Source organism: Ptychodera flava, chromosome 6, assembly GCF_041260155.1.
Source record: "Ptychodera flava strain L36383 chromosome 6, AS_Pfla_20210202, whole genome shotgun sequence".
Classification (NCBI taxonomy): Eukaryota; Metazoa; Hemichordata; class Enteropneusta; family Ptychoderidae; genus Ptychodera; species Ptychodera flava.
This window is the reverse complement of record NC_091933.1, coordinates 46,012,435-46,152,792: the sequence shown is the minus strand read 5'-3', so window position 1 is coordinate 46,152,792 and position 140,358 is coordinate 46,012,435. Positions and strand designations below refer to the sequence as shown.

The window sequence follows — 140,358 nt, the reverse complement described above, 5'->3', positions numbered from 1 at the left end:
ACCCTGTAGAATAATTTAATGACTGGTTTCCAACTTGTAAGAATTTCCGCCGACAAATAGATAAGGCGTAATCGTACTTAGTGGTAAAATGCAAACACATACTGTGCGATTGGCACGACTGCTGTATCTTACTGAGACTTTACAAATGCAAATTATTATTCACAGGGATACGAATTCCGTCCGCTAATCTCACTGTACCTAACGATAATACGATACCGTACATGCTCAGTATCATTTACACACGAAAGTCAACAGAAAATGTACTTTGCAAATTCCGCATTCTCGGACAGGAAAAGATTATGCAGCTAAGATTGAGCGCAAAATAAAATCACAGGAGAACCTCAAATTGAACAATTATCGTACATGTACCTCGACTTCCATGGACTGTCACGCCAGATCGGGTGATGATCTCGCGTCATGACGTCACGGTGTGCTAAGCTCGCGGGAATCATTTGTCCCAATTACAAAACTGAAAGGGTGAATCCCACTTTCAAGCAATTACGGTGTTTTGCTAACGCATATTTGTCTTCAAGGATTGCCAATTAGAGCGTCTTCTCTCGGCCATCTAAAATAACAAAACAAAGTCGCTACTTATTCGCCTAATTGGCTTGCTTCTCAGCTCAGAAAGCTAATTCCCGCTGACTTCAGTATACAGTCTCGGGTACAGTTATTCGGACTCTCAAACCTATACAATATCATTTTGACTTGCCACTAGTGGGGGCTCATTTTTAAGCTTATGTAGTAAATAACTTTTTCACCAGCATAGGTTTGTGAAAATCGGTAATTGTATTTTTCCCCATAGAGATAACACAGGGATGGCAGCCATTTTGAATTTCAAATATCGGTAAATATTGGCTAATGTTTTCTCTAGTACCAAAATTCGGACTTTGACGCCTAATTTTCAGTCCTGATTTTGAAAGAGAATGGTTAAACATTTGAGTGAGGAAAAATTAATCAGACCTTTAAACCTTCCATTTTCGAGGCGCGAACAACCTTAAACTTTCGAGAATACAGCGACACGTCTATAGAAAGTGGATACTAGCAGAGACACTACCAGTAATATCCCGGGGCATTTTCCTGTTCTGAATGTTAAGCCACGATGTTTACACATTGGTGATATCTAAAACAGTGTTCAACACCTCGTGATTCAGTTTCCAAGGCAGATAGAACGATTCTTAGATTTTATTCACATTAAATGGAAATATAGAGTGTCATCGCACACGAGACGGAGAGAAAGACGGAGACAAGCAGAGACAAGCTTGATTGCTCGAAGGTCGATGTGCAGTCGGAGCCATGGGATGGCTGCCTGTTAAGCAATGAGTAATTCACATTCAAAATGCATCCTGTCAGTTCCAGTTAATGAAAAAGTCCAGGCAGTGTGACTCGAGCAAATGAAATATTCAGCGAAAGACGCTCAGATACTGTACTCAGTATCTTTGATACGAAACAAAGCACTGACTACGCCTGGCTAAGTAATTACACCATCCAGCTTGAGGCGACTGTATGTAAAATACATGAAAATGAAAAGTATTAAAATTTCATTTAAATTTAATCCATGTTTCTCCATTGGATTTTGAATCAGTTGTAGCGTAAAGTGTGCTCTATCACTCGATGAATCTTTCGAACCCTCAGTTAGTGATTTTCACTCGAAATTTCAACATGCATCGACTAAGCTTAACCGGCACAAGACTGTCTAGCATATTTAACAGTTGCTGCAGAAAAGCGTTGGGCAAGTATCGTCATTCATATCGTTTGTTGTTTCCTCTAGTTTACTTCGTCTCTGTGCGAAAAAACTATCCCTGGTCAGTAAGTGATGTGATTGTAATTTTGCATTTCATTGTCTTTCAGATCCCTACAATGGGTACGGTGATTTTATGATCATTGGAGCCATCTCGGCCACCATCCTCGTCCTTGTCATAGTTGTCTTCTTTCTCTGTGTGGCCTGGGGTTCAAATAAGACTAGAACGCGACAGCGACTGCGCACAATCAGTAGAGGGATTCGTCTTGGTAAGCTGATTGACTTTGATCGAAGGAATGTCTTGGAAAGACGAAAAAAAGAGAAAAAGCGGGGCCTCTAAGTTGCCTTAGAAACGAAACCGCTAGATGGCACTTCAATACAACAAATTTAATATGACAATGGCCATGAAGGTTCGCAAAATGTGACTCGAGTAAATAATGCATACATACAAACTTCTCGGGGATTTGTTGAGAAACTATTACAAAGACTTATCATGGTCTAGTTGAACCATCTCTTTAAACTGATCAATTCACTTGCTTTTTTTCATATGTCGCCTGATATTACTAATGTGTGAATTTACTGGATCAGAACGGAATTCAAACACTGTTGCGATTCCAGAAAGCGTCATGTTTTGGCTATTTCGCCTTTATTCTTCCATAATTGCTTTTGTTAAAACCTGTCGCAGATGCATGCTTCTTTTCTCAAGAGTCGTGCCTTGTAACTGTTCAATAATCGTCCATACTTCCCTGTAAATATTCAAGTCTTCCGGACTGTCGTCTGCCACTGCCTCTTGTCTTTCATATACCCGTAGTTGTTCTTGTTCTTTATAAATAAATATCCTTCATAAATAAATATAAATATATTTATGTTCTCAGGTCGGGAAAGAAACAACAGCTCGTCGAGTCAACAACCTGGCCTCGATCTTGACCTGGCAGACTTAGAGCCTCAGAGGGTCCTACAACCCCCTCCATATTCTGTGCAACCGCCCACATACAACATTGCGTTTGACAACTCTGAATCGAATGTAATTGTGGATGAAAGCGAAACACAAACATCAAGGGCGAGTCAAATAGTAACAAACCTACCGAGCGAGATCTCGTTGACACATGTAGCCTTTGAACCGCGAAGAACTCCGACCGTCCTCGACCCGGGGACACTAATCTTTCAAGAGAGACCATTACGTAGGGTGCGAGTCCATCCTGATGACGTCATCGTTAGGAGAAACACAAGCTTTGATTCTGGACGTGAAGTCGTCATCCTTAGCAGTAGCGAAGAACCTGGATTATGCGTTCTTGCCAGAGTGACAGACGAGAACTTGGACATGGACGAGGCAGATTTGTCTCGCGAGAGCGCGTTGTCATCTCAGGAGACCGTGACACCACCTCCAGCGACCCTGAGCAGGTCGCACTGCCTTAACAGGGATGGTGATCCAGCAGTTTCAAACGTACAAAACTTTTACCAATGTGAAATAGTTTGCAACATAACGGCAGGGCAGGGGGAGGTAAACAACAATACCAGTGATGTACTGGATCGCACACTCACCTCGACATTGAGTGAACGAGACTCGGTGAACAGTGATGGAGTCAGCGGTCTCGGTACAGCTGGTTGCATCAGTAGAAACGACAGAAGCGAGCTCCCCACCGCAATTGATACATCTGGTTGCCGTGGAGACGCTGAAGGCGACGAAATCACGATTCATATATAATAACGGAGTTCAGCCACATTGCTGCGCCATTTTGAAAGATGTAACGTCTTAACTGACTAGACGGCGGATAATACTCTATGACATTGAACACTACGCGCAGGTTAAAATACCGGCGTCCGTTTGCCGCTGTCAATACAAAAAAGACTTCCGAAAGTCCTCATCGGATCTGTAATTGCATTTTAGATGACTGTTAAGGAACAATGCAACACGAGAAGTTATTTTACATATATGAGAAGTTGATAAAAATGATTATTTGACTTCGGAAAGTGAGAAAACCGGTCAAATTTACAATTTACAGTGCTCTGAATTTACACATTCCAGGGGCGCACGTGCTTATCAATGCAAGCGATGTTAATATGGAAATGACTGTTTTTTAAGTCTATGCAATAGAATAAGATGGACGAACTAAATAGTACAAAAAACTGTAATAATTACGCATGAGAAACGTATTTCATGTGAAGACGATTTATCCTCGTGAGTCAATTTGCCGATTTTATCTTTCTTTTTGTAAGTTATATCACACGTGCGTCTAACAATTCTGGGCACTTGACGATTTGATGTACAGTTTTCAAGGAGACGCATTGACACAAGGGTGGGTCAATTGTACCGTTTCGTATCGAAATGGACACTAGAAGACATTCACTGATATCTGACAAACTTCAAGAATCAACGACATGTCACGTCTGAGAAGTCTTCGAGAAGTTTTGTTAACATATATATTACTAATAATGTGTTCTCTTCATTCAATATTTGTTATAGATAAGTTAACTTTGTGCAACGAGTTTGCGCAGTTTAAAAGTAAGCATTATAAAAATAATTTTTCTTGTGCAAGTCGAGGTTTGCCCTATTTTCTGGTTAGGAAGAAATCTGTAAATCTGCCTTGAATGTCGCTTGGCTTGCCTCATTGGTTCAGTTTTCTGCACATGCAGGGACCGTGAGTGGAAACTGTGAACTGAACATGGTGTTTATCCAAGAGCACATTCTTGTATCAGTCACGTGTCTAACACAACAAACAACAGGAAAATTGTTGTGTAAGTTTGACAAATCTTACAGCATTTGATTTGTCAATTACTAGATGAAATATGCAATCATTTACAGTCGAATGTCGGAGAAACGGAGCCTAACTGACAACTTAAACATCACATCTATTGCTTTTTCCGTTTCGAGAATGCCAATATCAAAATCAGTGACAAATGGCAGTTAAATTGCTGTTCTATATGATAAAAGTACTAGGAGAGCATATCTAGTTGCGGCAGAATGAGCTCGGTTTGTCAATAAAAGGTTAGTCTGGGGGTTTTCAAGTAAATGTTCGTGTGATGTTAATCTTTGAGAGAAAGAAAGCCACGTCCATCTTCTCGGTAAAATCTCTAGTGACACCAATGGGTTAAAACATTTGCCTGCTCTCTTAATATTCAACGATTCAGCGAATTAGGTCGGTTTCAGGCTTAGACGAGTCAGTCGGTAAACAGAGTCTATGCCTCGCGATCACCGGAGACAGCATGCCTTAAGGCAGCGGCTCATCAAGGGCCCATCGTAGGAAGTAACAAAGCGCTGCTCGCCATGAAAAGAAGGGGGCTTTCCTGTGATAATGCTTCATCTTTCTTCATTGAAGTCTCTTGGCAGCAAAAAGCGATAGAGTAGCTCATAAAGAAACCGTCATTTTTTTAAAGTTGGTAACATCATTCATTCTTGTGAGATATGACAATGCCTGCCTTCACGAAAACGACCTTGTGTACGGGGGGCTGCGGGATATGTGAGTATATTCGCGGACAAGTCAAGCCCTTATCACTCTCTTAACGAGATTATGTTGTGAAACGATACGGCGGGTCAAAAAATTGTTGACCTTGCAAGCTTTGGTACATTGCTGAGGCCAACCAACAAAAAATAAAAGTTTCAGATTATGTTGACGAAAGGATCTTTAGGGGAATTTTCTTCTATTTAGAAATTTTTCACGTTTCGCTTCACTAACAACCTGACGACTCAACGGCGCTGTTAAACAACGCATCAAGTCTCTTTCTCACTTGTGCATTTTGAACGATATCCGACGTTTTGGGAAAACATCGAACAACTTCTGATTCAAGCCATGCGTTAAGTTGCTGCATCCTTGGATTCAGGTAACGCCGAAAAATATTTAGAGAAGGAATCATCAAATTCTGAACTCGTAAATTGTCTTCACTCCGTAGCATCCGATGCAGTGCTACACCGCATGCTGTTCGACTGATTCTATATTCTTGACTTGTTTTCTGTAGTTGTCATTATTACTCAACTAGAGTAGGGCATCTCACCATGGTTTTCCGCAGATCAAATTTAGCAAACTTTGAAAGCTTTATGCTTTACTGTAACCGTACAGTTTGAAAACTTTACACGCGATAACACGTCTTGTGTGGTTGTTGTCGTCTTGGGAATCTTATCTTCGTAGGATGACTGTCGTGGACACTTGTAATACGTGACGTATAGCTAGAACATCTCTTTACGTATTACTCTGACCTTGACAGTGGAAGGTGACGTGGTAATGACGGCCGGCATTTTGCCGAAACGGAAGATTCTATGAATTCTTGGTGCGACGGGGTTTGAAAAATTTGCATGAAAATGCGAGAAAACAATATGAGCGAGGTAACGACATCATGGTCTGACCAACGTTCATCGTTTGCCACATTCATCTATAATGGATTGTACTTACTTTCAGATAATATCAAATAACTTTCAGTTCCGTGATGTTGTGTGTGCAAAATTCATGATATGGCTTGCATGAGATAACTTATGATTACTCTGAGTATTAAATAAAAGAGAAAAGTTCAATTTGTAAATATTCGAAATAAGTACCTGATAATTATTTTTATCTATATATAACTCAGTGTGTGGGCATTGGAAAGCTCTACGGTTGAACTGAGAGAATTTATCATATCAAAATGGAGTCATTGCGATCAGTAATGTGAATCCAATCAAGAAATGCTTCTTTGACTTAATAAATGCCATTCTCTAAAAGAGCATCAGGCTTATCTGACACGAAATCTTACACATATCCGCAACCATGCAGTCAAATTTTAAGCCCAAATTGACCCTGGTACATATATTCGGTTAAATCATTTTCGAGAAGTGAATTTACCGGAGGACATGAACACCTACAGTGAGATCTATGTTTGTGTGGTTTTTTTTAAAAAAAGGGCTTCAGAAAATGTCTGATGAGGGCGCTTTTTAAAAAAAATGAAAGCTTGCTATCGTGCCTCTGTTTTCAATTATTACGTGCGATGACAATGTTTACGGATCAACTGTTTCGTGGTCTTCTTTATCCAACTACTGAAAGCGGTAGTAAGGCTTTGCTACCTCTGTTTTCAATTAAACAACCATGAATAAAGTTCATAATGTGTAAAATACATTTAAAATGATCTTTGATGTCCAGTTTGTGTGAATGGGACATTTCAGTTAAACATTGAAGTCGGCGTTGTTGCATAGTTTCTGTCACGTGACCTATAACTCGCGCATAACTTTTGTAGTGGTCTGACATCGTTCTAAAGCATAAAAAAAGTTATTGTAGTAGCTACCTGCTCCTGTATCTAGAGACATGGTGATTTGATTCCAAATTCTTCCACCAAGCGCGACGGCTGTATACAAGCAGGACAATAAGAAATCGTAGTCCAAAAGGCACTATGTGTACCTGATATCGCGTGGCTAATTAATTTCTTTCCTTCTTTTGATAGCTTCATAACAGCCAATCAAAATCCAATTTGTGTGTACTCGTTGGAATAACTACTCGATCGAAATCGTTTCCGTCGGACACCAACGTCACACGACACGACGATGGCTCCTTCAGACATCGTGCACCAAATTACGTACATAGTAATTTCATGATTAGTAAAACAAGAAAACTGTGAACGTTAATGCCCTCAACATGACGTAAGAAACTGATTTCAACGAAAATAGGAGTTTGACAATATTTCCCACTACAAATATACAATGAACGATTAAGATAAAATTCAGTCGTCTGACAGATTCTGTGGACGACTGGTCAGTGATTCCATCTTTTGCACAACTACAACACTTTAGGTAACATTCACAAACGTTCGTTTACATGAATAATTGGTTGAGGGCGCTTTGCCCAAAAATTTGGAGACCGAAAATGTTTCTCAACATTTTATATATCCGGTAGTTGAAATACTTGGATTCCTTTTAAATTGTTATTAGAATGTCTTGTGTAAGTGTATGTAGTCAACGGTGACACGAGCAGCATCATCTATGACTCGAGGAAAACTGGTACCATAGTTTTGTGATGGTGGTAGATCTTGCGCTTTATGTCTGCCTGTCTGTCCGTCTGCCTGTCTGTCCGTCTCTCATAAAAGAATGGGTTTCATCACAGATGGGCTCAGTACCAGCGTCATTTCACATTCCTCCGATTTCTTTGCTTTTGTTATGGAACAACTTGAACTTTCTTTACTGAAAGTAGGTCAGACAGAGGGTAACGATAACGTTTCTCCAAGACTTCTCAAAATAGGTGCAGCTAGTATCGCTGATTCTGTTACCAATATTTTTAATATGTCAATTGCTAATGGTTCTTTTCCCAACTATTGTAAGTGCGCTAGAGTTGCTCCCATCCATAAAAATAGGCCAAAGAATATTATTTGCAGCTACAGGCATATTTCCATCCTGCCTGCTTTATCTAAGATACTTGAGAAACATGTGTACAATAGCCTTTACAATTACCTCCAGACAAACAACTTTATAGTTAGCTCTCAATCTGGTTTCACACAATTTCACTCATGTCATACTGCTCTTCTTAAGCTTACAGACCAACTTCTGAAATATATTGATGAAGGATCATAGAGCGGTTAATTATTTTTAGATCTTTGTAAAGCATTTGATCTTGTGAACCATGATCTTATTATAAAGCTTTCAACCTACAGTGTAAATGGCTCATCTTCGATCTCATGTCACAGGTCGTAGTCAGTTCGTAACTCGAAGGTCTTGCCAACTGTCTGTGGTGTTACTCGGGTTCCATTTTGGGACCGATTTTGTTTTTAATTTTTATCATTGACCTTCCCCTATGTCTTAAAGTTGGCAACGTAGACATGTTTGCTGATGATCAGACCTTCTGTGTTTCAGGCACCGATATTGAGGAAGTTGAAGTTAAAATCCGTGATGATATTTTACCTCTTTCTTCTTGGGTTTCAAAAATGCTATGTCTGTTAACACTTCTAAGACAAAGAATATGATTGTTGCGTCAAGTCCAAAAGTTAATCATCTTATTGATTTCAATATATTTCTTCTTGTTAGGATTCTCGCATCGATAGTCAATGCAAGAAACTGTCCATAAGAGTAGGTATTTTACGTAAGGTGCGTCCTTTAACACCTGTAAAAGTCTTTTTATTAGTGTACAATGCTATTTTTCTGTCTGTAATTGATTATTGCTGCATCGTATGGGGCAATACTACAAAGATGAATCTGCAAAGAATTTATAAACTTCAAAAAAGGGCCGGTAATGTCATACTTGGAGTTGATATCACAGTGTCAACGAAAACTCATTTTTCACGTCTTAAATGGCTACCGATTGACCTTTGTATTGAGCATTTTATGGCTGTACAAACTTTCAAAGCCCTTAATGGTCTAGCGCCTGGTTTTTCCGATATGTATCCGATATGAATGATTTGAATACTCGTGGTTCCAGTAACCGTAATTTATATGCTCCTTCATTCAAGACAAGTACTGGACAAAGGTTTTTTACTTATCCTGCAACTATCATTTGGAATGATATTCCTCTTTCTATTAGAAACATTCAGAGTTTGCCACAGTTAAAAGCTCAGTTATGTAATTGTCTTCACGACAAATATATGAATGAAGGATCTTCTCTGGATTAATTAGTTTTTCTATTGCCATATGCGTTATTCAAAATATGTTTCGGGATTGTATCAATGAGTACTCTCTGTTTTTCCAGTGACTATATTCATTATAGTTTGTTCTCTCTGTGTATAATGTCATGTGTGAGGGTTCTGACTACCCTCTAGAAATAAAGTATAATAGTAATAATAATAATAGTGTAATAATGATATCTCGTACTCTGTCCTCGTCTCCCTGTCTCTCCATATGCCTGTCTGTCTGTCTCTCCATATGCCTGTCTGTCTGTCTCTCCATATGCCTGTCTGTCTGTCTCTCCATATGCCTGTCTGTCTGTCTCTCCATATGCCTGTCTGTCTGTCTCTCCATATGCCTGTCTGTCTGTCTCTCCATATGCCTGTCTGTCTGTCTCTCCATATGCCTATATGTCTGTCTCTCCATATGCCTGTCTGTCTGTCTCTCCATATGCCTGTCTGTCTGTCTCTTCATATGCCCGTCTGTCTGTCTCTTTATAATACCTTTGTGTACAAACAGAAAATGTGAGATAAGGTAAAATCACATTGCAGTCTAGTGGCTTTTTGTCTCAATTCGTTTGGTTCTGATCGCGTACCGATTAAATCGAATGAGCATTTAACACAAAATGTGTGCTACCTTGCAACAAGCATGATACGATACGATATTGTAAGAGGTTGAAGCGTTGAAGTGTCACATATTTCAACTTAACGATGAAGTGTGTCGGAGTAGCGATATGTCGTCGACTTTCTCTCTCGTAAGCTTCTAAAGATATCAACTTTAAAATGTTCTGAGATACCTTAATCACTAGTCCTTGAGTAGTTCACACAAAAGATAAGAGCATTGTGCCATCTCTTCGTATGAAATTGAACAGTTTTTTAAAGTTATGCTAATTTATCTATGCGATATGAACATTTGTTGAATCAACAAATTGTCCATGGTATTTCTGTCGGTGCTTACTACACAAATGCGTCGTGTCTCTAGTTAACAACTCATGAGCTGAAAACTCGCGTTTGCTTTGATAGTTGATAAAAATGGTGTAACCGTCACATCGTCAAGTAGCCTACTGCACTTGATATCATGTTATACGAAATAGAGAAAAATTCGACAGCCATAGGTAGCGTATATCAAAAGCTGTTTGATTTCTTTAGCGTCACGTGATTATTCACCTTTTGGCCTAAATGACACCTGACGATGACCTAGTTTGTCCAGATGTATCCGCTGGATTGTAAATTTAGTCGGTCACTCGCCAGAGTGCTTATTGCCGGCACGGTCCCTGCAAGTTACCATGTCCACAACCGCTAAGAGTCAACCTAATCAGGCCATCGTCACGTGACAGCAACAGAGATATGACCTCGCTTTTTTCTCGTCACTGCTTTTAGTCGCCCGGAGAAACTATCGTCTATATTACTTCATAATGTCTGGCCTCACGTCATTTTCAAGCACGGTTGTTTAAAATACTATTGGTAATATTTTTTTGCAATTTTGTTTTCTTTTTTGTCATTGCTTAAAACCATTCACATCTATCTTTTATATTGGTCAGACACAGAGATTGGTATCCCTATTTTTCTTCGATTATAGCGAAACAACTCAGTTTTTATCCTTGTAATGATGTAAATGATGTCAATCCACAAAAGTCTACTTGAAAACGAATTTATATTCAAAGGAATCCTAAACGTGATCTGTTTTTCATTGAATGCTGTATCTGATCCTGTAAGGTTTATGGATGAAATAGCATTATATTGACCCTGAATCGATAGTCGTGAACTTGATAAAACTGCTGTGACATCATCTAACAGTGATAAGCATGGCGTTAAAGTTCTGAGTATATGGGCGTGTCTAGTATAAAACATCGATGTCACACACACGAAACAAGCATACACTTGTCAGTTGCATTGAGCGACTTTGGACATTACGTCATCGCTTGATCCTGACTGTACCAGACCTAACGTTTGTTTATCGCCCTCATACATCCGTCTTATCCCTTTCGTACAGGCATAATATACGCGCAGGATGTGATTTTAGGAAGAATGTGCTTCGGTTTCAATTCTTCGCAAACATTTTATAAAACTGTTTTTCCGTTTCTTGTGTGGACTCATTAACCCTGTTCAGATTGACGACTTTGCATCGGCCTAGGGCCGGACCTGGGCCGGGGCCGACGTAAAAAACCAATGTGGACACGCTGCGTCGGCCCTGGGCCGACACAGTTTGGTCCCGGTGAGAAGGGGGGGGGGGGGGGGTTCAGGGCCGATGCCGGGCCGACGCAAAATTTGGTCCGAGGCAAATCGCCTGTGTGGACACGTTGCGTCGGCCCTGGTCCCAGTTGACCAGGCCTGCGCCATGGATCGAAGTTGAACTAGTCACCCTATTCGCACAAAACAAACGACGTTTGAAACTAAAGTTTACACCTATCGAAAGTTTTCAATCCAGTCTTCACATTTTAATATCATCCCATGTACGCAGAACTTCCCACCAACCTTTGTTCCGCAAACGAGACCATGTCATTCGATTCCACAGTGCACGTAATAGACAAGAGTAGAGAGGCATGTCAAAAATGCCGCTCCACCTTGGTCTTATATATACCATATGCTCATCCAATAAGTAGTGAAGATATCTCCGATGATTAAAAGGGTGAGTGGTAGTCTACGGCGCGCCAAATGTTTCAAAAATATTTATCGATTCGGTGCAAAAATAAACTGTCTTTCTCGATTAAAATAAAAATTAGGTGTCATTACGGAAGGAAATAAGTAAGAAAAGTATTAATTAAAAACCAAAAGACAGAAATGTCATGTAATACTTCATTTTAACTTGAGAATATTCTTTAAAGCGTAATTAGGAAATAAACAATTTTCAACGATTTGAAAAAGTTATACATCCATACCTATCGACATACATACACGTATAATAGTTCGCGTAAAAGGTGCAATTAGTGCTGATTTTACAAAAAAAAGTATAAGATGTTTACAGTGGTACGTACACAAAAATCACAGGAAAATCACTAAAAAACCACTACTACCACTCGGAAAAAATATTACAAAAAATCAAAATGTGAACCACATACAGAAAATCATTATAAAAGAATCAGACAAAAAAAGCCATACATACATAAAATTATTTATGTACTTAAGAAAATTAAAAAGCAGTACGTCTCATAAAAAACATATTGTAGATAATCAAAAATATAATATGAACCACCAGCCGCTTTAACAGTAAAGAGAGAAAATCACAGAAAAAATTCGGCAGTGATGGCTAGACAAAAGTGGACATCATCTACTAAAAAAAAATAAATAAATAAAATAAAATAAAAATAAAAAAATAAAAAATGCCATGGACGCAGCCAATACAAAAAAACGCGTGGGCCTGCGGAAAGAAAAAACAAATGAGCACTCGCCACAGCAAAAAAGAAAAAAGAAAAAAAGAAAAAAAAAAAGAAAAGAAAAAAAAACGAGTTCTCGCCACACAAAAAAAAAACCCAAACGCGCGAAATTACAATTAATTTATTCAAAAAACTCATGGTTCACGTTTCCTTCGATCGATGAATCCCCAACAGCCGGGAATCCGATCACCACATACTCAAATGTTTGACGAAATATTAATTGAGCATTTCAGTGATAACTTTGACATCTTGAATCCTAGCTCTGTTTGGCTGGGCCCTGCAAGCAGAGCTACTTGAAACCGTACTTGATGAAGTGAAGTGCAATATCACCTAAAGAACGTCTAGGTTAACAGTGAATAGTTCCAAAGAGTCAAGTTAACTGAGCCAATTTGAGACAGTCCACAATTCAGATCACGAGCGAGACGTATGACCCATGTCCCTTCATAGCAACACTGCGAACATATGGATGCCATAGGTGCGGTACGGCAGGGGGCTCACATGGAAGCCTTGCACCGAGCCGCTCCGTTATATGATTTCTACAAGGTTACGTGTGGTCGATACATAGCGGCCGGCGGCCACCGCGTGGTATACAACGCGGCGGCCGCTATGTATCGAACCACATGTAACCGTGGATTTCTACAATGGAATGAATTCAAATACCATGGTAATAAACCACCTGGTTGCTTGATAATTACTCGTCTATCCTCAAAGATCACCCAAATCATTAAAAATGAATAGTTTTGAAGAAATCTGCCGCATGTTGAGAGAACGTCCATCGTTTTCCGTGTTCGACAAGACGAGCGAGGCAACTATAAACACGCACTATGATGCAACCGCGATCCCTCAGGACCGGCACAAGCCTAACGAGTATGGCGAGAGTGTCCGGCCTTCGCAACGCCAGACACTGTCATTATACTCGCAGGGCTAGACCGGCACATACACGACATGTAGATCCCCATTGCAGAAAGCTTTATTTCCACACAGTCCAATATATGGAGCTACGATATTTGTGCAGTAGCCTATACTGTAGCTCTGGGTGCCAGGGCGGTGAGTTACCGGCGTTATACGGTCTGGCCGTGTAACGCCGGTAACTCACAGCCCTGCCATCCAAAGCTAAATTAATCAGTATATAGAGAAATAGCGGCTGCTTGATCAGTGTTTGTCAAGTCGGGCGCGTTCGCGTTCTACATGTACTACTGAAAACATTGCCTCGAATCTAAACAGAGTGTTTTAGCCGGAGTATTTTTTCCTTTGCCACACTCCGTTTAGAGGCTAGACCCACGGTTACGTGTGGTTCGATACATAGCGGCCGCCGCGTGGTATGCAATTTTACTATGCATACCCACACGGTGGCCGCTATGTATCGAATCACACACGTAACCGTGGGCTAGCGGCTAGCCATCGTTTTGTTGGGGTAGGACCCCATGGTTTTGGCACAGACTATCTATGGTTTGGGAGAGGCGGCCCTACACTGTACAGCGAGGTGATCGCTGGTCGCAGGCGCGGCGTGTACTGTACTAGCGACGGGACCGCCGGCCGCTGGCTTACCACCTCCAGGGGGTACATTGAGGCACGCAATGAGCGAGGGGACCACTTGCAGCCGACGAACCACCACGAATGTTTTGTCCACTTGTAACTGTTTAATATAGAATGGGACGTATCGGTAACTTGGACGTCCATGAGATGATATTGAAGACGAGAAGCTGAGAGTTCTCGCTGAAATACCCAAAATATCTTGTCCAACATCCGAGTGTGATGATCCAAAACCCTCTGGCACTGAACTCTAACAATCAGATTGTGAATTATTTAATTTACATGTTGGGCTTTTTCTGCGGGATGTCCCACTCTGTTTTCTTTTCTCGAACGGGCCTCTTTTTTTTCTACAGTTTTTTTTTTTTTTTTTTTTTCCTTGGGTAACCTCGTTTTCGTTTTTTTTTTTTTTTTTTTTTTTTTTGTAACCTCGTTTTGGTTTCTTTTCAGCCTCAACGCCAGCGCGATCTCAGTCGACTTTTCAGTTGTGATTTTCTTTCTTTTTTTAGTCCGACCTGATGGTGGTTCGCTTTGGTTTTTTTGTAGCAGTGAAAGTACTATTTTTGGCTTTGTTTTTAAGCATTTCAATATTTTTTTTGTGTGTGCTTTATTTATTTATTTATTTTTTTGCTTTTTTCCCTTATAATCAGCATTCATTGCACCTTTATATCAAATACACGTGTATGTGCGTCAATAATTATGGGATTGTGGTATTTTCAAATTTTTGCAAACAGTTTATCTTCTCATTACGGTTTAAAGGGTATTTTACAATTAAGTATTGCATAACATTCTCCCCTTTTTTGCAATAATACTTGTCTCGTTTATTTTCTTCCGTAATTCCATCGAATTTTTATTTCAATCGAGAACGACGGTTGCACGTCATCTTTATCTGTACAGACACATTCAAATATTTAATGACACATATTTTCAAATGAATGTTATTTTTGCGAAAAAGTGCATTATTAAAATACAATGATATGGACGAAAGAAATTTTTTCTGTATTATTCACACATTTAATACTTTATTTAGAAAGAAAATTTGACAGTTTATTTTTACTCTATGACGATAAATATTTTTGAAACATTTGGCGCGCCGTAGGTAGTCATATTTGCCCTTCTTGTGCGTAAAAATGCAGGAAAATCATGAACAGTAGAAACAGCGTGCCATTATTCAAATGCGCCATTTTGAACTTTGACAGGTCAGAGGTCACAAAGGACAGTAAAGTTACGTCGGCCCTAATTCTGGTACCGGTAAGTGCGGACACGGACCAAATTTAATCCCAAAAGGACAATTATTTTGCGTCGGCCCAATTTTCAGTTGGGTTGCCAATGTTAACGAGATTATTATGAACCCTGTGGAGTGTTTGCTTTCATCGCCTTGTATCTGTGTAAATAGAAGATTTAATATTAACACGAATGGGACTAATTTGGGATAATTGGATATTCATATTTTTCACATTTCTCGAAATTGTTTGGTGCATTACAGCTGAATGTTGCAATATTCACAAAATACGGCCCTGTATGGACGAGGGCTCAGTGAGTGACGTATTGGACGAGCCGAAGGCGGAGTCCAATACGTCACTCACTGAGCCCGAGTCCATACAGGGCCGTATTTTGTGTATAACCCTATTATTATACACCTCCCTCCATTAATCGTCCGTATAAACTAATTTTATGGTAAATTTTGAGGGATGCGGCACCGCGATATGAGCAAAGGGTCCTCAGGCTCCGATGATGATGATGATGTTGTTGTTTTTATTATTGTTGTTGTTGTTGTTGATAGTATTTGCAGAAAAGAACAAAGTATGCGCTGCGAAATTCAATACAGCCTAACTATACATGTGCGTTGCAGCCTAACTAAACTATGCGTTGCAAATTCAATACAGCCTAACTATACATGTGCGTTGTTGCCTAACTATACATGTGCGTTGCAAATTCATACAGCCTAACATTACCCAAGGGTTGTCACTTCTGGTAACTTTAAACAGTTCCAGTTCACCATAGCAAGAGAACGTTCTTTCCAAAGACGTGAGAAACTTACGTTACTGCCGGGTTTTCACGCTGGGCCCATCCAGCTCTGCTATTGGTTCGATTTGAAATGCGCCCACGTGACTAGATCTTTCGCGCTGCCTTTTAAATCTGGAATCAAGAGACGACTAGATGCATTGAAAAACCTGCCGATTTGTCGACTTTTCATCGGCAAGAAGTAAAAATGTCTGAGTATGATTGAGAAGGACTAATGTGCTTTGACCCTACGTCGAATTTTACCGATTTCAATGCTTGCTAGGTGCATTTTTGGCGATTGAAAAAAAGTGTGTGGCAATGAAGTGACACCCCTTGGGTAATGTTAGGCTGTATTGAATTTGCAACGCACATGTATAGTTAGGCAACAACGCACATGTATAGTTAGGCTGTATTGAATTTGCAACGCACATGTATAGTTAGGCTGTATTGAATTTGCAACGCATAGTTTAGTTAGGCTGCAACGCACATGTATAGTTAGGCTGTATTGAATTTCGCAGCGCATACTTTGTTCTTTTCTGCAAATACTACCAACAACAACAACAACAACAATAATAAAAACAACAACATCATCATCATCGGAGCCTGAGGACCCTTTGATATGAGTGGAACGCGCGCGATTGTTGAAATAAAATTGCTACAAACCCTGAAAATTTGCGCGTCGCGCGTCTCCCGTATTCGAGACTCCGCGTACTATACAAAATACGGAAAGTTATTGGACGACGAAACTCCATAGGTTACAGACGCAGGTGTATAATAATACAAGTTACTCATAAAACAAGGGTATAACTTAAAGGGACATAAGCTGTAACTTGAAGTTTTTCAGTATTCTGCTTCTGTATATCAACTACCGTGTCTGACCCTAATCTGTTTGTCATGCTGAAATTTCGAGTATTGTTTTGTCAACACAGCTTGTATGTGTGTAGTGATCATTGTTTATTGTTTACAAATGAATTCAAGTCCGGACTTGAATACAATTTTCATCAATAACAATTAAGATTATACTCATATAGGTTGTGTTGGTATGCTAAATACTTGGCATTAAATTACAGTTTAGGGATGTGATGCAGAGAATGAAGGGAAACCACAAAACAAAAGTTCTGAAAAAATAGCTGAAAGATACAGCTTATGGAGCTTTAAAAGGAAAAGCAGATAAACTTACATTTGCAGTTGAAACCGACATTACTTCACCATTCAATCATCCCAAATTAGTTCCAATCGAGTACTTTCAAATATAGTTCACACATTGTTTAACGACCATTTTAAATTTCCAAGTACAGGTGAATTTTAGGTAACTTTCTCTGATCTGAACATTTGCACAGTGACTCATGATTTTACTCTTCGACTTGAATGAGAAAGACTTATTTTACATTTTTCCTTTAGCAAAGTAATATTATGAAAAAAGTTTTTAATACTTTCAATTTCAAGGCACGCACTAATACCTTATTTTTTCTTTATTCAGATAAAAGATAAGATGGTGTATTTACATTTTGTAAAATTCTATCAGGAGAAAAGTTGTTTGCTAACAGTGCCATGATGAAAATCAAACATTGATTGATGCAGACGTTTGTGTCTGAGACAGAATTGGATTGACCGGGCGACAACTCCTTGTGCTTATTTGCTGGTATCGTGGTAACCAGCTGTTGGATATTGTAAGCGAGTGTTTTAAGCGTTGGACTCTGGACCACGTTCGGTGGCGCCTTTACCAAGCGAGGTCAAAAAGTCAAAGCGACGCAAACAGGTGTCCATTGTCTGGACTAGAGCCGAAATATGAGAATTAAGGTACATCGTTATGCATGACCAGACACAAGACGAGTCATCTTTAAATCTAGATTGGTTAAAGAGAAAATTTAGGTGTGACTTGAGGCAATATGGACCTCTGTCGTGACAGATATTCTCGAATAATACGCAGACACAGAAAGCCAGACCTGGTTCGTTTTAAAATGAGATAAGATTTGCAGCTATCACTGTAAAGACCGGCCCGCTGAAAGTCACAGACAGTGTAATGGATCTTGGATTTGGGAAAAACGCAGAGAATGAAATAGGTGACTTGTAAGAGTCCACGCAGTGTCAATTTACGTAAGGTACAAAGGTCAAGTCATACGCACACAGCCAAATACAATCGCTCGGCCGGATCGATCGCGGATTTTGACATCTGGCTAACCCACACATGCAAATGTGATCCTATTTAGAGAGGTCGTCTGCTCAATGTCTTCACCTTTGACCCGATCATAAGCCGAAACCAACCATCCTGAATTGATTTTCATCAGATTTTCACTTTCGTTCTTTATATCATTATAATACTACCCTCAGTAAAAGTCAATTATCTTCCTAAAATCAGTAAATACTAACAGAAACCTATATCATGAGATATGTGATGCGTCCACACTATATTGCACTTTGAAAGATCAGGAATTTAAACGAGATGGTAGTTCATGTAGGTACATTACTGTTGTTCTATGAAATAAATTCATTTTCTCACTCTTCTTTCTCCCTTATGTTTATTGCAGTACTAACTCAATCAGCTTCAATGCATGATTGTGCACAACATGGGTAAGGTAATGTTGAGTAAACGTTTGATGTCTTGTCCAGACTAGAATTCAACTGTTATCAATGATAACAATTGACATTACACACTTGCTGACTGTATTCAAAAAGTTAAACAAAATGGATTACCCTTGATATTGAGAGTAAAACAAAAACTAATAACTTACACAAAATTAAAAGTATACAAAGCAAAAATACGAGAAACACAGACTAGCAGCTGTAAATGTGATAAAGCATTTTAAAATTGCAATTTATTGAATGTAACATCTTTGCGTTATGTCTGGTAGGAGTGAGGCAGAGAATTATGTGCCACTGGCAAATTGCATATATTCATACTACAATGTTTGAGCCTACCCCTGACACGTCGTTGAATCCAACTTAGCATATCCTCGTCACTTAACTTAACTTTTTATCGATTCATTTTTTTCGACAATGAAATTTTTCAGTTTAGTTCAGGGGTTGGATATCTTTACAATTATTGAATATTTCAAGTCCTATAAATCTGTTGTATGTAAATGGTTTTCGATGCGTCTCTTTCTGTCCTTACATCGTATTCTTAGGATGAAAAGTTTGGTTCCAGTATGGCATTCCACTCTTCCACTACGAAAAGTGTATTATAGAGCCAATATTGTATCTTGGCGATTTCTGTTACAGCTTTGCAGCATGACGTCTTGTTGACTTCGGCAAACGATTGTCCAACATCAGAGAGTATTCATCGTCGATACTGTTCAAATCGTGTATGCTTGTATCATGTCTCCTCTCACCTGACTAGCTTCAACAGTTATCATCTGTAACTGTAATATTCTCCTTGTAACATTTGCAGCCTTTGCACTACTGTATATCCGCCCTGGACTCTCTTCAAGTTGAAAGTTGAATCCTTTAATTGTCGACTTTAAGAGTTTCTAACCCGTCGGTTTTATTTTCTCCTGTCGTTGGCGTGATGTAGATCTCCATCCTCATCAGAATGAGAGGGATGACGTCATTGATTATTTCGCTTATTGGCGACACAAGGTCGCCTGTTGCAGCAGGCACTGCCGCCGGTCTTTCTAGCTTTCGAGGCTTCAACATTAAATCAGTGACTGAGAATAGAGTGACCACGACTATACATTTGGTGAAGTTGCTCATAGTATGCCACATGTTCTGTGAATGGGCAGCGCAAAGGTCCGAGAACTGTTATGACGAAGACCGTAGGTAAGGAAACTTCGATTATCCATTCCGTATGACGTCATTCGTTTGTCTGCTATCCATGGTAAACCAAACCAGATGATTCATGAGTTGTTTAAGGTTAATGGTATTATTTTAACAAGTACTTGTCGTTGCAAACATTCGAGGACTTTCCCAGAAGAACACCGATTGGAAGCAGCTAGTCCCTCAAAGTAAGTTATGAAAACATTCTATGAGATCAAGCCTCGCTTTGGCTTTCATCGATTTTCTAAAGGAGTCACAAATTTAACCCTCACCATATCAACAAGCCCGCCAAGAAAATGAAAAAAGTACTTTCAGGTTTAGCAAACACTTCCACATACTCCTTCAGTTTCATTGATTCCAGAGTCGATGAGTTCCAAATGACGTAACTTTTAAAAAAGCTCGGCTAATTGTCTCAAAACTGTTTCATATTAATAATCGAGTCACTACTTTTTATTGAGTTGAGCGCAAGCAACACCCGTGTGCCATGTCCATCCATCCATCCAGTCAATCAATGTAACAGTTTCAAATAAAGATTAAAGATTTTGATACATCCCTTGACTATGTCCCGATCAATGGCAGAAGGATTTTGAATTAACACGTGATTTCTTCGTACTGCACCACTCTCTGTGTTTAGATGCATATCTAAATCACGCGCTTTCTGGGTAATCAAAAGTTCACTGGAAATCGTCGAATATTTATTAGATTGAATTTCCTGTTATAGTGGTGTTCCTACAGTTACACATATAATCGTTCAATTGTATCAAGCTTATCACCAACATTTTCTAAGGTAAGTCAAATGTCATGAGTATTTTTCTTCCCAAAGGTGTACAGAAAATTCCCCCGATTGTTTTGGGGAAGATGACGTGATTTCCGGAGAAGGTTAATATTAACTGCTACCAGCAATCATAATATAATCTACGGGAGGCTTGGTGTGTTTTATATGATCCTTGAAGTAGGTGTTATTTAAAGGTTGTTTCCTTGATCGCGTTCAAAGACAGCACGCTTTGGGAGACACAAGTGAGTATGTGACATTTTCTTCAGTGAATAGCCAACAATGTCTGTTGTAGAACGTAAAGGCAGAGCAAACTTTGAAACCCTCTCTAACATGTCCGTCGCTCAACGGTAGCCCGATGTATGTCGATGACAAGGTTGAGGGCGGTATTAGCACAGTTTGTGCGTGGAGTAATTACGTGACATCTCATACTATGCAGACGGCGAATTATTGGTTTACAGCGTCGGCCCGGGCGTCGGCATTGTCATGGTATCGTGTCTTTGAGCTTCTCATCAGTTGTTACGCTTCTCCACAGTTCTGAGTGATAAAGTTCATTCATCAGGGAAATGATTGGTTTTTTCAGGAAATTTGGTTGTCGGAGGAATGTATTTGACTGTATGCGTCAGCGGTCAAAATAGGACCAACAGAAACTTGGTCAAATTCGACCATGATTGACCTCAATGATTAAACAAAACTTCGTTATTTGGGAAAAAATACGTAAACCTTTCCTATCTCATAGTGGACACTCGGTATAAACTCCTCAAGTATCTAATACATACTTCGGCGCCTTTGACAAAATTCTTAGTTGACCGTTGCCAGCGGGTGGATTTTCACAAATGTTTCGCAAATATTAAAAATCTGTCTTTGTCAAGAATAGCAATTTTTACCCAGGCCAAAAATACATAGGAAAATTAGTATTCCAAAAATTTTTATTATGTTTTATTTCTGAGTATTTGTTATACCTGGTGGCATGGTAGGTTTGAGGAAAATTCGAGGACGGCAAACAAAATATTTCGTCAAATGTGCCCACTAACATTGATGTTTACAGCTGAAGATGTGCAGCGATCAAGTCTCCGTTAGCTGTCTGAGGATGACGTAACTTAACATTAAACTCTATACGAATTTCAGTTTGCAAAATCCATCTTGCGTTAAACACTTATTTAATTTAACCAGTCTGCGTCAAACCAAACGAAGTGAGACAAAAAAGCCGCTAGACTGCAAGGTAATTTTCGTTAATCTCCACCCGTTATGTTTACATTTTCTGTTTGTATATGCTGATTATGAAAGATAGACACCCATTTTCCGGGAGTAAAGTCCAATGACCAGCACTTTTCGCGAACAACCCAGTACCTGCAAATCATTATTTCAGTGAATGATAACCCAGAACTGCGTCAGTACTTGTCCGGATACACATAAACAGAGGTAAAAGTTTCCTACTGAGATTTGATGCTTTCATTGCACGATATTTGAGATGTTTTTCAATGCCTATATACGTATAACTCTGACTGTAGGTTTCGTGATATTACACTCTGAGTTTTCTGTCAGTCTCTGTGAAACAGACTTACGCAACTCTTTTAAAAACCTAAAATAGCCTTTCGATCGATCAAATGTTTACATATAAAATCACCCGCATTTTACCCGTATTTTTATTCAATCCTGGCAAAATTCGTGAATGGATGCTACTTGTAGATGTATTCCAAACTAACTAGCCTTTCAACACGGCGTCTTAGCGATGGAACGTCTTCTAAATATCAGTATTTTGGTTAGGGGGTGGGACTCAAGAACAAAGATGGCCGCCATACATTTGGTATAAGTGACGGTACTCCATAGCGAGAAACAGTCAAGTCATTAATTCACGTTCATTCTTGCATACGGGTCTATAGATTACGACACTGCTAAGCGGAAAGTGGACGATAATTGTTATTTGATGTTACATCTCATTGCAAATGCTCACCAAATATTAATCGAAAAAGCTGAAAAGCATGATTTAAGGGGAGAACCATTTGATTTCTGGGGGGTATGGAGGATTTTGAGAAAAAAAAATTGTCACCAGGTGAGATAGAAGAAAAAAACTTGATCCTGTCATGGCTGTCATAACAGACAGAAGTGAAAAAAAATTGTCGCAATGCACCAGAAATTAGCAAAATTTGGAAACCTTATTCTCATGTGTTCTTTGCCGGCGCGCCGCCATAGGCGGCGCAAATGTTGTTACCACAAGCAATTCTTATGTTTTCCCCAGCACTTATGATATAAGCATGCACTACATAGGTCTACTTTACACCTCAGTACACTCAATGTTTTCCTTTTCTTTTCTGACCCAAGAAACCATATTTCAGGTTTTCTGTTGCAATATCTCAATGGCATAGGCACTATCTAAAGGGGACTATTTAACTTCTGCAAATTATGAAAATTTAAAACACAAGACAGGAGTCAATAAACTAGTGTTAAAACTAATAACCACAAAAACATGTTTTAATTTAACCTCAGTTCAATGACCATTTTGACAGTTAAACATACCATATTCAGGCTTTTCATTAGAAGCTGGGAGCTGGAGAAATGACACAAGAAGGTCACAGATTTTCCGTTCCTGTACATTCATTTGTCTTCAGTCTCTGGCAAACAGAACTGTTTTTCACAAATTGTATTGTCATTGTTTGGTTGTTGAATATTGTGACTCAAACACTGATCATGCAAAAAATGTAAAAACTTTCAGTGTTCAATGTCATTTTTAAACAGTTTTACCGAGTGCAAAATAAACTGAAACTCCTCTCAGATTGCACCATTAAACACATCAATTTCTAAAAATTTCCAATATGATATAGGATGATTTATGTCTGGGTATTCTAACAGTTTCACTCAGTAAAAAAATTAAAAAACACCTCTTAGATTGCACCAGACTGCACCATTTCACACATCAATATATCTTAAAAATTTCCATGCAATAGGGGAAAGCCCCTGTGGTACTTTCCCCTAAGTCTCTCGCGTATTCTCCCCCTGTACTTTCAAATTCTGCCCGGTCAGATATCCTAGTGAAAACCCTGTCATAATATCCATCCGAATTAAACAATATACTTTATGGTTAGATACTGCGTGAGCTTTTATATCTTTTATTTTATTGTGACTTTGAATTTCATTTTGATGTGTTCACCTTTTTTGAACCATCATGAGATAACTGATGATAGTCTAGCAGGGTACATCAGGATTTGAAAGGTCTTTACTGTGCTGTATTTTGTAAATTTTACAATTACATGTATTGGTATTGAACTTTTCTAAGTGGGGGGATCAGTCAAAATTTTAGAGTTAGATAGGGAGGTTACTCAAATTCACCATTGTTGGCGAGGGGGGGGGGGGGTCACTCGAAACTTCTGAGTTTCAGGCCGTAAATAATGACGACTCCCTTATATACAACGCATTAAAAAGTTGATGACCAATAAAAAAAAATTTGCACTCCTACTCCATTTGAAAAAAAAATGATGCAGGTCTGACAGTAGAAAAAAAAATTGCTGTCACTCTGACAGGAAAAAAATTTGCTCCCATACCCACTTCCTCCATACCCCCCTCCCCCGAAATCAAATGGTTCTCCCCTAAGTAGCCAGTTCAACACTTTCTTAAATTTCAACTTTGTTCCTCCTTAAACGTCTATGTAAGTTTAAATGGACATCTGATCAGGTCTGTAAAGCCACTGAAATTTGCTAACAATACATATAACCGTACCAAAATCACGTACCAGTTTCACTGTACACTGTATCACAATCAAGTACAAGTATGGTTCAGGCCTCTGCAAAATTATAAAAAACACGGTACTCTGCTATGGTTGTGTAGTTTTGATTTTTCTTCCGTTATTCTTCTATAACTTACAAGTTTTCTCCCCTTCCCCCAGCATTTCTTGGTGAACTTGACACAGTGAAACAGTCGCCATGCGTTGGTATATAGCTCTGTTACTGTTCACATCAACCATGTTGCTATGCAAAGGTAAGAATTTAACTTTTCTCCAATATTGAGACACCAATAACTACCCAATCAGCTGAATATTAGATAGTTCTCTGTTCCCAACAGATTCGCGGCAATGTGAACAGATAGTTCCGTGTCGCTATAACTGTTTATTGTTTCGCTGTAACTTTTTATTTTTATGACGGTCTGATATAGGATGATTTATGTCTGTGAGTTTATTCACTGTTCTTAGGGCAACAGGACTACCAGCCGGATGACAACCATCATCATGACGACGATCATGCTGGCCATGACGACGATCATGCTAACCATGATGACGATCATGCTAACCATGATGACGATCATGCTGGCCATGATGACGACCATGCTGGCCATGATGACGACCATGCTGGCCATGACGACGATCATGCTGGCCATGACGACGATCATGGTGGCCATGATGACGATCATGATCGCCATGACGACGACGGAGACCATCACGATCACGATCATGGAAGACGGGGATGTTCAAATGTTCATTTAAAGGGAAGCCAACACGTTGGTAAGATTGGGCACATCGTCTCGCCGAACTTTCCAAACAACTACCCTACGGAGAAGTTTGAGTGTAGCTACCACATTGAAAACGAGGCAGGGGGCCATGTCCGCTTGGTGTTCGATGATTTCATGTTGGCCCGATGGGACGTCATCAAGGTAAGTGTTGTTGCCATGGTAAAGACGGATTAAGATGAAGTTATAATACGCTGTTGGGTCATTTTCAAAAAATGTTTAATTGGTAAAACGTATCCAAAGAATTTATTGAGAATTAATTTCCAAGTCTGTGATGAATAACGATTTTCTACTTGTACCTCCAAAGTCTGTACAACAGACTACACACGTTGAACCATTTTACGATGCTTGGGATAACCGGAACCATAATTTTCATGTACATTCAATAATGTTCTTTTCGCAAAACGATTGTTTGTTTAACTCTCAAAATCATTTCTAAAAATAAATTATTGCGAGTATTCAACTCGTTAAAACAGACTGTGATTGAATGTAATGTTCAATGTTATATTGTCGACGACTGAACTCTAGTCCCTTTCGCGAGAAGTATATAAAGAAATAGTTTTCTACGGCAAAAAAAAAGGAAGTTGCCAAAATGTATGGATATTGTCCTTTTTTACGATGACAGAAGTATTATTTAAAGTTGCCCAGAAACATGCATTGCCATCTAGTCTGACTAAGCTAGTAGCGTAGAGTGGCAAAGTCTTATCTCGTTCTTTTTAGGCAATTTTGGACTTTGGTTCCAGATATCATTCCCACTCCCAGGCAGACAATATACAAAGAATAGTGAAATAACCTTTTGTATTCAAAACAGCTAATGAGTAGGACTGCTAGCTTCAGTCCGCAGCATGCGATATTGCATTGGACACATGTTGTGATCAATATGATTTAAGCGATACTTCGCTCTTTACGATTCTGCCTGATGTACAAACACAACAATACTACAGCGACATCCCGAATTTTATACATACGTCGTCGTTTTAATTCTCTCACACCGTATCCCACCATGATAGATATGGTATGGAAAGGAAAGATCTGATCGGGATAATCACAAAGAAACTTTTTACGGAAAGCGCCGTCCGTACCCGATTGTCTCGAAGGGACGCTCAATATGGATCGAATTCAACTCTGATCAGTGTCGCAGAACATCTACTGGATTCAAAGCGACGTATGAATTTGTCGACAGCGAGAAGTGGGAAGACAAACCGTTAGGTTAGTTGACTGTCGTCCCTAGCTGCGAAGTGATTGAACTCTTTCAATGAAATAAGAAACTGTATCTTCTCCCTGTAAACGCATCATAGACAATCAATGGCTGGAGCTCGAGGGTGATCATCCTGCGACAGTGTGCTATGTTCTATTGCTTTGTAATAGTACTGTGCTGTCCATCCTGTGTTTTGATGTGCTGCACTGTGTTGTCGACATGGCAAAGAATATTTAGAATGGTGAAGTTAACAGTTAATTAAGTAATTAATTAATTAGAATCGGAAATCCTTTGCAAGGTAAACAGAAGTGGCCTTTCAGTATGTGAATTCCTAGATAATTTCATTACATTGAATTTCAAGTTATGTATTACGGAATGGAAATGATCGGTACATGTTTTTCTAACAAGTGTGTTCACTGTGTAAAGGAACAAAAATAACACAATCACCGATTGAGAACTAGTGAAAATGCGAACAAATGAACAATGGGAGTAATTTGTAATCGATTTTGGAGCATTTCCGAAAATGTTCAAAGTATGGCCAAAGTGTGAGCGGCGAGATCCAGAGTAAATGTTCAGTAAATGGGAGAATGCATTATCCCATTAAGGGACATTCTGCCAAAATCAAGGTCAACGCTTGGTTTCTTGTGACACACGTGGAATGCCAACGTGACCGAATCAAATATTGAGGGGCTAAGTCTGGCAACTTGCGACTCAAAGTGCACAGAGAACTGATATTATAAATGACTCTATCTTTCTTATGTAATTAACTCTACCTTTTATCGGTATGTTCTTTGAAAGACACGTGACTGACATGTGTACTTTTTTCTTTTGACAGTTCGCCAATCCGTTCGTTCACACCCCTCCAGTAAGTTCTATGCAGTGAATCTCCTTCACTTCCCGAAACATGTGGATCATGTTTGGATTCTCAAGGGCTTCGAAAACCATAGAGTCTTGGTTGGCATACAACAAATGTTTATCCATGGTGAGTGTGTCACATTGTATTCCAACATTTTTAGCTCATATTTGGTTTTATATATAAATACCAAAATGAGGTTATATGATGAGTCTGAGTGGCGTCTGTATGTCTGTATATTTGTGGGTATGTATGTGCGGATGTATGTCCGTCACACACAAAGGCTCCCATACCGCCAAAGCTACCGTCTCAGTATTTGGTGTACAGGTAGATGTAGGGGTTGAGATGTGAATTTGTTCAAATACATTAGTGTCAAAAATGTGCAATTGAGGTAAGAAAAAGGGAAATACTGCAAGTGTGCAGGAGTGGTGGCAGTGAACTGAATCAGCCCACACATCTGAATAAGAGGATTTTGACCTTTAACCTATTTGTATGCAGGGTACCTATTATGTTTGGGAGTGGTAGCAGTAACTGAAACAGCTAATTGGTCATTTCCTGTCATTGTTTATGAACTGTGACATATTAACAGATCTGCTGAAATCATTGATGTCTATTTTTGTACATCCATGGTAGAAAGATTCTCTGCTATGCATGTTGCTAAAGTTGACCTTCAGTACCTAAAGTTTCAGACCTTATTTACTTTTGTCATTCTTAATTTTCTGGTTTAAATATTTCTTGTTGTTTTTCTGGTTGTACTGTGCAGAAATTGTCATAACATCAACGTATAATTTTCCTGCACTGAACAGATAGAAATAACACTTATTGTTGATCTTTGATATGTACCAATTCTGATCAAATTTGAGCGACATCGTATAATTGCGGTATTTTTTAGGAAACTGGTCCGAAAATTCTCGCACGCCGCAAATTCTGGAAGCCACGCACGCGAGTATCACAGATTCTTGGCCAATGATTTCATGATGCTTTTAAGACAAGATTTTTTTAATATTACAATAGAGGGAATAACAGCTGAACTGTTGCATACAAACATATGATTAGGAACGATAACGATCTTTGCTTTGCATAGGCTGAAGAAGTTGGTGGATACCCAGTGCTGTCTCTGTTATGTTTGTTCATGCTTTTCAAACCGCCTGAGTCATCCTACGTAAGCATCACATGATGCATGAACTTTATAACCCCCTCGATAGCACTGATTATTATATACCTACTGCCGTAACCTATTGGAGTTTGATGAACTTTATAACCACCTCGATAGCACTGATTATTGTGGATACATTCCATTAGTCACCGCAGATAACATATTTACCGTGGTCTCTTGAACATAAGTATCTATTTTGATTTCAAAGGTGTCAAAGGGATTATATATCGACTTCCTAAATTTACGGTCAGCTTTTCAAGCCATTTATTTCAGGATTTTTCTCATCACTGAGTAAAGCGACACCTTTTTCGCAAATCACGCGTTCTCAAACTGTTGTACACATCGTCGACTTGCTTTTTTGTCCAGGTAACACTGGAGACTGCCTCGAAATCAGAGATGGTCCGACGTCCGAGGGCGCCCTGCTTGCCAGTTGGGACTCAACAAGACAGCTTCCTGACGCTCGTCATTGTAGTTCTCGTTCAGATACAGTTTATGTGAGACTGCGCGGTGAGATGTATCACCATGACAAGCTGGTTGGTACATTTGTAGCGGCAACAGATTCAGGTGAATCACCATTCGATATCCATCTTTAAATGTTTTATTTTCCCTGATGAAGTAAAACGTTGTCTTTTATGGCCTAATGCGGCTTGGTTTTATCTTAAAATGTTTATAAAGTACGAAAGCTTGGAATTTTGTTCTCGATCGGACGGCCAAATCGTTCTACAAATAACCCAAGGCAAAACCACAAGCTAGTACTTGTTAAAACGCGAGAGCCAAAATGCTGTGTATGTGTCCGCCCCTCTCCTACAACCGCTAGTCTTATAGCAAATTCAATATATCGTTTTGTAGGGATTAATTAATTCATCCAGAGAGTGTACAATGATGACAAAATTTGCATATCTAACATTTTTGGCGCAGTTTATCGTTGAGACCGTTAGCCAGAAAGATTTGAAACTCGGTTAGTGGGTTTCTATGGATATGTCATTCAAATAAAATTAAAAGGGTGGCAATTTTTTTAACATGTACATTTTAAAGCCATTGCTTTCAACTTTTTGTCACGACATCATTTTCTCTGAAATCATTCCACCTATGCAGAAAAGGATATTCTGTTCACGGCATAGTGCGAGTGTCCAATGTCTGTGGACACGAAACTCAGTTGTATTTCTATGATCACGTCATAAGATTTCGTCGTTGAATAACCCACAGTAGGAATGTAAACGAAAATAAAGAAATAAAACGGTGTATAGATAACGTAACGGGTTCGATGTCCTACTATAGGTCAGAATCTATCCTTCCATTTCTTGATTTGGGGACCACAAACAAACAAACAAACAAACAAACAAACTGGCAAAACAAAACCAGGGGCTATGAACTTATACATTTCTTCTGTACACTAGTCAAAATGTCTAAATGAAGACTATTCAATTGTTAATTTCGATTTCTTGAAATACAGACAACGCAGGAAATTGTCCTGACGGCTATTTCCGCTGTAACCATGGCAACTGTATCGTCAGTAACGTGGTATGTGATGGATTCGATCACTGTGGAGATCGTTCAGATGAACATAATTGTCACATGACACCGACAATCTCTTACCCAGAGCCTCATCCAGGTATGCATCACGCCAAGAGCAATGCATTTGAAGAAAACGAGTTTGTTTCCCAAAGGAAGTTTTATACCGAAGTTGGGGATTTCTTAAGTCGTTTGTTCTGTCACGGTTAGAGTTACCGTGATTCTGTAATGTCAATACTTCTCTAGAAGATCTTGTTGTTGGTTGAGTGTAAACATCATTTTCAGACTGTTCAACTTTTAGGGACTTTGATTTGCATCATAATAGCTATCACGCTAACAAGAAATGACACAATTCAATGCGTGGTTACAATGGTTTACAAAAAGTTTTGAATATGGAATTGTGAATATTTTCCTGTCTGGCTGCATCAGACCAGTAGTGATGACGTAGTCTCAAAAAAGATTCATAAATTCGCCCAGAACAAATAATGAATTAAAAGATCCTGATGAAAGACGTTGTCATGAAATCTGAATGACACTCATCAATAAATAGCTCAATCAGTCATTAAAGTGATTTGTTTCACTGCAGGCGACCCATTTGACTGTACCAAATGCAAGAACGGCGCCACCTGCGTTCCAGAACTGCACATGTGCTCCTGTCCCATAGGGTACTATGGTTCATACTGTGAATACCCGGATGGTAAGTGAAAGCTATGATAAAGGACTGATTCCTCACTATAGCAGCTAGGGTTTCGTCCACTAGTGAAACAATTTGAACAATTTACAACAGAGATCATCACACTGATACAAATATAGATTACTGAACATGCAATCAGTCTGCGAGTCTGAGTTCCCCTGACAAAGCATATAACATCTACGCGAGGGTTTGTGTGCCAGTATGTACCCTTTTGCTTGTCACGGTGTCCCCTTTAGTTAGAAGGGATTAGGTTTAAACGCTTGACTACAGGACCCGCTGTGAACTCACAAAATATTACACCACGTGAACAGGAAGTTTTACAGGATGTATGTGAAATTAACAGAGACGTACATACCGTGAGTCCAGGTCTTTATTAGGTACAATCCCTATCGAGTTTCTCTGTCTTCCACAAACACAAATTTCAAAGTCTTCGGCCTATATTTAAGGTAGTATGTGCCTCGGAAGTGAAAGACTTAAACTTTTGCTCAAACTTTCCGCAAGAAAATTTCAACCACTCTCTTTCAAAATCAAGAATAAAAATCAGGGGTCACTTTGCAAATTTTGGACCATTGAAACAAACCGATATTTGATCAAATGGCCGTCATTCCAGTATGATTAACTCTGTAGGAATAATTTGAAGTTTCGATTTTCACAAAAATAAGACTGTGAGAAAAGCTTCAAAATGGGCAGGCGTAAGTGGTGTATCAGAAAAGTATGGTAAAAATTTCTGAGTCCGAATACTGTGCGCTAGGTTCATTCTAATGCATGCCTCCGATCTACAGAACGCCTCCGATGTGAAGATTGTCAGAACGGAGCAACGTGCACAGTATATGACAACGGCAATGTTGGGTGTGTCTGTCAACCAGGTTACTATGGAGATCATTGTGAACACTATGAAGGTAAGTTTTAGTGTCCGCCGACTCGGATGACCACACAGAATCTTAGGACTCCCCGTGCTAGCTGACAATTCTGCTCAACATTCCGCCTGACGATATTCTTAAAAAGTGTAAATATAAAGCCCTGAAAACAAAATATGATTTCGTTGAACAGAACTGAGGGACGCTGACAAACAAATGAATATCATTTAATCTGTTTATTTTTTTTGATGTATACAAACGATGTCGCGCCATCAAATGTACAAAGGATGACGTAGCAACAAAGTATCACAGCACATGAACATATAAGCCCAAATATTCAAATAATAGGTAGAATACATTAGTTTAACAAGATCTCTTTGCCCGATATTTTTGTCATCATTCCAGGAAGACACTGTGAGGGCTGTGAGAACGGCGGTACATGCACAGACCCCTACGATGGGGAATGCATCTGTCCTGAAGGTTACTACGGTCTTCGATGCGAATATGAGGAAGGTTAGTATTTTCCGATGGTTACATAGCATGCACATGTGAAAGTGAATATGGTAAAAGAAAAGACACGTACTTGTGATAAAATGCTTTACGAGAAACTTGGATTAAGGGAAACACTGTGATACGGTTAAGAGTTGAAACACTCAGCAGACAAAACCTAATACATTATTATCCATTTTATATTGAAAATATAGCAGCAATGCATAACAGAATTTAAAGATATCGAAATTTTATTGTTTTGCATTTCACCTCGCAAAAGACAAGGATTATTAAGTTTTTGCAAGAGACAATGAAAAGTCATAATTCTTCTCTGTACCTTCTTACGTTTAATCGTAATGTGCCTTGCTTGATAATTAAGTCACGCGACATAGTAAAGGCAATATCAAATTGAAAGATCCAATTTTCCAGCCGTTTCACGGGGAAGAGTTGCCCTGGGCGTTCCATCCCGACTTGATCTCGCAATTTATTTTGGCCAAGGTCATTACAAAAGTTTTAATTTTCTTTTGAAAGCAATAATTTGTCTTCATGCAGACACTGGGGAGACATTCTCAGTATCTTTGATCATCGGAGTTGTCGGCGTCAAGGTCTCAAGTGTCAGTTGAACGAAAGGCAAATCACATCTCAGCTAGAATGTTGCACATCTGCTATGATACTCTGTATCACTCTGCTGGCGCTACAGTGAATAATGATGCAAAATCTGTCATTTACTTTTATACGTATCATGAAATTTCTTGTAGAGCCTGATGATCGCCATTGTGGTGGTTGCCATAACAACGGCGAATGTAGAAAAGATGATGGTTACTGCGTGTGCCCATACCCATATTATGGACCTCATTGTGAATACTGTAAGTGATTGAAGTAACATCATTAAAGTGGCTATTCTTGGTGTGACTGAACGTAAACAAATTATTTCAACGTGTTCAAAATGTTTTTGAAGACAAAATCTTGTCAAATGTGAAATTAGTGTACACATTTAGAACATACATGACATGAAACACGCCCCTTATATTGAACTTTGACAAGCCATATTAACTTCATTCTCGCATTTCAAAACTAAACACCAGCTGAATTGAACAAAAAACGTTACAATAGGATTTAAAATGTTATATTGACTAACGTGCAGATAGCCTTCATTATTTTTGTCTGTATTTTTAGGTTTTGGGTAATCTATGCACAAATCAGGGATGCATTTCAGTCGATATTGTAACTGATAAGATATGAATCTATTTTATCATAATTAGCCGAGTATGAATGTGGAGGAGGTTGTCTCCATGGCGGCGACTGCGTGTATGGTGATTGCCAATGTCGCTATGGCTACTACGGAGAACGTTGCGAGTACATAGCGGGTACGTTTATTTTGTTTTTGTTTTTTATTGTCTTGGGTTTACATAATGCGAAATGAAATTGACATAATATTTCACTGGATCACAACCTGATTTTTCAACTTGTGTTCAGAGAAAATTAAAACTCTTCTGTCGTCAAAAATTAGACCCATATTTCATTTTCGGTGTTGTTTACATAATGGCAGTAGGCTAACGCATTTTGCAAGATCAGAAGTTCCTAGAATAAGTACATGCACCCAACGTTTTCTGAACGTAATGTCCAATCAACTACAGAAGATCTCTCAACTGATTAACCCTTGAGCACTGCAATTTTTCCTACCAAAATTATAGTGTGCAACATTTTACCAATTTTGTGAATTTTTCTGTAATTTTTAGCTCATATTTGGTTTTATATATAAATACCAAAAAGAGCTTATATTTTACATTTTGGACCAAATGGACATCACATGTTATTGGCTTCAGATTTTTATCAATATTTTAGCAAAATTAGAAAAAAATTGACCGGTGTGTATTTTGATATAGGCGACAAAATTGACTTTGGCGCTCAAAGGGTTAACATATTATCAAATAAGCTATACACTTTTCGTTGGAGCCACGACCGACGAAGACACTGTCTATCGTATTCAGGGCTAGAAAAGTCCTAATTTAAAATTAATGACAATGATTTCCAGATCCATTCAAACCAGCGCCATACAAGGAGGAACTCAATGGATGGGTTATAGCAATGATCATCTTCGGAAGTGTAATCGCCATACTCTTGGTTGTTGTCGTTTCATGTTGCATCTGCTCGCGCTGCAGCAAGACTGCGCCCTCACAGGCCAAGAAAGTCCAGCCCTACTCAGTCAGTGCTGAAGTCAGTAAGTATATATAACGATCTATGAAGTGTTCCCACCTCTACCCGTCTTTAAGGTCTCCCGTACTTGAAATATATATCTTTAGGCACTTAAAACAATATGTCTGATAATGAATGACAAGGGAGAAACGCAAAACTTACAATATGTGATCTTTTGTGAAGGCATTTCGCATCAATAAATCTACTCTCTGTCATTTAGTTACCAGTTAATAAAACTCAGTAGTTTTCTCCATACGTTCTCATTTTCCATCACGCATACAAGTACATTGGTAATGGTTCGACTGGTCAGTTCTGTGTTGAGTAAATCCTTTGTGAGACAAAAATGGTATTGTGATGCGAATAGCGAGTCCTGATGTTAAATGAAAAAAATGACAAAAAATGAAGTTGGAAACAAACACCGTGTTTGGAAAACACAGCCCTTTTCCTCTTTTAGTTCCGTGGTCGTTTTACTAAAATGTCTGGAAAGATATGGCTTTATCACAGTCTTGTTCTCTTGTGTTTTCATGTTACGTTTCAAATGAGCCTCTATCTATTACAGTAATTGTAATTATCCTTCGCAGAATATTCAGTATCTGCGCCACCTCCCAGCTACGACAATTGCCATGACAACCCAACCTACGTCACGGTCAATGACGGCGCTGACAATGTTAGCCTGCCTCCGGCTTATGATGAAGTCAATCGCTACAGTAACAACCCTTACCTAGCCGAAGGGACTGTAAAAGGAAATGAGACAGAACTGGAAGGCAATGGGAAGAAGGTCGTACAAGAAGATGCGACAAAGTCTAAGGCTTGATTGATTTAGCCATTCACGTGCCGTGTCTTCCAGATTATTCAAAACGGCACCGAATAATCCCAACATTGACAATATTGAATACGGAAAGAATGACAAATATTTGCCGGTACTTTTACAGATTATTGCAGGTACTTTTACAGATTATTGCAACATACATTAATTGTGAAGAAAATTGTCACCTTATCTTCAACACACAATCGTCGATTTGTTCATCTGGTCTTTTTTTTCCCTTTAAAGGATGGCAGAATTAATTAAGTATTTCCGATAAGATTTGCCATAGTCCTTTTGTGTTGGATGGCGGCTAACGTTCGTTGTGTTGATATTTCTCAAATTAAGCCATCCGTCATTAGTTTTCTGGAACTACAACATCATGAGGCCGATAAGGGCGGGAAGACGTATTGCACAAACAGTATCCCAATTCACTACAACTCGCTTCCCTTCATCTATTCTAAATAACAGGGTTGGCTTTTCTCACCTCTTGTTATTCGGAAATTATTTTCAGAAGCTGCGTAATTTTGAGCCCAATAACGGAACACATATAATCTGAGGCATTTGGTCGCTATAATGCCCTTCTTCCATACTCATATACGGGTTTTATCGATTCTGTGTGTTTGTATGTGCTCTCAGTATAATCTGAAATGAAATGTGATAATAAAATTACACTATGGGAAATAAAATAAAAAGCATCGCAGAGAATTGCGGTTCTCAGTCTTGGTTTTAGAATACGCCTTGTCGGGGACTGATATTCTGTTGTCGGGGACTGATATTCTGTTGTCGGGGACTGATATTCTGACTCAAAAACTTTTGAACCACGTTTTTTGTCTACCACTTGTGGCGGCTCATTTTGAAGCTCATGGAGGAGCGATTTACACAGGCTTATTTTTGTGGAAATTGACAACGTATATTTTTTCACCACAGAATTAACAAGAGGATAGCGGTAATTTTCTATTTCAAGAGCCTGTAGATATCGGGTAATCGGTTTGTCCGAGTACAAGGTTTTGTCCGGTGACCCCGATTTTCATACGGGAATGATTTCAAGTTTCCTTGCCATAAAGTTTCTCAATTGCAAGGCGCGTACTACCGTAAACTTATGCAGGACTTTTAAGGTAGAGTGCGCCACGAAATTGAGAAACTTAAACTTTTTCCCAAACTTTCCTCAATGAAACCAACCATTCTCTTATCAAACCAAGTAAAATCCAGATATACCTTGCCAAGAGAAACAAAATACCCAACATTTACCGGTATTTGAAAATTCAAAATGGCGTCTATCCATGTGTTAACTCAATTGGAATTGTTTTTTGTTGTTTTTTTAAAGACTTAATTATGACTACTTGCAAGAGCTTTAAATGAGCCTCCCCCCCCCCCCCCCCAGTGGTAATCACGTCTAGAAAATTATTGGAAAAATTTGAGAGTCCGAATATCTGTTCTGGACCATTTCTGACGATTCAGTTCATACTCATCATGGGAACACATTGCAAAGACGTTCATAAAATTGTCATCACAGGAAAGATTACCGTAATCCCCGTTTCAAAGATGTAGGAAATGTATAATGGGTAGTTTATCTTGAAAAATCCCGAGCTGCAGCTTCTAAATAGAATATGCTTTTTCTTGTGAACAACTTCCCGACAACTTTACAATCACATTCCGGTCATCACATGACGGTTGGCGACGTACATGTGCTGCCGCCAATTGACTTCAAATCAAAAGTAAAAGAGTATAGAAAAAATATCGATATCCAAGCAATGCAAAAAAGGAGTAATTTTGATAAGGTCATCTTAATGTATTTTATAAAAAATCCCAAGGCCACTCGGAACAGCGTATAGATTATGATCTCACTTGTTCGAATACTACATTCACACGGTAGGGTAAAAATGGGAACTCAGATCGTTATATACTGCTTCCGCCAAGCGAGTCCGCTTAGCTAAAGACGGTAAAATGACCATAATTCTTATTGCTAGTCTCTGTAAATTTTGCCGACTATTCGTTATTAGTTGTCAAATTTCTTGAGTTTGTCCGAAAACTCTTTCAGTGAATGACGTAAGTTTCAAGACACCTGAGTGCGAACGCAATATCGATATCGGGATAGCAAAATCAGTCACAGACAATCGAGGAAGAACAGAAAAGTCTATTAATCTGCGAATTAAATGAATCCTAAGTTACTATAACAGTGAAAAAAGGTATGTTGTGCCCTGGTTGGGAAAGAAAAGTTGATAAAGATTTCAAACAAACGTCAGATAATATTAGAGCAATTTAGTAAAAAACAAGCTCAGAAAAAAACGTATAGAGAAGAACGACATCACGGCGATCTTCAGACCTTTCATCATGTTTCAGTCTGAACGGTCAACATTTGATGCTAATCTATGGCAAGTGTCTCTTTTTGGACAACTCCGACAGAGATGAATGAATCGCAATTTAGTTTCATGATGCAGCTCATTGGCACCTGTATAATCGTCGCACGAACGTATCCAATGGCCGGCCACTGCATGGACCTTTGACCGTGCATCGCCAGCAAACAACGGTTTTGGACGTCACGGAGAGCAGTTTTTCGCACTCTGTGAGCGGTTGCGTGATTTGGGTAGGCATAGATCGGAATTGAGTTGATTTCGGCTGAAAGTAGCTAGAAAAGTTATTGTTTGTGCTCGGTCCAAAATTGGTCCGCATGTCGCCGGTTTTGTCCATGGCAATCAGCAGAGCTGTGGTGCACTGGTGGGAAGCCGTATAAAGCAAGGAATACACAACATCGTACGCAGGGCTAGGCTACAACATACTTCCAAAAGAGATCTATCGTAGACTGCAGGTCAACATACACACCACCCTAGGTCTACAGGTACACAGATCCACAAACAAACAGGGAGAGGCAATCTGCTTGAAACCATGAAGCAGTCTGTCTGTGTCTGAACTCATCTGAGAATCGTGTTCAGTAACCGTTGGTCAAGTATTTTGCTCAGTAGTAAGAATCGTTTATTCATTGTTGACATCGTAATCGATCCGATGTACACAACAAATGTTTGATCGTTTGCACCTTTGCGCGTTCCCTCGTGATGGCAGCTGTTTGAATGCTTTCATCTAAGCTTATTATTCGTTGGACTCTTCGAAAACAGCATCGAAGCAGTTTTGTCATCAAAAACCGACTTAGCCTAAAATGGGAAAAATGAATAAATTTTGCCAACAAGGTGATGCCACAAGTATTCAAAAAACGTAATATGTTGGAACAGTGCTTTAATTTACACCATGGTTTAATCCACATTTTCGGATTCGTTGACGCTGCTACCATGTACCACTCGAGTTGGATTGTGAATGCCGAAGATAGGGGTATAAACCTACGAGATCTAACGCATGTACTGTGGCACGGTCACTTTTTGTGAAGGGGCCGTGCACGTGACTGTGGAAAGCTATTATAATTCATGTAGGATACTTGTGGATACTTTTTAAATTCTTTAAACAACACATTACAAATTTATATGATTCATTGTAAAATTGGTAAATGTAAAAAGTGACCTTCTCCCAGGTTAAGTTACAAAATGTGTTCCTCGAGCTCCCTGGGGCCTAGGGGCAGGTTTGTAAAAAATGACCCTCCCCACCAATTCCCTCTGGCCTACCCTCTTATAATAACTCAAAGTTCCCTTATCACAGTCCCTCGCTCGGCATGGCCCTCACCTGCCCTGAATTTGAGCTCAACAATGAAGTATAAAGGCTTTAATAACATATACATCTACAAAAATTGGGAACAGAGATCGGTTCGTTCTGTTCAAACGGCGGTTCTCGGCTCCATCGTTCAATAAATTCAATTCAATCTCTATGGAACATAACACATAGCCTATCAGTACTAATAGACGATATGTTGCATCAAGATACATTTCAAATATGGAAGAAGAAAAAAACAATCACCTCTGCCAGGCTACACCACAATGTTTAAACACTTTTTAATACATGGAAAACCTAGACCCTGTTGCCCCCTCATACCAAAGCTTGATAACCTCACGGAGCTATCCCCTCAGCTACTTTTCAGATGATGCTTTATCATGGTTATTGATTAGCGTTTAAAACCTGCCGGTGAACTTCCCTATCGATCGATAAAACTGTTTAGTACAAGGTCTCTACTAATTAGCTGGCTAGCTGTTAGAAAACAAGAGAGATCGCTAGCCAGTTAGCACATTTTCTTCATCTGCACGTGAGATAAAACCTTCATTAAATTTTATACATTTAGGTCTAGGTCATCAGTATACGACGTTCTACACGGGGGAGCTGTGTACTACCTCAATGGCCCTAAACTTTGAAGTTCTGATATAATTTGTTCGTGGAACTCAGAATATCACTCAACATCTGAGAACCAACCCCCCTGTTTTGACAACATTACTTCTACGTAATAAAATGTTCGCGGGTTGCACTCTGTCGCCCCAGATTTTTCGGCCCGCCGTCCTTGAATACCAGATCGCAGAAGGAATGTTGATTCTCATTGTAGTCGAAAGAATAATTTTTTCCCCAACCAAAAAAGTAGGTATATCTGTGTATTTACGTATGCGTGATTATTTATATTAATCTACTTGATTATATTACAAACATAAAAACTATCTACTGTTGATTGACCAATCAGAGTGCTCAATTCAGGGTGTTTTATTTACTCATAAAGCCTTGGTCACCAAATTCCAGAAACGAATGACAGCGCCGTAGTAAAGTACTGTCCAATCAAAAGTGAACATGTCATATTCTGAAGACATCTGGTACGTTTTAATATTCAAATTTGGTAACACAGCGGAAACCAGCTGCAACACAAAATCTGCTGTGCCCTAGGGCATTTATATAATGTGCCCTAGCGCATTTATAGGATGTTCCATTACATTGGAAGGCTATTTCACAAATAAAAGTTTTAATTCATATCCTAAACATGTTACATTGACAAAGGGGACGGTTGACGTAAACACATTGAAAACGAAAATATATCAGTTAGGGGCGATAGTTTTTAAGTCGGATAAAACCCTCGTACTCGGGCTCTTCCGGTATATAAAGTCCAACCCTACGATAAAATGTCTCGGCCTGCGGCCTCGACATTTTATCGTTGGGTTGGACTTTATATACCAGAAGAGCCCTCGTACTCGGGCTTTATCCTATTACAAACATAAAGACCACAAAGAATCAATACAATGAATAGCCAAAAAAACCCGAAAAACCCAAAACCAGCAAAAACTTAAAAGTACATATTATACATGAATAGAAGACAAACTGGAAAGAATATTTGCTTGTTCATTGTTGTTGTTTGTTATTGATCTCTCAGTTGTAGGCACTTGTTTATGTACATTGCTATGGGAATGTATAGTTGTTTATCATGAATTCTAATCGACTGTTATGTGATAATGATTGGAATGTTGGGTGTACGGATTGAATAGTATTGTATAATAAATTTCGTTCTGATTTATAGTATTCACAATTAAATAAGAAATGATTGTATGAACATCCTTTGCAAATTTTTTCATTGATAGGGGTTTTATACTGTCTTCCGGTTTATATGTGGAGTTTATGGTTACTGAGCCTGAATTTTGTTATTGTTTCTCTAAGCTATGGTTTTTTTATTTCTATGGGATATTTTTCAAGTAATATATCTTTCTTGAATATTCTATATGTTCTTAGCTTATTGTCGTTTCCTTTTTTTATTTTTGGTGTCCCAAAATATATCTTCTTTCCATTACACAACTTGTTTTTGACAATTGATAATTTACTATCTGTGCAGATGTCCTGAGAATTTAATATTTGTGATTGTTCCATTTTAGTTAAAAGTTACTCAAGTTTGCTTTACCTGTTGCTTTTGTTATTTTTATTCACTATGACGGCTTCTTTTATGGATTTTGGCTATTTAACACTCTATTATAATATTTGATCAGTTGAGTTTGTACAAAATTTTCAATTGGGTATCTCCCTAGCTTACTGTATATTGCCATATTCGGGGTATGCCTTGGAATTTTCAAAATAAATACGCAAAAATAATGTGCACATCTTCTATAGAAAAATTGACAAGTATTTAATTTCATCCGCCCAGATATCACTACCATATGTAAGAATCGGTCTGATAAATTTGTCGAATAAACTAAGTCGTTGGGGAATGCTTAAGTTGATACCCAGGCCTATTTTACCCTTCAGGGCAAAGAGTGCTTTCATACCTTTTTTCTTAATATATTCATTTGGTGTCATCGTGATTGCGATTATTTCCCTAGATAATTAAATTGATTCATGGTTCAGGATACCACAGCATCTTCTTTGCTTGTGAAGCTTGTAATGCATAAAAAAAGTCATAAAAAAGTCACACTAATTCATATGAATTTATGGCTCAGACTACAAACTGCATTATATATCCATGCCCTGTCCGTTGCATTTTAATTGGTAGACCTGAACCATGTGACCGACCACAAATATGCAAAAATGGTTCGTTTATATGCCCGTGAATATGAATAATATCGTAAACATCGTAACTTTTCAGCTAAAACGTAAATTGTAATTTGTACAAAGATCATGATCAAACAAAATAAAATGGAACACTTGTGGGCCAAGTTTAGACACTTTTTTGAAAAAAATCTCCGGATTTGCAAAATTTTTACAGCGCGCACTACTCACTGACAAGTTCTGGGGCCCCGTTGTCGTTCGCGTGGGAATTTTTCGTAAATTTTGACGGTTTTGGGGGTTCGTTGATAATATAATGGAAATAACAGACTCCGCGCTGGCCATTAACGTTTATTTATGGGCTCAAGGAAAGCCAAAATTAACGGGCGAGGCTTAATTTTTGGCTTTCCTCTCGCTCTTGCCCATAAATAAACGTTAATGGTCAGCGTGTCGCCCGTTATTTAATAACAACCGCGCATGCAATAATATACACATATTGACTGGCCATGAGGGCAACAGCATACGTCTGTACCCCAAGGGACTGTGAGTCACCCCCAAAAACAGACTGTTTCCCGAGGCCGTAGGCCGAGGGAAACAGTCCCGAGGGGTTAAAGACGTATGCTGTCGCCCGCATGGCCAGTCAATATGTGTTTCATAATACACCTCATCCGTAGCCATGCATGAGAACGTACGTACTATACACAAAACTTGTCGCATGAGTGATGTAATATGTTGAAGTGGTTCGGCAAAAAAAGTTTTTCCCGACAGGGTCGCAATACTTCTGCAAAACGTTCAATGCACCATTGATTATCGTTTTCGTTCGTTTCGAGTCCTTGTTGGAAACCAGAACATTCAGTTCTTCTTCAGAAAGTAGGATAAACCGAGAAATTTCTCGACTATCGTTTCGCTCGGCCGCAGACAACATATTTGTTTACATTCCAGTTCGCGCATGCGCCAATGTTTTTTTGACGTCAGAACTGATCCCTGGCAGGCAACAGTTCCGACAAATGATGCCTGATGACGTCGTTTACGTGATCAGCACAAAAAGAACGCATTCCACGTGACTATCAATTGGCGAATTAGAACACAGACTGCGGATGAGGTGTGTTATAACAATATTTATTACACCTCACTCATTCAGCGTGCACTGCCATTGGTTAAACATGACTCACGTGACTTGTAAAAGAACGTGATGATGCCCTCTGCGAACGTGATGATGCCCTCTGCGAACTTGATGATGCCCTCTGCATTTGATATTACATGGATGACGTCATTTTACTTACTGCGCTTCCTTTCTGCGCTTCACAAATTGTCGTTCGCTTGTACGCAGTCGGCAACTATGGCTGCGAAACGTCATGCAGAGCTGTCACCGGCAAGGTTAGACGATATTTTGATGCAAGTAAACAGCAAACGAACGAAAATGGCAAAAAGGAATGCAATTTCTGTGTTCAGCGACTACGCAAGCAACAAATTTGGATACGCCACCGGGGAGATCGGCAAACTTTTTAGCGGCAACCCTAGACTCGGCACTGACAACATTTTACGCTGAGGTCCGGATAGCTGCAGTACAGTAGCTCGAGGTTTTGCCTGGGTATTTGGGTCGGACGGCAAAACCAGACCCAAATACCCAGGCAAAACCTCGAGCTACTGTACTGCAGCTAAGGTCCGGACTGAGAAAGGCGCACTGTACTCGAAGAAGTCTTTGTGTTTTTGTGTCTTTGCATGTTTGCTTGTTCGGTGTAATAAAAATAATAACACATGAGAGCTAGGGTAATATCACGTTTTTTTGCCTGCCCTCGGGCTGGTGGTCATGATCGAAATATTCAGTATTTCGATCATGACCACCACCCCTTGGGCAGGCAATAAATCGTGATATTGCCCTCGCTCTCATGTGTTATTATTTCAGAATGTCAGGCAGTCGTGCCCGATGTCGCGCGTTCACCTGACATACCGATCAGCGCTATTCTTGACCGCGGACATCCGGGAACTTGCGGATTTTTACGTCATTTTTGCGTCACACTTCCGTGAGAACAAATATTGAAGTGTGGATTTTTCAACATTTACTACAGCATTCAAATTTTCAACATTATGTCAATAATAAATACTAAGTTCTGTACTTTGTAACATAATTTCTGCATTGCTCACTGTCTTGTATAGTCAAATCCCATTTCACCTCACTCGCGTGGGTGAGGTGAAAGTGACGTCACTCCGCGGTCAAGAATTGGAAGTCTGCTAAAAAAGTAGTTGATACAAAGAATTCAGAGTAGGCTAAATAAATAGCCTTTGACTATTACAGCTACTGGACATTTAACTCAACAGGAACAGTGCACAGGACTAGTATTATTTGACACTTAAAAAGGACAATTTGTACTCGAAGCTGTTATATGATTTGTTCAGCTACCCCCTCCCCCTCTTCTTACTACAAAAATTCTGAGAGACAACTAGGCTAAGTCTTACATACTTTGTCATACTCAGTTACTTTTGCAGTATAATATTTGGAATTTTCAGGTTTTGAACCTTTGTGTTCTACTCCAACATTTTGAAATTCATAGTGTACAGGTTGTCATAACAATTATGACCGTTAGTTTTTTCTCGTTTATCTTGTCATAATTTAAAATGATTTTATAATTTATCTTTTCATTTATTTCCTTGTGTTTTGAGCTCTTTCTCAACAGAACCTTCACTTTGTCTATTCGTTGGATTATGATCAACATCCGGGGTTCACAGTTAGCGTATTTCAATACATACCGTCTAACAGATCTGTTCAAATTTATCTGGAAACGACAACCATAATGCCTATTGTTGTGCTAAGGGTCCCACGCCCCTGGGTTTTCCCAATCGCATCATTTTCGAAGTATATTTCAGTGTGTGAAGCACACCCTCAGGAACGTGACATACATCTGGAGAATACCAGTACAGACCGGTTTGTTGTTGAAAAATCGACTCGAATCGTCGACCCATTCTATGTACGCTCTGATTGGCTGTTGAAAATGCATATACAATAAGGTGCTTTCTCGCTGGGCTAAACTATTTTCATTGTAGGTTACTAAATTGGCATGCATTGATTGTGATATTTGACAAATACGACTTTGGGAGTTTTTATGCTTTCTATCATAAAATACAAACATTAAGCTATACTACTTGGATACAAAACTGCAAGAATTCACCCTAATATGTTTGACCAAATATCTTTCTGATTGCCAAATCCCCTGTTTACATAAATTAAGAAGTCAACTTTGAAGGGTCGCGACCTCAGTGATGTCATGGCCTTTCAGCTGCTTGCAACAGCATCATTTGCAGTGAAATACACACACTACACAGTACGGTAGTTTGATAAAGAATTTTTCAGGAAAGCGCCATTTTTCAAGTTGGATCTCCTCTGAAGAGTATCTTTTTAACAAGATAAAGGGAGGTTGGATCTTAGGCTAAGAGTTACCTTGCAGTCGATTAGAATACATGGGTTGGAGTATCGCCAGATATAGAAGGCCGTTGAAATCACCAGTATTTATTATCTGGTTGGCTGGTTTGGTCGGCCATTGTTATGGACAGAATTCATCAGGTAAGTCTTGTTCACATATTTCTAAAATAAACCCACCTTGAACGGCGACAGTGGTTCCATTTCAATATGGACAAATAACAAGATTTATTCTTTCAGTAACTGAACTGTGTGTCTGTAGGCCTCAACCATATCCTGACGGGGGATTCCCATCCAAGTATGAATAGGGCCGAAAAGCCTTCATCAGGTCCTTAACTGAGCACTGAGGCCATGGTGAGTTAAATGAATGGAATTACTTATTGTTCAATTTTATATCATTTAATCCCGCGTTTTTCTTCCTCGTTCAGAAGAGATGGTTGAAAATTGTTGCGAAATATTGTAACTTTGCGCAGACAGCGGAAATGCATTTTCCTCGGAATCTTTTGTTACTTGCGTGACGCAATCGCAGTGTGTACACACCTCCATTGCTCCACACCTAGGGTCACCTTTCACTTACGCGTTATGCGTTAGTGACTTTCTTAACCACTGTTTTAGTCACAGGATGATGGTACAATTCTTAGTGTCAGTGACCTACCGCTGACGAGTAAACCATGCCAACATCCTTTGAGTTGATGGCTGTGACCTCATTCTCAGTCAGCTCTACGTGCAGCTGCTGCATTATAGTGTAATGTGTATACTATGCTAGTTGCAAACAGCTGATTGGCAGTGATGCATCGAGGTCTTGCAAAAATGGCGCCGAAAGCAGAAAAATAGCGCGTCAAGTTCAGCAATGTGTAAATTTGTAGTGAAAATGTTATCGCTTGTCCTTGTATTAAGGCTGGTTGTCTTTTAAAAGAAACTAATAAAACAAGGGATTCAAGTTCACCCGATGAAAAACAATAACATGACCATGATACAAGCTTGGCCTTGAAGTATTAATAAAACAGCACGTTTATGATCACCGGCTGATATTTATGGATCTTTCAGTTCAAGAATACTTTGTGCTTTCATTTATTTTAGTTGTTGGCGACTTGGAAGATCCATCGACATTGACCATACTCATCGTATCGTTTGTGATACTGTTCTTGTTCATCGTTGGAGGCATTATATTCCTGATATGTCGATACAGACGTCGCCAACGTGATGCAGAATCACTAGCGAGGAGGACTCTTCTTGACAACCAAGCAGTTAGTAAGTATAATTGAGATCCCTGGAGCTTTTCTTGCCACGGTGTAATCTTTAATCTGAATATGCCCAGACACCACCACCAATGTACCAAAAAAGTTAAAAGCCACTGGATGAAGCAACTTGAATATTTTAAAATAATTACATACATTCAGACTGCACCATGCACCAATGGCCGCTGGATGAGTGACATAAACACACTACAAAAAAAATGTTTTCTCTCACTTGTATTATTGACTCCAGTGGTCATGAATTGTGCGGGTACACTAGCTGTTGTGTGAGCAAGATAAATATACGTGCAGTAACTCAAGGCTTCTCTGATGTATCTGTATTGAAGGGTAAAATGGTGACAAGTCCAACCTACATAAATACAGAGGCAGGGTTCTAAATATTTTGATGTGGTGGTCCTTGTAGACCACCAGAAAAAAATAATTTGGTGATCCAAATGAAAAGTTTGGTCATCACAAAATGTGTCGCAGTGAAATGTGTGATGAGTGTGTGTTGTTGCCAATAACTTTCTTTCAACATTTGTGAACATAAATTTACTGCTTATTGATTAAAGATTGTAATCACTGGTAGATTTGCTCCAACTTTCCAAGTCTGTGGGCATTTAATATCAAACATAATAAATTGAAGTAATAAACTTCAGCAGACTGTCAAGCTAAAGTGGTAGGCCATTGTGTAGACCGTGGTGTGAGCGTCGTGGCTTGGTCAGCCAGTAACTGCTGCCAAGAAAAGCCAGGCAACTGGGGCCAAGTCTAACTCACCGGGTAAAATAAGGTTTTGCTGATCAATTAAAGCTGCAATCACATATTAACATACAGATCAATTGCTGAGCACTGCAAACCTCATTATGAAAATTCTTATCCCAATTATAGTGATGCAGTGACTTCAGCACAATCTAGCTGTGAAACTCTGGTAGGTTGGTGGTCCAAACTGGTCATCGGTGTTTGATTTAGTGGTCCAAAATTAACATTTAGAGGTTTTTGTGCTGTATGTTGATATCCATCCCTGACAGCAGAGCAAACAATTCTGTTTGGACATCCTAGAATGTCAATCACCCAAATATGTCCCTATGTATTTGGAAATAGGAAAGATTGGACCAGGATTCCTGTTTCTCCTTTTCATACCAAATACAGCTGTACGTTTTGGGATAGGATACCATGGGCTACATGCATCACTAGAGCTTGAACTGAGGACGAAGGATTTGGTGTAAGTTAAGCTCTACTGATAGGGTCTTGGCATTGTCTGTTGTTGGTTTGATCTCACGAGCACTTGATTAATGTACATGTCTTAGGTGCTGTCTGTAGGTTCAGATGTTCTACGTGTTACACCTTGTGAACATGTACCCAGTCAAAATTTTAATAGTTTGACATAAGATGCCATCATGAGGGGATTGGCCGGCACAAACCATGTATCTAGGCTAATCCCCTGAACGCGGAAAATTTCTGCGTTACCGAATTAATGGCCTATGACTCCCCAGAGAGTAAATAAACTACCGATCAAGTATATCAAAAGATCACAATGTTTATGATTATGACATCATCCGTGATATTTGTAGAGCAACCACCGATTGATAGTCAGTTCACACCTCAAGTAAGGTATCTTTTCATATGGAAATGATTTCAAACCTACAGCGTTTGTGCTGGGGAATCTTGGCATGTAAATTTTTTTTTACACTTTTAATTTACTTTGAAGGAAAAAACACAAAACGACAACAAAACAGTACATGACACAGAATACACAGGTGTACGAGGTGAAGAAGTTTACATTACTAGGGGCACAAACACCCCATTTTTTATTAAATTCCGTTTCACTTAAACTTTCTGTTCAGTGGCCATTATTTCTTTTACTTTCTGAGTGAAGGTTTTAAAGATGGTGTAATTTTTGTATATCAGCTTGCATACAATAGATATTTCCCAATAAGTATGATATGATTCAGTACATTAGAATCATGTGGAGAACCTAATATAATGGTCTTACATGAAAACGACACACTTACATACCTTCAAAAATGTTCTATAGCTTTCCACAAGTGCCATATAATCATTGTCAGACATAGCATAGATGTTATAATTCACAGAGTTCATGTGTAGATACCAATATTGAGCTGTTTTCAGGACTCCTACAAAAAGTGTGTGATGTCTTGTTTCCACCTGTATGAATTCTCACTCTTTCATACTAAACATTGTGTAAGGCAAGCCTCGCAGATTCTCTTAATGCTTCACAGAAATGTCGGTGAATGAAATTCATTGTGAAACTTTGCCTTTTAACTGTCAATAGAATTTTGAGTTTTAAAGTCGCAGCCAAAAATACCTGAGTACAACCTGACAATATTGGTAGCCCATGATCAAAACACCTAGTTATCAAATTAGGCATATGTTCAACTGTGATGTTTGTAAACCACATTAAAACACAAATGTCAATGAAAACGTGCACATAATCCAATTCACACCTTATATGTTTCCCAAATTTTTTATGTTACTCAGTAGGGTCATTAAAATTGCCTATTCTGTCAGCTCATATCAGGATTCAGATTTCCCATGATGCTTCCATACCCAAGCATACCCACTAGGTATCGGGTCGGTATGAAAATTTCACTACTGAATGGTCACCGTATGTATGTTAGAAGTGATGCACAATAATGAAAAACTTGCCAGTAAAAAAATAAATGTGTCTTTAAATTAGATATTCCAAATAGTAAATAATCTGATTATAAAATTATATTAAAGCAAATGATCCCTCTGGACAGTGGAATCTATCAAGTATCTAAAAAGCATTGCATTAGTGTGATGTACTTGTTGTTCACTTCCACCTTTGTATCGAGACTGGATATATTTTTCCTTTCTGATTGTCCATTCAAGGCTTTGCCGTACCCTGACAGAGCAAAGGAACAAGTGAGATATTGACCATGAGCCACAGCATTAAAAGTTTACTCCACCAATTCCAACCATCACAAAAACAATGAAGAAAGGCGGTCCCCCCCAACCCCACCCTGCCCCAGATGAAAATCATTCTGATTCTCAGTAAAATGTGAAAGTCTCTCGTTTAATGAATTGTTCCTAGGATTTTGGGAAGACTGCATAAATGACATCTCTATGTATAAATTTTTTAGGGCAAAAAAAGAAAGCAGGTTGGTTTGTCATCCGTGGGCACACTGATCTAGACAAGCCATGTCAGCCTGTGTTTCACATTCTCTTGAAAAAATGATATTTAGAAATGATAGTGTGCTTGCCATTGCAGAAATTATTAATAAAGGTAGGATCACATGGAGGCATTTGAGTTCTTTATCTTAAGGTAAAATACGTCTCCATGACAGATATTTTGGCTTTCAAATTTTATCAGTTCTCTTCTGATCTTCCACTTGTGGGAGCTCATAAACTCATAAACTGAAAAGTTTTCACTGTCTTAGTTATTAAAAAATCGAAAATTTTGTTTTTCCCCATGGAGGTACTGTAGGTATGGTGGCCATTTTGAATTTTAAATAACAGGAAATCTTAGGTAATTTGTTTCTCCAGTATCAAATTTTGCAGAGTGACCTCTGATTTTTTATTCTGCTTTGGTAAGAGAATTGTCGAAAGTTTCATTGAGGAAATTAAGTTTGAACAAAAGTTTAACCCTTTGAGCACTGCAATTTTGTGGATTTTTCTGTAATTTTTTTGACAATTTTGGACCAAATGAACATCACATTTTATTGGCTTCAGATTCTTGTCAAAATTTTAGCAAAATTTAGAAAAAAATTTGACTGGTGTATACTTTGATATACGTGACAAAAATTGACTTTTGCACTAAAAGGGTTAAGTCTTTCACTCTTGAGGCACATACTACCTTAACAGTGAACATGTTGTCATCATCTTGTTTGCAGTCAGAAATGTTGTGGCAAATAAATATTCCTGTTTTTGTTATTTTCATGTAACAGATATTTTTTTAGCTCCAAAATGTCCCAGAAAGCCACAAAATGTAATAAAATAAAATGGCATGTAACTGCTTTCCACATCATCTTTTCAAAAGGCATATACATGTACAATGTCAGGGCTCGAAATTAGCGGTAGTCCCGCGTCCACAGACTACCAACTTTTTCCTGGGGCTACCAAAACCAATGAAATGGTAGCCCACACGGACTACCAAAGCCTGGGGCATGAAATTACTTAGTGGGCGACATGATGTTGATCGCTGTGAGATGACCAACGCTCATACAGTCAACCCAGCTGGACACAGAAAGGACATGTCGACTTTGTTGCGCCAAACTTTGAATAAAATATCAAACTGATGTACTTGGATAACAGGCTTTGGAAATGATGGCCAATGAAAATTCATTTTCATAGTTATTTAATCACAATTTATCAATCACAATCAAACACAAAATTATTCAAACTGCAAAGAAAAAGCTGTCGGGCCATCCACAAATTTCGCTTTCTGAAGTGTACGAGATCATCCCATGATATGGTGGGGAAATATAGTCAAAATTGCCACGAAAGAATTAGGAACATGACTGTACCAAGTTGTCATCCTGAAATTCATAGCCAATCTATTTTTAGCCATGTTATGTTTACACATGCTGAGAGAAAAGTCGTTGTATTGCGAACATCGAAATTTACATGTAAAAGCTCTGCGTATGTGTGAATAATTTGTGAAACTTTGAGGCGTCACCGTTGTCAACTGCACATGCTATACCGTTCTCCTAAGGCTATGATCTGCAGGTATTGATGTCGAATGACTAGAAAATTTATTTCCTGGATAGAATCATGCAAAATAAATCGTTCATTGTCTAGATATAAATAAAAATATCCTTTACAAAAAAACCCCTCTTAATTCATGCATGGGCTACCAGACCTTGTCGCTGGGGTACCAACTTCAGAAAATGGTAGCCCAATCGGACTACCAGGGAAAAAAGTTAATTTCGAGCCCTGAATGTACATGCAGGATGAGAAACAAACCTGTACAACTATGTTGTAGCTTGATTCTCAGACTCAAGCATAGATGCTGAAATTCTGCTTGTCAAAATGTAAGAATATTCTGGACATGCCATTCAGTGCCATTTTCATCGTATGAATGCTAACATTTTCTGATTATTCAGTGTCTTAGAATTAAAGTTTATCAGAACTGGAATAAATTCAATGCATTGAACATTTCAAGAGGCCGTGTAGATGCCAGAATTCTGACAGTAAAGATTGTAGAAATTGTTCAAGATGTATACATGTAGTATATGGGAGACATCTGTTAGCCTGAATTCATGCAACTGTAATATGCATTTATGATAAAATTGTCTTCATACTGTAAGCATATGTTCAGGCAAAGGCATTTCATTTAAAGCGCAGTGGTTGTTGCGCTGCGCGTGCGCACGATCTTTTTGTTGATAAACATACATGTAAATGTTTGTGAACATAAGTCTTCTCAACTTCAATCGGAGTGAGATGGGAGCTGTCCCTCACTTTGTTAACGCCGTTGTAAGACTCAACATCATGCAATAGTAAAATATTATCGGAAACGAACTTCAGTGGTGTATTTCTATCTATAAACTCATGTAAGGCTACGAACATTGAGACACTCTGCACATTAAGTCGCTGAGTTTACTGCATGCAGTCACAGTGAACAAACAGGTTTGATCGCGCGCGGTCACGCTGGTTGTACACAATGCTATGTACAGCACGTTAAAAATACATCACTAAAATGATCAACATTGTATATGTATATGTAGACCAGCAACAAGCACAATGCCTAACACAAAAATTACACTCAAGACCATGATCGGCAAGCCAGAGCATGACACGGGAGATGCTGTTGCTTCGATAAGGGAGAAGGTCACCGCGTTGACGTACACAGATATATGAGAGAATCCGGTCCCACAACCAGCTGCACAACGTACCGGCCCCGCGACGACTTGGCCCACGACCCACTGTTGATCACCATTTCTTACTTCTTCTAGTAATATGTGGCAAGAAATAGTCAAATGACAGGACACAATAGACAAAACGAGCGGGTTTTCGCGGCATTTGGCAGGAAAATTGCATGGCTACACATAGGGACGTATTTAGAGATCCTGTGCACAGTGGTCATGGCAGAGATCCAACGGCTAGCTAGTGTAGGCCTACTGGTGCTACGCAAACTTCGTTGTTGTACCTCTTGATTGCCGGGTAGGTCTGAATCCTCTTTCAAATGAGATAACCCCCACATAACAAGAAGACCTATGAAAGGTCCTTCGCTTGACTTGATACCTGTACTCGGAATTCTCGTTTGCACCCCCAACGGGGTAAACTTCGTAGTGGAGTTGGATTCTCCACAGCCGAGTGTAGCGCGCCATATACCCGGTTCTCTTGACACTGCCGTTCATGCAGACCACGGAACAGATGTTTCTTGCTGCAACGGGCATTGCTCTGCGAGCTGTAGATTTCTGTAGCTTGCGTTTTTGTCAATTGTATTCCTGTTGGGCCACTTGAAATGAAAGTTCTCGTCCTTGCAAGCGATGTCGTAGACCAGAGCCCGGTCATTGATAGTCTGTTGACATATATACGCGTACGGGTAAGCTCCATGGCTCAAGCGAGCCCCATTCAACTGATTCAAGAAAATCATGATCAAATGTGATCTCAATCCAGCGTGTAATTACTGTTCAATATTCAGCAGATATTTAACTTAGATGAATTGACCTTTTATTGCGTGTTAGATTTTGTAAGTTGGTATACTTTTGACAAATCAGCCGCCATATCAGCGGCAATATCGCAAACACAATAATCAACCCATAACCTTATGCGGCATTCTCGGATATGTTGTCAACAAGGGGGGACCCCCTCAGGAGCTTGCACAGCGCGACGACCACTGTGCTTTAAACAATAGTATCTATACTCTGGCTTTCATAAATTTTTACTTCTGATTTGGTATACACCAGACAACCCGTGTGACATAGAAAAGGAGGAAGTCACAAACATCTTGTAGCAATACACATGTATCGGCAACACATATGGCCAAGATCAAAGAAAGTTTTCACTGACAAAATGGCAAAACCTTTTCAATAAAATAGCATTTAAAGCTCTCCGTCCTGGTCCTTGTCAAAATTCATTTACTTACATATCAGCACTTGCATCAAAATCAATCATTTGTTGCAATTTTTAGGGCTTTTTCATGGGGACTAGGGTTTTCTACTCAAAGAGTACACAATTTTGTTAGACAGAAGTCACACAACTTACATTTGTGATGCTGTGATTGGATATCTACTAAATAGAACATGAGTTGATCAGAAAAATGAATTTAGAATATATATTTTTTAGCAAACCACAGCCAACAGCAGTACGAAATGGAAATATTTTGAGGATCATGCCTAGAGTAATTTTCAAGAAAGTGAAACGTCCATAAAAATATGAAATGCCTGGCAACCCAATGTGGGTCAGTGCCAATGACATTGTATCATTGTGTTTGTTGTAGGACTCTTTCACTGTCGTTGCTGTTTTTGCTGAGGTTTGAATACATAAGTAAACGGTTTGGAAACCCCTGTACAACTTTTCTGTTGTCCCCTGATAGGAGTGCATTGATATGAGGGAGAACCCCAGTAAATCTACCATGGGTACCAGCTTTCCATAAAAACACTGATTTAATTTATATCAATAGTATAAGACTAACAAATGCAAACGTTCACAATTTTTATAAAACAAATCATAGGATATTCATTGATACAAGGATGTTCCAAAAATAACCCAAACCAGTTCAACCTTAGGACTTCACTTAGTACTAAGGCATAATACAGACTTGGCTAGTAGTAGGCTGGTGTCATGGGTGCACAAGCAAAAGTTAGTAATTTCCCATAGCTGAGTACTGAAGGCCCAATTTTTAGCTTTGCCAAGCACTGGCACTGCATTCTCAGTTTCACAGGATTTCAAATTTATAACCAAAATGGCAAGATCAGCTGTTTTCAGTCGGTTTTTACATGTACACCTGTACATTTGTATGTAACAGAGTTTGCAAAAATGTCATTGAACATTTTCTTGAACCATTTTTCCCTTCAGAGTCTTTCATTAATGTACATATTAGAAATTGATGGACAGCTATTTCACAATATATCAAATTACCAGTTTTAAATGGGAAATACTGTTTGTATAAAATCATACATGCTCATGGAAAATCTATAAACTACATTACACTGAATTAAATATATCAATTCGCTGTTTGATGATGAAAGTTGTTCTATTTTTCAACGGAATTTCATCTATCGTTGAAATGGAGCATATGACTGTCATTTGCAAATAAATCCACACATTTGGAGTGAAAACTATGTAAGAGAGGCATGTAATATAACCATTATATTCCAAACAAGGAACTATGTACCCTCAATGCGGGAGACCATTTGCCCAACATCAGGAGGGAAAATGATCACCCACCCTCAGTCACATATCCCTTGTTTAGGTAGTAATAGCTGGTGAAGTTCCACTGAAGTGGGCTACATTAACATCTCTGTACAGAGAATAACCCCATATTGCCCATATTTGTACTGACCATATCCAGCAGATACCGCTGTGTTTTAATTCTGTAAAACTAATATTATCAATAATCTTGGCGTTTAACTAACAATAAACTGATTTCTGTAAGCATTACATGTGTACATCTACTATGAGGCAACTTTGAACACTGCTGTTGAAATTGCAATTAGAATGCCTTGCAATTGCAGGGTTCGACATTCACGCTGGCCCACTATCCCGAGTCTAGTAACTTTTTTTAAGGACTAGTAAATTATTTTGTTGCAAGTCCGACGGGATAGTGACTTTTCGATAAGTAGCTTTTGGTTTAAACTGCAAATAAACACGATCTACTGATCGTCAGCAACATCGAAGTGCGCGGCCATTGAAAAACTACTGCGCCGGTGTTTTCACGCAGATAGTGTACATGGCCGGTGGCAATGCCAGTGGCGCTGTATGGGGTGCGCACTATGCAATGCGCATAGTTCAATGGCGTCGTCCATTCCGTTTGCTCGCAATTACTCGCACGATCTATTTTCAGCTCTGATTTTTTACTAATGATGGAACGTTTTTTTGGTTGGCTATACTCCCCCGGCTGTCAAAAAGGCACGATCTACAGTAGCAGTGCTACGATGATAACGTCCGGGTAGGTGAATTTCAGGAGGCTTGGAAAACGAAATACACTTGGCTGTCCTATTTGTCAGTACGAGGTTTGTCGAAAATTTGACGCTGTGGGCACCTTTGTGACGGGATGTTCGAATTTTACACTAGATTCTGTTAAGGCACATGCCATCTCAGTTACTCATAGCAGGAATGTTGGTAAGCTGGAAGCCAAGCAGGGGAAACCTGGCAAGACTCGGGCCGATAAAATTATTCTATCTTTGAATAAAGAGGTTGTCAGCAGACTGGTTGTTCTCTTCAAAAACGTCACATGCTCTCGCTAAACATGGCAGACCATTTTCCGATTTTCCTTAGTTGTGTGACTTAGATGAAGCAAAAGGTTTGAATGTCGGGTCTACGTATAGAAATGACAAAAGGGCACGATAATTTGTTTCTGCTATAGCCGATTGTGAGCACAGCAAACTATCTTCTATGATTAAGTACAGACTTAACCATGCACAGAAAGCATATGCAATGTTTCAGCAAATTTCTTTGTCTGATGACTAGTGAACAGTACTGTGGAAACCACAGTTCTACCATGTTTGACATTGACTTTCTTCAGTGGCTAGGATACTAGTCAGCAACAGTTGACTCCTAAATGTAAATGATATGTTTCTGTAAGTGCTGAGAGTTTTGCTTTAATGTGAAATAAAACATTTTTCGAACAACAAGTTATTGCCTAGTTATGTCATGAGACTTTCAGACGGGACTACCAAATCTTTTGCAGGACCACTGAATTGAACATTTTACTGGTCCTGCGGGATTGTGATCATTTTACACTAATGTCGAACCCTGAATTGTCTGTGAAAACTGTAGTCAACGTTGTTATACAACGGCCTCCGTGTACATGTACAAGTCTGTGATCAACCAATTACTGTATAATATGACATTTTGTTTCCATCTCTTTTACAGCTGCTGGGTATTTCAATGAATTTGAAACAAGCAGATGCCGTGCTGACTCCCCTCCCTCATACACAAAATGTGTTCAGAGCGGCATCATTTCCGCAACTGCCAGTTTTCTGGAGTTGATCTGGGGTGACAGCTCCTCGTTGCCTGACTATGAAAGTGTGATCAGATCCAGAGCCTTAGAGGGAAGCCCCCCAGAGGTAGCCAGCATCGCCGAGGAACACGTAGATGAACTGGCAAGCATTGATGATGGGTCATCTGTGAGTGCTGTGGTTGCTACAGGAGGAGATGTGGAGGCAGGTAGCAGTACCTCAGTGAACACGGGAGAACAAGCAGAAGATACACCAAGTTGCAAAAACTCCGCCATTTCTGAAGAAGTACTTGCCACAACAATCTCTCTTACCTCTGAAAATGAACTGGCCATGTCTGCAGGCTGATGTCCTACCACTTTTAACCCTTTTTTACCCTGATATAACATCCATAGAGGTCCTACTTTTTACCAGGAAATGATGGGGTTCTACCAGCTTTAGGTGTTAAAAAAGCTGACATTGTCACCAGCATAGTGTGGTAGACCCCCATTATTTACTATGGTATAAATAACAGGCTTGTATTGAGGGGTGTGAAAGGTATGTGGTACAAAAGTTTTCACAGACTGACTGTGTTAGATGATGTGAGTCTTAGACGTGTTCATGCATGGAAGTCCTCTTTTGCCAACTATAGCTGAAACTAGCGGAACAGAAATTGTTCGTTACCTGTAAGGATATTGTTTTAAGATTTTTCATGCTGCACATGTCTTGAATTAGAATACATCAGCTTAGAATATCATCACTTCATCCCTTAATGTGACCTGCAATAAGTTCCCTAAGGTCATAACTATTTGATGTGTTTTGATATTGTATACAAACAACAAAATCCACCTGGTTGATGTGTATCACCAAATGTTGTAAGTTAACATTGTCCTACACAAACACACATATGCACACACACACAGACACACACACACAGAGGGGTGATGTAGAATGTCAATCTTCATCCTGCTTCTGTTACTGTCAGTCAACTCTCAGATAGAGAAATGAGAGTGTTACCCGCATGGATCTGCTCGCAGACCGAATCTTTTACATCTGTTTAGACAAAGCTAAAGAACCCAGGGAACTACATATACATGTACATGTTTTGTATTAGATCCAACCCATTACATCACTGTCTTTGATGTCCATGTTCCCTTGTGTCTAAATTTTCTTTTTTACATTAGTTTATCGGAAGATCTAGTCAACAATGGATGTATCTTATGGTGGTCTTGCCAGCACAGAACCTCCATTTGATCATCTTCAAATACATCAGCACTAGCTTAAGGCTTTCTGCTAGATAAGACTATGTAAGAATATGTGTATAGCGCAGTGCAAGAAGGTCATATGTGGAAATCACTATTCTAAAATCGACTTGGAATTTCTTGTTACATTGGCTGAAAATCAAACAAATTGTTGCATATTTACTAGTAAATTTTTCAAATTTATGTTATAAATGCTAGCGTAACAGAACTAAGTCTACTTGTCATAGCAGATAACTGCATATACAATCTTCTTGCACTGATAATTTATCCAATATCTATGTTTTCTTTGATAAAGCTGTCACCAATTCTTTTGCCAATTTTGCAATACTCTGTAGTCGTCATTTTGTGTTTGAAAGCAGAGGGTTTGTTGGAAAAAATGGACAACTCATGCAATAGCCATTAAATAGTCTGCCTGCCTTCATAAAGCATGCAAAAGGACCAGTACGTAAAGCTTATTGATAACTGATCTGTCGCTATTGTCCAGGCAGTCCTTAATGTTCATTTAGCTGGTCCTGCTGCCATTTGGCCAAAGAGTTCTGCCAAACCAAACGAACCAACCGTACAGTTCCAAAGATTTCCATGACTAATAATATTTTGATTTTCTTTAGGTTTCAACTAATTCATACCAAAGCTACCAGAGAGAACGCAATTTTGGCAATAGCCAAAATACTTAAAAACACTCACTATTCCCTCCAAGAGTGTTATTGTTTTGCCGAAGTAGAATAGCAAATGTGTTGATGTTTTTGTAACTGCTTGAATGTGTTTCAGATATTGTTGTACAAGAGATGTACAATATTACCCACTGATGTCACTTTAAGATGTTTTCCTTTTTTCTCACGGATTCTTAGGAATATCAACTGCAATATATAAAACAGTATATCCTCAGAGAGGAATTTATTTGAAAATTTTTTTTAAGTTTCCAGTTTGTGTTTTTCTTAATGTGCTGAAAATTTTTGAAAGGGAGAAAAAACAATGTGTATTGTACTCAGAAAGAAATGTTCATATTTATTTATATTTATGCTAAATAAACAGTATCTATAAACAAAATGTATGGTTTTTGCTGTAGGCATTTTGTGGTCTTGCCCTCACAATCTTTGTCTCTCTTTCCCTTCAATTTGGGTGAAAATTTTAGATTATCAGTCACAGATCTATATACAAGGAAGTAGAATAATTTGCTATGCTCTCAAACCATAACAACTCCGTTGATCATCTAGTGATTCATGCAAAGCATTGTGTCAGTTCTTTCTCCCTCCCCGTATTCCCCCTCCCTCCATCATCACCTCAGTGTCCTCATAGAGCGCAGTCACTCTTTGGCATAAGAAGGATGTCATCTGGTGGACCATATCAGGAAAGGGCTAGCTAAGATACATAGATGTGTTAATGTAAGCAATACTTCACAAATTCAGCCAGGGTTTGTGAAAATGTGTGGCTCTTTCATGTCCCTGTCAACATTACCGTGCTTTCAGGTACTTTGTTGGTGAGGACATAGGTCTGTACAGTCAACCTCTGCAAAGATCAACATCTATTATTAAACAAATGACAGATGGACCATTTGATATTCGGGGTGGGGGGGGGGGCTTGGAAGATGGACTATGGAGCATTATTTTTTTCTCCCTGCTTCACCTTGAATTATTTTTTTCAACTGTGAATTCTGGCATTTTTTTCACTTTATCTCTCTAATGAATCTTTCTTCTTTTTCTTGCGCATGCGCGTGCTGCAATGCCAATATTTTTGTTCTTTCTGATAAAATGCTTTTCTTCATAAGACATGACAAAACTGAATGAGGAAAGAAATGTAAAACAGCACAAAGTTTACCTGGAACTATAGGCCAATAGCATCTGCTTCAAAATGCAGGAAAGCATCTTGTGCTACAGCAAAATTACTGATGGAGACAAGAAGTCATCGCGGTCTCAATCTGTAAGAAAACCACTACCACTGTTAGTGATTAAGTTTGTTCTATGTAGTAGGCTAAAAGCATGTCGCACAAACCGAGTAATGATTTTAAAGACTGCAAATGCGTGGAGGTAGTCGAATACTGAAATGATACAACATCCATTTATTTGGGGGTGGTCAGGGGGATGACTCCCCTCCTGATACAGAAAATTTTTAATTATACATATTAAAATGGGGTTATTTGGTGGCCATTTTCAGTGTTTTTAACAGAGATTTTGTGCAAACTCAAAATATACTAGACGTTATATGTATTGCCATCATGAATATCCCAATACGAAAAAATTCAATTTTTTCACTTACAATTACAATAGCTCTTTATTATCCCAAAACATGGGCAATTCTTTGTACGACAGCGGACAAGTTAAAAAGTTACACAGATAAGACATATATAAAATATTTAAAAAAGGTCAGTGACGTTGAAACACACTATATAAAAGCAGAGATGACTAGTCGTTTCTGTTTTGATTCAGTACAGAAATTGCAGTGGGAATGAACGAATGTTTTGATCTATTTGTTCTAGTTATTGGAACCCTATAACGCGGCGAGATGGTAAAATATTGAATTCCTTGTAGAGTGGGTGGTGATGATTCCTGACTATAGAATTGGCTTTGTGTAAAACTTGTTTTTTATACAGTGTACTGAGACTAGCTTGTTGTACTCCGTAATCTAAAGAAATGCAAATTAATGCAAAGAAATCAAAATGCAGCTTCTGCATATGTATATGCTACAGAATTTCTTGGGATTTCTAATGTTTCAAAAGTTTATGTGATAAATTGGTTCAAATTTAGGGTATGGCTATTCATTTAGGAATGCAGCTTGGATATGAAAAGGTGTATCCTATGCTTTGAAGACAAAATAAAATCATAAATTACGGATATTATTAGGAAATTTATAAATTGGTCTATTTTATGGCAAATTCTTGCACCTTGTCAGATCCTCGTCACACTGCGTTGCAAATGTTGCGCTAAAGTTGTTAGGAATTGACAAAGAGTAGTTCTAGAAACATTCAATGTTGGTTCGAGTGCTGGAACTACTTTATGTACACGTCACGGTAAGCCTGGCACGTCATTGTAAATAACAACAATGGACACATAATATGCAGTGCAGGCTGTGTGGACAAGCTGAATTAAGTATTCAAGATATTTTCGGGTGTAAAGATGAGCAACTGTAACGTAAACACAACAAATGAATAATGCTACTTAATTTTTTTTTTTCCAAATTCAAATACTGGGTACGTTACAACAACAGCAAAATTTAAGATGTTAATCAAACTTTGAATCAGGGCATTAATGAAACATAATGAATTCAGATGTTATGGAAATGCCGCGACCAAAGAGTGCGTTGAAAGTGAAAAATGGTATGGCACGCTGACATTGAAGCTTTATAAAAGTTGTGTGTCCGAAGGGCACGCCGAAATCTAAAGATGTTATAAAATAGGGCGTCCGGAGGAGCGCCGAAAGACTTACAGTAACAGTCCGCGCATTATTTTTACTTATTTTTTCTGCCACCCTTGGCTGGAATGTTTTTCAAATGTAAGCCCTCGGAATCCATCTTTTTCCTGATTCTTCCAACCCCCTCCCCCTCCGATATCATATGGTCCACCCCTGATGTTGAGAATTTCCCCCTTGATTTTGTAGAACTTACAACTTAGACTTTCGAAGAACGAAAACGTTAGACTATGAAAGCAAAGAAAACGTTAAGAGACATCATGCAAATGAAAGTTTCAAGATTTACTCTCATATTGAGGTAAAAGGCGCCCATCAGTTTCCATCCCATCTAATTGACACGGAAGTACATACGCTTCGAAAACGTTTGAATAGGCTGGTCAGTAAATATGACGCGAACTAACTACAGAAGTAAATCTGTGAAACAGTGCCAGCCTGCGATTTCCCCTCTTCTGAAACACATATAATTCGAGGTCCATAGATGACCCCCCCCCCCTCCACCTCTCCGTCACAATCACGAGTAAATTTCAACGAAAATCTGCTGAAAAAGGACATGGTCCCTCTACAAACTTATAAGGGATGGTGCAAAGGACTATCTTTTCGGGTAACTCGAACTTGTGAGCACAACTATACGCTGGCTTTGAAATGACGTCATCATGTGCACTACACCCCTAGTGTAAAGGGACTTTTGTCTTTAGTTTGGCCTGGACAAAATTAAAAGAGGGAGGGTCACAATTTATCATGCAACAGTTTGGGGGAGGCCCATTTCGTTCCGTGCACGATCAGGGAGGATCACCAAATTTTTATGAAAGAATGTGGAAAATGTCAACTGAAATTTGAAAACACACTGCGCTAAATTGTTAATGTACATATTGAAGCTCGGACTTCAACATTTGAAAATTAATGAATAATGAATGTAAAGGTAGAGCAATGAGATTCATTGTTTCGGTTTCTACCACAGTTACGCACGTGAAAATCAATTATTCATAAAACTTGATGATGCCCAACAATAATGTATAAACTACAAACTTAGGAGTCTGAATAAATGCTACACAGAGAAGGGTCTTAAGAGGACGTAGCCCGCTGTTAGCCTGATATTCTGTTGCTTCTGTTCTGTGATTCTGTGAAACATGTCTTTTTAGCTAGCATCCTTTCTCCCCCTTCTTAGCGAATATAGCTGAATGTGAATTCACTTATTCAAGATGCCACAAATTTAAACTTTTCCCTACATTCACCATGAACATGGCTAGGATGTATTTTTATAGCTAATCAAAAATCTGATTGCGATGAAAATCTGAAAACGCTGAAAAGCATGCAGCTTATTCAAAGCGCTTTACAGCAATTTTATCAGGTGCAGCCAACGAACAATGCACTTTTAAAAAGGTCCTTACTATGATAAGATATATTGTGCATGACAATTAATGTGAACTGACTAATTTAAATCAAGAGGGTAATTAATTAACTGTTCATAATTTGCCCTCCCACAGAAAATTTTTTCAACTTCCCCTCCCACACTCAAACTTCATTTTTACCCACTCCCCACTTATTTTTGCCTGTTTCCCCTCCCCACTGTGAATTTTGGAAGTGTTCCCTCGCCCTGTGGCGAAATAAAACTTGCCAATTTCCCCTGCCCTGGAAACAATTTTCCCTCAAAAAGTTTTTCGCCAAGCCCTGTCCCCAGGACAACCAACCGATATCCGCCCTGCCCTACAAAAAAAGCTAAAATTTGATCCCCTACAACTAAAAACATGTGCCCTGCCCTAGCAAAATTAAAATTTCCCCTGCTCTCAAAAACTGCTCCTGGAATAGCTTTTTCGATGAATAGCTCCGTTGGCTGCACCTGTTTTATGAACATTTCATTTTGCGTAGTGACTTGGACCTTCAGTCAAACACTCGTGAAGACATGACTAAACTTTCAAGATTCACAGGTTTGAGAAATGTCGTTTCAGTACTTCGCTGGAATCACGCTGCTGTACAGGTGACTGTGGTGAGTTTGAGCGCCTCTGTAGTTGTACCGTCCATTCAAGTTCGTATTGCATGCATGCTTAATAAGGACCCCGTTTCTGAATGTTTATCACGCGAATATGCGACAATAGTGGTGTTTGTACGAAATGCGAATGGCTTGTTCGCCTTCTCGGTTGTCTTTTGGCGTATTTTTTCACGATAATTTATCTTTGGCCTGTACTTGATTACACATTCATCTCAAAATGTACATGAGTTATTATGGAAAGCCATGACTGACTCAAGTGGTCTAACATGATGTTGTCATGATTATTATCATGTTATGATGTGCATTTAACATTTCCAACGTTATCCTAGGAATTAACCAATGTTGTCCTAGGCATTTAATATGTTTTCCTAGGCATTTGATAATGTTGTCCTGGGCATTTTACATGTTGTCCTAGGCATTTTATATGTTGTCGTAGGCATTTAGTATGTTGTGCTAGGGCATTTAATATGTTGTCATAGGCATTTAAACAACATTGGAAGTGCTTTAAACAATATGTTACATGCACATCACAACTTGTTAATACTCATGACAACATGATATTAGACCACTTAAGTCAGTCATGGCTTTCCACAACTTGAAATTACGCTGATAACTATTTTTATTTGAGCTTTACGTTGTTTCACAGCCGTAATTTTATAAAGATGTGATTGTTATAAGCTGATGATCAAACAATAAATCATCACCCTACTATTGACTCAATTTTTTACAAACGATCGGTCGCTATGAAGTCTGCTGTGAACTTTGCTTTCTAAGTTGGTAGCTCTAACATATTGATTTCGTAAAGGAAAAAAACATATCCACTATTAAGTATATTTCCTGACGAGATACTCTATGGCATCGCTATTCCGATAGTTCCTGATATGACTGCCGCATGCTGTCAGTTTATTCACGGCTACTCCTACTACCATCGAATGTGACGCTTCAGCGAATACAGAACAAGAAAGTGCGGTACATGCACAAAACAAAGCCACCAAAATAATAGCCATAAGGTACAGCTGTAAATGGAGTAAGGTCACTCTTGGGTCATACAAATGGCCTGTCCTCACCCATAAACCTGAGTTGTTACTGACATGCCAGTCAGAATGTAGACTGTTCAATTTGTGTCCTGTTAAAGGTGACCCAGTGTGACTTCCACTTTTCAAGTGTCAATTTATGGAAGGAGGGACTCACAAGTTGTTTTCGGTACGGTTATCGACAGCAGGAGCCATTTAGTCTTGCAACTTTCGGCTCAAACCTTTTGGGTTTTTTTCTCTGTTAGAGAATGCAAAAGTTGTAGATGAGCTGTTTCATAAATCCTAAATATTGTGCATGAGAACAAGCGACTCACAGTAATCTTTGTTCTGCTCTTTAAAACAATTCATGTTTCTGTTGATACAAAAAACAAAGAGGCTTGAGCAGTTCCATGTGACCTGGGTTTCCTATGAGTGTGAGAAAGTACCTATATATTTGTGTATGTATCCTTAACAATAAATGCACGACATAGAATTTTTTCCGTACCATTTATTTTTGTAATTTTTTATTTAAGATACAACCCAGCACATATTTCATATCAGAGACAGTCCTCCCTTTAAGTTCTCAAATCCCTTCAGACGCCCTCCCAAATGCCCTTGATGCCCTTGCCCATGCCCTTGATATTTCAACCCCTACCCCGTCAATTCTCCCGCCACTCCAGAAGTGTTTGTGAATGCAGCCTTACAACGGAGCACACTGTGAATGCATGCACCACTGAGAAACAACTTGCCGCTGAAATAAACAGCAGAATCCATCGCTAGAGGGCGCTCCTCTTTTCGAACACCGCAACCAAACTAAGCTGACCTCAAATTCTAATTCTCTCCCCTGAACAAAATGTGTACTGTAAGAAAATACGACAACTAAATTGTGGTTTGAACTTCCCTCGATACGATAAATTGCTGAAGTATTTTGTTCCTATTATGAGCTGAAGTTCAACAAGCATTCAAACACCATCCGAATTGTACGCCTACAAAGGTTTTAACGATTTTCATGAAATACCGTGGCATATTACTCTTGATAATCGAAATTGACCTGCAAACCCTCCCCTAAACGCTTTCGGCCGCCACAGCAATCACGTCGGCCCATTTCAACGAATTTGCAGCGACCATGCATCTCTGGATCATGATAAACCAGAAGTACAGAATGAAGTCCCTGTTAGATATGTGCCATCTTCTCATAGAGATACCGATACCGATACCGATACAGATAATATTGATAGTTCTCTACACAACAATGCTGGCTCCGGTGTTTCACTCCAAAGTCAACATAAGATTGGTTTGAAATCAAATGCAGCTTACATAAAACGCATACTGAAGAGTGGGCACAGAACGATTTCCAAACTTTGGCGACTAACGCACAACTTAGATTTTACAACTAAATAATTTTCGAGGTACAACTCACATATAGCCGGCGAAGCGTACGCGCCTGAATTTAATCGACCAAATCCATCACCAATGATTTAAATAATGGCATTTTCAAAGACAATATGGCATAATATCGGGAATCCAAAACGTCTCTCCGAAGATTGGGCGGTACTTTGTTGGTAGCTAAATGCATAAGTTAATGAGGCTTTACAACTCTTTATTTATCTGAAACAAATATGTCTTTGTTGTATACATATTGTATAGTAATTAAATATTATAATTTAATTCATAATGATCAGTTTGGTGCCTTGTGTTTCGATCGATCGGCGACGACTGTATCATCCTGGGTAGCATCAGCCAGTAGGTTACTCATCCTCAAGTTGCGCAAAGAGCATCATGGAACTGCTTAAAGGATTATTCGATCCTGTGGGCCTTTTCAAGGATAATTTTTAATCCACTACTTCTATACTGCGATCAACTTCGAATCGGATGGGCCATGAATAGTTGTCGCCTACAGTTCATTCCGTCATCTTGAATCATATTCTTGCGGAATTCTCTTCTCCGATCATCCTTAGTAAAAAAAATAATTGACAGGAAAGCAAGGATGACTTGGAGCTACCAAAGAAAATCCGGGTCATGTGTTACTATTCAAATGGTATGGATTTCCTCTTTCGAGACAGGTATGGATGGCTACCTATAGCTCTTTACCATCTCGGACCATCGAACAGGTACACTTGTGTCGTATCATTTAGAAGGAAGAAGGAAATGACGACAAGTGATGATGTAGAACTTGGACTTGTTTATTGAATACGAACCATGGCTAAGTGCCACGGCCCAGCCACTGATACATCAGTCTGTGAGAAAAGATACAAAAGTACAAATTATCATTTGCCCGTGCGTGGCATGCCACAATTCTTTTGTTTCAAACGCACGCCATGAATAAATTAAAACGATGATGACAGCTCAATATAACAAGTGGTTGAAATACAATAAAACATGGCGGCAGTAAGCAGATTACCTCCATGAGAAGGATAAGTTACTTGGTAAAATTTTAAAATGTGTAAACGAGTTAGATCATGTTGTTGATACCGAGCTGGTATTGTTATCGATTGGAATTGCAGCTTCATGAATAGCGTCCAAGGTCGCTAATGTATCGTTAGCGTGAAAAATTAATTTCTTTGAGCCAATCAGGAAGATTGTGACATTTGCACTGGGGAATCTAATTGATTACTCGACCCCGAGGAGCTGATTTGCAAGAACTCGTCGTCATTCCAGGGAACGAATAAGAACCGCTTTCAAACGCCGTGGTCAGTGAGTAACAGTCTGACTGTCATTGATCATTTCAAGTTGATTTTGTCCAGGGAACAACAATTTTAACATTCCATCATATTTCATTATGTTTGTTCAACAAAAATCTCCATGTTCTTGATCTTGAAATAACGTATCAGTATTGCCAACACACCGTATTGTGTTGATGAATTCTGGACTTAGAATCCAAAATACATGTAACAGCAAAAGCATTGCGCAATGCAAATACATAAAAAGAAGTTGAAATGAATCGTGGTCATTTTGACATAAATTTGGTCGTGAAACAAGACTCGAAATGAATGGTAGGACAGTCCCTGGTCCAACGACAACCAAGGATTGCCCTGGAACTTAATTTCTGAAAATAGATGTCCCATGCCGGGGACTACATCTACACACAAAAGTAGCTGTGCAATCTGGATAAAGAATTATTTATTTATCTCAAATGTCTTCTCGATCGAAGTTAATCTTTTTTCAACTAATTTTCTCAAAGTCAGGTTTTTGCAAATATTTATTCAGTTTTAATTAATTTCAACCTAAGATTAAAGTATTGGTTGGGTTCACCTTTTAGCTTGGCGAGTAGTTGTAAGTTGCGTGATAAAAAAGTGTTAATTTATACAACAGTATGCAAATCATACTATTCGTTCGCTTCTCTTTTCTTCCAATTTCAAGATTTCAATCTTGTAATTTAACTCCATTCTGTCTGGCTCAAATTTTCTGAAATTTTCACATGATGTTCTTTAAATGCTGTAGTACAAAATCTCTATTTTGCTTGGCAATAAAGTACTTACATTTTGAATAAGAGGCATTTAATTTTGCTAATCGTGTTTTAATCGTTTTTTTCAGTGTCAGTCTTTCAATCCACGCCATTTTAGAATGAGTATAAAGAATGCAAAATATAATAATAGACTCTTCTTTCAGGTGAAATATTACATTTCAGAAAATAGTATCAAGTTAATTTTTATAATTGATACCAAAATTTAGCTTTTTACTCAAAATATACACCCCTTAATCCTTTGTGTTTGCTTGTCATCTTAGATGAGAAATATTCCTTTGAAAAAGTCTGAATGGTAAAGTGCAGCGCCACCTTAATCGGAGTAGAAAAGTTGTCTTTCCTCAAGTGAAATCGCTTCCCCGTTATCATCAATCTCTAGAGTGATCAATTTACCGAGAGTGGTGGTATATATTTCACATAATGTACGAGGTCTGTCAACCGTTTGTAGTTTCAGTGTTGTGGATTTCTGAATGCAAAGTGACCAGATCCAGAAGTCAACAGGACCAAATGTGTGACATTTGTGTATTCATTGGGCAAATGACGCACATTCCGAGTCTAAAGCAGACGACAGGAAATCTCAAGTGACATTTTATTCCTCTAGTAGTTTCGTGAAGATTTTATCATTGAACATAGATTCCGTCATGCAAATTTAGACATGTGTCCCTGTTCTGTTTTTCATTGGAAAGATTAATGTGGAATTGTAGTCTGACGTAGAAGGTAGTTCTTTATGTCACAGCATTCTCTTCTGTGTCACAATTGTGGCTATCTTTTGTAGAATGTGCCGTACAGAATGGAAGGAAATGCAAGTGATATTGAGAGAGAGAGAGAGAGAGAGAGAGAGAGAGAGAGAGAGAGAGAGAGAGAGAGAGAGAGAGAGAGAGAGAGAGAGAGAGAGAGAGAGAGAGAGAGAGAGAGAGGAGAGGAGAGAGAGAGGAGAGAGAGAGAGAGAGAGAGACAGAGAGAGAGAGACAGACGAGAGAGACAGAGAGAGAGAGAGAGAGAGAGAGAGAGAGAGAGAGAGAGAGACAGACAGACAGACAGACACAGACAGACAGACAGACAGACAGACAGACAGACAGACAGACAGGGAGAGAGGGGAGAGAGACAGACAGAGACAGTGACTGACAGACACAGACAGACAGACGGACGGACGGACGGACAGACATACATACGTACATATAGACAGACACAGACAGACTGAGACAGACAAACAGGCAGACAAACAGACAGACATGGAGAGACAGAGGTAGAGACAGACGCGGAGATGGAGGGAGACAGAGACAGAGATATGGAAATAACAAGTCGATGGAGAGTCTATGAAAAGGAATACAGTAAAGCACTAGGAATTTTGAGAAATCAGAGAGAGAAAAATAGTATGATAACACCAGACCTGACGGGGAGAGATTTTGAAAACCATAACGGAAGATGTTCTCATGGAAAAGACTCAGTCAGAGCATAGAGAGACAGAGAGGGTCAGAGATTATCACAATAAATTCTAAAAGAAAAATGATTAGAAGTTGATAACTTGCATATGTGTAAGGGGTCAATTTATTTTGATAATGGTACATGTTATATGACGCTTTGAGGTACAAAAAAAATCATTATTAAAAAGCGATTAATTAAATTGACAATTACGACTTTGCACAAGACTAAAATCTGCCCCGATCGACCCTTCAACAATTACCAAGGAAGTATATACGGGGAGTCTTATCTTTTTTGTACACATTTGTCAGCATTGTCCTGATGTGGCTGCGACCCCATTGCCCATTAAAAGCCATTTATACTAAAATGACAGTTGTTGCAGTAACTCCAACTACGGGGGAAAACCATTAACATTTCACGGGCAATGAATTTAACTGCCCCGTGGCTCATCACTCCCTGTCTGCAACTCTTACCGCCTTGAAAACGACGGTCGATGAACTTTTTATCCGAATTGATGACGTCATTCTACAACAGCGATATGCAATGTTTAGTTGCTACTGAATCAGATGGCAGCGGGATTCCTGTGACGTTAAACAGCTGCCTAAAATTCCAAACATCAAGCCTGTCCGTGGGACTATGTAAGGTAATGGTTAATTCTTCAGAATTCAGCGCGCAATGATGTGTTATGATTCCGTCTAAATTTAGAAAGCTGTTTGGCCTGCCGGCTAGCATTAACACTGGGACTATTAAAGACACCATTGCACCCGTCATTTTGTGGATATGTGCTCCGGGGAATCTAAAATGTCTGTAAATAGTTCTCCACAATACTAGAAGTCTTCGCAACGCGTAACTGAATTGAACACCATGGTTAACATCTAGGGGATTATATTTTGACATTTGGCAACCAAAGAGTGTGCCTTGATATTGATTCACAAGGTAAGACACTGAAGACACGTGAACCAGCAGTAATCCGACGCCGTTGTTTTCATGACTCCGTTTATTGATGGTTCGGCAAATCGATTAGACATCTTGTTCGAGAATGAAATTGTTGACATTTACCAAGGCAGTGAATCGTGACGGCCGAATTCGTTGCGGAGGAAATTTCGAAGAACGCCACAAAGGTGTATTATAGAGTAGACACAATTACGCCGTACCGATGTGTGACGACAAGGAGTGTGGATCATTTTACAAAGTCCTCGGGTTTCTGGTGGTATTGGTTACCAATGCGTTTCTGTGCCATGCTCAGAACAATACAGGTATGGTAGTGTGTGTCTTTGTGTCTGTGTGTGTGTTTGCGTCTGTGTCTATGTCTGTGTCTGCGTGCAAATGGAAAGAATAGACTCACCACAGATCATCCGCACATCAGATGAGGTCTACAGACGAGGTCTTCTACATGCTGCCTATATCATCAATGGGGTCAATCTTCAATAACCCTTAAGAACTTACTTCCTATGCAATTTGCCGCTCACTGCATACGCTTTTAAACCGATCATCAGAATTACACCCCGTGACGATTGCATTTCGATTTTATTTAAAATCGTCAAATAATTCATGAAGACTGTTTTTATATTTGCAAATAATTCATTAAGCTCTTTGCCTTTCAGTATCGGACACTGCAGGCCGAAATTTCGTACTCACTCAAATTTGATACGGTATCCTATGAGCGAGAAGAAACATTTCGATATTAATTCTCCAATTTCAATTATCATGACGTAATTTACACTTCCCCGAAAAAAAGAAAACTGACCCAAGTCCTTGAGCTGTCAAAAGTTGTATATGGCTGTCACAATGTGAATGTCCGACCAATACATGATGTTTCAATCATCGTTAGGACATGCGCATCTCTAACCCGCTAAGGAATAATGCACACCTCACCCGGCCTCCCTTTACTCTTTGCTGACTACATCGTCTGAATGTTGGACGTGAACGCCGTGATATCGCGGCACTGATATACATGTGAATTTTGAGTTCACAGAAAAGTGGGAGTCAAAGGGCAACCCAGTGTGAGGCTCCATCAACCTGATTGGGTTTATCTTCTTCGGCTGGTGTAATCCTGTTAGCGCTCGCATGGTGTAGAATGCGCTTCTGGGACAGATATTTAGACCCAAGATTCCGCAATGCTTGGCTAGTATGCATCTTGTGTGGGTGGGTGGGTGGGGGGGGGGGGGAGGCTTATTTTAAAGGTTGTAGAGTAGATGAAGTTTTCATTATCTTGATTTCGTAAGAATCGTAAGTTAGGTTTCCCTCAGATACTATAGCAGCAATTAAATACGTTATAGGTAATTCACTGCAACATTTAATCGACGATTCCTGATTTTATTCTCGGTATATATTAGAATAATTGTTTCTGAGCAAAGTTTGACTAAACTTTAAATCTTTCATTTTCAATGCGAAAACTACCTTGCCTTGTCGTACGCATGAATAAGTATTAACTAACAATCTTCTTGTTTTATGTTTTTATGACAAATCCCGTAAAACATATTCCCCGTTAGTGGAGGGGCAGATTTAAATCAACATTCAAACAGTTGTAAAGTATGTATCACTAACCCTCATGGCACGCACGATGCGACTTGTGGTATGAATCACTTTGGGTAGACGCTGAAAATCGGTCTTTTCACCTTTTCCAGACGACGATAATGAGCTATTGGAACACTACGTTACCAACGCTCCAGTTGAAGTATACCGGGTCAGTTGGACGTCCAACTCGTCACTATGGATTCTCATTGTTTGTATTGGTGGCGTCATAGCCACCGTCATCGTTGTCATGGCATTTAGCATTTGTAGGCGGACACTGTGGATGCACCTCAGAAGTACCGAGTCTACATCGCCAAGGCATCGCCTAATAGAACGCAGTAGGGTGCTCGAATTACAGGACATGGAACTTGGTGAGTGTAACTGATTCGAATGAAAGTTGAGTCTTATCCTTCAAACATGAAATGCACCTCACATGATGTGCATCGTCATAACTATATCGAATTTCAATGACCGGTTGAATCGATCAACTTGACTTATTAGTTAATAATAATAATAATAATAATAATAATAATAATAATAATAATAATAATATTTTATCGCTTGCTTGTAAATAAAGGATTTACATCACATATGTGGCAATAAAAATGTAATACAAAAAAAAGTTCAAACTTTTGTCCAATAAAGATAAAGTAATACAGTATAATAATAGTAGCTAATAATAAAATGGCATTTCTTTGTTTATATAAAGTAAAAATATAATCTGCAAGTTGTTCATTGAACTGCCTGTTTTGTTAGTGGAGTACTAATCTGTGTCAAGCTAGGGTAACCCCCCTCCCCCCCCCCCCGGCGAGTTTGGAGTGGATTTCTTCCCAATGAAATTTTCTAAGCGTTGACGATCATCCACTAAATCTCGAGGGGGGTGTTGAAAATTGAAAAACATGAAGACAGTTTCAATTTGAAGTCTCGCCGCTTTTGCAAAATTAGCATTTATGTGATTGGTAAGATTAAACGGTTATTACGTCACACGGTCACAGCGTCATCAAATTCGACGTAATCAGATACACATGTATAGCTGTTTTAATAAGATTAACCTCGGAATAATGCAGTATTAAATTTCAAAGCATCTCAATGTAGTTGGAAATGGACCATATGATATTCGGGGGGAGCTTGCAAGATTGACATGGGGATTATTTTCTCCATGCTTCACTTGGAATTATTTTTTCAGCCTTGCAAATATCGTAAACTTTTTTACTTTCCTCTCAGCGGAACGTTGTTTTGTTTTGCGAGCGCACGCGTGCGCCAAACTGCTAATATTCCTGTTCTTTTTGTTGAGATCTTTTGCTTCATTTGACAAGTCAAAAGCGGTTTGAGAAATAATTTACGGCAGAGCAAAAGTAACATCTAACTGTACAAGCATCACAGAACATCTGCTTCAGGAAGTTGAACTCATCAAGTTGTGTACTCAGTCTGTAAAAAACCGCTACAATTGGTTAGCGGTCAAATATGTTGTAGGTATTAGGCTAAAACGTTCGGATCAAATTCACTAAGATTTTGAAAGAATGCATATTAGAGGGAGAGAATTTATGTACAATTAAAAGGCACAAATTTTGAGTGTTTTTAACATGTAGTTTTCATCACCTTGTCAATTGGAGACACGGTGCATCCTAACTGGAATAAAGAGTATCAGAAAAAAAAGCTTACCCTTTGTTAAAATCAAGAAATCCAAATGTATCTTCTATATATGAGTGTGCCACAGACTTGCTTTAGATTTTTAAAGTTTTGAAAGTGTATGTGATTCATGAGCTCTAATTCAAGGTACCATCATTTGTTTAGAATGTAACTTCTATTTAGAAATTAACAGGTGTATCCTGTAATAACATGCTTTGAAAGACAAAATTCAATCGTTAATTAAGCATATTAACATATTAAAGAGGGCATATTTGAAGGCAAACGCCTGTGCCATCGTCTAACCCTTCGGCGTGTTTGCATTGAAAATGGTGTTGTGACTGTAGGGTTGTTTGAAATGAAAAAGACGAGTAAAGAAACATCCAATACTGGGGGGTTGGCCCTAGAGTTCCTTCATGTACAACAAAAAGTTTTGTTGACAAGCCATGATAAGATTAGTCCCTAGAAGAACTGCAATGGATGATGGGATACCCGGTGCAGTGTGGACAAGCTGAATTGAGTAGATGATTCAATCATGTCAGGAATAATGAAGGGAAACTATAGAAGAATCACAACAAATACATACTACTACAAAAACGTCAAATTGAAAAGATTTTTAATGTAAAACAACGGGAAAAGCGTGCGTCATATATAATAATACCTGATGACAAAATGCAATTAAATCATATGCGAATGTAACGCCTAATATGAAAAGTAATAAGCGCAGTGTGTTTGTGCTTTACATTTTAATTCATGTCTGTTTACAATCTTTTTATCAGACATTCTCAGGTGGAATTTTCTCAAAGGCATGCCGGCAACCTCTTTGTATCTTTTGCCCCATAATTCTTCCAAGCCCAGCCTAATCCTCGGAGATATCAAATGGTCCATCCAATAGTGGATGAAAAGGTTGGTTTGATTTCTTTGGGCGAGAGCAAATACGTTGAATTTGAGAGAATATGCTATCACGGATCAAAGTTGGCATAACGTAATGACCCATAAATATCAAATGGAACGAACCCTGGCACATTTTATGATATCTCACCCTCCAGCAAATATTGATCTATCCTAAAACATTTGAATGACCAGGTTAATATATTAACTAAATAATTAATTTAGGCAGTTCATATGAGGAATGCAAACTTTGTTCAAGTCTGGGACTGTCTATTTCTTTGCAGACAACGACAACGCTGAGACACCGGGCACTGAATCCACAGAGGTCGATTTACCGCCATCGTACAGCAAATGCGTCCGATCAGGGATGATTACATCAACTTCGAGTTTTCTTAATCGAATCTGGGGAGACAACAGCTCGCAGGCAGCACTGCCGGACTATGAAACAGCTCTGATGCGCCGCGGTTTGTTTGAAGATAGTGCATTTGAAGACGACACGGGCATCGATTTTGAAGTTAATGAGGATGAATCGGGAATTAATATTCAGGTAGAAACCGACAGTGACGACGACGGCAGTGTTCGAGGCCATGCGGGTGAGACGGACGTCGTAGTGCATTTCGGCCTTCTTCCGAGCGATAGCGGCCAATAGAGGGCGACAGTCTAACACGATGGTCTCTTGGATGGTCTCGCTGTCCGGGCATTCTTGTGTTACGCATTACCTCGAGTTCCACTTAAGAACATAATTACTTATCTATCATTTGTCTTAAGTTATCATGATCAAACTATGCATCCAAGGAAATTTGATCGCATCGATTCTTTGGGATTCTTTTGATTGACTACATATGCCATTTAATGATTGCGGAGGTTCTGAAGCCTTTCATAATAAAATAATATACTCCGTCATGAATATCACCGATGTTCAGTAAAATGGCAGCTCTATAAATTTTGAATGACTACATAATATACATGGTGGCATATGAATCCGCTTAGGAAATATATGAGGGTAGTGTGACTTCCATAGAACCAATCCCCTACCTACAACTAGTTAAGTAGTTAAGTGGAGATAGCGAAAATGATGGCGTTTGTATTTTATCTTGTTCTAATCATGGCGGTTTAATTAAATCACCCCAAAGGATCGGCAGAAAACTTTGTGTCCTCGAAATGTTAAATCTAAATTTAGCGAGCACAGCTTCTGTATGAAGAAACTGCTTCACAGTACACTCTGAGACTGTGGCGTAGAAATGCGATGAAATTTCTCATTTAATTTCACTATATAACATGTCATAGGCCGATATTATTAAAAATACAAATCAAACCATGATTCAAGGCACAATGAGAAAGTATCACACGTTTAATTTTATATGATATATTTCAACTGATTTCGTGTGCATTTTGAGTAAATTCTAAGAACCCCCCCCCCAAAAAAAATAATTATATACCTTGGCATTGCTTGGATATCTGCTGTCAGAAATCACATCGTTACAGCATATTTTTGGTTGGTTTTGAGATCGCATGAGTAGGAGTGGGCAGCAAACGGATATCCGTCATAAATTTCAAAGTGAAATAAAATAACCCCGAGCCACCCATGCTCTCTTGAAAAGTCAACAAGGCTCTAAAAATAACATAACCCTGCGGTCAAAACCACAATGACAACTTTTCCTGTTAAGCCGAAAGCTTTAATTTGGACACAATTGAAACCTGAATACGCCACACGTATTTTTAGTACGCCTGAGTATCACTATCGTTCAAAGTCCAAGTGGGTTCGAGAGGCCATATTTCGACGAAAATTGCTGCTGTCCTTCTCCCTAAGTCTGGTAGCTGTGTGTTTCTATTATTGGGGTCACCGGCTGCTGACGTCTTTCCCAATCAGGCAGCGTCTTTTGACAAATCGTGCACCTAGCGATCCGGAACACAATTTTTCATATAGGGTTTGGGCAAAAGAAAAACGAAAGGACGGTCTTTGTCTCGGTATAGGGAGAAGAGGGTATATTCTCGATACCATATTCATAAACTGAATGGCCCAGGCTTTGGAGTGAAGGTACGTAGTGGCCTACTGATACCAGTCGAGAGAGCCATGGTTATGTTGAAGGGATGTCTGAGGTCTCCAAACTGGAAAAGTCTAGCAGTATTCTTTATGAACACTTGCTGGTGTGCCGCGCAAAATGACTCAGGTAAGAAACCTTGAATTCTACTTTGATATTTCTTCGGCTGTCTACAGTAAACCTTCTTTGTAAAGGGTGATAAGCTTGTGTGTGGGCTTCATATTCAATAAGTCAAGACAGAAACGTTTAGAAACAGGGGAAATATCGACTGTAGTCCTCAATAATTTACCTATATCTCCTCAGTTTTCGGATGACAAGACAAAAGTTCAATACTGGCGTGTAGAGCATAGTTTATGCAAAGGTTCACACCAGACGAACAGTAACAGTGGTCGGCCCTGCAGGCATAACCTCCAAGTATAAGACCATACCTCACAGAGAGAGCAGCTACAACTTTTCACTTCACATTTTTGAGCTGCGGCACAAGATATCGTCCTAATTCTACTCTCACTTCCTTAAAATTTCGCCATTTGAGAGGTATGATCCGATGACTCATAGTTGACATGTCCTCTAAGTGACCTATCCGTACTGTAAACAATGCTATGGATGAATTCAAACTTTAACTGGGCCTACCGTCCAGAGGGGACATGCAGCGCCATGAAATAAAAATGCAAACATTCTGTCGATCTGCCACCAGTTTAATCGTGAATACAGTAACGAAAGTGTGTACATGTAGTGCTGTCTCTTAGTCATTCCTCTTACAACTATGCATACTTGAATCAAAGTAAATTAATTGGATCACTGCACACCGTTCAACATGCTAAGTAGATGCTCACCTCTAGGTGAGGGTAATTACTAACATAACTCAGGTATGGAACTGTAATCTAAACAGATGAAACAAGTGCAAACATATTCAGCTTCAAGAGTTTATAGTCGAACAATCCACACAAGATTTTGCCGTGAGCGGGGCATTGTTACATTGGTAAACCAGTGTTTCGACCTTTGCTGGTTCCAACACGATGTGTTCGGACGCTGTGATGACCTCTGTCGTTTCCTTAAACACACACAAAACACACACCCTGTTGCTAAAGCCTGGATGCCATTTATTGCGTGAAATCTAACTTTGAAAGGCTCAAACTCTGTGAAATAGTATGGTTTACCCTGAATTTCAATCATTCTAAAGTAGAAGCAGAGCATTACAAGAGCTCAGAGAGATTTGAGAACTAATTCCAATTGTTATTTACTTTGATAAACAACTTGTGGACACTTTGCAAAAGTCATAAATATCATTGTATAGGGTAAATTTTTCGAGACTACGACCTTACTTCACTAGACGCCAATAAATTATTGTATTCATACAGTCCAGGTATTGATAAAACACTACCTGGCCTTATGTTGTTTGACCAGTCTTTCCCACGCCTCGTTATTTTGATATTGAAATATGATATGATAGATCATTTTCTTTATTACACTCACTCTAACCTCTGACATACGCTGTATACATCTCGGTAAGGTTAGCATATTTGTTCGGGTCAAAGTTTATATGTTTCATCTTGACCCCGGTAAATAATTCGTGGATAAAGCTCAGTTGTTTGAATATGCACCTGTCAGAATGTAAACAAGCAACATCGGGCAGCTTGATTTCATCCATTTTAGCAGGATTTTTCTGTTTTCTTGCGCCCAGATGCCGTATTGCGACTATCGTGTTATGTACGTGAGTAAGAGTGAGACAGTTGCATACAGGAAAGTTATGAGGCAAGTGTACGACAACTTGCTTGCACAGCGTAATAAAATAAGATAAAAAATAGTAATTACCCCAAAACACATTGAAGAGCAGCATAACTTTTTTAATTTCCACGCGTACGGGTGCCACATAACTCTTGGAACTTGGATCTCTCTCTCTCTCTCTCTCTCTCTCTCTCTCTCTCTCTCTCTCTCTCTCTCTCTCTCTCTCTCTCATACGTGTTTGGAAGACTGGTATTTTCTGTTATTAAATCAAGCCGCTATTGAGGTATCGCGCGGACAGACATCAATAGCTCTTCCGCATGAACATGGGAACCTAACTTGACAAAACTGGGGTTTTTTCGTCGTCACGGTATTTCACAGAATGATGTTGAAATATTTTTCTTGGTGTAAGTTATCTGACGGCGACGTAAATAATGTACTAAATCTACATTGAAGTGTGTGCATGTATTTCACGTGTTAACATATTAGCTTTCCTCTTGGAACATAAGGTAGACACAACGCGATTTTACTGATCGAATTTCTTCATGAAAGTATTGAAAGGTCCCTGATGATCGATTCGTTCAGATCTATTCAAATGATGGTGATATTTGCATACGTGTAAATTTTTGGATTAACATTATCAAGAGGATTTTTCTCTTTCACTTCTGCGTCCAATAGCCTAGCTTCAGTTCGTCAATTCATGATAGTCTAGCTTCAGTTCGTCCAATCATGAAAGCATAGCTTCAGTTCGTCCATCATGATAGCATAGCTTCAGTTCGTCCGATCATGATGGCCTAGCTTCAGCTCTTCCAATCATGATAGCCTAGCTTCAGTTCGTCCTTCATGATAGCCTAGCTTCAGTTCGTCCAATCATGATAGCCTAGCTTCAGTTCGTCCAATCATGATAGCATAGCTTCAGCTCTTCCAATCATGATAGCATAGCTTCAGCTCTTCCAATCATGATAGCCTAGCTTCAGCTCTTCCAATCATGATAGCCTAGCTTCAGCTCTTCCAATCATGATAACCAACTTCAGTTCGTCCATCATGATAGCCTAGCTTCAGTTCGTCCAATCATGATAGCCTAGCTTCAGTTCGTCCAATCATGATAGCCTAGCTTCAGTTCGTCCAATCATGATAGCCTAGCTTCAGCTCTTCCAATCATGATAGCCTAGCTTCAGTTCGTCCATCATGATAGCCTAGCTTCAGTTCGTCCAATCATGATAGCCTAGCTTCAGTTCGTCCAATCATGATAGCCTAGCTTCAGCTCTTCCAATCATGATAGCCTAGCTTCAGTTCGTCCATCATGATAGCCTAGCTTCAGCTCTTCCAATCATGATAGCCTAGCTTCAGTTCGTCCATCATGATAGCCTAGCTTCAGTTCGTCCAATCATGATAGCCTAGCTTCAGCTCTTCCAATCATGATAGCCTAGCTTCAGCTCTTCCAATCATGATAGCCTAGCTTCAGTTCGTCTAATCATGATTGCCCAGCTTTAGTTCGTTCATCACGATAGCCTATCTTTAGCTTATCCATAGAGAAAGATAGATAGAGTGGCAACGGGTATTGTTTAAGGCGTGAAGCGGTTACGTAACCCATCCATGTTCGCCTCGCCTCAGGTTGCTCTCGCCTCTCTTTTCCGAAGAGTGCCGACCATGAATCCTTCGGTAATTTTCGGATTTTCGCCAATTGTTAAATTGTTAAAGTATGTTCGGCAAAGTTTGTGTTGTTGTTGTCGTGTGGTGCTGAGCAGAATTGACGTGCTGGCGAAAACGGGAGTGTTTTGAGCTTTAGGAAAATGAGTTTTACCGTTTTAAAAATTCCTCTCATATTTTTATGAATATATAATGAGTGTATGTGAACCAAATTTGAAAGTCTTTTATCGATACTGTCTGGTTTTACTCAATGGTTTACGGTCAGTCATACCCTCTTTTACACGTGCGTCAAGGAAGGACATGTTTATGAAACTGCTGGCGTGTTATGTTTTGATTGGCGTGAAGCAGTGTTTCTGGCCTGAGAGCTCGCAAAGTAACTATGGTTGCTACGCGACTGGCAGTACGATGCCATCTCGTCGTATTTTTCGCATAATCTCGTGTAATTATCAACCACAAACAAAGCCTCCAAAAAGTTTAACACCTTTGAAGCTCATTTTAATATGAAAAGCCAATAGTCTACCGAGACGACCATGGAACAAAAGGCATGCAAGTGTTGCCACTCTGTCTATATGTTTCCCTGTGGCTTATCCAATCATGATAGCCTAGCTTCAGTTTCGTCCAATCATGATAGCCTTAGCTTTCAAATTTTGTACGTAGGTTTGTATAGGTGACTCTATGTGGGAGGATACAACTTTACAATTGTACATTTTGGAGCTTATTTTTCGACGAAACATTATATTCTCTTAAACCCTTTGCCTCGTTCCTTTCAAAGTTAATATTTTGATTACATTTTTCCACAATTTATCTTATTATAGAAGTACGGAGATTTTAAAATTGCAATATTAAAAATTGTACAAATTGAGTAGGAGGTAGAATCAAAATCTCACAGTTGTTCAAGTTTTTCTATGACAAATCGTAGTTGTATAGTTTGATCTCTAAAGTACATGTACACTCTGCTAATGTTACGGAGATGACTCACACTTCCACAACTTTCGTCGATTTATTCAGTACAAAGGCTGATGCATTTTATGTAATATGCCTACAATATATTTGACATAAGCCGACTTCTTGAATTTGGACAGCTATATCTTAATTGGAAACAGTGACAAACAGCACAAAGATCATGGTAAATTAGCACACAAGTACCAGCTAATACAAGTACATACATTCAATTTGGACAATTCACTTAATTGTCGGTACTTCCGCAAAGTCACAAGCAGATGTCAGCATGAGCTCATGTCAGCATGGACCGTGACAATTGGCAGTTTGTCGGGGTAGACATTTCTAATAAAAATGTCTGTTGTTTTCGTTGGTTGGTCGCATTTTTACAGAGCATGAGAATTTCTCCCGGACGAGTAACATGATGAATTCTGTAAGATATGTAAATTATTATCCGTTAATATAGAAATAACGGGCGACGCGCTGACCATTAACGTTTATTTGTGGGCAAGGGCGAGAGGAAAGCCAAACATTAACAGGCGAGGCTTGCCGAGCCCGTTAATTTGGCTTTCCTCGAGCCCGCGCCCATAAATAAACGTTAATGGTCAGTGCGGAGTCTGTTATTTCCATTATATTATCAACGAACCGGAGAAAACGGTCAAAATTTGCGAAAATTTTCGGAGCGAACGACAACTGGGCCCCAGAACTGAGCAATACGCGACGCACTGTCACGCACGCTGTAAAATATTGGCAAATCTGGAATTATTTTCAGAAAAAAGTATCTCAACTTGGCCCACAAGTGCTCCATTTTATTTTGTGATTGATTGTGATTTATGTTTGAGCTGTAAACTTACGGTACTTTGAGTTGTTAATCTTATTATTCATATTCAAGGGCATACAAACAGACCATTACTGTGTATTTGTGGTCAGTCACGTGGTTCAGCTCGACCAATCAAAATGCGACAGGCAGGGCATGGTAATATAATATGTTAAGGTGTGTGTGTGAATTATTGCCCGCTGATTGTTTTCAGAGTTGTTTGTGTGATTGGCTTTACCTCGACTCTGGGTCGGATCAGATATTGTAATTAAGTTGGGAGAGTATAAAGTTGAATAGTAGGTTTGGTATAGCAGCATTTTATCATGGGAGGGCTCTTATGTATGCATCGTTGTCGATATGTAACTTACACACGTTAGAATAAAACGGAGTTGACTTTAAAGACGGATAGTCTCTACTCTTTTCATGTATCCCGGCGACCTCTCGCATGGCAATATCACGATGGAAGGCAATAGTGAACTGTAATACTAGTGACAATCCAATCAAGTATATTGAGGAAGTACCCGCCTCGAAGGTGTAAGACTTGTACCTTTGCTCAAACTTTCTTTAATGAAACTTTCAACCATACTCTTACCAAATCAAGAATGAAAATCAGGGGTCACTGTGCGAAGTATGGGACTAGAGAAACAAATTATCTGCCATTTACCGATTTTGAATTACAAAAAGGTCGCCATCTCTCTGTGAACTCAATGGGGAAAACTCACAATTTTCAAAAAAACCTAAGACGGTTAAACTTTTGTTACTCTAAGAGCTTGTAATGATGAGCCCCAACAAGTGGTAGATCAGAAAAGAATTTTTACATTTGAGAGTCCGAATATCTGTCTCAAAGGAGCATTCTACGTTAAAGAGAAACTGTATGTTTATTAGAATTTTTAATGGATTAGGACCACGATGTTTTTCTAAAACACAAGAGTATAGTTCGTATCCGATATGATTAGTTAGCCAAATAACATTTATCTAGTAATGTATTTTTTCATATATTTGACGTCCTCTTGGAAAGGCATCTCATGGAAATATTTCATGAAATAGAATGAACATTTTCAGTCTTCGCTTTCTAGGTTGAAAGTTGTCATGACGGAAACAATTAAATTTAAGATGCATCAGAAACAAAATGTTGGTAAGATGTACTTTCAAGCTGTACATCTCAACAAGTATGTCAGGAGAATTAATACCTCTCATTACTTTTTCTTTTCCAATCAGCCCAACCAATTACAAAGAAATGACAAGAACTTTTGATTTTCAAGATCATGGCATACATTTCATACCTGTTGCATGATACACGATATCACTTTTTATCGGTCTTTGGTGTATCAATATCTGAAATAAAATACAAGTAATAAACAAAATGAACCCGAAGTTTGCTCGCTGATTCGCTTAGTTAAGTCGAGCATATCAATTCATGTTCGTACGGTTTCTATTTCATTTTCAAACACCTTTATTTGAAAGAATAAATTACACGTCATCTTCCGAAAGCAAAGCTGACATTCTCAAACTCTAGAGTAAGCACGGCTCGGAACCAGTGACATTGGTGCATGACCTTGAGAATTTAGACACAATCTTACACTTACTCAAACGTCTAATCAAGCGATATTTTTAATTTTGTCAACAGATAGGGAAGACAGAAGTGTTTTGTTTGGAGACACTGGTTTATCGATGCTGACTGTGACTATATGTATTCTGATATTCATCGCTATTCTGGCACTAGTTTTCACATTTTGTCAACGTAAGTTGTGTACCCATAGTGAGTTTTTGGAGGTGGTGTTAACCAATGAAGATATAGGTGAGCGTTTGTCATTTCTTAACTTGATTTGATGGTATATATTGAACTGAATGACTCATATTGATGTTTTATGTTGAATCATAGACCCGAGAGAAAAACGAGGGTCTATGGTTGAATGTTCTCACGTCAAGCATTGTAAACCTTTTCATTTGGAATACGGGCTTCCACCACACGATGTCAAGTTTTACGGTACCTTTGTATCCAATAGTGATCTCAAACTCCAAAGCTGAAGCCAACTCATATGGGCCTGGTGGTGCGGGACTTGACGGCAATTTTATATCTGTTGAACAGAAATCTGTGAAATTTATAAAATAGAAGTAGTGTAAATTAAATTAGTAGGTCATGTATTTAAGCTCGTTAAGACCTCTTGAACGAAATGTAGATCAATAATTCAGGAAAGTCGGTCATATCTTCTCGCTCTCAGACGCCGATTTAAATAACCCAACGAAGGACAGAACGGAAATGCAATTCCATTTTCCTACTCAGGTCCGATCCAGATTCTATTAACTCAAGATTGTGGAAAGATAATAACGATGTAGTTTGAGCGCATGCGTGAACAGATTCGTTGGACAGATTCATGGAAATCATTAAAATAACGATATGATCTTCGCTTCGTCGCGATGTCTCCTTCTGTCAAGGAGGAAGGACGTATACATTGCCATTTTACTTGAAAATTGATTTGTGAATCTTGCGACCTCCTTTGAAGAGTAAATGTTTCATATCACATGCAACTTTAATTTATGCGCGTCTGCCTATATATAAAAAGCGCTAATAAAGGGAGCTTTTCTCTTTAATTTGATCATATTTATTATCCGCCGCATTTTCAGTCCCCAAGGATACATAACTCAAGCTCTAGAATCATCTGTGTGTCAATTATCAAGTTATAGTTTCAGGAAAAGGAACTTTGAAAGCTAACAGTCTGAAGAAATGGCAGCTTCAAGTCCGTAACTTTCAACAACGTTACCGTTATTAGTTTTAGAAAACAAGTACATTGCCTTCCTCTTCTCCTTTGACTACTCTTAAAATATTCTGAAAATATTTCGTACATATTTCTTTAAGTATTTCGTAAATTAATCGGCAAATGAACTCAAGTCCTGTCTAAAATCTAGTTTTCAACAATTTGTCATTAAACACTAACGGGTTTTGCTGGCAAAAGATTTACAGCCGATATGATTTTTGCCGAAAATAAAAAATAAAGAAAAATCTTTTACGAACATATAATCTGGTGGAAAAGGTTTTAGAAGGTAGAGTCAACGAAGCTTCACAACGTTTTGCTCTCGTTACCTTTACTCGTATGATATACTGTATTTAAGTTTACATGTAGAAAATACATTTGCGGAAACGCTGTGTTAGCATCCAAACAATCGTATTCGCTGCCTTACATTACCAAAGATAACAGAATTTTGTGGGACTGGCAAGAAAAATAAAGATCAACAATTAATAGAAATGAGAATAGTTTGAAGTTTACCGGCTCAACATCCTGAGTTAATTACCTTCATTCTTTGCAGTCTAAGTAGAATTACGAGCCCTGACGATCTCCACCTATTTTGTTTTACAGATGTCCAAGACAACGACCAAATGTGCGCAAGTGGCGATCGCCCTCCTTCTTACAGTACTTGCGTCCGATCAGGAATAATATCGTCAACGGCCAGCATCCTAGCATCACTCTGGGGGAGCCAGGGTTCTCTACCTGACTACGAAACAGTGATTCAATCACGGGGTGGGCCTATCATCGACACAGGGATTTGTAGTGACTCAGATGACTCTATCGGTCATCAATCTTCCGACAGAAAACAAAAACCGTTAAATATTCATTAATTCAACAGGCTTATTAACGAGTCTCTCTCTCTATATATATATGCAGCACACAATATCGGAAAATTTTAGCGTCTAAAAACTGTTCCCTATTCGAGGTACATGCTGCCTGGACGGGGAAAAATTGAAATACTGCAAGTCAATCTCGCTCTAATAGATTCACACGTCTTGTAAATATGCTATAATAATTGTACATCGCAGTGAGAATAGAGTCAATAAATATTTACATTCCTCTAAATGACATTTGTAAATAGTCCACTTGTCTTTCCGTAAAGGCTCAAAAAGATATGTACTTAACTTGGAGCGAATTCAACAATTGGCGAAAATCAAGGGAGTTCTTTTTTCTTCAATTTGATCAAACTCAGATGTACAGATGACGACGTCCAATCTTTGCCTGTCCTTTACTTTGACGTTCTGGTTGGCTGTAAGTCACCTCTAACATTAGTCAAACTGCCCTTTGTGATGACGCACAATAATGTACAATTGATTGGCATCTAAGGCCCAGAAAAAAAATGTGCCGTTCCGATAACCCGACCTACCCTATTTTTTACCTGCCGACCCTAAACGTTTTAAAGCTACGTAAACATAGAAGTAAAAAAAAAAACAGAAAGAAAAAACCCATAAAATCAAGCATTCATTACTTGGCATTTAATTTTTGCTTAAATGAGGATGTCTTTTAAGTTTTTATTTCTTTTATATGTATGATACGTTTTTCTGGCAATGTCGTGGCCGGTGTTTGATCGCCCTGAACCCCTGAAAAATGCATAAATAAAAATATTTTGGAAAAAAATCCCTGCCGACCTAGCTACCCTATTTTTGAAAACCATGTTATTGGAACAGCACAATTTATTCTTTTTGGCCTAATCATCGCACTCAATCATCATCATTAAGGGAATATTTGAAAAGTCAGAACCTTGAGGCGATAACTTCCGTATTGAGAATAGGAACTAATTGAAGATATTGGTAACCTCTAATATTTGACTGACTGCCATTCATTTCTCATCAGGTACTTATAATACATCGGGCCATTATAGTAAAAGCGATCCAAAAATGAAAAAAAATCATGAACAAGAAATGCTGCAAACATTTCACGATGTGCTACGTTGTTTCTGAGTCCGGTCCTGAGATCTGCATTGAATGAAAAGCAGACGTTTGAGGACGGGTGGTGATGCTGACAACAACAACGATGTAGGCGTAACGTTCAGGTGCAATTACCGAGGCGTGGCTAATGGGCCTGTTACTTTTTGCACAAAAAACAGCAAATACTGTTGACATCGTTACCACTTCATTGTATCGCTTCAGATCTATTCATCCAGATGTTCTGGAATCGATTAGGGACTGGTCAGTTTCTTCAGCCTTGGGGGCGGTGGATTCATGGGGGGGGAGTCACCCTGTTTTTGACTTTGGTGGTAGGGGGTCACTATGTTTTTGAAATGCCCAATAGGGGGGTCAATGTGTTTTTTAATTTCGACATGGCTTATACTTGCGAAAAATGCATTGTGCCAGCCACAAATTTCATCATTCAGTTGCATTTTTCGGCGCGCCCTTCGGGCGCAAAACTTTAATAAATATAAGACATTTTTCAGAGCCCCGCCCTAGTGCAAAACTTTAACACACGCACACACTCACACACACACACACACACACACACACACACACACACACACACACATATATATATATATATATATATATATATATATATATATATGACATACTTGTATGTTTAAAATTTTTAGGCGCGCCCTTCGGGCGCATTTCTTTAAAATATCAAACAATATTTTTCAGCATGCCCTTCAGCTACATGATTATCAGATATGTATATATATTAGAGATATCTGGATGTTTAAAATTTTTCGGCGCGCCCTTCGGGCGCAGTAAATTAATATATCAGAGATATTATGTCAGAAATATCTTGATGTCTGTAAATTGAAAGTCAAAGCATGACAAGTTCCTGATACTTTTCTGTTTCCTCTATGAGAATTCAGTGTAAGAAAGCAATATGCACTAATATTTCACAATCACATTTTTCTTACAACACTTCTGGACATCTGCTTTATGCATAAAAAGAGTGGAGTACATTCACAGCTCATTCAAAATACTGTATTCAAACTTTAGAATTGACACTGTTAAGTTCCTATCTTACAACTGACATGACAACAATTTCATTAAAACATAGAACAACTGAATGTTTAAATATATATATATATATATATATATATATATATATATATATATATATATATTCTGGTGTGTATGTCTATATATATGTGTGTATATATATATATATATATATATATATATATATATATATATATATATATATATATATATATGTATATATATACTGAATTATTCAATTTATTTTCCACCTTTTGTTTTACCTTTGTCGCGCGTGGGGTCACTACGGCGCGCCAAATGTTCAAAAATATTTATCGATTCAGTGCAAAAATAAACTGTCTTTCTCGATTGAAATAAAATTAGGTGTCATTACGGAAAGAAATAAGTAAGAAAAGTATAATTAAAACAAAAGACAGAAATGTCATTTAATACTTCATTTTAACTTGAGAATATTCTTTAAAGCGTAATTAGGAAATAAACAATTTTCAACGATTTGAAAAAGTCATACATCCATACCTATCGACATACATACACGTATAATAGTTCGCGTAAAAGATGCAATTAGTGCTGATTTTACGAAAAAAGTATAAGATGTTTACAGTGGTACGTACACAAAAATCACAGGAAAATCACTAAAAAACCAGTACTACCACTCGGAAAAAAATAATACAAAAAATTAAAATGTGAACCACTATAGAAAATCATTATAAAAAAATCAGACAAAAAAGCCATGCGTACATAAAATTATTTATGACTTAAGAAAATTAAAAAGCAGTACGTCTCATAAAAAACGTATTGTAGATAGTCAAAAATATAATATGAACCACCAGCCGCTTTAACAGTAAAGAGAGAAAATCACAGAAAAAATTCGGCAGTGATGGCTCTAGACAAAAGTGGACATCATCTACTATAAAATAAATAAATAAATAAAAAATAAAATAAAATAAAAAAATAAAAAATGCCATGGACACAGCAAATACAAAAAAAAACGCGTGGGCCTGTGGAAAGAAAAAACAAATGAGCACTCGCCACAGCAAAAAAAAAAAAAAGAAAAAACGGAAAAAAAAGGAAAAAAAAACGATAAAAAACGAGCACTCGCCACACAAAAAAATCCCAAACGCGCGAAATTACAATTAATTTATTCAAAAAACTCATGGTTCACGTTTCCTTCGATCGATGAATCCCCAACAGCCGGGAATTCGATCACCACATACTCAAATGTTTGACGAAATATTAATTGAGCATTTCAGTTATAACTTTGACATCTTGAATCCTAGGTTAACAGTGAATAGTTCCAGAGAGTCAAGTTAAATGAGCCAATTTGAGACAGTCCACAGTTCAGATCACGAGCAAGACGTACAACCATGTCCCTTCATAGCAACACTGCGAACATATGGATGCCTTACGGTACGGCAGGGGGCTCACATGCAGGCCTTGCACCGAGCCGCTCTGTCATCGCCCTTTACACGGTTACGTGTGGTTCGATACATAGTGGCCGGCGTGTTGAGAGAACGTTCATAGTTTTCCGTGTTCGCCAAGACGAGCGACGCAACTATAAACACGCACTATGATGCAACCGCGATCCCTCAGGACCGGCACAAGCCTAACGAGTATGGCGAGAGTGTCCGGCCTTCGCAACGCCAGACACTCTCATTATACTCGCAGGGCTAGACCGGCACATACACGACATGTCGATCCCCACTGCAGAAAGCTTTATTCCACACAGTCCAATATATGGAGCTACGATATTTGTGCAGTAGCTTATACATAGCTCTGGTGCCAGGGCGGTGAGTTACCGGCGTTATACGGTCTGGCCGTGTAACGCCGGTAACTCACAGCCCTGCCACCTACAGCTACATTAATCAGTTATACAGAGAAATAGCGGCTGCTTGATCAGTGTTTGTCAAGTCGGGAGCGATCGCGTTCTACATGTACTACTGAAAACGTTGCCTCGAATCTAAACGGAGTGTTTTAGCCTGAGTATTTTTCCTTTGCCACACTCCGTTTAGAGGCTAAACCCACGGTTACACGCTGGCACTAAACTCTAACAATCAGATTGAGAATTATTCAATTTACATGTTTGGCTTTTTCTGCGGGGTGTCCCACTCTAAATTCTTTTCTCGAACGGGCCTCTTTTTTTCTACTGGTTTTTTTTTTTTTTTTTTTTGGTAACCTCGTTTTCGTTTGTTTTTTTTGGTTTTTTTTGTAACCTCGTTTGGTTTTTTCCAAGCTGACCTCGTTTTGGTTTCTTTTCAGCCTCAACGCCAGCGCGATCTCGGTCGACTTTTCAGTTGTGATTTTCTTTCTTTTTTTAGTCAGACCTGATGGTGGTTCGCTTTGTTTTTTTGTAGTAGTGAAAGTACTATTTTTGGTTTTGTTTTTAAGCATTTCAATATTTTTTGTGTGTGTGCTTGATTTTTTTTCTACTTTTTTTCCTTTATAATCAGCATTCATTGCACCTTTATATCAAATACACGTGTATGTACGTCAATAAGTATGGGATTGTGGTATTTTCAAATTTTTGCAAACAGTTTATCTTCTCATTACGGTTTAAAGGGTATTTTACAATTAAGTATTACATAACATTCTCCCCTTTTTTGCAATAATACTTTTCTCGTTTATTTTCTTCCGTAATTCCATCGAATTTTTATTTCAATCGGAACGACGGTTGCACGTCATCTTTATCTGTACAGACACATTCAAATATATAATGACACATATTTTCAAATGAATGTTATTTTTGTGAAAAAGTACATTGATAAATAAAATGATATGGACGAAAAAATTTTTTCTTTGTTATTCATACACGTTTAAGACTTTATTTAGAAAGAAAAATTGACAGTTTATTTTTACTCTATGACGATAAATATTTTTGAAACATTTGGCGCGCCGTGGGTCACCCTGTTTTCGAAAGCTCGAATAGAGGGGGTTAGCCTGTTTTCGAAAGTTGGAATAGGGGGGGGGTCAGCCAATTTTTGACGTCGGCAAAAAATAATCCACCGCCCCCCCCCCCAAGGTCGAAGAAATAGACCAGTCCCTTATGTCTTCTCCCAGAATACATTTGCTAGTTTTTGTGGTGTGTATAAATACCACGGAGCCGAGACGACTGTAAGCATTGCTGATAGGACTGTAAGCATTGCTGATAGGACTGTAAGCATTGCTGCTTGGACTGTGGTAGGTAATGCGTTAAGAGATTTCCCTTCAATTTAAAACAACAGACAGGCTACATACATGTATCTTTGTATACAAATTACAATTTAATGGGAACAGAAAAAGCGACAATATCAACATATTAGGCGTGCAGTTATGAACTTCAAACCCGTGTCATGGAAACGTCATATAGTTTTAAATGACAGGTTCAGTATCACTTAATACATTTGCCATCTAAAGGAATACGAAATCGCCTTGACCTCTGCAAGAAATTAACGTGTCCGTCTTCAAGAAATTGCAAGATTTAATCGACAGAAAGTTGTCAAAATATCCTTACAAGTACTGACACATACGAAAAGACAAGTAGTATACACTATCGAACAGTTATTGGAATTCATAAGTAAATGTCACGACTATCAAATTCAGTGAATCAGACATTATGCATTACACATTATGCTTTTAAAAACTGAATTTTTACACTATAGATAGATATCTAATAACACTGAAACACGAACTACCCTGTCGAAACAGTAGACAAGCATTTGCGTTCTATAACTTAATATCCATGATTGGAATAAATGATTGCTCAAAGGGACATGTGATGATTTTTTCATGCATCAAACAAAAACAAAGCAAGTACGTCTTCTTCCAGTTCTTCTTACGAAAGTGTATTTTACGTACAGTGCAGTAGCTTTGCTCATACAATGGATTGTGTGCTGTACGTCGTAGTCCGGACCGAAATTTTAGTCGTCTGCAGTAACTTCTGACGGTACACTTATAGATGCTGTATTGACTATTGAATAATATGACAGAACCCCATATATGGCAGGCGCGCTTGTACTCGCCGGCCATGGGGACCTGTTATTATTACATATGTTCTATATTTTATTTGCATCATTTATCGAGAGAATCGACGATTAGTCGTGCGTACTATTTGTCTGTCAAAGCTTCAGGGCGACCCTGCGGAGTTATATAACATTGACATCACTGAAATGAGGCATCGAATCAGCTTCCACTTTTCATCGGTCAACGCTACCACACCCTCTATTTTGATTGGCTAAACTATTGTTTACTTGTTTATCAAGGATGACGTAAGAGGAACGTCGGAGGGCTCGAACTCTGCTTGCGATTGCTCACACATACCACAGACAAATATAGAAACAGACTAGAAACGGGTATTGTTCAAGGCGTGAAGCGGTTTTGTAACCCATCCATGTTCGCCTCGCCTCAGGTTGGTCTCGCCTCTCTTTTCCGAAGAGTACCGACCATGAATCCTTCGGTAATTTTCGCTAATTGTTAAGCGAAAGTATGTTCGGCAATGTTTGTGTTGTTGTTGTCGTGTGGTGTTGAGCGGAATTGGCGTGCTGGCGAAAACGGGAGTGTTTTGAGCTTCAGGAAAGTGAGTTTTACCGTTTTAAAAATTCCTCTCATATTTTTATGAATATATAATGAGTGTGTTTGAACTAAATTTGAAAGTCTTGTATCGATACTGTCTGGTTTTACTCAATGGTTTACGGTCAGTCATACCGTCTTTTACATGTTCGTCAAGGAAGGACATGTTTATGAAACTACTGGCGTGTTGTGTTTTGATTGGCGTGAAACAGTGTTTCTGCCCTGAGAGCTCACAAAGTAACTACGGTTGCTACGCGACTGGCAGCACGATGCCATCTCGTCGTATTTTTCGCATAATCTCGTGCAATTATCAACCACAAAGAAAGTCTCAAAAAGGTTTAACACCTTTGAAGCTCATTTTAATATGAAAAGGCCACAGTCTACCGAGACGACCATGGAACAAAAGGCATGCCGCATTGCTTGTCTGTTTCTATATTGTCTGTGCACATACGTAGCAACATGCCACAGATAGCCAAATGAAGAGAACTTTGAACATGGAACGCTTTTGATTTTTTCACATTTTGAGCTTGAAATTCTTCTAAATGATCGATACAAATAACAGTTCGAAGATTTTTACGGGAAATTTAAGAGTAAGATACGGCAAACGTAACTTGTCGAACGATCAAATTTCAGTGTTCACCGTGGCAGACAAGCGCTCACTGTTATCAATAGCGTGTAGGACACATAAGCACGGAATAAACTGCATGCAAAAGTGACTTTCTATTGTAAACAGGGAATGTCCGGTGAGAAAACTACTGGCAAAAACGTCTCTGAAAATGTAAACTGTTTAATTGGCTCCGCTGCGCCCGCAGTTACGTGTGTTTTGATGTATGATGGCCGCCGTACCGTGTATATATATCCATGGAGCTAGAAACAGACGTCGCCCGTTGTCAATGTTTTGGCTTCTCTGACAAACAAACTGCTCTTCCGGATAATCAAAATCATCCTCACACTACAATAAGTACATGCAATTTTCTTCGTCGTAGTTTTTAATCGGTAATGTCATGCATTTTACTATAACTAGCATCGAACCAAATTGAATTGAAATCTTGTAGACGATATTTTTTGTGTTTACAAACAAAAATAGTTCCGGGTCAAAATTGGTAAATACTCATTAACATAAAGGAATGGCATAATGTTTTTGGTATTGCACTGCAGTGCAAATACCGGTAGTACGCGCGCGCTCCGATGCGAGTAAACTGTGGTACATATGTAATAATAGACATTTGTAAACTTTCTGTGTAGTACAATAAATTGTTCTTTACCAAACAGATAAAAATAATAGGAAACGTATCTGGATTGCCAGTGGATCTTTAAATGAAGTATCAAATGCATTACTGCGTAAAATTGTGAATTGGAATCAAACTGTCCGTTCACCGTGGGAACTTACATGTGAATCTTCAGTCCGCAAGCCGTGGGTTAGGATTAGGGACATTTTTGTCTATACATGTATTTGGAGACACTCATGCCCTACCTTACCACGTACTCGCATCCCCGTCCGCGACTGACTTGAAGACGATCGTAGCAGTCCGAATTACTGACATAAACAAGTTCATGAACATTGATACTTTCCAGGGAGTCAGTTGGTTGTGGACTGTCAGCAACCCTGTTGACGTGTGCAATCCAAGTTGATCGCAAACGATTTTGATAATAAAAGATTTTAAAAATAAAGTTTTAAACATTTGCTCAACTTTTCTTCGAGGAAAGTTCATTCAGCAACCATTTACCGATATTTGAAATATTTAACTCCATGGGGCAAATGTAAATTTTAATTTCCACAAAAATGAAAAGTCTATCATCTCCGCAAGCTTAAAAAAGATACCACAAAAGAAGCAGGCTATGTGAATGTCCCCTTAAAATCCCCGATGCACATTCTCCCTTAACATCTCGACGCATGATCAGAAAATGCATACCCATTCCCTTTTATCTTGCGCCGCCATCCCCTAAATGAGTGGCTAATAACGATGACTTTTGACAGTCAGCAAAAAGTAGATGTAGATGAAATATGCAACTGTTTTAAGTGACCGTAACTCAGTAATTATTTGTGTCATTTCGGTAATTGATAAATAGATCAAAAACATTAACACAGTGAGAATTGTGAACAAAATATCAACAATATTGTAAAATACTCAAACAACGTAACTACCATAAACGATAACCACAACGATATGTGTACACCAGATAAACGACTAATGCTGTAGTTCTCAAGGGTGTAGGTAGCTATATAGTCTCAAAATCTAGATAGTTACACCAAGAAAAATTGTCTGCAGACTCTGGTAGCTTCAGCGTACACAGAATACGCGACCATTACAGAAATGAAGCAGAAATCAAATTTATCTTTTAATTACGTTCTTCAAATTCAGGTCAATGGATCGGTCATTACAAGAATCAACTTGCTTAACCCCTGGTAAAAGCTACCGTGTTAATACAAATCGGTTAACTTTCTCCAATGATAAAATTTACATTTAACGAGAATTTTTCTTTTCTTTTCCTTGTTTCATGAGGGGAGATTCTAAATACGATACCACAAGCACAACATTCTTGAATTGAAGTTTGAAATAGAAGGCAGTAGCTTTGATTCTCAAAAATGACTTGGTCTCTCTCTCGTGTTTGACGTGAGTGCGTATGTGTTAAGCCTGTTCGATGCTGGTCACCTGGCTTTCAGGAGCCCTATGGGCGCGATTAGGGGCAACGTCAGGCATTTCATTAGGGCTGGTAGGCGTGACGGCGTTTGCAAAGCCCAGTGCAATGCGCAATGCTTCTCTGTACTTTTCGCTCTTAAAGGCATATATAAATGGATTCACACAGGAATTCATGAACGCTAATAAAACAGTCAGGTGATAATACCAACTAGTGAAATCAACGTGTGAGCCGAAGCTGTAGGCCAGATAAAGAACTTGATTTGGCGTCCAGCATATTGTGAAAGTGACCACGACGGTTGCTAGAACTTTCACCAGGCGTCTGCGAGCTTCTAAGATTTCTAGACTTTGCACGTTTTGGCCATCCTGGATGGGGTTACGAAGGCTTGACATCATTTCGCGGTGTGCGTACGCCATCACCATCAAGGGCCCAAAGTAGACCACGAAAAAGATCCATATTCCGGTCAGCCGTCTGAACGCGATGCTCGGCCAGACTAAGACGCAGAAGCCGTCAGCGTTACGGAAGATGTAGAACATGAAGCTCATAGAGAAGATGGCGACCACCCACACCAAGGCTATCATGTATTTGGCCCTGGCTGAAGTGAACGCCACATGGTATTTGAAAGGATGAACGATGGCAAAGTAACGCTCCAACGTCACGCAGGTCAGGTTCAGGACCGAGGCGGAGAAAGTCGCCCACAGTGGGAACTTGGACAGCATGAGGCTGCAGAGGACATCCCCAGACACATTCTCCGGTATACTGATCGGAATACCAAGATGCAGCGGTAGCATAAACACTGAGGCAATGGTGTCGGCGCAGGCGAGACTGACGATGAAATGATTGGTTAAAGTATGCATGCTCTTCACTTTCCACACCACCAAGCACACCATGAAGTTACCTGGAATTCCAAGCACAGCGATCATGCCATACAAAGCTTTCACCCAGGTCTGGTTTTCGAAGTTGTTCTCGGTGGCCGATGACCAGTTGTTGATGTGGTCTTTCCAAGGAGGTGCCACGGTCGTATTGTTCATTCTTGCGCCCAGCAAATCCATATGTCACAGAAGCGTAATGTAAAGTCAGTAGTAGGTTCGTGCCGACTGGTGGATGCTTGAAACGTTGTGAAGTTGCAATGTCTCTACTGCAGAAAAAAGAGAAAAAAGATAGAAACTCTATATCTAGAAAAATTACATTTACAAAATCGTTTAGCTTCATTACTATTGGTCGCTCAAAATAGACCTAATCAAAATGTCACGTCATCGATGATGCTGGTCGTACTCCTGTCAATTCAAAGCCGTCACCATGGTGACGTTAATACCAATGATGCATCGTTGACTGTCTGCAAGACAATCGGATAAATCGATACCCGCTAAATTATCCATATTGTACAACTTGCTCAATTCATTCAATCATATCCAATCACAAGACACCGATGAAATAAAAATTGAATTATTCAAAGTTGTTTTTCTAGTGCATCATGCATTCTTGCCGCCGTCTCATATTACAAGAGGACTCGGGCTCGGGGCAGCACTGAGAGAGGATGAGTATTGGCCCATGAGGGATTGTTTTGTTGATGTCAGTCCTCTTCTCTCAAATCCTCTTCCCATCCAACGCATTTTTGGTAAAAATGTTGTTGTTAGCGTTGTTATATATATATATCAACGCTATATATATATATATATATATATATATATATATATATATATATATATATATATATATATATATATATATATATATATATAATCGTACTCTCTGTGCCAAGTTCAGAGGTTGCCATAAAGCCATTATGGTGTTTACCGGGAGGGCACATTGTATACATTTTGTGTGTATATATATATATATATATATATATATATATATATATATATATATATATATATATATATATATATATGTGTGTGTGTGTGTGTGTGTGTGTGTGTGTGTGTGTGTGTGTGTGTGTGTGTGTGTGTATACGAATTTTAGATGGTTAATGGACGATCGTGAACGAGACGCAACATTTAGCCGTGGAAATAAAAGTTGCTTGTGTAGTCGTTTGCTTTATTCAAAGATGTGGTGAACGGACGAAATCCATAATTTATGGTTGATGAATGGTTCAGTTTAAACAAAGTCGCCAGCACAGTGTTCAGTACCCGTCATCTGCGAAAGTGTTCTGCTTGTTTGCCATACCTGTAATAACAGTAGCAAAATGTGTGATTTTGAGCCGAGAATGGGTTACTAGGCTACGCTCACAAATAACGGTGTGGGGTTCTTGAGGAATTCAGGGGGATTCGAAAATTTTAGGGGTAGTAAAAGGGACGTTCAAGTTTTGCTCTACCTTAAAAAACTTTTGGTTGCCTTTACTTGTTTACGGTTCCAAGGTATGGTAGGCAATTCAATGAAAACTGAATAACATTTTAATGTCACAACTTGTTCTAATGTTAGTAATAATTACACAAGATCTAGAACAATTTTGTCGCATTTCATTACTTTTATCTCAAAAATCGAAAAATGTATGAATTTTCGTAAAATAACAAACAAGTGGGCTTAGTAACGGGGCAGAAGCTGCAACTGTTGATAACTCTTTCAATACTTCTATGGAATATATCAAATACAGTTTCTTGCCATCTCCCTTCCAGCATAATGAAACACACAGTATTCAGCTTGTCGACAAAAGCCTATATATACATTTATAAATATTGGGTGATAATTGAATTAGAGCCACACTGAAAGTCATTCTTTTTCAGTGATACAAATGCATGGTACACATACACAGGCTTTGTTGGCAAGCTGAATACTTGACAGTTCCCTGCGGCTATAAGGAGTAGAACAAGAGCTCAGTTGTATAAACTGAACAATAATATTGTCAAAATTATCAATGTTAATACAGCTACTGCCCTGCTACTGCCTATGGGCAGAGTCACTGTCACTGCATACCAGCAGTGACACAGATAGCTCTGACAATGAAGTGGTTAACGGAGAGTTCGAGAAATGTGATGCTCATGACAGAGAAACATACTTGGACACAAGATCAGGTCAGAGAGCAACACATTGCCGACTAGAAGTCTTTACAGTCATCAGGGATTTTGGAATACTGGCATATGACAAAAATCAAATCTTCAAGAAAAAAGAGTGGGTCCCCATGCTTTTCTAAATTTTCACATTCTTATCTTAAAATAACAGAACTAAATTTTTGAACAGTAAAGACTCTATATGAAAAAATGTGCGACTAAATGGAATTATTTATTTTTACCAAATTTATCATTATTACACCCAAAATTTCAGAGATTAAAACGTTTATTTGATGGAATATTAAACCATCCGGTATTGTCAATTTTGTAAAACTTTTACAATTATGTTAGCCATATCTGTCTTGTACTTTTGAAAAAATATTTTTTGGTATGTCACTGTGATCAGTTTTTCACAATTTAGCAAATGTAGCCAGGAATTAACAATTTGAATAGTCTCTCATGATCGTCATATTTTGTGCTCTGGCCAGAGTTGGATTAGCTCTAGTCGGCGTAGAGTGATAAATCGAAAAAGCTCACCGACACGTTCAAAAGTTGCCGAAGGAACGTAGTTCTGCCAACTTATACTGAAAGGTAGAGTCAAACATCTGCGGGCAGAACTGCCCAAATAAATGTTTGGCTATACTATAATGGGAGGGGGAGCTTGAAAAGTTTTGATCATATAGACGGGCGATTTGAAAATGTTGTTAGGGTATTGAGGAGGGATCTCAAATAAAATGCAGATTCCTCTAGTCCCACCCCTCACGGTATTGTGAACGCAGCCCTAATATTACGGGCACACGGCATGCACCACTGAGCCCCCCTGATGCAGGAAGGTAAAAAGATGTCCACTGGGGGGGGGGGGAGGGAATTGGGGGCGAACTGCCGAGGCCCACAGCCAAGCACTTGCTTCAGTTTATTGCAAATGACACTGGGTACCTTGAATTTCAAAAGCAAGCCCTGATAGTATACACATATCTATTCACGATGGTGATAGCACGCCATCCCTTTATATCATCTTCACATCTTTTGTTTTTTATTTCAAAAACCTCGCCGCGGCGAGCTAGTTCTGCGGTGAAATTTGCGCATTTGCCGTCTTAATTTTAGACTGGAATAGCGCCGTGCACCACGAAGCCTGCATTGCGCACACCGACTTCTTCACAATATCAACGGGTGACACTGTAGCTACTAAATATTCGCCTTTGTATATTCCTTCACGGGTGCAAAGATCCAATGACATCAAAGAAGGGAATGAAGTTTTACAGAAACTCACACAGGATATCATCTGACTCATTACATTACTATGGAAAGGAACGTAAACTCACAAGTCATGTTATGATTTTACATAAAACAATCTAATACCATATTTCCCATGCTGTAGCGATCAAAGAGGACAACAGTGTTCATATAGTCTTTCGCATTTTAGATCCGTAATATATTTTGCAAAATTTGTTTGAAAAATATATAGAAAACATCCGAACTGAAATCGGGGGACATGGGTTCGAATCCTACATGGGTCATTATTTCAAGCCCCAAAATCTGGAGTGTAGAAGCTTTGTGGTTTTTGTCATTATAGTTTATACTATAAATTTCCATGCTACACAACACTAGAGAACCTGTCATATTACAAACGTTAATAGTTACTTAATTACGGTTAATTAAAACAGCTCATTTATGAGAATAACCAGTGTAAGTCTGAGGTCTCTTTCGGTGAAGAAAAAAGAGCAACAGAGAAGCTATACATAATCAAAGATCGAAGTGTTTTCTAAAAGACCGTGAAATAAAATAAGAAACACATACTCTCCTGCCCTTATCAAACTCTCTGATTTTGGTATTATTCCATTATTTGTGTGGCCTTTGCAGAGCTAGCCATGGTAACCATGTCGTATGCAGAGTCTTGGGGTTTCAAGGATGACATGCATCGTACCGCTCACGTGCACAACCTATACTTTCGAATACTCACATTTGCATGTTTAAACAAAATCGCCCGTTCTTCTAATAAAACGATTCTTGTCGAGTGAAGTTCATATCTCAAGAAATCAATAGAAAGTATTTTGAAAATAGTTTTTTTAAATCTTTTCAGTAACGATACTTCAATGTTAACTTTTGACATTTATGGTTCAACAAATGTGAAGTTTTCGAAAATACAAAGATTATTGCAATTGGACCGCCAGATCGATCAGTGTTCATATAGTCTTTCGCATTTTAGATCCGTAATATATTTTGCAAAATTCGTTTGAAAAATATATAGAAAACATCCGAACTGAAAAGTGAAAAGAGATAAGTGCGCTGTTTCAGATTTTGTGTAGCGTAAACTGACTCCTGTTTCTTGTTGATTGTTATGACAGCACACGTCTAGACATTCAAGCTGGTATTATCAGTTTCAAACGAGTTCTGGTGTTTGAACCCCCCCCCCCCCGACAGTGAAGAGTGATTTGTGCAGACAGTTTAAATCTTGTTCTTATCAGTCGTACGGTGGTGGCAAATTGCAATAATCGTTGTAAGGTATTTGTGTCTTATCGGACGTTCATTTCGTAATGTCACATTAAAGTGTGTTCGTTTGATCTGAGATACAGCTCCTTCTTCAAAAGTAAATGATATCACTTTTCCATCAGATGGAATAAATAATAAAAACTACAGGCAACATGCTAATATTAGGTCATATTTATAGTTAATAAAGTAACTATCATTATAAGTCCGCTGATTACTTGAGTATATGATGATGAGAATTATTTCAAAATTTGTCTTTTTGCTGTACTTTTTTGTATTTTGGAAAAGTTTAGCGACAGGTTCTTTTTGATAATTTCGTTTCATTTTCCTATTTTTCTTTTTTATGATCTTTCGAGTCAATATTTTTGCTGACCATGCTCCGACAAAGTGGTATGATTATTGTAACAAGTAGTCTTCGGCACGTGTTGGCACTGATATGATGGCGCTGTGCAATTCAACATGTCACGCACCGTCCTTTCAGCTCCCAAGGTATCAAAAATTGTTATTCACCTCTTATTGAAACAACCCTTGTCCTTTTCATAGAAGGAAATCTCAGTGACCTTTTGCTCTAGAGAGCAATTACTGAAGTAACAAGAGGCTAAATTACAAAGTTGAACGACATCTTATCTCTCAAGACATCAAAAGACATCATCCTATTTTTAGGACGTCTTTTGTTGGGTTTTTTTCTGTAGAAAGACTCCTCAAGTGAGAGGGGACACATTATCACTTTATTTGTTTCTCTTGTTGGTTGTGTTTGTTTGATTAGACTGCTTCAAGACATAAGCTATACATCAATAGTCGAACATGTGTTACACACTGTTTGCAAAGAATGCGCTCTTTCTGCGTCTCAATTGTAAACGATGACATTGATTTTTGCCAAATTGTTCACACATGAGAGCTGGTGTCGTACCGATGTGTGTGCGTGTTTCTGTCTGTGTGTCTATCTGTAATATCCCTGAACTGATTTCAATCAAAAGTGATACGCAGGCTTAAGTTGACAGGTGGCCAAAAACTCATTAGATTTTGGTGGGTGTAACGTGCATATGTATTTCATGCTTACTTGTATAATTAATGTTTTAGAAAAAGACGGATATTGAGAACGACTGCTCAAATTCTATATGACTTGCTGAACATGCTGGTCACACTGGGATATCTCTTCCCTGGGATATGTTAAGGGGTGAAATAAAAGTTGACTGCTAATTTGCATATCTCATTAACTTTCATAATTTGGGAGATTTATCAGGATTGGCTTGACCAACGTTGACGAAACTTGGTATGTACAAAGTCTCGCATGCCAGATCCCGAACCTGCGTCTGCGCTTGATTTGCACCACAAGGGGCAAAGCCGAAAGCTGGAAGCAACCACAGGTTGTGGGATCTCACTGGAACCTATTTCTTAAGAATGTGATTACGCCAAAGTATAGTAGACGTCTTTTCTATATATGCTAATTTGCACCCTGGAAAGCTTACTATATGCGCGTTCCACATGTCAACACCGAGGAAAACGACAGTAAAATTTGGAGGCAATCATATGAAGAGAGGCCGTCGTCGACAGTCGACTGTTGCACAATGGCCGAGCTCCTTATGAATACAGTAAAACCACATGAAGAGGATATCGACGATCGACAATCTACTGACGTCTTCCACTGCCCTTGACAAGCACAGTGTCACAGCCGGTCACTGTTAAATGTTCTCAGCAAAATGTAGCAATCTAGTACACAATTGCCACAACCCATCAGCAAATTTACAAAATCGTTGTTTCCATTCTATAAAGCTTGTGAAGCACTATCCATAACCAGTACGAGAACAAAAGTGGGTGCAATGTCACAGATAAAAAGTTAGGGGTTATAATGCTATGCAGGAACAGGTTGATTTATAATGTCAACTTGTAATAATTTAAAAATTGATTTAGGCAGTGGAGATGGCTCGGCAAGTATGGAGAGGTGGTATGCTGCAAAGTGAATACGTCAAAATTGCCGTACACAAAACACAGACGCCCTGTAATTGCGGCACTGGCTAACTTATAACGCTAAAATAAAGTAAATTTCCACTTTCTTCCATACAATCACTTTGACAATTTCCGACTGCTTAGTTTTTTGTCGGGTGAAGCACAAGGGGTGGGGGACAAGGAATTGGGTTAGCTGACCAAATTATCGGAACGGAGCGAGCGAATTTTGTCATACAGCTTGTATCAAAGCTGTTCACCAATCAACATGTATGGAATGCAATATTTCATTGCTTTTTGTAAGTGAAAATGTGAACATCAATCGTTGAAGATGTACCAAAGATAACACCATAAAAAATTCCAACAATTGATGAAGCGAATTAAGTGCAGAAGCGCACAAAATCGGCTGTCATTGCCTTATGTAGGCTTCATATGACTGTCACTAGCACGGACTCATTCCTTTCTTTTGTTTGTGCATTCCCAGTGTCACACATCAGCTGTGGTGCCCTCTGAGCAGAAAACTTTGGCATGTCATTGATGTTAGTTTTATCACACGGCCAGACCCTGTCAACCAATCAGAGACCAGTATTGCCGTGGATTATAAGCCATAACCACAGAGGAACATGGACAGAGTCGCAACGCTTGCATGCCTTTTGTTCCATGGTCGTCTCTGTAGACTATTGGCTTTTCATATTAAAATGAGCTCCAAAGGTGTTAAACTTTTTGGAGGCTTTGTTTGTGGTTGATAATTACACGAGATTATGCGAAAAATACGACGAGATGGCATCGTACTGCCAGTCGCGTAGCAACCATAGTTACTTTGCGAGCTCTCAGGCCAGAAACACTGCTTCACGCCAATCAAAACATAACACGCCAGCAGTTTCATAAACATGTCCTTCCTTGACGCACGTGTAAAAGAGGGTATGACTGACCGTAAACCATTGAGTAAAACCAGACAATATCGATAAAAGACTTTCAAATTTGGTTCAAACACACTCATTATATATTCATAAAAATATGAGAGGAATTTTTAAAACGGTAAAACTCATTTTCCTGAAGCTCAAAACACTCCCGTTTTCGCCAGCACGTCAATTCTGCTCAGCACCACACGACAACAACAACACAAACTTTGCCGAACATGCTTTCGCTTAACAATTGGCGAAAATCCGAAAATTACCGAAGGATTCATGGTCGGCACTCTTCGGAAAAGAGAGGCGAGAGCAACCTGAGGCGAGGCGAACATGGATGGGTTACGTGACCGCTTCACGCCTTAAACAATACCCGTTGCCACTCTATCCATGTTTCTCTATGCCATAACCCACTCTTCACTAGTGCATTATGGCCATGATCCACGGCACGATTCTTTGTCTCTGATTGGTCGACATGAACAAACCACCTGACAAGATGGTATGCACAAGATAACACAGTTTTCAGCAATGAACAAGGTCAATTTTATTCCAACGCAAACTTGCAAAACTAGTTCAATTTTCTTCCAACACAAACTTGCAATTTACAGAGCACAAATGTAAGTCTTTAGAAATCAAATGTAATTGTCATTTTCTTTCCAGATCGCTCTAAGCAGACAGAGTCAATTCCGTCAGGAACAACAATGTGTAAGACTCGATCATGAGTTGAAGGCTTGTCTTCAGGTTCCTTGTTTTCTGTTTCCGAACACACTTTTTCTTGTTTAGGTTTTGGGGGCTGCAGGGCATTGGATATGTTTTGTAACAAGTCTTCGGACGGCCGTTTATAGCTCCTCACTGCAGTCGAGCGATGACCGCTTCTTCCTGTTATTGATTGTTCATCAAATCCCTTGTCATATAATCTGGTACAACATGTAACTTTACCGCTGTGATTTGTGATGTTTCTGTTTTCAGCTTCGTAGTCAATACTGGCATCCCTGCACATATCCTTTAGGTACTTTCTGAGTGTATTAACACCAAATCGCTTGCTGTGAAAACATTATAGTCCCATTATCGCGATTTGGCATTGGTCTGCGATAAAACCGGCCGGAAAAACCAATGAGGGCAAGATATTGTTCATAAATTGACACAACACACCGCGCATTCGAAGGATCAGAAGATTGTCTGATTACCTTTGGTTTTGATTTGCAATCAATGTTTCCAGTGCAAGTCTTAGACAGGCGTCCTTCATACTGTAGAAATTTTCGCCCGTTTTCATCAAATCCTGTGCGAAACTGGTTTGGCCTCGAGGTTGGTATGTTCATCCATAGCTCTTAGTCCGAACATTTTGCAGTTATAAAAGTAAACTATGTATGACAAACCTCTTGCTGTGTCAGAATTGAACACACCGCGTTCCCACAATCTCTCCTCATCCTTCTCGGTCACAGGATCTGCCTTTTTCACGGCGATGCCTACACCCTCAGCGATAAGCTCTTTTTTACGTTTTTCGAGTGCATGTTGAAATGTTTTGAAGGTCTCATCGTCCTTTTTGAACAAATGCACGTCTCTACGATCACAGACGTCGACTAAATAGCGTTGCAATCCTGCAGCTATATTTGTCAATATTTTGGGGAATATGGTTTACCATCCTTTCGTTTGATTTCGTAGATAAATCTTGCAAACCAGTAATCGAGGGATTTCAAGAAGCCAATTTCCAAAGCAGGTATCGGCCAATTTTGGTCTGTGACAGTATGAGGTTGAATTTTCCTCCACATGGCCAATTCATTATAGAGTGATACTGCCCAACTGTTGGCGTGCCTGGTTCGCAGTGGTATATTCTTTCATTCAGAGTTTGCTTAAATTGCGATTCCGTCAAGGGAGTCGAAAATCGTTTTTCATTGATCTGTCCACTCACATGACATAACTCCTGAGTTGGTATCGCATCCAGTTGCGTCAGTGAAACTTCATCGCACTGAAAACCAAGATCAAAACACGTTACGTCGTCCATGACTATGTACGGATTTCAGCGTCACGTATTCAGTGTTTATTTGTACAACTGAATGCTTGTAGACAAAAATCGAAATATATACAGTTCGAGGTTATCACCTGGCAAGAAAATTAGAATAAAATTCGGCTGTCTATTGTCAATGTCAACCCCTGCCAAGGAAATTAGAATAAGATTCGACTGTCTATTGTCAAGGCCGTGTGATGAGTGAGATAATGAAACGAGTTCATTATCTATCACGTAAAACCGTCCCGATAGGTTTGGCACAATATGCCGTTATGTGCAGTGTTGGGTCGAAGGGAACTCTCAGCTCAAAGGATAAAGAGCTGAAATATGTTGAACAGCTGGCATCCACTCATTGGTTTTATCACAAAACGCTTCCGCCACATGAACTCATACAGATAATTTCCAAATAAATCTGAAGATGTAGAGGAAGGATGGGGTCCATATCTTCATGGCTTCAAAGGTGTTGGTGTGGCGTTGGCAAAAGTTTTAGGATCAACCAAAACGAAGAGCATGATCTTGGTGGTTCTTGTCTCACACACAGCCGAAAACGGCACTGTTTTTGTTTTGAAAGGTTGTTTACAATACAGCTTTTCTAGGAGCCCGCATGTATCAAAGTGAACGTGTTTATATGCCAGCAGTGTTGAGAAGCCTATAAGAAGAGTATTTCAACGTAGAATGGTCTATTTGTTTTAGTTTTATGAAAAATATCGACAGTTTTGAGCCATATCAGTGTATTGCAACTTTAAATCGAAAATTCTATTTCTCAAACTAGAGTTGGTGGCGATTTAGAGCAGTTTGTCTCTAATACCAAATTTTGCACGATGACGCCTGCTTTTATTTCAAATTTTGAAAGGGAATGTTTAAAGTTTCTTGAGGGAAAATTTTAGTAGAAGTTCAAGACTTTCAATTTCGAGTCGAGTACTACCTTAAAGCAAGCAACGCCGAATTCCTCGTCGATTGCTCAGCAACGTTTACAAAGTTAAGTGATCTAAATCAATCGGTAATCCGAATAAATAGGTTTGTGATCGTAAATGATTTTATTGATTTCACCAGAAAAGGTAATGGTCGTAAAAAAATCCCAAAATAAATGAATTTTATGCAGTTTTGAAAGAAACTTTAAAGACATTTCACAATGATTGTCATTGACACTGTGTGATATTTGTGATATATGCATTGACTGACAAATGCATTTACTATATTTGATTCACATGTTGTGCGCGATTCGACGAACTTTCTTTATCAAAAGTCAATCATCATTATTTGCATACATAAACAGTGTTTATTGATGCATCTTGCATGATTGTGCATGAAGTGTCATGCTTTGAATGTTGAATAATTATTCTTTCTACCAGTCTCTCACAGTGATTCTTACACACGTACGCTGGCCGTTGACAATATGTTGCCGGCCATGGCTTGCAACGACGCTAAGAGCTAGCCCGTTGTCATGGTATTGGGGGAGTAAATACGTCATCGACAGTTTTAAATATTCCTTGACATGATTTATCATCTAATCTCATAAAATATGATAAGCTATGAATGAATTCGACATCAACCATTACTTGAATTGAAAGGACCTCCAGGTAGAATAAATGGAGGGAGGATATCATTATGTATTGTACTTTTGAGTCACACAGGGTTTTGGCAACATTTTGGCGGCAACAACTTCCACCATATATTTTCTGAATTCCCAGAATCGACACTTTCTGAAAAGTCTTGCTTGACGTGAACACAACTTAGTAGCATTGTGACCGCAAACCTTCACAAAAGTAACGAACTCCGAAATTATTTTAAAAGCCTGCGATTTCATACTAAAGTGAATCTCCTGGCGTAGAAAAAATATTTTTAACAAATATGGATATTTCGATGTCAAACGTACAAATCTTGCCTTCTACCCATTACTTGACCTTAGAGGTCAAGGACAGGATGACATTACCATATGGGGTCAAAGTTCAAAATATTGAAATTTTTCAATGGAACATTAAGGTTCGAGATCGGCATGATTTATGCCTTCGGTTAATCTGCACTATTTTCCTCACCCTCTTCATGCAGTTGCTTTTGTATTCTGCTTTATTTGGGACGTACCTATTATACCGCACCAATCTTCAGACTGAAGCCCTTTGTTCCACAAGCCGATAGGGTGTCCTTTAATATTGGCTGTCTGTTCAATCGTCTGATCAACAGAAATTCTTCATAATGGATTGTACGGGCCTGTCTGTGCTGCAAAATCACGTGACCATTTATTAATGACTATGTGGGCCCTATGGTCGGACGAATCCGAGAGGGTCACTCAAAAAATTGAAAGCTACAAAGGGGTGCTCGAAATGTGGAGAGAAAGAAGGGGGGTTACTCGATGCGAGAAGGGGAACACCCCCTCTCTTGCTCTTTCCCCTTGAGGTATTCTAACAGTTTTACTTAGTTAAGAAACAAATTGACAACAACTCTCAGATTGCACCAGACTGCACCATTACACACATCAGTTTCTCAAAATTTTCCACGTAAGAGAGGGAACACCCTCTCTGACACTTTCCTCTTCAGACTTTGGCGTGTTCTCTACCTGTACATTCAAATTCTTCCCTGCCAGACATCCTAGTGAAAATCCTGTAAAGATACCATCCAAATTAAACAATACTAATTACTATGTTGGATAGTGGTTTTAGCGTGAGCTTTTATATCTATTTTGTTGTGACTTTGAATTTCGTTTTGTTGGTTTCAACTTTTCCAACCGTCATAAGATAACCGATGATAATCTAGCAGGGTACACCAGGATTTGAAAGGTCTTCACTTAGTATATCGCAGTATTTTTTGCAAATTTTACAAATACATATATTGATATTTATCTTTTTAAAGAAAGAAAGAAAGATCAGTCAAAATTTCTGAGTTAGAGAGGGGGGTTACTCAAATCCATCATGGTTGGCAGGGGGTTTACTCGAAAGTTTGGAGTTTCCGATGTTATTCCTCCAAAACCCCCTTCCTCACAGGCCGTAAATAATTTCGGCTCCCTAAACATCTCCAACCTTGTCATTTCTGCATATGTTACACGGGCATATATCAAGCGGACTTTGATTTGCCATGCACGAATGTCCAGGGTATCATCTTTCTGATCATTTCAAGATGAAGGAACACTTTACCTTTTCATTACGTTCTAATGAGTCCCAAAACGATCTACACCAGGTAAATATAGCTCATCCAACACATTTACAAAACACGATAATCACACCTATAAACAGAACGGTACGTGTTGAACAACTGCAGAATTCGTGCAAGTATCTTGAAAGATTCTGAATTGGTCCGTGGTAATTACACTTCAGCTTTGAAGCTTTTCGAACTTGAGTCTTGCTTCAGTTGTCTGTTGGCAATTCATTTGGATGGCACGATTCAAGCCAGTCACATTAGCAGAGCTTAATAGACCAATTTGTGTAATCTCACCGTTCTGTTGTACCTGCGTCATCCCAGTACGAGGTGATTGAGCCTCTCAGCAATTACATCGAACTCAACAAAGACATCTGAGACCAAAATCTCGAAATATTTTCTGAAGAAAGTACAGAATATTGTAAATTGTATGGGAAACTCCCTCTACGAAGAACCAAAAGCCTAAATGTACCAGCATTATCGCACACAATTTCAGTGGCTTTTGCATACAATGGAAAACCATTGAGTTAAATGATCAAATTAAAGGATTGTCTAAAATTCGTAATTTTTTCTGTGGTGTGACATGAACATTGTCACGGGTTTGAATGCTAAATCCTGTCCAAGAACTGACCGCCTGCTTTTCTGCATTAGCGGGCTTTCTAAGTAGAGATATTACAATGTTTGAATCAGTACAGGACAGTAAGTGAGGCAAGCCACACATTCTCCTTGATTTGTGCACTCAGATAGTTGTTTACTGAAGGCTAATTCAATCTTACTAATTGCAGAACAATTTGAAAATTATAATTTCATTTCAAGATTATTTGTTAAGGTAGTATGCACCTCGAAAGTGCCATTCTCGGGGTCTAGAATTCAAAATGGTCGCCATCCCTGTGATAACTCTTTAGAGAAAAATACAATTTTCGAATTCTGAAAATCTAAGCAATTGAAAAGTTTTCTTACATCAAGAGCTTTAAAATGAACCCCAGCAGTATATCAGAAAATAATTGTAAAAGTTTGATAGTCCGAATATCTGTCCCCAAGGCGCGTTCTACCTTAAAAAATATAATCCAAAATTATTACGTTTTAAATTCAGAGTTTATTGAATAAGATGGCGATGTTTATAGGTGCTAACGACTGTACAGTTTTAAGGTAAAGTTATCAGCATTTGAGATGGTCTCATCATACCACCTGTTAAACATGCAAATTTCCTTTTTCCTCATCACTGGAAATTCAATACTCTTTCTTTTGCCAAAACAGATGCAAAATATTCCTTTAGTTTCCTTGTAAATATTGTTTTGACTGTCAAAAATATCGGTTGATATAATTAAAAAATTGCTATCTCCTTTATGGTAAAGGGCTTGATCTTCTCACTATTAAAAGTGGGAAGTAAGAAAGAAATGGTCATCAAAACAACGCTGTCAGAAATTTGAAATATGGACCAAGCAGTTCTGTACAGTACAGAAGAAATTTGCCATAGTTCAGTGAGTGATACTCGGTGTGTAGAGATCTTGCGTCTCAAGGACAGATATTCGGACTCTCAAACTTTTACAATTCTTTTCTGATTTACCACTTGCGGGGCTCATTTTAGAGCTCTTGGTTTAGGAAAAATTTTCACAGTCTTAGTTTTTCAAAACTCGAAAATTTTATTTTTCTTCATCGAGTTAACATAGGGATGACGGCCATTTTGAATTTCAAATATCTGTAAATCTTGGATCATTTGTTGCTCCAGTACCAAATTTACATCATGACCCCAATTTTCATTATTGATTTTTGAAAGAGAATGGTTGAAAGATTCCTTGAGGAAAGTTGGAGCAAAAGTCTTTCACGTTCGGCACGGATATACCCTAAACACATAATTACAATGTCACCTACAACAGTCTGTACTCCTGTCGTCTAAACGGGCCGCTCACTCTGTCAGGTATACTATAACACGTGCTTCAAGTCACACGCTGTGATGTTGCCACGGTCACTAACTGATCACGTGACAGTCTCCGCCCTACCCAACCGGCGGGCATGCAACCGGCGGATTCTCCCGACTTTAATGGTATCAGTATCTACTTAACGCTGCATTGGTAAAATGTCAAACTACCCGCCAACAATGTGAAAGAGATTTGAATGATTTCCCGAAAATTTCATCTTGAAAAAACACCGAGGTCTCCCAGATGCAACAACAGCTTATTAGCTGAGAATTAGAAGAAAATTGAATAAAATGATTCTCGTCTGTCAAAGTATCGCACAGTACTTCAGTTGATCATCATATCGTTTGAGGGTTACACAGTTGTAACAAAAATACTGATAAACGTTGTGAAGTCATTTTTATACATTTACATACTTATTTGTTTTATGACTTTGAGCTTGATCTTGACATTCACAGCTATATAGCTGCTCTTGAATCCAAGGTGCTTGCTATACATAAAGTCACGATCTTATCGCTCTGACAGGAGTATGACCAGAAATTTTATATCTACATGTTGCTCTGTTGCTGCGTGCGAAGAAGCCCAGACAGTTGCCATGGTCATTGACTACTGATCAGAGACAATAGTACCACACTCACACGCCATTTTTCTAAACTCCATTAGCCGTATTTTGTCATTATTTTCAATAACTGTTGTTCTCTCTGTAAAAAAGGTCAATTGAGGTTTTTTCTACGTGCTTATCAGCGCTTATTGTTACCATATTCTCTCTTGTGTCATCGAATACATCCGTCATGCTCTCGCGATCACTTCCATCAGAGTACAAAAACGCCCTAACGAGGAAGTCATGCCATTCCGAAGAGAGGTTTTCAATGTTTACGAAGAGATTTGAAAAAAAATTAAATTATTCCAGCACCCTCTCCCTTTCCGTTTCATCCCTTTATGATCATGATTGTTTCTTCAGTCTAAAAATCTGGTTTTATGTAAGGCATGGTAGATAGAATTAACGTAGCTATTTGCGTCAACACATGCTTATGATACGTTGAGATGTTCTTTGTAAATCCCATTCATCGGTATCATACTCAGTAATCTGTTTGTGCGGTGTTGTCCCACTCGTTCTAGGATGCTTCAGCGATTGGAGGTTTACTTTATTTTCAGTTTGAAATTCATCTCATCTGAAAAGCTTACGACCTGCACCTCTTTGTAAATTATTGCAGGGTTCTTATAGATAATATAAGATGAGATTAATCTACCCGTTATTAAAACAAATATAGCCTTTTACCGCAATACGTAAGTGCTGCTTCGTGCCGTTCACAAAAATTAATCATAGTACAGAGAGAACAGAGATAACAAAGCTAGGAGAAATCCGTTGTCACGTGTTCAAATGGATGACAACACCTTGTCACTGCGGAGATTCCCATGATCACCCTCTTCCTGTATATTTGCGAAGATACTGCCAGATTTGAGCTGAACAACTGTTTATTGTTTATCGTATTCCAACCTGTCTAAATGCAGTTCCAGTTCACAATTGTGACAGCTGTATGCACATTCTTCAGTAGTTTGAAAGTAAAAATTACGAAAGTATTACAAACAACGAGGCTAATGCACCTTTAATTTTTGCTTTGATTTCAAGTTCGGTCTTCGTCCATAACATTACAATAAAACTTATTCCACCATTTTGTCGTTCTAGCTACTTTGAACTCCGAAATTCTGTCAAATGTTGCCGATATCTCGCCAAACAACCGTGCCAGAGACCATTTGAAGTAATTTCTCCGTCAAGCTCCAGTAAGCACCCAACGAATACTGTTACCCTAATACTGTAAGCCAATCATTTGTGTCGAGTAAACTTCTCGCACGCCGCATTAAAATGAAAATTGTCATCGCAGAAGATAAAATACAATGTTGACTCGTATAGTGGTTGCGATCTTTCCATAATTCTGTATCGCCTCGTGACTGTGAATTAGCTAACTCCTTGACTTTAATAAAATGCAAATGATGTGCTGCAATACCATGTAAAGTTTGAATAATGTAAACACTTACCGATCTGTTGCCGTTACCTCATCCATATGAAGCAACTCCCAACTGTGCCGTACTGGCGGTAATGTCAGGAAAAAATCGCCTGCTATAGCCACGTGACTAGGCGTGCTGCACGTGCTGTTATTGGCTGCTCAAGTGGCCAATCTGTAGAAGACCCTGAATGTGCGGAGTAGCTGATTTCAGCTCCTCTATACTTTAGCCAATTTAAAGGGCCAGTAATGCTAACTTTTGATGATTTTCTCACTATTTACGTTTTTAATGTCAACTTTAATTTCTTGTGCTACACCCTAGGCACATTGATTAACATGTACGGTATTCGGCTGCAATTCAGCCTGTACGTGAGTAAACTGTGTTGTTATTGTTGTTGATGAGTTAATTCTGGTCCGGACTAGAATTCAAATGTAAACAATAATAGTGTATTTTACACATATAGACGCTATGCTGACAAGCTAAATAGTGGGTGTTTCAACATTCTTTTAGGATTAGAATAAGAACTCGCAATTGACATACAAAACAAATGTAATGAAAATATCACCAAAAGTAGCATTACTGGCCCCTTAACATCTGTCATTCGCGATATTATCTATGGAGAACTGTATATAGTGGGTGTAAACATGGGCATCGGCAAAATATTCAGGTCTGCCGTCATTTTCCACTCTAGATTTACGTCAATATTTCTATGGAACTTAGCTTGGTTGGACAGGCCGACAGTATTGAGCAAGTTTGCGTGTCATTATTGCTGAAGAACCGAGTCCGGAGTCCGACCTGATGACGCATTTGCATTTGCTAGCGGTAGTCATGACATTTTCCACTGTTTGTCTACACCAGGGAATACATACCTCTCACCTTTCACTCGGAGACAAGAATGTTGTTTCGTTTCCGAAGCCGTAGCAGTGTAACTGTGTGGTTTCGGGAGAAACTAAATTAGTATTCGAATTTTTAAGGAAGACCCTGGTGGTGTTTTCACCAAGCTTGGTGTCCGAAAGGGGTAATTTTTATCCTATTCACTTTAAAGTAAGGCAGGGTGATCTGAAATTTTCTGTGGCAGATAAAAATCCTGAGAATCATGACATCACGAAGTTCTGAAGGAGATGACATGTACACGGTACTCCATATATCGTAACCTGAGTTAGTGAACACGGGCCAAGTCCAAGGGTGAATGCTGAAACCGTTCTTTATAATTTTAGCACTATTTACTGCATATCATTTCCATAAAATGTATTTCCGAAAAAGACTAATCCAGTTTTGCATCCTCATATTTATACTCATTTGACTGTATTTGTTCCATCTGTCACAATCAAGCTGAGTCCCCATCAGGATATTGAATTGCTTTCACATGTCCAAAGCACTTACTAGAAAGATTTTAGATTGAAAACGCTACAATGATATTTGAAAACACATCGATCTGTATGTAGAACCTCGAGTCTACAGTCTGTATAACACATGTTCAATCTCGGCGCTAGCATAGTTGAACTCATCTTCCTTCCTCCTTTCTCTCCATCTCGGACTTCTCTATCTTCAGTCGATAGCAAAAGTATGTTTTCGAAGTTGATATTTTACAGGTTTCCTATTAGCATTAAATTTGATTATATTTACAACGGTACGAATACTTCAACGACCTCGCCAACGTACATGTAAATTGTAATACATGATTAATCAGACTGGTCCATGCCATGCCGTGCCTTCGCCTACAAAGCTTGAGTTAAACTTTGGCTCATATGTACGAGTAACATACAGCCTAAGTGTTTATACACTTATTTTAATCAACAGTATTGCTAATAAAACACACTCTACGACACTATGAGCCATGAGGTCACACACTGACTCGAGACAAAAACACATGAATTTAACGACAGTTTACCCCCTTTCAGAAATCACTACTGAGACGTTATGGGTGACCGACTTTGATTTTTTTTTTACCGGACCACAAAGTTTCATCTTGTCTCAGGGAGCTTTCATTTAAGTAATGTTTTATTACCTTTCTAACCCACCAGTCTACATGCAAAAGAAATACAGGACTAGTAGAGAAATATTAATTACAGGTGATGCGCAAGAAATTACATAATACAAAACACCATGGCTTCAAGTTTGAATACAGCTTTGCAAAAAGGTCGATAAGTATCTGACACAGACATTAATGCTCGAAATTTATTATGGTTTGGTTCAACATATGCAAATTTCGGAAAAAAACTCTGTTTTGAGAAGATGGTACATTTGACAAATTACGATAAAGCGATACTTGTCTTCAATGTCACTTGTATCACAAATATTACATATTCTGATGTATGGGTCCATACCTTCATGGCGACATTCCTCCATAGATAAATCAGAAGAAGAACAATGAAAACGTACACAAACTTTGATAAATTTACATTGACATTTCAGGAAAAGGTACTCGTGTGGTTCAAGTAAACTCTTGAAAACTCTGTATGAGCGAATCTTTGTCTTTTCTAAAAGTATTTTTAGACCAAGTTGGTTCCATGTATTACGAGGGAAGTCGAAGTGTATGTCTATCGTTTGAAATGTTTTTCTGTTCCATTTTCTTTTTCTAAAGTGTGACCCTCCCCCTTACCAAACTTGTTGAACACTACCCTCCTCATCCTCAATTTTACTATGGCCATGAAATGTTTTTGGGTTTTGATACAGACATGTCGTGCATGCAATTACCAGACACCAGGTTATTTTAACGGAATCCTGCGTGCAGAAGGCATTGAACAATCAAAGTTACATTATTTAACTATGATACCGTGAGTTGAACACACTCTACTTGACCGTGTTTCTTGGAAAGTATCTGTTATTTCAGTTCCGGTATCACTATTAGTAATATAGCTTTAGTATGTATGCGTGGCCAGTATTCAAATTGTGTGTATTTACACTTTGGAGGCAATTCATCAATGGTTTGAAAATTACAGGCTCTATAAGAAAGTGGAACAAAAATGCAATTCAACTGCATAGCATTTTTTTAATGCATACAGTTCTTAAGGAAAAGTGCTGATAAATTCAAGTGAAATCGGTGCAATAAAGTTCTGAGCTGTATTACGAGTTGAAATTTTCATTCAGCTTTCGGCAGTTCTCGTTACACAACGTTTATGCCTTTTTCATCGGCGAGTTAGAATATTGAAAATTGTGTCCGTTTTCAAAATGTGAATTCTGCAAATTTGACCCTCCTCCCCCCCCCCCCGGACAAGTTTTCAAAGTCTCTGACAGGTTTTCAGAACATAACCATCCCAAATTCCTCCGACTCACCGCCCTAAAGATGAATGAAAGCTCCCTTAAGGAGCCGTCATTATTTACGGCCTAGGGGCGGAAGAATTTCATCTTAATCTCTGAAATTTCGAGTAAACCCCAAACCCCGCAAACCATGATGAATTTGAGTAAACCCCCCCTCTCTAACACAGTAATTTTGACTTATCCCCTTGCCACATAGGAAAGTTAAATATCAATACATTTATTTATGAAATATACAAAAATACAGAATAGAGTAAAGACCTTTCAATTCCTGGTGTACCCTGCTAGATTACTATCGGTTATCTCATGACTGTTGAAAAAGGCGAAACCAACAAAATGAAATTCAAAGTCACAACAAAATGTAAATAATAAAGCTCACGCTATAAGCAGTTTCCAACCACAGTAATGTTTAACTTTGATGGGTATCATGACAGGATTTTCACCAGGATATCTGACAGGACAAAATTTGAAAGTAGGAGTGTCTAAAATTTTGAGAAATTGATGTGTGCAATGGTGCAGTCTGGTACAAGCTGAAAGGTGTTTTCAATTTGTTTTTTAACTAAATAAAACTGTTAGAACATGTACACCCCACTCCCAACGAAAATTTTGAGAAATTTATGTGTGCAATGGTGCAATCTGAGAGGTCTCAATCTAATTGGCACCAAAAATTGAGTACCCCTCTTCTTTCTCTTCACATTTTGAGCAAACCCCTTGTAGCTTTCAATTTTTTGAGTTACCCAAGATTCCTCCGACCCCCCAGCTGTAAATAATGACGGCTCCCTTACCATAAAATCAAGTGAATTCGGTCATTAGCGGAAGAAAGACGCAAGTATGTACCTTTACACTAACGAAATACATTAATATAGCTTTGCTACTGTCATTTTTACCTCTCTCCGTGTACACGATGTTTGTTATTTAAGCAATAAAGCACACCCAGCGACGGTATACCACGAGATGTTGACTGACAAGTTCATGACATATGCAAGAGCGATAGCGACTGCATATATGAAGTGAACTGGTCAAAACCGAGTGGTATATCGTCGCCGGGTGTGATTTATTGATAGTATATTGAAATTTTGGCATGGGACGTCGAAGAAGAATTTTTGCTCTTGCCCAGATCTAGCTCGCGCGTGTGTCAACCATGCTATATCGAAAATATACCACGGTTCTTTTCACGTCTCGACCAATCAGATCGCTGTATTTGCGCCATCAATATACTGATATGACATAATTTACATTACAGCTAAATGTGAGCGATCCTTTTTCAGGGGAGGATACGCATTAATTTACATCAAGTCCCGGTAAACGCATCTATCAGGGACGACTACTGCTTCGGTGTCTTTAGCACACTGTAACAATGAGACGATAAACTGTCCAAACTCCTCCAGTGGGCGAAGTCAAAAGACATACACTGCCTGCTGAGCAATAGGTTGTAGAAAAATCTGTAATTTGGAAAAAGGTATGAGGGAACCGCTGGTGAACTTGTGACGTTCAGTCAACACGAAACAAGACATCGCATGACCCTAGAGCTACAGTTACTGTAGCTAAGCTCATAAAATGAAAACGTTCGTTTAAATATTAACGTTATACCATGTTTTAATGTGCATATCTTAATCAGGTCGTCATATAATATATTGTTTAGGGAGCGCCGATCATAAAATCTAACGCCTCCTGAACGTGATCAGTTTGTTTCAATTCTGGTTCCTGCCTCTCCCTCCTAAACGAAAAGTGTAACAGCGAAATGAATTTATGATACCTCATAATTATTGTCTTCGCTGATTTCATGACAACTACTTTAAGTCATCTGATTCAAGATCGAGGAGATAACTATCGAAGAAATACGATTTATTTTTTTAAATTTGTGTCAAAATTTATTGCTCTCTTAAATTACTTTATTGCTCAAAGCGTCCTGTATAATTCTGTACACGCGTTTGACGCATGGAATACCGAACAGACCTGACCGCCTCCTCCCAACCTTGTCAACGAAGGAATGATGTTAAATATTAGTATGCGCCAGTCGTTGCGTGGACGGTCCACGGGGGGCGGCAAGGGGAGAGGGAACTCGCTGATGTGAGACAAGGTCTCTGCATCAAGCCAGCCACTTAGACTGACCGTATGACGTCATTCAAAAACAATGGAATTTGAAGTCAAGAGTGCAGAGTGTTGACATACCTTTAGAGCATTAACCCGGACACAGCGAAGGAGCGAGACAAGTGACAACAGTTAGTCCAACAGTCATATCGGCAGACTTTGTGGTAAGTAGGATGGGTATGCTTTCTGTGAACTTATCAAAAAACTTTAAATTCATGCAGCTTCATCTAGGAGTACGGCGAATTTTTGAATTATCCTAAATGTTTATCATTTCTGTATACATTTTGCCGAACAGTTAGCCTTCTAAGAGTGCAGTCATCGTAAGTAGAAATATTAAAAAGTGAAACTTAATAACATTTGATCTTTGTCCTTTGATAGACCACATACAGCATCAAATATGGCTTTAATACCATTACAAATAGCGGGCTAAGTTGAAATACCTGCTCGTTCCCTGCATTTCCGGTATTTCTAATTCTGACTCATATGTATTCCGTAATACCCGCCGAAATCGAGAGTCGTCTGTTGCTTTGTTTTCCCAGAATACCCTGTCATTTCATCACGGGACACTCAACCATCTGCTACGGTAATTTATTCTATGATATAATCTGGTGTCCCGACCCAGTGAGCTAAGAAGCAACGCTGTACGAGGACCAAGTACAACGCATACTGTACCCAACCACTGTTACAATGGACGACTGGTTTCGATTGGCATACTTCTGTTTCTCACTTCTTTTAGTTCAGTGTTCACGATGTGGCGCCCAACTGAACAAGCATGGTAAGTATCGTGTGAGTCTAACAGATATCCCATCACGGTCCCTCTTTCACCATAGAATGCTTTGTTCATGCGTACCACACTATCTACACGTGCTAGCGCTACAGTAGTGGTGTTTCCGTATTGTGTCAACTCATGAATATTTAATTACTCCCATGAACAAAGACATAAACACATCAGTTCAAAAAATGCGTAAAAACGTTTGCCTAAATCCATGGATATCCATATATGTTGCGTTCAGATGTTTAGGAAAGACAAATCCTTGCAGGAAATATCATTTCGAAGGTTGAATTTTCGCTGCGCATTTTAAAGATATGAGAATTTGACTATTTCATTTTCAACTAATCCATTCCTAAATAGTCACCAGTGTCATTATAATAAGACGAGTCGCTCAGATAGCCAGTCTTTGTCCTACATTGAATTGATTTCACCCTAAAATTCAAAGTCCATTCGTTTGGCGAGGCCAAAGTCATTGTCATAGACCTTGAAAAATAAGAACCTAACATCTGACTAGAAAAACAGTCAAATGCAAGTATATCTCTAGCATGGTCCATAAATCCACGAACTTAATAGCAACGGTAAAAATGTTCAAAAGACGTGACTCTTGGTTCCAACACCCTCCCTCTAGATAACACGGGATGGCCCTGCGATATGTATTTAACCTTGACGTTGGTGACTCGGATTGTACCGGTCGAGATCTGGTAATCCATCTACTGGTGATGATCACAAACATCGTTTACCGCAGTACAAATATATCCAACCTCCGTCTCCCCAGTGTTGTTGGAAATTCTGGAATAAATGCAACCTTTCGTGCTCAGAAAAGAGAAAGAAAAAAATGACTCGATGAAAATATTTAAATTTGACTATCCCTCCTGACCAAATTAAAATTATGAATTGTAAACGGTAAGATAACGAGTCACATGACTAATTATTGACCAGAAATTTACAGTTCAGCATCCGGCAATTATTTTTTCCGACAACAAACTCTGCTGACCATATCCCTCTCGAGGAAAATCCCTCTTCTTAAGATGATATGAACAGCGGAAGAAGCTTCAATAATGTGATATGTTTATATTAGAATATTGTCACTGCATCACGAGACTTTATGTCCGTTAATGACTCTCTTTCGCAACGGTGGTCAGTATTGTCCTCAGCTTCATTTTGGAGTCCATTCTAACTGAGAGGCTGTTCTTTAAATGAAAGTCAGGTAAACACTTTTCCGAACCGACAAATTCGTCATTGAGCTATTTATTTTAGTCCTTTTTATGAATCTCTATCTTTACATTGGCCTTCAGCTAGGTTGATGTTAGAAACCTATCAGAACATATTTATCTTGTAATGCAAAGACTATAACTATATTTGTGAAATTTTCTTTCGTTATTATTTTTCTGATGAGATTACATTTGAATGGCATGAAAGGTCGCCCATGAGTAAACAAATATACGTCAGAAGAGAATTGAGAGACGGAAGGACATCAGAGGAATACATTAACATAGGATCGTCAAAAGCCGCACAGCCAACGTGAAAAAAGAAACAATGGGTGGGGACGATAAGCTCTTGATGTTCAAAACGATCGATCAAACGAATTTTTCACGCTTGGAGAGATGCCATTGTAATAATTGTAATATTGACGCAAACACCCTCACGAGATAATGACTCGTATTCACACAATGTTTACAAACACCTCGACTTCACCTTTGCCCGAGTGAGCAACTGCGCATGCTCGACTCGAGTATTTGGCTGAGGATCATTGCCTCTGTACTTACACGTATGCGTGCGTCAACATATATGACAGTGTGAATGCATGTGCGAGGGTAGATTTTGTCAGCGTTTTAGTGGAAAGGGGTTTTTCCCTCCGTTTTGTCTTTGACCTAGTCTTGAATGACCAAGCCCGTCAAATCCGTAATGCACGCCACCTTGTGTGGAGACTACAGAAGCTTAATTTTCTTGTCGCCACTCTATGACCTTAGTTCGTCTTCAAGCACCGTTGCCCTATTTAGTAATAACGTTATGCCCCATTTGTGCTGAACGAGTCAATGACTTGGTCTACGTGCGTATATTCGCCAAATAATAACAAACATGCCACGGTATCGTGTTTTTCACGGTGTCAATTTGTGTTTACTCCGGGAGAGCAAATGTTAATGACGTTGTGATTCTTTGAAATTTTGGGTGCAGATTTACATTTTAAACTTTTCCGGTTATTCGTTTTCTGCAGCAACTGAAACAGGTAACCACAATCCTGATCGAGCAATGGATACTCCAGTGAGTCAGTCGCCAATACTCTTACTGCTGTACGCTGTAGCTACCGTCACCGGACTCACAATCGTGCTGATCAGTATCGCAGTCTGTGCTAAAAAGTTATGCAAGAAGTTCAGGCCACAATCGACGTTGACAAGTGAAAGTAAGTCATTTTTTGTTTCATAAATTGCATAGAATGAGTCGAAAGGTACAAGCTAAGTCCAGCCGTGGTACCGGGCAAACCGTCCGAATGTCTGATCACAATAAAATGGTTATCATTCGTTAGGGCTTTTTCGTAGTCATGACGTCACACTTTCATCATTTATATGAAAAAAAGTTTGTTCGAAAGTTTTAAAGATTCTTTGGGATCAGTGATGTTGACATTGAGTAACGACCAATGTTATATATGCCTGTCATTATAAATACCAGTGTCAAGGGATCCGACAACAAGCTGCAGCAGCGGCAATGGAGACGAGAATAAAACCAGTGAACGTGTTGGAATTTTTCAGCTCGTTGCTGGACAGAGTTGAAGATTAATTTGTACACCCCAATCTCGACTTGGCTCAGTGCATTTTACAGCAGTAAATTTATGCGTAATACCCCTGCCTTATCCAGTTTCCAAAAAATGGATGGTCGGCTGGCCTTGTAAGAATGTTGAATAATAATCTTTATGGCCCTGATACGGCTTTTGCGGCCCGAGGTCGTACGGCGGAAGGGCCCGAGCGTGCGAGGGCCCGTACGCCGTACGACCAAGGGACGCAAAAGCCGTATCAGGGCCATAAAGGTTTTATCATATACCTTATGGAATGATAAATATGTAGTTTACATAATATTCAACATTGCTTAGGAGATAAAAATGCGTGCGATATCAAAAATTCATCGCCATTTGTGTCAGTTTTTCATAAATATACGATGGCCGCTTCCCGTCGCGGGTTGACATATATAATGACGTCATTTGTTTACCTGCAGAATTCTAGAATGCGCAAAGCAATATGCGTACTGTCACGTGACCAACAGAGATCAAGGCTGAAATCGAGGTGTAAGAAGGACAAAAATGTGATGTCAGTTTCTTGTAATTTATTCTGAACAGGCACGCACTTAGTATACACATGATTTCACTAGAATTTAGAAATAAAAGCCGATGTTACCGGCGCGGCTCCACTGTCGCCACGCGCAACTACGATCTAAGCGAGCAGACGTTTTCCAAATCTCTCGCTTGCTTTGTGTGCGAATGGAACGTTTGCGGATAGCAACGCGCGTAGTAACCAGAATCGAGATAGTTCTGAAATGCACGCGATTGCCAATATTTGGGCACCGGGCCGGGGCGTGATACGTAAAAAAATGCACAGATCTGAGGGCGCTTTCTCCCATAGCTTTACACAGGCACGTGAATGTAGGTATATGATAAGCAATAAAAATACACTGTACAGCATTCAAGTTTAAGTTACTGTTGACAATGATTGGTAGTCCCGAATTAAGCCACTAACCGTGGAGAGCCTGCGACATGCTTATACTATAGTGAGAACGAAAAACCAATGACGCTAGCAACAATAGCCTTTTGTTGGTGTAATAGAAAATAAAACTTTGAAGAGTACAGTAGAAATTTTGAAAACAGTTGTAAAGTTTGTAACAACAGGGAATCCAGGTTGCTAGTTATTAATGTTGATAAAATTATTATTATTCTTGTACTTGGGCCTCAGCCCAAGTACATTTGTTTTCATTCCGTGGGAAAAAACTCTGTAAGGTATAACCATTTCTGGCTGAGACCAGGGAGGGCAAAATGTCTTGGCTTCATCTTTCTTGGCATAATAAATGGCGTAATGATGTTAACTGAATGGAAGTGCTGCTCTCAGCCAGTCTTGAATAAGTGAGATGTGAATATTAATGCTTCTCTATCTGAGTTTTTGCCACAAAATCTTCTGAATATAATCAAAATGTGCATCGAAATGCAACAATTAATGCACCCTCCGTTTCCTAGGCGATGGCACGACCCTTGCTACACCCACTGGACGAGCCAAAGTGGGAGGGGTAATTTCAGTTTGGTCGAACAAGAGGGCTCGAGACCAGAATTTAACATTTAAACTTGTAACATGTTTAATCGCTGACAAGATGTGGACTAGTGTTAATAAAAGTAAAATTGTGAACAGGAAAGGTTTTATATCCCGGACACAATGAAAAACATTACGACTGGAAACTGTACCCCCAGTTGAGAATAGTAATGCCCACAGCGATGGAGAACACTTATCCTTGAGCTGAGAAAACCAGACCATCATTTCGAAATAGAGCTGCAGATTCGAGAAGCTCGTTCAAAATAGCTAGGTACACGCCATAAAGGGGTGGTTTCGAGTTTTGAGGGCAAATTTCGCCTCCTTCATATAGAAATCGTACGTTTGTTTTTCCAGGAGAACACACCATTTGACACAAAATTTGCATGTAAAGGGGTCGCCAGTAAGCACGTGGTCAAATCTGGCATAAGAAACAATATGAAATGTTGGGTAAAGCCAGTCCAAAATAAACTGATTTGAACTTTTGTGTTTTGTAATTTATACCACTGCAGTAACATTACGTTTTTTGACAACATCACACAATGTAATACGTTTTGAAACTGAATACTCCGACGTATTCTGTGTCTCCTTTGCTATACGGTATGCCGATTACCATGTAAGGAGATGATGACGTCAAGACAGATTTGTAGTGCGTTTGGTCCTTGATGGTGCACGAAGTTTTGTCAAGGTAGCTTGTGTATTTATTTCCTAAATGGGAGAGATTAAGGTCGATCTAAACGAAGGCCGAAGAATGTTATGATACTCTAAGCGAGCTGAACTCTAACGCGAATGGTTGGATAATTTGGAGGATGTTAGAATGATCTCGTCTCATTAAGATTATTTGGCGGTCAGTATTGAATTTCAACTGCGTCACAAGTTTGCGAAATGAGTATTCCGTCGAACGGTCAACGAACGATATTTTAGAAATCTGGAGACATGGCACATCGCATTTTTATTTTAGTATTTTATATTTTACAAAAGATTTACGAAGCAATGATTTTGTCGAAAATTCTGAAAAAATATAGGAAGATTTGATCGCGAACACATTTTCACTTGAGGTCAACTAGCCCTGCGTACGATGCTGTGTGTTCCGCTACAGCTTAAATCGCCCCGCTCACCACAGCCCTGCAAAGACCCGTACGTAGGGTCGGTGACTTCAAATCCATTTTGTGACTTGACGTAAAAAGACAATTACTGCCGAAATTCAGCGTTCTTGGCCCAAGTCGTATCCCAGCCTACCTCAGCTACTCGATCGCTTCCAAAAATGACAGTCTTTTATTCACTTCTCGTAAATAACCGTCGATGTCGGCAACTCTCTCGCTAGCCCTGCGTACGATGCTGTGGGTGTTAGCTGTAGCACATAGCATCGTACGCAGGGCTAGGGGTCAACATGGGGTCGCAGCCATGTATGTTGCCTCAAAACTTATTTCTGTCTGCACTCAAAACTCAAAAATGTCGGATATGAACCTGAAAAATCGATGCAATTTTGTCAAACTTCGGCGAAATTTCAGCCTATACAAAATTTCATCTAGGTAAGGTAAATTTACTGAAATTTGATCGACAAATAATCCTGAGCTTGAACGTGACAGCTCGCCTTCTCCGGGAAGTCAAGCATCCAGCTGCCCATACACAGTTGCCCATATGGCCAGGTTTATGAGATTGTTTTCAAGCGACGGCGGCAGAACGTACGGGGCTCTGGATATGAACCTACCGCCGATGTAGCTGTAATAACTGTTGCGTTGTTTTTAGTGCCCACGGACGAAGTCCTGGGGGAGTTATAGGTTTGGTCATGTCAGTCCGTCCGTCCGTCCGTTCACGCAGATATCTCAGACATGCCCTGGTCAATTTCTTTCAAACTTTGCAGTACAAGAATAGTACCCAACCCCATACAAATGCACTTCGATTTGTTTCACAATGCGATCGAATTTGGCCGTGTTAGAGGACTTTTTAGTTTACACCTCCATAGACTCCCATGTATAAGGCAGTTCTCCATAGACTCCCATGTATAAGGCCAAGAAAAATAAAAATTTAGTTTCTCATCGTATTCATATTGCCAAAAGGATGCAGTGACACAGTTTTTAGTCCCCACGGATAAAGTCCAGGGGACTTATAGATTGGGTCATATCCGTCCGTGAGTCCATCAGTGAGTCCATCAGTTCACGCAATATCTCAGACATTTTGACAAAATATCATGTGACCTTGGTGACCTTTGACCTCAAATATACATTATTGTCCATAACTCAGTAACCACAAGTGCTAAACCTTTCATATTTGGTATGATGGGACACCTTATGACGCCACATATTGTACGCCATTAATTATGCGCACATCTAATTTTGAGCGAGCCAATAGAGCTATCTAGAGGTCTGATTTTTGGTATATACGGATAAGTTAACAATATAATTTGTTTGACAAAACGTCACGTGACCTCAATGACCTTTGACCTCAAATATACATATTTGTCCACAACTCAGTAACCACAAGTGCTACACCCTTCATATTTGGTATGATAGGACACCTTATGACACCATATATTGTACCTCATTAATTATGCGCATATCTTATTTTGAGCGAGCAAATAGAGCTAGAGGTCTGATTTTTGGTATATAGGAATAACTTAGCAATACAATTATTATGACAAAATGTGACGTGACCTCAATGACCTTTGACCTCAAATATATATATTTGTCCACAACTCAGTAACCACAAGTGCTACATCCTTCATATTTGGTATGATGGGACACCTTATGACACCACATATTGTACCTCATTAATTATGCGCATATCTAATTCTGAGCAAGCCAATAGAGCTGGATGTCCGATTTTTGGTATATAGGGATAACTACAGGGTAGAAATCTAAATATGCCCATCTAAATATTAGACATCTACCATCGAGAACAAAAGAAATTTGCAGTAATTTGAATATTTAAGGAGTTTAAGCAATTTCCACTATAAATAAAGAACCCCTGCCTCAAACTCCACAAAAGTTGCTTGACATATTTTGCCGTTGTCATGCCATTGCTTCGTTTAATAACCAGTTAATCAAATGCCTAACTGACAGGAGGAAATTCAAGACCATATTTGAATAGTAGTATATATTGTCCTCTATCATGGCCCAAGTACTCATTGCCTTCAGCAATACTACCTTGTTATTATTGATTTCATATTTTTATTAAAGTTAATCACTAGCTGCCTGGATTCCCTTGTAGTTAAACATGTGTGGTTTCGCTTCATAATTTAGCGCAATACCCTCAAGTTTGTAGCAAACGTGGAGGGCTAAAGAGCTCAAAGCAATAATTTACATTTGTCAACTACTAGTATTGTGCACCTTCGCCGACGTTTATAACTTGATAGTTCCGACATACGTGATTTACTAAGTTGTCTTTATTAAATCATTTAGCACGAGTCTACCATTCCCTTAGCAACTTGAAACTGCTGTATAATCCGCGATGCATCTAAGAAGAAATACATTATGCACTTCAAGTCAACTACAGGGGCAGTAAACATACATGTTGGCAAACACAAATCTTTTTCTTCTATGCCCTCTAAAGTGTTACATTGACTTGTTCTGGCAGTATCACAGATGGAATGTCTTAGATCATGCCATCGCGAGGCAATCTAGTGAGCTGTAAAAGTTTTGATGGGTTTTGCCATCGATAGCGGCCCATTAAAACCGAATAAATGCATGTGAATATGCTTACATACTTAGGATATACGTGCACAAAAGCACTTTGGACATACAACTGTGAATTCTTTGTTTATTTATATATATATATATATATATATATATATATATATATATATATATATATATATATATATATATATACGCGTTTTTATTTTCAAATCGTGGTCTGTTACGTCTTGTACATGAATTTCAAATTTCGAATATTTACTGACATAATACGATCTTTACCTTCGTTCGTAGTTGAGAGAATACATTGGTTTGGTTTGTAGGAAAACGTCTTGATAATTAATTCATTTCGGCAAAGCTGATAGGATCGAGAAATACTTCTTCTGTAATATTTACCGGATGGTAAAATGTATGTTATGCTGAAATATTATTGCTGCGCCCTCATCGTCCGATATACACCATTTCATTGGCAGTGAGGTTTCGAGCCATGTTGCAATTTGGCGCGATTAAACGATCCAACTTACCGAGTAACTTGGAGAGCAATGGGGTGGGGTTCACCCGCCCATCAGAACTGAAATCCAATTTCGTGAATTGGTCAACGAAATACAAAAGGAACGGCAAACCACACAATTACGGGTCCGGGTTGTATTAAATTGCAATCTAGTGTCATCTAATTAATGTTTGAGTGAAATTGCCTGTATTTGCCTGTCCGCATTATTGACTCCGAGCGAAGAAGACAGTCATGACGGATATTTTTAGCTCATATTTGGTTTTATATATAAATACCAAAAAGAGCTTATATGATGAGTCTAAGTGTCTGTATATTTGTGGGTATGTGCGGATGTATGTCCGTCACACACAAAGGCTCCCATACCGCCAAAGCTACTGTCTTAGTATTTGGTGTACAGGTAGATGTAGGGGTTGAGATGTGAATTTGTTCAAATGAACACATCAGTGTCAAAAATGTGCAAATGAGGTAAGAAAAAGCGAAATTCTGAAACAGGCTTGAAACAATCTTACTCCACTGACTTGAGTCATTTTCTGTCATTGTTTATGAACTGTTACATATTAACAGACCTGCTAAAACCATTGACAGTAGAGGGGAGGAATACCGTCAGTAGAGGGGAGGAAGACCGTCTATGGTCAAACTAAAGGGGGCTAGCTGCCTTTCTGCTATGCATATCATGTTGCTAAAGTTGACCTTCAGTACCTAAAGTTTCAGACCTTAATTACTTTTGTCATTCTTGTTTTTCTGGTTTAAATATTTCTTGTTGTTTTTCTGGTTGTACTGTGCGGAAATCATTGTCATAACATCAACGTAGAATTTTCCTGCACTGAACAGATAAACAACATTTATTGTTGATCTTTGGTACCCATACTGGTATGTACCAATTCTGATCAAATTTGAGCGACACTGTATAATTGCGGTATTTTTTAGTTCTCTTTTTGATACTCCTACAAACCATGTTCAACACACTTTTCACTCGAAGATATTCAGCAATATCGTGACATTTTTGAACAGGTCACTGTTGCCATGATACAATAATACCAATAAATCACAGTAGTAGAATAACATATAACATAGTTTAGCTCGCGTTTGATTTCTCGGTCAATCGAGGAAGATCACAAAAATAAATTTATTTTACTTATACCTTAAATTGCACTTTAATTAAATTATTAGATCAATTTTACACTCACTTCTCTTGATGAAAATTGTCTGTGATCGTATATCACGAAAACTAAAATTCAACGATCTCACGCAACTGTTACAGTAAAACACGCTATTCGTAAATCTGTCACCGTACTTGTTTGTGTCCCCCCCTCTGATCTGCTAGAAAATTTCATCCTACGCCTATTTTTCAGTCGACATTTTTGAATAAACAAGAACGACAATACACCGATTAATTTTATACCAGACGCAATGCAATACGTTAATTTACGTTTTCTGGCCACCGCTAAATTTCAATTATGGTTCCATTTCGTGAAATTTATAAATTCACGGAACGAATTACATGTCACAGCGTGTAATAGGTTTATTCATGAATACATGAGTACAGTAGACCAAGCTATGTGCTTATTAAATTTCGAGATCATTCTGTCGGCTGTCTTTCCGTTACCACGACAACGATTTTTTTCTTTCGCTTCTGACATCAGAAATTATGCCAGGCAATATCTGCTTTCATTCTTCTCATTTCGATGGTATTAGCAGCTGATGTATACAACTTAATATCGTTTTCGGGACAGATTTACACTTTAGAAATGTCCCTAATATAGAAATAAGTAAATATCTGGTTTCTTTTGCAGGCAGCACGGATCCCGAACGAACGTACAGCGATCTTCCGCCGTCCTACAGTAACTGTGTCGACATATCGGCCATTTTGGAGGGAGATTGCCGAAGCCATCAAGGTGCCGCTGATGACGAGGTCGATGTCGGTGTTCCAGATTGCCCGCCACCCACTTACGATAGTGTCTTGAAGAAGAGTCTGCACCACGTGCCGGGGATCAACGCAGGGGATCAGATCAGAGAAAATGAGCACAGTAACAGCTTCATAATTGGAAACGACAACTCGGCTGCGCCGCAGGGGACGCTAAGTCAGTCTCCATCGTGTGCAGCTACAAGAGCGAATCATATTACAGGCGTTGAGGTTATTGTCGAATGATGTGATGTATATCCATGGATGTACAATAACTTTAACATGTGATGAAGTATGTGCATAACACATCACTGCTCTTGCAAAATAAGATACCGGAACCACATCAAAGTATTTCAACCTAACAAATGTTCATCATAGTCTAGCAATCATGGAGGAACTACGAATAGACTGACTGACCCTGGACAAGTCGCAAAATTCACTGTTAATTGCCACCCTTCGCAGACCGCAAAAGATGAATATTTTCTTTGTAACAGTCACGTGACTAGGACGTAGAAAGTCTGCAACAAGGCAGATAACTCCCGATCGCCATGAGCTTACGAGAGCCATTAAATATTTGACAATACGGGTCCCGCCGAGGACTTGTTCAATGGAGACACTAGCTCTTGTCGAACACCGAGGCTAGCAACAAGGTCAACCGTTGACTTTCGGTGTCTGCTTTAGATCCACGCTTGAATTGAGACATCTCGAGGAGATTACTGGCACCACGCAGTATTGATTTTTGATAAAAAATAATGAGGCACTGGCTTAGAATGGCGGCACGCGTTGAGCTACACGAAGAGCGCACTTTCACAACTGGCAGGTGTGTGATTCCTCGCGTCGGCAACTTCTAATAGCGCCACTGTCCAGGGCATCCTGCATGACAGTGACACATTATCGAGGGCTGCTAAGAGGACGTGTCTAGTTGTGTAGGTTACGTACAACTCGTCACATGTTAATTCAGCAATCTATGCAAAAATAATGACCAATAGGAAAAACGTTGTCAAGAAATTATATCATTGACAACCTATACGCCACATAAAGTGAATATTAGTGTGACGCATTAAAACATGATAGGCTTACTTAACAAACTATGGAGTCAATATTCTCAATTGTGTGTATATATATATCTATGTATATATATATATATATATATATATTATATATATATATATATATATATATATATATATATATATATATGCATATATATATATATACACAAATATATAAATATATACAAATATATATACAAATATGTATATTGTACGTTTCAATAATATATATATATATATATATATATATATATATATATATATATATATATATATATTGTACGTTTCAATTGTGTATCTGATGTGATATCCCATTCACCAAGGAGAGAGAACAAATTTCACGCGCACGTCTCTGTGTAATTATCACTAAGTTTTTGGATAACAAATATGTGTCAAAATCACGAATGAAATACGTTTAAAGAACTTACCTGTACACGTAAAAAATTGAAACCTACTTGTGATGTATTTGTCCTGGATAAGACGCTATAGGTCACGAAAACACAGTATGAAATAATCAAAAACAAAACTGGCCCTTCTTCCTGGTGAGAAGTGACGTCATACATCTTCCTTTGATGGTACCTTGATGTCATTTTATAGAAAATTTAACATTATTTTACAGATATGCAACAATATGATTTTTCTTGATAAAAAAATTCGGTGGAAAGCGTTACTTGAAGGGGTATGTTCATAATGACATTGGGAAGCTTGGATGAATTAACAGTTATTTTGTTAATATATCGATATTGTGAAATGTTTGCACTTAAAGTGCTATATTTATTAGTGTTTTATACTTTTTTAAAGGAATAAATATTCATGACATATTTTATAATTGGACTTTTCAAATTATTTTCAGTGAAAAGGTTACTACAAATTAGGCACTGTCATGTTTTTTCTTGATCCTTCTTGTTTTTTGTTGTGTTTTTTTGTCTGGTTTGGTTTGGTTTTGCATGCGTATCGCAGAGATATTTGTCAACCTCGTCCTTGATTATCAATGAATGGGAAACTGCGCCCTCCTATTGAACCACACCTCGGTACGCTGACACATCACCAACAGACCCGATTTCTTTTCCCGGTCTCTGATCATGGTCTTTAAGATCCCAGACAACTGTTCGCCATCCCACCCCGCCCTGTCCCTACATGTTGACTGCTGCCTCGTATGTGTTGATTGGCTGCTCTGATCTAAATCCTATACACACAGGGACTACAACCCGAGCTCATGCACCATAGCCCAGTCAAAATAATCAGAAAGCTATCAGGCAAACTTTAAATGATCGTGATTTCAATTCGTCAAGATCGATATTAGACGTAAAGACGTGAAAGGCAGCGCATTCCGCGGTGTCACTCCATGAATACTTTGAGCAGGTACTGTTAGAGTTGAAAGCAATTTGTTTTCCAAGGACATATAGAATTGGTAAAATGATGCATTTTTTTCATAAAAAGTTGATCGAATGAAGTCTATGCTTTATGTCATTAAACAGTATTTCATGGACTCGTAAAGACTCTTATACCTGTATACGTCACAACGTTTCAGGGTTTTTTCCACTAAGCATTTCTCCAAAGATGTTAATTGTAAAGGAGCGTTCCCGGATTTGAAAGCCCCTTCTGTTTACTGTTCGTCTCGTCGGAGATGAAAGATGAACTGCCTTCTCTAATTACTCGTTTTCCGTTGTTGTATCTTAAAATGGTTTCAATATTTCAACACCTGCGAGTTGTATTTGGATAGCATGTCATATCGATTTTAAATCGCCACGACTACCTACTGAAACCGTCAGATATGGCATGCAGGATATCGAGACCATAGAAATATAATTTTTTTTTTCCATTCGTACCTGATCCCCATGTCAATCACGATAAATGCTGCTTTATACATAGATAATAAGAGACAATCTTTCTTCATCATGTAGGTTGTTAAGTACATGGGGCAATATCGTATGTATATTAAACACACAGCACACATCTTCACTCTTGCGTTCAAATTTCATCAATCTGTTCAGGAATAGCAATTACTCTCAATACACAGACCGTAGCAAAACGATTGGCTCTGTCCATATCGTTTCTAGCTGATATATCAATGTAGCCTTATCAGTCGGCAAAGCCTTGACTGCTGCCAGACCACGTGTAACATGCGTTCTAACATAAGCATGCAAACTATGATAAATAGCGGGAATTATCGAGGTTAAGCTTCCGGAGATCGATAATGACCGCCATCAACGGCAATAGGGTATATAGACATATGTCAGAAAATAGCTGATCTCCGGCTCTTATGACAGTGTCGGATTATCAGTTTCACATATGATGATATTACGTTTCGGAATGTTAATAAATGACAAATGTTGACGTCAAACTTCCAATGAATTTTTAACAGGGATGAACGACACTTGGCTCTTTCAATGCATAACAATATGCCGTCATCTTAATGAGTACCAAGCCAGTGATTATAGCGATATTAGGAGACGCCGATGCTTATGAACTATTAAATCGCTGATTTTTTGTCAAACTTTAAATGCAGCCATCGAAGTATGTACGCATTTATCAATATTCGATGACTCAAACAATCTAGTCAGTAGCCTAGTCGATAAAATTCCGAGGACCTTGAAAACCGCCTCCTCAATTCGTGTATTCTCGACATCTTTCATTGTTTTGAATAATTGAACGCGAACTCTGCTACTCTCAATACCCATTTGAATCATTCGTTTCTTTTGCTTGTCATATCAGATCCTCGTCATGGCTTTTGAAGCTCCTTAATATGATACCCAAGAGGTTCAAGCGTTTTCAGGCTGCCTTTTACTATGAAATTTCGCCATTGTTCTTTTGGCGGCGCAGCCATTAATCCTGTAAGACGTCAGATCCGGTCTGTTCTATAGGGTATGGTAATGCCCATCCCCACCAAAAATAATTATTACATAGGTTCTTAGAGACGTTGTAGAATCTGTCGAGACTGTATAAAGGGAAAGCATTTTAGTAGCTCTCAATATCACTTTGGAAAATGTTAAAATCTTTATTCAAGCTACCCTCAGGAGAAAAAAAAACACAAAATTCAGAATCTTTACTTGAGGTAGTCTTGTCACAATTTATATATCATTTATGAAATTCACAAGACGCCGAAAGTTGCTACCCTAGGTATTATCGGGTTCTTATATGTCATTTCAGACTAAAAATCCCTATAGACGTTAGTACTACGTCGCTACTGTTACATTCGCCCTGTGCTTTGAGTTCGCCGTGACTTGGTTTCTTCTGTGCGACAAATTCACGCTTAGCGTTCTCAGGCAATCTTACTCGATGTAGCTTTTGTAATCTTGCAATATTATATTATTTGATTCATGTTTATGGCGGATATCCTGGCGGTTTCTCATGGCCTGCATGCGGAGAAGGTCATCCACAATTACTTTTACCAAAGATTGCATTAGATTGTTTTCACGGGAAATGAAGTCTTTAATAGACTTGAACTCTTCCTCTGACGAATCGGTAGGTAAAATGCCCAATGAAATTCGGTATATTCTTAATTTATTCAAAGGAATACCACCAATCTGCATTATGCACCCAGCAATGATATCAGCTCCATCAGGATGCAAATAGTCTAGAAATTGCTTCAATATCGCTATCTGCACGACGCATATTAAAGCTTGATTAGATAGAAGTCTTTTGTACTCTCTGTTGGCTTCTGCTGGCTCATTGAATGAATTGCACTGAACAGCACCAGATGGTAATGGGGAAATTATCAGTACGCCTCTACATATCGCATCTGTGTATAGACCAACTTAAGGTATATTTATCATATATCAATGCATGTCGATCACCGTTAAGTTGACCTCTTGGTTCAATGATACTCTTTACAACGTTGATGACGACACACACTGTCATGGAAATATCATATTCAAAGCAGCGATCGCATTGGTGCATAAACGGGTTGCTTTGACATTAGTATGCGACGCGGCGAGACTTCGACGCGTGTACTTCACAAGAAACGTGATTCAAAAACACTTTCCGGCACCATCGCAGCGGTTTCAGCTGATATGGCTCGGCTCTTCGATCGCCCATCTTGTTAATGCCCTCACAAGACGAAGGGCTTGACATCCAACGGAACACAACAAGCGATGGATTCGTGTTATGAGATGTGACTAATGATATTTCACCTTTCAGCACACAGATGCGTACGGCTCCGAGTTCACATTTTGAAGTTTGTTGACTGAGGTAGAGTGTCGTTTTATGTTTCGTTTCTCTGAATCATCATCTCCATTAGATACATCATGGTAAACGTAGACATGCAGGCAGATAGATAGATAGATAGATAGATAGATAGATAGATAGATAGATAGATAGATAGATAGATAGATAGATAGATAGATAGATAGATAGATAGATGGGTGGGTGGGTGGGTGGTGGTGGGTGGGTGGGTGGTGGGGTGGGTGGGTGGGTGGGGGGTGGATGGATGGATGGATGGATGGATGGATGGATGGATGGATGGATGGACGGACGGACGGACGGACGGACGGACGGACAGATAGATAGATAGATAGATAGATAGATAGATAGATAGATAGATAGATAGATAGATAGATAGATAGATAGATAGATAGATAGATAGATAGATAGATAGATAGCCTGATGTAGCTGCATAACATGCCATCAAATTTAAAACGAAGAGCACATAACGTTCACCTGTCCCATTGCAGATTCACTGTAGGTTTTGTGACAGCGCTCAATCAAACGTTTTATCTACTGACGACGGGTATTTTAATGCTGTCGGATCGTCATTTGAACTTGAAGAAGACACATATAATCACGATGAAAGCAAAACGGTGTGGTGTTGTTAGCTCCCCTTTTTGACATGTGTAGTCCAATGCTGTACCGATTTGCCATCTACTCCTTGCGGGCAATCAGTTTGCCCTGCCTATAACCAGATTTCGGTTCATCGAATCATTTGCATCAGCAACGTGCCCGGAATTCGGACCTTGGACGATTTCCATTTATCAGCCGTTAGGATAGAGTGTCACTGATAGTCAACGCATGGCGACAGTACTAACAACTGACATATAAGGAGCGACGTTCGTTGACTGCTTACGGATAGCAGCCAGTACTGATAACGACGTGAATTTTCCTAGACGATGTCATGGCATCTGTGAAAAAGTACAGACGAATTTTCGTGAATGGTCGGATGAAGGAGTTGGTCATCATCCCGTGACCAGATGATAAAAGTAAGTATTCGGACTTGGGGTTTCTCCTGAGACACTCATTGACATTTCCAAGCTATTAATTTCAAGACATGCGACCGTTGAGCGGCAAAAACATGGGCGGATGATTGTTCGCCATTTTAAAACTTAGAATTCGATTTAACAGGAAGTTATTACGGTCGAGTTGTCTGAAGAGTAAAATACCTTCATCGACGACGCTTCCGCACCGAACATAAATTTTATACGTAGTTATACGAGTCGTCGACTGTTGAGAACACTGAGATTTATCGAGCGCTCTAATTTCCTCCGCCCGAGATCTTACCGTCAATATTTGAAGTCAAGACTTGCTTTGTCGTGACTTAGGGAGTGATCCGTCTTCGTGTGGCTTGTCGTCAATTTTACTCTCTTTGTGGTGATATGTAGCCCGTGGTCATGTTGATTACTTGAGCCTAACGAAGTAAGGATTCAAATTTCCGGATTCAGCTCGTTTCGATATCGGAGCTGTCTTGAAGGATTTGCGGGGAATAGCCCCTTCGCAGGGAATTCTTGTCGAAATAAGCCATCCGTCGCGAATCCTTTGACGTCTGGGGAAAAGCGAAACATTTCTAGGCATCGCCGTAGATATACCAGTGTGTTCGTGTGCGCTTCACGATAATTAAGACCGTTGCATGAAAACGTACAGTTATCATTGTTATAATATCAGAGGCCAAAGGCACGGCCTATCAGTCAATCGAATTTAACCAACTCTCAAATTTCAATTTCTCAACCCTCAGTCATCCTTTTTTCCTCATCGTTTTGGTTACTCTGATACGTGCGGTTAGATCTAATGAAATTTGACCTCATATGTCTTACGGGTCCTAGTCATGGAGATTTACTCCGAGTAAAGAGTCACACACACAACCCCGATACATTTACCAATGCTCATGACGAGTAAAAAACGACAGTTTAGAAGTAGCAGACCTCTGAAGTTCTCTGTTTTTCATTTGCCAGTTTTCTGGCATAAACAAGGTAATTTAAAGCTAGTATTGCTTCACAACGTTTCACGGCGAATAACAAAATGATGTATGTTCAGTGTTTCTCGGTTTTCCCGTCACATCAATCCATACAATGTCGATATCATCATGCTGTCGAATAGGTCAACAAATTTAATTCAAGACCTGCGCAAACACCGCATAATATTATCATGGGCCCACACTGATAACCTGCGTGACGCTTGAACAAACGCTGCATCGATGATTCTCCGAATTCACACGATTCACATCCGCGGTATGTATGTGTACATGTTCAAGTAAACACAATATATTATCTATACGTCAGCCCGTCATTGTGGCATCAATTTAATGCGCCAGGCCATTCGTTTTGCTGAGAATCGCTCTCGCCAGCTGCGACACTTGTCTTGCGTATCAAGAGAATTGTATAGAATAGCGCCCAGGGCTCCAGTCGCAAAGCACGGTAAACATGAATTTTGCTCATACACGTACAAAAACAAGTAATTAGCATCTTTTTTAGATAACAATCCATATACCGATTTTTAGAGTTGGTTTACGTCACCATCAAGTCGCGCGATTGGCTCCGAGTCGGTAGACTTGTCGGTAAAGATGACGTGAAAAAGAGATGATGATGATGATGATGATGATGATGATGATGATGATGATGATGATGATGATGATGGTGGTGGTGGTGGTGGTGGTGGTGGTGATGGTGGTGGTGGTGATGTCCACCGCCGACTCGCCGACGTCGACGACGAAGATGAAAATGGCAAGCATGTTGATAAAATAACTTGAGTATTTAGTGATATTGACGAATGTGGTGGCAATAAGAGAATAAGGACACAAGAAAATTTTAATTCAAACACTTTTTTCCTTAAACGGGTCAACGAACTCTGTCTGTGATGCAGATGAGCTTTAATTATATATTTTCTTATCGCCAAACACTCTCACGGTTTGAGTCCGCCGGCTTGAAAGCAAATCAACTCGTTTGGTCAAAACTGCCACAAGTAATATGCATAATTTTCACAAGCTGTCTTCAGCTGTATTGCACAACCCATAAAGATGTAGTATTTTCTTTCAATTATCCGAAATGTCATTCAAAAAAGTAGAAACCTATTATCCGTATAATTAAAAAATATTCCAAGGTGACCCGGAATAACGGTCTATAATTAGTCTATTCTCACAGTACAATAATTGAGCTTAAAGATTCCAATTCAACAACGCCTCTGTTAAATATGCATGATTTAGATGCTTTAATGAGTTGATAATATCAGCAAAACACATCACGAGTTCATACGTTACACAAATGTGTCTAATCTGAGTTCGTCTGCTCCGACTCCGAGCCAATATATGTGATGTTGCTTTGTCCTTTCAAACCGTATCGAACACTTTGCGTGCGAGTCGATTTCTCAATAGTCAATATACCTGTGTATGATATTCTCTGAGTACAAAGTAGATTCCATTGCCTTATGGGTTTTCTAGGCGCACCCAGATAGTTGTCCATAGCCCAATGCATAGTTCTCCCAAAGCGTGTACCATTGTGTATACTCCCCCAAGAAGAAAAAATAATAATAATATCCACCACTCGACTGACTCGATGTGTGCTGCTTCCAGCCTTCAAAATAGTGTTCATTGCCCAGTGTATGGAGGTACTCAGCAAACACAATGTTGAGGTTTATTGCTCAAGCTCTATATACAGTATGAAACACGTAGCACACTAAATAGAATTGAGTACTCGAAGTATAAGACCTTCTAGCGTTCAAAATTGAGTTCACTGTACGCTATATGGACATCTAGCGGGCAGAACAGTGACCCTTACTCGTATACGAATGGGTAGGCCTATGGTGCTTCTGGCTTCCAAATAGCGTTCATAATGATGAGCTGTACGTAGCAAACACTGTTCCTTCTTTTTGTTTCTTTATAATCATATCGTTTTCTTGAATTTCGCCTCACCTCCTAAAACATTAAACCATAATATCATTTTCTTTTCTCTTGAGTCCGTTAATCAAAATAAAAGTTCGGTTGTAACTCACAATTCTTCTTTAACGCAATGTCGTTTAATGATACCGGTTCCATTACGATCAGGAACGAAACCAAAGCAATTTATTCTGGACGTTTATTCGTCATGGAATGTATGACTTGGGTGTTGTAAAGTGGGATATTAATGACCGTGCATGTGCACCGCAATGCTGCTGTAAAAGTTTGTGATAAATCACGTAGTAGGTTACATTGATGAAATGACATCATGGAACGTAAAAGAGCAAGACTGTTCCAATGACGTAGGCTGCGAAATCGAAGATAGCCGTTGAGACTGGTGCTACAGCGAAATAAGGAAGTGAGCGGCTTTTACATCCCTAACCAATTGCCTTCACTTTTACGCATTCGATCAACAATAACACGATTCTACACTGCGGCTTGCATCGCGGGAATATTCCTTGATTTAATTACATAACCAGTTCTTAAACTACACCGAGTTTTATAATAAGATTAGCGCCTCAATCGCAGTCTGTTCCGTTCGATCGGCAACACAAATGATCTGCCCGTTTCTTACCGCCGCCATAAACGACTTGTAATTCAAATTATTGGGGGTGGGTTACATCGTCTAAATCTCAGTAACAGTAGCTCGGTTGATGTAAGCGTTTGTAATTTCAATGTAGCACACTCACCAGACCATTAAAAAACCGTGTTTAGATTAGGTTGCTCACAAAGGACAGCATCATCGCAAATCAAACTCTACACAGGCTACAGCTGATGCGACTTTTAATTGAATAAAGTCGTTGCTGTAATCGGATTAAACATTTTCATACAAATATCGACTCAGCTATTGTCAGTGAGCTGTGACTAGGAACGAAGCAAAGGCCCGAAATACTGAATGCAGTGAGCGCAAAACAATAATACATAACGTGTTTGGCATTGAAATTCCTCCCCATAGACCATGAGGCGATCAATCATCTCATAAACGCTGTTGATCTGTGAGTCGTACTTCTCAATACGATTAGTCACCTGTTCAATCGTGGGTTTTAATAACAGCTGTGAAAAAAGTTCAGTTCTATTATCCACATTCAGAGGAAATTACAGTCCTTTCTGTTTATGTATTAACTGAATTGAAAATCCCCAACTGCTCGACTGTAATCTCCACAGTTATATACCGAAAGACTGCATCAATGCTATAACAGTTTTTCACGATCTTTCTTCTTAAAGGTCATTGCACGGAAATGTAAAAGAAGCATCAATCCCGCATATCTCTCTCTCTCTCTCTCTCTCTCTCTCTCTCTCTCTCTCTCTCTCTCTCTCTCTCTCTCTCTCTCTATATATATATATATATACGTCCGAACCATATAAATAAGAGACAAGTCCTCAGCAAAAACTAGTCTGAAGATGTCATTACTTTGTACTTGGAGTAATTTTAATTTGTGTTGTTATTCTGAGAGAGAGAGAGAGAGAGAGAGAGAGAGAGAGAGAGAGAGAGAGAGAGAGAGAGAGAGAGGAGAGAGAGAGAGAGAGAAAGAGAGAGAGAGGGGGAATGACACGCAAGTGTTCAAGTGTCCTTTGTAAGCGTTTGCACTCGATAAATTGAATAAGTTGTGACATATTCTATGTTAGTGCTCGTCGGCCAATGTCACGTGTACTATGCAGGTACAAGCTGTCGCTAATACTTCCATGCAAATCGCACTTGAAACCAATAATACAAGATCAACTCGGCGCACAATGTACCAAAATCGATTGACGTCATCAACATTACCTTTATAATACGCATATGATCATAAAGCTGTCCAGAATTATCATTTACATCACATCGATTCTCGTTAGCATCACGCATGATCTCTGAAAATATAGCATCATAGACATGAGATGAGAACCATTCTGACGAAAGCTGTTAACTCGCTGCCGGGCATTGTCATAGCTTGTTGGACTCGTTCTCATAATTCTTTTACAATTTTAAACTTCGTAATTTTTTTTACTTTGCACCACGGTCCCTCTATCACCCGTGTTTGTACCTATCTGGTAACCGACTGGGATTTTTTTGTTTTGTTTTTTTTTTTGGTTTTTTTTTTTGAAAAAGATAAATTTATTTCAACATGGTCGCAAATAAAACAAATCTACAAAACTGTGAATGTATTAAAATTACAATGCGTCTTGTCTGAAACAAAAAACAAACAAAAAATAATTAGCTGTGTAATTACAAAGATCATCATATGAATGCATTCAAGATGCATTCTTCTCCTTCAAGTCTTACAAGGCTTGAAAACTTTGCGATCAAATCCTCAGTTTTGTTCATCATCTTATAAGTGAAATATAATGTGTTCATTCACGAGAAAAGATAACATTTTAATTGCATAATATAGAATTGAAGGGAATTTTAATCCCATCAAGAGTAACTGAATTTCGAATATTCCACACTGTGTATTTTACAAGGGAAGTAATACAATAAATAATGTCAGATGTTGCGTTATTATCATTTTCGATTCCTGCAATTGCTAATCTTTTGATATTGATATTTTTATCAAAGTTGTATTTTCTGACAAAGAAAGAAATACATTTCTCCCAGATTTCTTTGACATATTTACACTCAAATAAGATGTGTTCAAGTGTTTCTTCTTGGCCACAAATATGGCATTTTCTATCACTTAAATTGAAAGCTTTGGCCAAACTGCCTGTGACTAGGCCTCTATGGAAAATCTTCTAATTTAAATCATTTACTGAATTCCTAACAATTCCTGATGAATTAAGACGACTGAATAGAGTATCTTTGTAACTGTCAGTGAAACTTAGATTCTCAGCCCATTTTTGACCTTTGACCTTTGACTGCATGCCATTTATTATCCACTAATTTCCAATAAAGTGACTTGGTTTTGACATCACTTTTTGTCAGACCAGAATTCTTTAAGTCTAAAATATCATAGATCTCTTCATTTTGAATGTTAAAAGAGATAATTTGTTTCCAGGAATCTGGAATAGCATTAAGGAGTGTTTCATACTCTGTCTTAATTTCCTCTTGTGCATGTCTATTTGTACCTCCTCTAATTTTTGCAATTATTTCCATTGTTGAAGCCAGTCATTCCTATTATCATTCCAGATGTCCTTAAGCCTTAAAATTCCACTCTTTGACCATTTTTCATAGAAAAGGACACTTCCTTCATTCTTAATATTGTCATTGTACCACAGAACTTCACTAAGAAGATTCTGTTTTGATGTTGGTAAATGCACTCTTGTAAGTCTAAGTGACTTCCAGGTATTTAACATATCTCCATACACCATTGGGGTTCGTTTGTTATTGACTTTGAAATTGAGATGGAGATAGTGATAATCACTATTCAGTTTATTGTCAAAATTCGCTGTGGAATACTTTGATATGCTGGCCCATTTAGGAGACCCTTTATCTGGATTTTTCTCAAATAATTTCATAAGCCACTTTAATTGGAATGCATTAATTTTTTCTTCAATGTCGACGACTTTTTTGCCACAGTCATCATATCTTTAAATGAAAATGCCCCTTTTTATAACTTCTCGTTTGCCTCTCCAAATAAAATTCCATAATTTAGTATTTGCTTCATTAAT

At 38.9% G+C, this 140,358-nt stretch overlaps 7 protein-coding genes and 1 long non-coding RNA gene across 15 annotated transcripts in view; 7 read left to right on the top strand and 1 right to left on the bottom strand.

Annotated features, from left to right (window-relative positions):
• The window catches only part of LOC139135965 (uncharacterized), a 21,874-nt gene extending 15,627 nt beyond the window's left edge, over positions 1-6,247 (top strand). The window contains exons 9-10 of the mRNA XM_070703757.1: positions 1,849-2,007; positions 2,614-6,247. Of these exons, the coding sequence (XP_070559858.1) occupies positions 1,849-2,007; positions 2,614-3,443 (989 nt within the window). The 3' untranslated portion in view covers positions 3,444-6,247. The remainder of the gene's footprint in view (positions 1-1,848; positions 2,008-2,613) is intronic.
• A 14,575-nt stretch (positions 6,248-20,822) lies between these two features.
• Positions 20,823-35,678, top strand: LOC139135964 (uncharacterized). Of its 4 annotated transcripts, XM_070703755.1 has the most exons (15): positions 20,878-20,961; positions 22,008-22,138; positions 24,597-24,688; positions 24,900-25,357; positions 26,224-26,422; positions 27,247-27,393; positions 28,787-28,984; positions 29,874-30,032; positions 30,519-30,629; positions 31,409-31,525; positions 31,889-31,996; positions 32,731-32,838; positions 33,235-33,339; positions 34,008-34,193; positions 34,750-35,678. In XM_070703755.1, exons 3-15 carry the CDS (start codon positions 24,634-24,636, stop codon positions 34,980-34,982), a joined length of 2,184 nt encoding a protein of 727 aa, XP_070559856.1. In that variant the 5' UTR covers positions 20,878-20,961; positions 22,008-22,138; positions 24,597-24,633; the 3' UTR covers positions 34,983-35,678. The 4 variants fall into 4 exon arrangements, with proteins under 4 accessions (XP_070559854.1, XP_070559856.1, XP_070559855.1 ...); XM_070703753.1 differs by lacking the exon at positions 22,008-22,138 and having other exon boundaries at positions 20,823-20,961; XM_070703754.1 differs by lacking the exon at positions 22,008-22,138 and having other exon boundaries at positions 20,946-20,965.
• An 8,927-nt stretch (positions 35,679-44,605) lies between these two features.
• LOC139135963 (uncharacterized) lies at positions 44,606-58,395 on the top strand. Of its 2 annotated transcripts, XR_011553065.1 has the most exons (4): positions 44,635-44,910; positions 45,007-45,120; positions 45,847-46,017; positions 56,025-58,395. XR_011553065.1 is itself a non-coding variant. In XM_070703752.1 (3 exons), exons 1-3 carry the CDS (start codon positions 44,808-44,810, stop codon positions 56,453-56,455), a joined length of 705 nt encoding a protein of 234 aa, XP_070559853.1. In that variant the 5' UTR covers positions 44,606-44,807; the 3' UTR covers positions 56,456-58,395. The 2 variants fall into 2 exon arrangements, 1 of the variants encoding a protein (XP_070559853.1); XM_070703752.1 differs by lacking the exon at positions 45,007-45,120 and having other exon boundaries at positions 44,606-44,910.
• Positions 58,396-69,179: 10,784 nt separating this feature from the next.
• Positions 69,180-74,950, top strand: LOC139134369 (uncharacterized). The gene is made up of 3 exons (XM_070701232.1): positions 69,180-69,890; positions 71,262-71,519; positions 73,950-74,950. The coding sequence occupies exons 1-3, from the start codon at positions 69,791-69,793 to the stop codon at positions 74,312-74,314; spliced, it is 723 nt and encodes a 240-aa protein (XP_070557333.1). The 5' UTR covers positions 69,180-69,790; the 3' UTR covers positions 74,315-74,950.
• Positions 74,951-75,432: 482 nt separating this feature from the next.
• Positions 75,433-84,686, top strand: LOC139135962 (uncharacterized). Its single transcript, XR_011553064.1, has 3 exons — positions 75,433-75,836; positions 82,463-82,633; positions 84,192-84,686. It is a non-coding gene; the product is annotated as an uncharacterized lncRNA (long non-coding RNA).
• Positions 84,687-92,966: 8,280 nt separating this feature from the next.
• Positions 92,967-94,881, bottom strand: LOC139134368 (galanin receptor 2a-like). Its single transcript, XM_070701231.1, has one exon. The coding sequence runs from the start codon at positions 94,801-94,803 to the stop codon at positions 93,742-93,744; it is 1,062 nt and encodes a 353-aa protein (XP_070557332.1). The 5' UTR covers positions 94,804-94,881; the 3' UTR covers positions 92,967-93,741.
• Positions 94,882-116,501: 21,620 nt separating this feature from the next.
• On the top strand, positions 116,502-128,675 carry LOC139135957 (uncharacterized). Of its 3 annotated transcripts, XM_070703743.1 has the most exons (4): positions 116,502-116,647; positions 117,023-117,258; positions 119,471-119,656; positions 127,478-128,675. In XM_070703743.1, exons 2-4 carry the CDS (start codon positions 117,171-117,173, stop codon positions 127,831-127,833), a joined length of 630 nt encoding a protein of 209 aa, XP_070559844.1. In that variant the 5' UTR covers positions 116,502-116,647; positions 117,023-117,170; the 3' UTR covers positions 127,834-128,675. The 3 variants fall into 3 exon arrangements, with proteins under 3 accessions (XP_070559844.1, XP_070559845.1, XP_070559846.1); XM_070703744.1 differs by lacking the exons at positions 116,502-116,647; positions 117,023-117,258 and adding an exon at positions 118,960-119,023; XM_070703745.1 differs by lacking the exons at positions 116,502-116,647; positions 117,023-117,258 and adding an exon at positions 119,025-119,069.
• Positions 128,676-132,559: 3,884 nt separating this feature from the next.
• LOC139135955 (uncharacterized) overlaps positions 132,560-140,358 on the top strand; it is a 52,328-nt gene continuing 44,529 nt past the window's right edge. For both annotated transcript variants that reach the window (XM_070703740.1, XM_070703742.1), the window contains exons 1-2: positions 132,560-132,830; positions 133,313-133,834. The gene's annotated coding sequence lies outside the window, so the exon portion shown is untranslated. The remainder of the gene's footprint in view (positions 132,831-133,312; positions 133,835-140,358) is intronic.

What these genes read in the sequence shown, in the direction of transcription:
- LOC139135964 (XM_070703753.1), top strand. Translation starts at nt 24,634, where the DNA reads ATGCGTTGGTATATAGCTCTGTTACTGTTCACATCAACCATGTTGCTA. An exon ending in GTGGGAAGACAAACCGTTAG is followed by an intron (nt 26,423 to 27,246) that starts GTTAGTTGACTG and finishes TTCTTTTGACAG; the next exon opens with TTCGCCAATCCGTTCGTTCA. An exon ending in TCGATGCGAATATGAGGAAG is followed by an intron (nt 31,997 to 32,730) that starts GTTAGTATTTTC and finishes AATTTCTTGTAG; the next exon opens with AGCCTGATGATCGCCATTGT.
- LOC139135963 (XM_070703752.1), top strand. Translation starts at nt 44,808, where the DNA reads ATGGGTTGGAGTATCGCCAGATATAGAAGGCCGTTGAAATCACCAGTA. An exon ending in TTATGGACAGAATTCATCAG is followed by an intron (nt 44,911 to 45,846) that starts GTAAGTCTTGTT and finishes CATTTATTTTAG; the next exon opens with TTGTTGGCGACTTGGAAGAT. An exon ending in TCTTGACAACCAAGCAGTTA is followed by an intron (nt 46,018 to 56,024) that starts GTAAGTATAATT and finishes TCTCTTTTACAG; the next exon opens with CTGCTGGGTATTTCAATGAA.
- LOC139134369 (XM_070701232.1), top strand. Translation starts at nt 69,791, where the DNA reads ATGTGTGACGACAAGGAGTGTGGATCATTTTACAAAGTCCTCGGGTTT. An exon ending in CCATGCTCAGAACAATACAG is followed by an intron (nt 69,891 to 71,261) that starts GTATGGTAGTGT and finishes CACCTTTTCCAG; the next exon opens with ACGACGATAATGAGCTATTG. An exon ending in ATTACAGGACATGGAACTTG is followed by an intron (nt 71,520 to 73,949) that starts GTGAGTGTAACT and finishes ATTTCTTTGCAG; the next exon opens with ACAACGACAACGCTGAGACA.
- LOC139134368 (XM_070701231.1), bottom strand. Translation starts at nt 94,803, where the DNA reads ATGGATTTGCTGGGCGCAAGAATGAACAATACGACCGTGGCACCTCCT.
- LOC139135957 (XM_070703743.1), top strand. Translation starts at nt 117,171, where the DNA reads ATGGACGACTGGTTTCGATTGGCATACTTCTGTTTCTCACTTCTTTTA. An exon ending in CGCCCAACTGAACAAGCATG is followed by an intron (nt 117,259 to 119,470) that starts GTAAGTATCGTG and finishes CGTTTTCTGCAG; the next exon opens with CAACTGAAACAGGTAACCAC. An exon ending in ATCGACGTTGACAAGTGAAA is followed by an intron (nt 119,657 to 127,477) that starts GTAAGTCATTTT and finishes TTTCTTTTGCAG; the next exon opens with GCAGCACGGATCCCGAACGA.